Source organism: Haemaphysalis longicornis, unplaced genomic scaffold (assembly GCF_048455015.1).
Source record: "Haemaphysalis longicornis isolate Haplotype H1 unplaced genomic scaffold, Haemaphysalis longicornis Haplotype H1 scaffold_7, whole genome shotgun sequence".
Taxonomy (NCBI): Eukaryota; Metazoa; Arthropoda; class Arachnida; order Ixodida; family Ixodidae; genus Haemaphysalis; species Haemaphysalis longicornis.
Window position 1 is genome coordinate 73,929,855 of NW_027526422.1, and position 116,665 is coordinate 74,046,519.

Below are 116,665 nucleotides of genomic sequence, written 5' to 3' on the forward strand. Positions count from 1 at the left end.
AGGAGGCGAACCGCAGCCGCCTCGCATCTCCGAAGGGCGGCGGGACCACCCGGACCGTGGCAACAGCTCCTGGGTCGCACCAGGAATGCCCTCTGCTCGGCAGGCCCGGGCCGGACTCGCAACGCCCAGGCAGGAACGTATCGCCCCGCACCACCAGGCCGGTGGCGCGAAGCTCCCGGGTCGCACCGGGAGGGCCCGCTGTCGGCAGGCCCAGGCCGGACTCGCAACGCCCAGGCACGAACGTTTCGCACCGCACCACCAGGCCGGTGGCGCGAAGCTCCCGGGTCGCACCGGGAGGGCCCGCTGTCAGCAGGCCCAGGCTGGCATCGTAACGGCCAGGCACAAAACCACGCCTCGCACCACCGCACGGGTGGCGCGATGAAGCTTGAAGCGGTGACTTCGCTGCGGGTTGCTCCGTGGTAGAACCACGTGAGACCCGGACCCGTGGGGGGTAGACACTACCGCACCCTCAGGTCGTAACGATGGGTGCGAACCCTACCGCCGGCCGTTCTGTCATTAGAAGCGGGACTCCCACCTTCTGGTTCCGCTACCACCTGTTCGTCATCGCCAGTGCGAACATGATAGGCCTTGAGATCGCTAACGTGCACAGGACCCACCAGCTCGTCGCTTTCAAGCGACTGCATCTCATACGTGAGCAGAGTCGTCTGCGCCGTAATTCTGTATGGCCCTTGCCATTTGTGTGCGAGCGCTGCAGTGAAACCGCGTGCAGCGTTGCTGAGTGGGTGTGTTCTCCTTAGCACCAGGTCACCGATGTTGTACACAAGGTGACAACGGCCTTTGTTATACTGCTCGGCTTGCTCCATGCGCGCCACGTCGAGATTCTCCCGAGCCGTGCGTTGCGCTGCCCAAAGGCGTTCCCGGAGCCTAGCCGCGTACTGCGACAGAGAAGGGGCGTTACCCGCCGCCGCGTACAGCAGTGCATTTTCCATTGGAAAAGCGATCTCTCTACCGAAATTTAGGTAACCTGGTGTCAAACCTGTTGACCTATTTACGGTAGTCCTAGTCGCGAAAGCCAGCTCAGGCAAACGCGCGTCCCAGTCCTTATGCTCCTTGGTTGTCGCAACCAGCATGCACTTCAGGTTCCTGTTCACTCTCTCAGTGATGTTGCTCTGAGCGTGATAAGGACTCGTTTTCCTGTGCCGAATGTGCAGCGCTCGACAACAGTCTGAAAAGACTTTGCTTGTGAAATACGAAGCATTGTCAGTGATCAGGTCGGAGGGGAAGCCGAAACGAGTGAATGTCTCCACCAGCTTCTCTACGATCCGCTCCGACGCTAGCTTTCTAAGGGGAAACAACTCCACCCACTTAGAAAAGTGGTCCGTTATAACCAGAATGAACTGGTTTCCTCGCGCGGATCTTGGGAGGGGTCCCATTACGTCACACGCTACAATCTGCCACGGGTAGCTGCTTTCCACCGGCTTCATGAAACCCACAGGTTTCCCAGCGCGCGGCTTCGCTACCTGGCAAAGAGGGCAAGCGCGGGAATAGCTCAGCACGTCTCTCCTCATGCCTGGCCAGGTCGCGACACGGCATAACTTGTCGTAAGTCTTACTGCCGCTGTCATGTCCTGCCAGCGCTGAGTCATGAAAGTACCGCATGAACCGTTTCCGCAACTTCCTCGGGACCACGACTCGAAAGGGGGATGAAACCGCCTCTTCGTCGTCCAGTTGGGGAAAGTAGCGAAGTAATAAGCCATCGTCGCCCAGCAGATACGCGTCAAACCCCTCAGCGTTACCGGTGCAAGCTACGCCTCCCGCTAGCCTTTTCAGCACCCGCTGGCACAGACCGTCTGCTTTCTGGGCCTCAATGAGCTCTTCCTTACTCACTACCTCCCCCCAAGACAGATTCCTTTCTGCCTCTGTTCTCGGAGGGCGAGAAAGCGCCGCTGCGAGATGCCGCTCCGCTTTCCCTTTGCGGCCGGCCTCGACTCCTCCGTCCGGCCCTTTCCTCCCCCTCTCGGGGTGGCCCGCTCCGCCCATGAAACCACTGCACTCGGCGCGCGCGCTTCCGCCACCCCCTTCCGATAAGGGGAGCAAACTTTCCGCCAACATTCGGCGCTGATCATCGGATCCTGAAAAAGATGCGACGATCGCTTCTACATCAGTGCTCCTCTTTCCTGACGCCTCTCCCTGGCCTTCCGCAGCGCAGTAGAGTCTATTTGCCCCGTGCGGGTGTAAACCGTGCATCGGCGCGTTCGCGAAAGGAAAGAAAGGGGGTTGCGGCCCGTACTGGTAGCCGTTCCTCCCCATGTCGAGCACAACACCCTCCCTCGAGAGGAAATCTCTGCCCAGTATGACTGGAACAGACAAACCAGGCAAGCAAACAAAACGCTGTCTGCGCTTTCTGCTATCAAAACCGAGCGTGAGTCTCACAGCTCCGTCTGCTTTTGCCGAACCCGCTGCTAAGCTCAAGGGTGTCTCGGCGGGCCTGACCCGGATTCTTCTTTTCCGGCAGGCTTCGAAGATTTCGTCCCCGATGAGAGAAACCGTCGAGCCCGTGTCGACCAGTGCAAAAAGTTCTTGACCGACTAATTGCACTCGCATGAATGGGGCAGACGAAGAGGGGTCTTCCTGCGCCCTGCATGCAAAGGGGGCCAGTTGCCCGTCGACGCCAGCTTCTGGGTGCCCTGGGGGCTCCCTCGCGCCCCCCCTGTCTGGCCCCCTCTTCTCGCTTCCCGCCGGCGACGACGAGCCACCGTCCTTCACCGTCGCCGGCGATCCGAGTTTCCCTGCGTGCTACGCATTTTCTCGGGGCATTGACGGGAGAAGTGGCCAGGCTTGCGACAAAACCAGCACAAGCGGGCTGCTTCGTCCTGCCTCCCTCTTCCGTCGCCTGCGTTGCTTCCGACCGAGGAGTTTGTGGGGCCGTTATCCGCTCCCCCTCCCGACCAGGCGCAACCCGGTTCGAGCGATTCCTCGGGTCTCGGCGGCAAGCTGTAGTGAAGCTCGACGAGTAAATCCGCCTGAATTACTCGCGCTTCTTGTGCGAGGGCCTCCAAGTTGCGAAAACTCCGGCCCCGCAGGTACGGTCTGAAGCGCGGGTGGCATTGCCTGCACACGCGCGCTACTTTGACCGCGTCGGCTGCCTCGGGGTCGGCCCGTTCGTACAGCTCCTGCATAGCCCGCACGTACTCGAGGAGACTCTCCTCAGGGTGCTGCGTGCGAAGGGCAAGCTCGTCCCTCATACGGTGTTCGTAATCGGGTGGCAGGAATTCAGCGCGGAAGCGCTCCTTAAAATCTGCCATCGACTCGAAAGCCGGTTGGCAGCGCCTCCAACGCCCAGCGCTTCCTACCAGTGCCACGGGCAGGACCTGCCTCAACACGTCATCATCCGATGCGCCTACCGCAGTCTGATACGAATCCAGTTGCTGCAGGTATTCGCAAACGGATTTCACGTCTCCATAGCCGGAATAGGAGGGAACCTCGATATTCAAACGCAGCTTCGAGACCGGCACTACAGGACCCGCGGTGGGAGCAGCTAGCGCCGAACCGAGCATTCGGGTCATCTCCGCGAACATCCCGGTCATCTGCCTCATCATTGAGGCGAGATCTGCGGGCTGCAACTGACCAGCAGCCTCCTGCGCAGCGGCCGCTGAGTCTCCCCCCGAGCCCTGCGGCTCCTCCTTCTCTCCCGTCTCTCTCCTTGTGGTAGGAGCCATTTCCAGCGAACTACCCAACAAAAAACTGGCTCAACCACGCCAAACTGTAGACGCGAAATACAGAGGAAGCCGCGCTAACTACATACGCAACGCGACAAACACACTCCACACACAAATCTATAATGGAAGCAAAAAACGAACGTCAAGACAATACATTCGACCAACGGGGCTGAACTACAGCCACATTAAAATACAAAAAACGACAGTAGGAACACGTCAAAATACACAAGCGACTAATATCCCTACACACGCTAAATACACTCGCAATGTAACCACTTAGGCCGTTAACCAAACAACAGAAAAAAAGAACGCAAGAAAAACTTCAGGCATGCATCTACACGGCTCAAAGCCCTGGTCTCCCGCTGCCAAAATGGCGCTTCCTTCCCGGAACAAAGGAATGCCGTCCCAAGCCGCAGTGGGCCCCTTCCCGGCAGCCGCAGAGAGCAAATGTCCACGGGTGGGCTTGACATCAGCCCCACGTTCGGGCGCCAGATGTGGGCCTGCTCTCTACGGCATGCCCAGGAATGAGGCACACTGCGGTTGCGTGAAAGAACTCTTTACTCACATCCTCCAACGCGCTGTCGCCCGTCCGGGCATACACACACACACCATCCAAGAAGCACTCTGCGTCCCGAGTCCCTGTCTCCGCGCGCGGCTCTTCTGCACCACCGCCCGCTCCTACCCGTCCACTCGCCATCCCTCGGGCACCGGCGAGGAGGGCAAGGGAAGGAAGCTCGCGACGAGGTGCTCCGGGCAACACCCTCTAGGCTAGAAGGTGCGCCAAGGCGCTCCCCACAAGCTTCAACATGAGAATTAGGTGCAATGTACTCGATGTCCGTCCAATACCAAGAAAACATGCTCACCGCAATGTTTCTTTAATTATCTTCTTTTTGTAGCTGCAATTTCTTCACCTACAGTGCGGTCGTACGCTTCTACAAACAACTTGAGTACGTCACCCCGATACTGCAAACAGGCAATATTTGTGGCTTTGTAGCAGCAAAACAACAAAAATAGTGTAACATGTCTTTTATGTAGTGGATAGAGAGCAACCGTGGGTTCAATTTCTTCAAGTTTGAAAAAAATCGAAGATGGGCTTTTTTTATTTGCCTTTCAAAGTATACCAAAACGCGTTACCTGGATGCAGTATTGTGCTTTTTGAAATTGAAGCGTCGTCCGGACCACATAACCCAGAATTGGCACGAAGATTGAACAAGAATAGAAGAATAACAATAAAATTTTGATCTACCTAGCTTGTTTAGATGCAGAGAGAAAAGGCCCCACATTTGGACAAATTTTAAAACTTTTTTCAATTCAGGAATATTTTTTTAATAATTCTCTCTGCACGCGAAATACCAATACGGTAAGTCATTTGATAGTACGCCAAGTCTTCACATAAAAAGAACCAGGTGATAGCTGCAGTAAGTTTTTGGTTTGTAGTGGTAGAAGTTTTAAATTTTCCGCGGGCCGCTCAAAGTGCCAGAAACCCGAGCCGAGTTTGGAATTTTTTTTTTTAGGAAGGGAAAATATTTTTTCCACAAAATAACTTCAGATATGTTTCCCCTGTGCATAAAAAAATCGTCACATAAAATTGTCGTCAAAATAAAGATGTCAACCAGATGCGCCTGTACCTTCCCTGGTGAGAACACACAGTGGGTATTTGCATGAGAGAGGGTACAGGCGTTAATTCTTTGAAGCGGTTTGACTGAAACAAAATTTTGGCCCAACTAGCACCCACTGACATCCGCAAAGCCACAAAGTTGGAAGTACTGGAGGAGGCGGAACGTCATAAGCGACATAGCTCTGAATTTTCTGGTGGCAAAGCACGTACGGTGGGAGAAAACGGACTGCAGCTTCGGGCTATTAAACTAGTGTACGAATTTTTCTCGTCGGGGTTGAGAAACAAAAACGCGAGAGCATACGCGTAAACGATCTAAGCAACTCCTTGCATTGTATTTGCGAATACAACTGCGTACCAGGACACGCTTCTGGCCTGGCAGCTTCCCCCGCTTGACCACGCATGCTGCGGAAGGCGGAGCTCGGACCACGACAAGGACCTGGCGGGCGCGGCCACCGAGCTGGGAAGATGGACTGACGAACTCCGCGTCGGGTACGAGCCGTAGCTGGTGTGGTCCACGGGGGGCCTAAGCTCCTGGGCGTTCAGACACCAGACGGGCATCGGCGCAGGCGTCTGGCCTTGTCCACGGCGCAGGGCGCTGCTTGGGTCGCAGCACTCGCCGCAGCAGTCCCGGCAGCGGCACAGGCCTCGCGACACGGTTGGTGTAGCGGATCGTCGTGCGTAGCTGGCCGAGAGGGACGAGAGAGGAAACGGGATAACGATGTATGCTCCGCATTTCCAGTCAATTCGGAAACCTTGGGCATTGTGTGTGAACCATATAGGTTGGGCGTAATTTTTGCACGCCTTCCATTTATTTATTCGAGCTGTTTCGAATTCTAGCGGCGTGGCCAGACGGAAGGTCATGTTCCCCGTCCTCTATGCCTTAAATGATCATTTCCGGTGTTTTACGCGCTGAAGCTACAGACGTTGGCACGCCGTTGTGAGAATACAAAATAATTTACATCCCCTAAGGATCTATGACGTCGGTTGAGGTCCGTCACACGGGCATTTTCATTTTCAGCTTCAAAAAAGTATTCCGCCGATAGCGCGTTCGAACTCAGTTCCACGGTACCGGCAGCTGAACGCTTTAGTCGCTAACTGCCACCGATGCGGAAATTTACGCCTACATGGTGTGTCCCAAACAGGCCCACAAAATCATCATCATGCAGTAATTTGTAAGTGAGAGAAAATGGTGCCATCTTATTACTACCCAAGCAGTATACATGAAGGACACAAAGTTGTGGAGCTGGAATGGCTACGGACAGGTGACAGTACAATTGTTTGCAAATATGTTATTTTTCTGCAGCGCCCCGTACTGTCAATGTTAACGAGGGGGGGTGCACTCGCTGCATAAAGATTACATTATTACTCCAAAAATGGTAAAAATTGAAAAAAAATGTTTTCTTGAATAAATATCTAAATGTTCTTTGTTTCAATAAATATCTAGTCCTTCGTTTTGTAAAAGGCATCACAAATTTTCCAATTTACCTGGTGCCTCTGTTACATATTTTGTCTCGCCATGTTTTCATCAGTTTTTTTGTTCCGCTTGTCTCAGCCACGTTATCTTAACTGTTCGGGGAATTTCTATTTTATTTGCGTTTTCCTAAGGATACTGAAGCACTTGTTTAATACAGCGGGAAGCTCTTGTTTTTTATGCCGCCATCTCATAAAATCACATCCTTCACTCACTCACTCACTCACTCACTCACTCACTCACTCACTCACTCACTCACTCACTCACTCACTCACTCACTCACTCACTCACTCACTCACTCACTCACTCACTCACTCACTCACTCAATTTTCTTCCTTCCTCCATCTACAAGGAATCGTAGTTGTTTCCCCACGACATGGAGTGTAAAAGATGCCTTCCGGAAAACGGGGAACCTGCTACTTGACCAGAGCGAGGTCCACCTTCCACGAAAGTTTCAATACTGTGTAGAATTTCGTAGCAGTAGTGTGACCCAGCCTTAAATTAAAGCTTAGAGAGTTGCATTCAGACCTGAATACGAAAACTACGATGAAAAAAAAAGGAATCATAGCTCCTCCGAAACATAAAGGTCACATAGGCACTGTTGCTACCGTGCCTCCGGGAGACGTTTGTTCGCCAGCTAAGAGAACTCAGAGCAGATTATGACATACATGTAAAAGCGGAAAGTAGATAAAACTGGACCACTTCAATCCAATTCGTCATGTCATTAAATTTTTTTTTAAATTACTCCCTCTCTTTCATTCAAGGAATCTTTTCTACACATATGACTGCCGTTTTTGAAATACACTGTAGCGTGTCATCTGGTTTACCCTCCTCGCTTCACCCTCTACAGCCATACACATGAACGCCATCGTAGCTGTGTCTGCGGAAATTGCGACTATCTAACCATACTAGTGCTTGGCGTTTTACGTGATTTAGTCATTTATCTACGCCAACTTACTCGCCAGTCATGACTGCTGCGAAGATGACGGAATAGTTAGACGGGAAAAACTCGAGGATTCACCTCTCCGCGTGCACTCTTCGTCGTGTGAGTAAAATTTCTAATCACGTGAAACAAACCATGTATATACCATTTGATAGTAGCAAAAATGACGTGATATACGCCTTAAATAAACTTAAATAAACTTTAAAATTTTGGTAAAGAATAGCTGTATTTGTGCAGTGCGGCTTAGCCGCGGTACATCTGTTGCGATTCTTCGATTCCAGGAATGTTTTTGAACGAACATAGAGGCTGCGCATCAAAAGCATTCGTCACGTCAATCTTGACGATCGTGCACGTACCTCTGCTGTTGATATCCCGGCGGCCAGTACTGTTGCTCGCGCCACTGAGCTATGCCGGGAGGCGGCTGGTTGTAGTAGTTAGGTGGCTGGTACCCTGCCTGCATGCCCCAGGCGTGTGGATAACCAGAGTGGGCATGGGCCGTGACGACCCCGCGGTAGCCCGCCGATTGTGCCTGTGTATAGGCAGGCGCTCCGGGGTATCCCCAAGCTGGGTAGTAGCCACCGGTTGCCGCTGGATAGCCGCCGTCCATGGCTGCGTGATCAAAGTTCAGTGTATGTTTCTCACGTTTCAATGTGCAGAGCCCGCTACACATCTACGAGGCAGTTGAATTAGTAGCTGTGGGTAATCAGAGTCAGGACAACAGCAGCCTTGAACACCATGCTTCGTAGGTGCGGGGTGCGTGTGCCTAAATGTTTCTAACCCGGCCGAAGCTTGCTGATATTCGCCGCCTAAAGGGAAGAGAACAGCCGCTTGTGAATAGCCCTTCTTACCCATCGCACTTAAAGTCTCCCAACTTCGACCCTTGCTAAAATCATCCGTGTCAGAAACGGGACCCTGACTGTTTGAAGGCTTTTCTTTACCTGTGTGCTAAGTACTAAAAACTCTTACTTGTTTTGGAAAAAACACCAATCACGTCACATCAGGCATAACGAGCCCAGTGTTTACACGCCTTTTTGGATAGCTTGAAATCGCTGGAGCTGGACACGCTCGAGTGACCTTCAAGCTATTACGCAGCCGGGAGGAACAGGTTAGTGTCCGACCCTCTTTGTGTCTGGCAGGGATCATGATCTCGCTTTAGGGGCCGTAGACCTTCACGGAACGCTAATAGGCTTACCGTTGGTGCACTTCGTCGGGTACAGCAGCACGCCGAGACGCCTGTGTGGATGGCGACTGCTAAAGGCGCGATCGACTTGTTCTAGTGGGTTACGGCGAATGCCGCGCCAGCTGAGAGAGTCCTCTCGGGCTCAGTGCTCCACGGCAAAGACAGAGTAGATCCCTGTGATTGCTACCGGGATGTGCGGGGAACGTTTCACACTCGCGCAGCGGTACCGATGATGATAACAAGGATGGGTTACGGTAATGATGGTTGCGTTGGCATAAAGAGAGAGAGAGAGAGAGAGAGACAGAATGCTCTTTATTGAAAAAGCAGAGAGGTTTGCCAGCGTTTAACGTCGCCTACGTGCGACACCTTGGCGTCGCTCTGCTGAGGTATGGGGATGAGGGACGAAAAGGCCCAAGAAAGAGCTTGGCAGGAAAGAAAAAGAAAAAAAGAACTGTGGCGGGCTTGGTGCGATAACGGACTTTCACAAATTTGGTATTTGGTCTCAACTTGGGCCACGAATTTACAAATTTGAAAGTAGGACAATGACATACAAATACGAGAAAAGGCTCCACAGAGCTTGGCACTGCTTCGAGGGACAAATCCGTAGTCCTAAAATAATCTTGAGAGTTATTGGTCCCTGTTCCAGACGTGCAATGTTTTCAAAGAGGTGGGATCGCGGTTCCATGTAGGCGGCACATTCGAATAAAATGTGCAACTGTTTCCACACAAGAATTATCACAGTGCGGATATGGCTTCGCTCCAAGACGAAATATGTAACTATTTGTTTATGCACGGTTCAGCCGTAGACGATGACACAACGTTTCCAGTTTACGAGGGAGCTGTCTCGGGAGTCTCGCTTCAATTCTGGGTCAATAGTGCGCAGAAAGCAGCCGGTATTTTGCAAGTTGCTCTACAGACGGTTTCCTTCAGTCATGGTAAAGTGGTGAGCCATGGCAGGCGCTTCTGCTTTTGTAAAATACACCTTGTAGTATTTCAGGTGCGGAAGGCCTTCACGGGCCGCTTCGTCGGCTTTTTGGCTCTCTTTGATGCCACTGTGTCCAGGTATTCACTGGAATTTAATGTTGTGTCCAGCAGAGCAGACAAGGTGATCAAGGTATGAGATGTCACAGGCTGCGATTTGATGGGGTGAAAGTCTACTTCTTCTTGATAGAATTTGTAGAGCTGTCTTGGAGCCCGTGAAGATGCTCCATTGGTGCGACACATGGCGCGTGATGTCAACGATTACCTCCTTCAGAGCATAGAGCTCAGCCGCTGTCGAAGATGTTTGTCGTTCCAGACGAAGTGAAAACATTTCACCAGTTAGTGGTATGTATAGTCCAAAAAAAGAGCTTGCACACCTTGTACGAATGTAAATTCCTATGAATCCCTTCGAAGTAAGGTCATTTAGGATCATAGAGAGGCCGAGTAAGAGAGAAAGTGGGTTTTTTTTTTCAAATGGTGTTTAATTCAATCAGCTGTCTAAGCGAAAGGCGGGTAAGAGCAGTCCGTTCAAAAACACAGTCAAGCCGGAGATCTCCTTGCTGGAGGCACAGACAGGCACTGGTGATGACTGTTACAGGTCCGTAGCACATCCCCACGCGTAGATTGGCGATGGATCGGCACATACCGTTCCCTTCTCCCATTGTCCATTACAGTTTATTTATTTATTTATTTATTTATTTATTTATTTATTTATTTATTTATTTATTTATTTATTTATTTATTTATTTAATTCCGTACCTTAAATGCCCAGGAGGCGTTACAGAAGGAAGTGGGTTTTTGTACAATTCATGCAAAAAAATACCTATACAAAAAAGAAAGATGCACTGAAAAAAATTTGAGGCCATGAATGGAAAAACATAGACATAACTCACTGTAAATCTATGCAAATGCAAAGGGTCGGAAAATAAAACACCGATAAGAGTGCAAAAGTGCCGGAAGCGGAGGAACACACAGAACGACAGTTGTACAAAATAGCAATATAAGTGGTTATTGCCAGGAAAAAAATATACAAACACGCAAAGCAACGTACACACGAAAAACACTACCACAAAGGACACAAATTTCGTTCAATTGCTGAGATGTGCGCGCATCGGTGATACTGGCTATTGCGGTGACAAGCGGTTCCAGTCGCCTGATGTTTTAGGTATGAAGGAATGGTAACGCAGATTAGTACGCCAATGAAGGACGTTTACTTCGAAAGGGTGATGCACGCGCGACGATATGTATAACGAGCTGGAAAAAAGGTAATTTTTAAGTGACCCTGCAACACTTTCTTGAACTTTTTGTAAAATTAAATGCTTGCAGAACGTGGTCACCCAAGACGCCCAGTACTTAGATAAGTGCGTCACAAAGTATCTGAGCCAAAAATTACTGCTCTATGACCATCAGACTAGAAGCTCAACTTGAAAACTCGCTCAAGAGATTTTTCTTTCTTTTCCAGTCTTGACCTTCTTCGACCACTCGAATTACGTCATTAAGGCCATGTAGCGGCTGTTGGCCGATTTTCCTTCATTTGCAACAGTGAAGGCTTTCTGATAGCAACCTTAAAAATAAAGCCGCAAAAACAAAGCAAAATGGAAGGTGCATCTGGTGCGACGAGCAAATCACGCAGTGCCGCTTCGTGCTGGCTATAACTATAGCTTTCGCAATGGTTCCAGACGCGAACGAGAGAGTGAAAGCACTTATCAAAAATGTTGCAGGGTCCCTTTAAGCTGTGGATTCAAGTAATAGATTTTATGAAACAGAATAAACCCTGTCAGTTTTCTGCGGAGGAAAAAGGGAGGCAGGTTTATTGTTCGTTTGCTTGAAGATATACTGTCACTACGAGCACAATTAGATAGGAGAAAGCGGGTGGTGCGGTTTTGTGCTGATTGTGTACAATCAATGCCCCGATGAGCAAAACACACAAAAAATTAGGGCCCTTTCGCTCTGTGAAGAAGGATGACCTGCGAAGCTGCACGCAGTACACGAAATTCATGAAAAGAAACACGGTTGTTTATACTTTAGGATCGAGCAATTCGCACTTCGCCCAATAAAACATTAAAGGACTCGAGATTTATTGTAGTGCACAAACATATCTGTCTCTTTCGCGTCGTAGGCATATTACTGTCTAACCCACCAAACCTGTCCGCTCGACCATTCAGAACGCCGGAAAGTTCGCGTTGCCTCCGAGGCTTTCGGGAGGCTAGTCAAATGTTGATGGGTGAGGCCGCAACGTTCAACACGACGTTAAACAGGAGATAAACATAAAATACAACCAGGCTTTCGCATTCACATACTCCGAAAGTTGGACGCATCTGTCGTAGTTTTTTTTTTTTACCATGCATTCATACTGATTACTCTCATAACCAAATGACGCGATTTACGTTGGCCTATATCGTTATTTCTCTCTTTCACCCAGCAGGGATGTAATAAACCGACCTTCTGGGCACTTCATTGGGGAATACGAGACAACACATCCTACGGGCCAGTACATCTGACGTGCCATCACATACAACGCTGGATGTGTTGGCTAGCTGGATGTAATGACATGATGGATGGGTTGGCATGCATTTTGATGAGCTGCTGCTTAGATGTATTTTTTCGCTGAACATGGTGGCACGTTGGATGTAGTGGCACAATTGGATGTTGCTCATCCTTCTGAAAAGGGCAGGTCTGTAACAAATGTTGTGCGCCTCCTCAAGAATGACGGCGTACGATATTACGTTGTAGAAAGTCCTCAAGCTAGCGTATTTAATTTTGTTAGTAGGCGCAAAAGAAGAATTGATACAAACGGTAGCCTTAGTATCCAGTGTATAACACATAATGAATCCCTTACAGCTGTCAGCAAGTAAGGATTCACGTCAGAGCAGAGGCAGAAAAAAAAATCAAGGGAGGAATAAAAAGGTTACTACAAGGTAAAAAGTCCACAAGAAGGCGGAGCTTGCGGAGTGGTGGTCCAGCTGATCGTTAAAAGTATGTTCGTTCTACTTAAAAGAGAAAGGAACTTTTCGCGACACTATGCCCGCTGGCGTAAAAATAACCCATTTACAGGTAGAGATGCATGGACAGCCGTCTCTCGAAGGAAGGCAAGAAGGGGGCCCATTCCTCGCAACATACACCCGCAAATCAACGAGGGAAGAGACATTAGAAATATTAGACCATACTAGCATGCACTTCAAGAACCTAAGCGCGCGAAATCCGGATAGCAATGCGTATAAATAATAAAGAAGTCACGCGGAAGAAACCAGCCACCACAGTTTTTTTTTAGCGGGCTTATTGAAGACCTCCGTTCTGAGCATATAGTGCATTTAATAGACGGGTAACCTACTCGAAGCACTATCAAAGCCATAGATGGTGTGACGGAAGGTAGCCTGTCAAACCTCCGGCGTTCTACATGGGTACGTGCGCATCCGTATTGCGATGAATAACTGGAATATTTTGTATGTTGTTATGCCGCTTCTGCAGCTCTCTTTTGTAGCCTTTTATTATCTTGTTAGAAACTACGTTTAAAAGTTGAAAACTCATGCACCTTTCCGTCTCACGGCGACGATGGTTGAACGCGAAGATCTCTCGTGATGGATTCTTTGTATGGGCAATCGCACATTGCGAGTACGGGCTTTTCTGGCCGTAGGAACCACTTTTCTAGAACACCCACACCAACTGCCGGCTGTGCACTCCCTACACCTAACGTTTGGCTCTGAGCTGTTCGGCGCGAGTTGGTACCCTCTTCTCGGCATACAGTGAGCAATTTTTTTGAGTGGGTGCTGGTTTGTTGTGTTAAACCCCAAGGTGGGATGTAGGCCTAACGTCCTAAACCTCAAAATGGGCCGTTATGCCTAAAGTCTTGTGGATAATTGCCCTACGGCACGCAGAGCAATGCCATGCTTCTCGTGACTGATTTGGGTGTCGCCTGAGTTTTTCAACCTGTTTGATACTGACAAAGTGCGGTGGGATAAACCGGGGGACTTCAACCGGTGGGTACGCAAAGACCGCTACTGCAGGTCGCTGCTGAACTTTTTACACGAGACCGGACTCCATGCTTACCTTTAGGCTTGTACAGGGTCATCAATTTCCTCACTACAAGTGCTTTTGTACCCGTTCTCTTTATTCTACCGAATGCCTTATTTTTGCTTTATATGCCGCATGGCAAAAATGCGAATTAAAAAAAAGCATATCGCCCCATTGCTTTATGTATTCGAGATTATAAACAATTCGCTAAGATTCTGGCGAACCGTCTTCAAAATGTAATTGAGGTGCTTGTTGGTGACCATCAAACATGTGGCATTCGTCGGCGATCCATGCAAACTAACATTCCCATAGCATGGTCTATACTTGAATTTGTTTCGGGTACTTCAGCCCAAGTAGCCCTAGCACAACTAGACTTGGCAAAGGATTTCGGTCGTGTCAGTTACCAATTCCTGTTTTGTGCTCTACAGAATGTGAATGCAGAATCTTGGCTCAGCGAAGGTATATAAATATGCTTGTCGATTTCCCGACAAGAGTGATAGTCCACAAACGACTAACCCTACCAATTCATCTTATTTAATCGGTTCGTCAAAGGTGCCCTTAATCACCACACCTGTTTGGCTTACACCTGGAACCACTATGTATGCGCATAATACAGTGCAGTAATGTTAGGGGATTTACTTTATTGTCCTTGGAGTTAAAAATCTTCTCATAGGCCGATGCTGCTGCTTTCTTTTGTACTGACAAGGCAAGCGTTAGAATGCTCTTTCCATTACACAGGAATTTTAGGAGGTTTCAGGTGCGGCCCTGAATCTCGATAAAAGTTGTGGCTTTGGGTTGGTAGGATGGGGAACAACACCCGGTTGGTTCGCCGGAGTCGATTGGAATAGTGACCGGAGGTGTTTTGGAGTTCTCTCGCAGTTTCGCAATACTTACTCGCATTTGTCGGAGCAGGCGGGAAAGTATCAGCGCCAAGTGAATGACTGGCGTGGACGGCAGCTGTCCATCCTCTCTCGTGCTTGGACTTGTAACACGCTTCTTGTGACCCGTCTTCTTTATGTCCGACAGGTATTACAATGCTCTCGCCTCAGGATACAGGCTTTTCACCCTATTTTCGACACTCACTCATTTGATGTTCGCGTAGTGTGCCCTTGTGTCGTGATAACCTTTTTCTTCCGCTTGTGCGAGGGGGTCGTGGGCTTGTTCATACTTTTGTTTGGCAGCGTTCTTTTCGTTTATTATACTTTAGAGATGTTCCACACCCGTTTTTGAAAGCTGCACTGAAAACACGGCTTGCACATTTTCTTCCTGATATTGTTATGTCTTCGGTGTCTGTGGAAGCAGTCCGAAGTCCGCGAGGTTTTCTCGAAGAAATGGCTGGCACTTTACACATCTAATAGGCTTCGTTTAGCCTTGAGTGCATATTTTATTGTTCGCATGGGTCTATGTCGATTCCCTGGTTTCTGGACTTTTACCCACACCTTTATGTCGTAGTCGTACCTCCAGAGGTCGTCCTCAATTGAGTGTGTAAAGTTTGTGTTCCGCCAGGATATCTAAATATTTTTCTTCAAATTACAAAACGGTACGATCCCTGTTAACACATTCATGAAAAATCAGGGTTTGTTAATAGCTTGGTCGACAGATTGCCGCCTCTGTTGTCGGCCAGAGAGAATTGTTCACTGTTTTGTGGATTGCAGAAATACCGTCTTTAACAGGCAGATTTAGCAGCAAACGCTCAGAAAAGACATATGGATATCACGCCTTTCTCGATTTCGGCCATCCGGCTATCCTGGTAAGCCACCCTATTGGTTTGTACAGTCTGTGGTGATGTCGCTTATGTGATAGGCATGCTGAGCCACCAAGATCAACAAAGTCACCTTTCCGAGAAACTGTGGCGTTTGTACATAGTGTGTATAATTCGCTCGACCAACCACATGACTGGTTCTCTTTTTTGAACGCTTGTGTGTGATTGCCTGAATCTTGATGTATATGTGCTTTTCTAGTGTCGTCGTACTGCCATTTTTGAGCGTATCCTCCCATGTTTAAATAAAAAAAGAAATGGTGCAATTGTAGGGATGCCAGCTTCATAACACGAAGGGCCCGGGTTAGATTGTGGCCACGGGAAGCGTTTTCTTCTTTCGCTTCACTTACCATGATTCATCATCATCGACAGAGAAAGTTGGCTTTTCTGCAGTTCGTATTGGCGTACTCGGGTATCAGTGAGGACCCTAAAGCTTGCCTTTAAATTTTTATTATATTCTTTGTGCGGAAGAAACTGACGATGGGTACTACAATTTAGAGCTTGTATGTGGACTGGAGCCTTTTTTAAACACAAATTGAGTTTTCTGTCCTGTAGTGGTAGTCCCACAAACAATTTGAGCGTAGTTTAGTTCGGCCTGATATAAAAGAGATTTTTATACCAATAATTTAACTTTCGTAGCAGTAAATCACTATGTCGCCATATAACAACGCCTGTAATTCTGCGCACCTTACCAATTATAGAGTTAACGTAATCATCTCAACTAAGATGCACTGCTTGCCTGTCTAACTTGTATAACCTGTGCGCCAACAAACACAGAATAGCGTGTAGGTTACGCTCCGCTGCCATTATCGTATACTGCCCATGCGTGCGCTCGTTTCGTACATTAAACCGGCAATTTGCTAGCGTGCTAACCTAGAATTGTGAGGGTGTCTGGGCCTCCAGGTGGACCTGACGGCATCATTTGCAGTTTCCACTGCAGCACTCAAGAGTGATTAAGTGTAGCGGATGTAATTATTCCTCGTACAAACACTTACGAATAAAAATGGAAGGCGTGGCGCAGCGCCCGCTCCTCGCTACGCTAAAACGCGGTCCTTTGCGTATCAGCTACTAGACAGGTACTACATATCTTTAGGCCACTTTAGACCAGGCGGCAATCTTTAGACCACTGTGCCTCCTAAATACTGGTGATTGCGCAAAAATAACCGATATACTACATTGAGCCCCACCCTTTGTGTCATCAATGTTTTCTACCTGATTTCGAGTATTCCTGGCTAGTTAACTGATTATTTCTTGAAGAACAGTTGCACAGTAAGGTTCCGTAAAGCCCCCGCCATAGTTGACCTCCACCAACAGCCCTGTTTCGTCTGCGACTGCAATTTCACCCTGCGGGTATAGGGCTCACCATAATTTTGTTTTACGCGCCACGCTATATACTTCGGTCCATATTGATTCCTTGTTATCTACAAACCTTCCGTAACCCCTCTTCTGCTCTTAGCTGAGTTTATGTTCTCCACAAGCATTGATGGTCACACAAATATGCAGTTTGCAATTCTGGGAAACGAATTGTCGCCAAATTGAGCGGCCGAAGCGTCGTAAGCTGAAATACGGATCGTATTAGCGAGTGTTCAACTGTATAAACTTCATGTTTCTTACTGTTTTTATTACACCCTAGGAACTAACAAAACATAGCCTCATTCGTTACGGCGCGAATTTTGTCGGGGCGCAGTTTTCGCTGCAAAATCTATTCCCGTTCGGCCGATCATTATTGTCGGCGTTTTCGGTCGCCGAGCCAGTCACACCACGTGGAGTTTCCATCGGGCGACGTATTCGTGTCGCCGTCGGCATCGTGTGACATGGTGGTTTTTCAGCTTGGCAGTAGGTGTCCCTGTCGTGTTGTCGTCGTGTGGTCTAGCCAACCCGCCTTTACGAGAAACGTGGTAAAAAGGATAAATATGGGCGAACGCGAAAGCATTAAGCAAGTTGCAGAATGCGCTAAATAACTAAGGGCGCCGCCGCGACCAGTCGACGCTGAGCAGACGACGCTTATCTTCGCCAGAAGTGAGGACAAAAGCCGTCCAATTGAACGATTTTCTGTTCGTGACGCACATGGGAGAATCGATGACGTACATGCGGGAAGATGACGAAGTCCAAAAACACGCAGGAAAGGATGTGAACGCGGCAACAAACTTTGCAACCAAAGAGTGAGCTATCCGCTGCAACGTAAGACTGTTATACTTGGGACAGATGACGTTGACCGCTCAACCTAACGGTTGCGCTAGTTGATTTCGCGTGCTTAAAACGCCTTTCAGGACCCCATTTAATGAACACTTCATTTAATATCTATTGATAACGCCTGCTGCCTCGTGAAGTCTTTTCCATAATGTTCCAAGCACAATGTCTGAAAGGACACAGAAATGGTACCTAGGGAGAAATTTCGACCAGCGAAGGGGCTTTTACGTTCCAAGTAAAATCTAAGCGCACATATTTAATTTAGCTAGTTTTGTTTCACGTAGTATTAGTAGTAACGACCTCACGAACTTGTGCTCGTTTGGACAATATCCTAGCCACATATGCGTGCGTGCTTTTTAGTTGTTTTGAGCACCCCGGGTTTTTCTTGCATAAAAAAACATTTCACATCGAGGTGTGAGACACCGAGGTGTGGGAACCCAGCGCCAGTAGGCAAACCGTGCGCTCAAAAGTAGCTAAAGGGCGCTGGAATGTTCTATGCTTCGTGCAATCTTTGTCAGGCAGCGTATTAGTCTTGGATGTGCGCTCCGTGTCTCTGTTCGGAAGTGGATTATTTCATTGTATCGGTCTTATTTTATGGCCGTGCGTTATCAATGGCGTGTTCGTCAACGAAAGGGGGTTGGTATAGTTTAACCTCGTACGAATTGTAAGTAGTGTACAGATTGTATCTAAAAACTTGTCTTGTTTATTGTTATGTTCTGAAACAAAGCACCAACTTTTTTTTTTTGTCTACAGCACGCCGCGCGCCAATTCTTGTCCGTTGTGGCTATAAGTCGTATCACGAAGATCAGACACCCACATCAGGTGCACACATTACAAGGCTAAAGGAATGGGAGGTTGCGCGGCATAGCTGCCAACCCAACGTCCAAACAGCAGACGTCCAGCTGGAGGAAGACGCCTCCGGGGCCCATGGGTTCCTGACCGCCGTCTGAAAGCACGAGGACACTGCTACTCCAATGCAGTGACTCCGTCTGAACAGAGACGGCAATAATGTTCATCAGATTAAATTCTTCATCAGAATCAGACCTTCATCAGAATAAGACAGGGGGAGGGCCAGAGGATAAGCATGGAGCAGTAATATACCAACACGAAATGCAGGAAGATATCTCCCATAACTGAATTCACCAGAAAATAGTGCAATCAGTAATAAAAAAGTCGCGCTATTAGAGATTAACTTCGGTGTCTCTTGGGAAAAACTTCGTAGCCTAGACGGCTACCGGATCCCGATTGAAAAATTCCTATCTATTTGTGTTGTAGGCCGGAAAAAATGGCGAAACCTTGCAAAACTGCTTGTTCTACTTACTCAAGAGTAACATTTGAAAGCAAACGAAAATATAAAGCGCAAATGCGGTCTTACACCCCTGTTACGCAAATTACCCTTTGTACGTTTTCCCCTAGATCCCCGTTCAAGGGAAATTGTGGGCAGTGTCCAATATCGTGTTGGTCAGCCTTCATAACAACAGTGCTTCTCGTAAACCGAGTCTTGTACACGCCGCTTCGCAAGTAACCATTCACAATTATGACTGAATACAGCTGCAGCCTAAAAATATCATTGAAAGATTACTATATAGTAATGGTAACTTCCCACGCTACTTTTCATTCAAATGCTATTATACGCATGTAGCGTGGTATGAATAGTGAGGCCTCCTGTAAATAAGGTCGGAAGTATACGCCCACGTATTGGGACCAGGCGGCTGTTGTATGGCACCACCGTTGTTTCAGCGAAGAGCGCCGTCCGCGGCAAACCGCTCGTCAGTGGAATGCCGGTGGCGGTTAGCGCAGCCTTATTGAGCATGGTTTTCTGTCGTTCTACTGCGGTGCGGCTTGCAAAGCGTAGGTGACCACAAGCACTTTTTTCAGATCGGTAAACCTTGAGCGTAGAGGTGACCCCTACGATTCATGTCATGTGTGTGATATACGCCCATACTCAATAATTACAAATAGCAGACGACGCTCAATACGTCGAGCTGGAAGTGCAGGTCCGTTCCTCATGCAAATTTTTAATGCCTGCATTCACTTTGACGTATTGAGGAATATATTGCATCTAAATGCTCCTACAAAGCCGTGTGTGCAGCCGACCCAAGGATTCTGCGGCGCTGGCCTTTGGCAGTTGATGACGAAACGATGCCGTGCACAAGCGAAATACAAGCTTGGGGGGTGCCTTCTAAAATCCCAAAACTGATATTGAGATGGATGGCGCTTCCGTAACTTAATTACGTTTAGTTTCACAGAAATACGCTTACTACATTAAGCGGGAATCATTTACAGAATACCACATAATAGTAGAACATTATTTTGTGTCGTGGAAAAGCATTGGTTTACAAGAATTGCAATGGTTGCTGGCTAGTTGGTCGTATCCAGCGGCCTCAAACCTGGAAAATTATGCGTTGGCGCCACTTTGACAAGTGCGTTGTGTAGAGCAATTGCACAGCAATGAGACACACATGAGCGCATGAAGTTGTTCTGTCCCATGGAGAGTGCCAGTGCACAGCTGTGCATGCCACTCGCCGCACATAATTTGCTCGTGTAAAAAATTGCCTCCAATCCACGCTGTGAAGGTGATTGGAGAGCAAAGCTTTAAACGACACTCACAACTGCCTATGCGACGTCACTTGAATTCACACGCGTGGCTCTACAAAGAGGGGAACCAGAGATTTTGCCAGCAGTTACCTGAAATTCGAGGGGGCGGCGTCGCGAACGCAGCAGCAGCGTCGGCCACGGCCGGGCTAAAACGGGGGACGCCACCGCTGTAGCCCGGCCGTGAGTCGGAAATTAGAAAAAAAAAAACGGAGAGGAGCTTCTTTCCAAGGGTGATATAGCGGAATCTAGCTGTCCTGATGTGCCAGGTTGGGGCTACACCACCGTGCGACACAAGCGCAGACACCGAAACAATTCGGCATGCGATAATCGCTATTGGTCAGAACCTCTAATAAAATACAACCGAATTGGTATTCATCAATTTAGGAAACTGAGTCCCATTCGTGGCAAGCAGTGCGAAAAAGCATTTCTCTAGCGGCCACGTGACTGTATGCGCTCTGTACATTGCTTTCCCGTCCTGCAAAGCAATTCTTAGCATATGTTTGCCGTACAACCACTAAATTCTGTCGGGTGCGGTTCACCCTGCAGGTGCTCTCGAACAAGTTAATCAAGCCGTGCGAGGCACCGTGCAATGGACGCGAAGCTGCACCAAAACTGGCCAAAAATAACCGTCGCTGAAGTATACGACTCAGCCGTACCGCCGCCACCGCCGCAGGCGACCTGGCACTTCCGCGCGGGGAACGCTGGGTAAATTCGTCGCGCCATCTCTAGTGTGGTCCGTGAGTGAAACCCTCCGGTCTCCCTCCTCCCGCCGCCACTAGAATGCTTTCCTTTAAAAGTGCCAGGTCATAAATATTGCCTCCAAACACATATCATGGGTAATGGGGTGTTCCGGGAATTGTCAACGCGCATGCCATAACACCGCACAAGCACGCCTGGTAAATATATATGTAGGGTCTTTAACGTGTTTTGGCGACGGCGGCGGCATCGAACCGTCTAACAGAACAACACGCTGGCAATTTTCGCCCAGCTGAATGCATCCAGTTACCAAAGCTCCCCAGTCAGAAGTTCCAAATTGCGACAAAGTTAAAATGTGTACCATCAGGGTTAACTTTAGCTGTTACCATAAGCGCAGAAAAGGTAGTACCCAAAGCTTACGGTTCCCTCTGTTTGGGAGGGCGATGTGAGCAGAGAAACCTACGTTTCTTACGATTTCTGTCGTACGCTAAAAACCCTGCGTGGCACAACTTTCGGCCAGTAACTTCAGAACGTCCTCCTACTGCCTTGTTGGATGGCGATGCCCAAAAGTAGCTTCTCGATGGTTTGCAGACGACGATGGCCGAGGAATGAGAGACAATGGTGACAATAGGATTTTTATTGACAGCAAAAAGACGAATCAAAACACTGGATTTGCAAAGCAAATTTGTAGGATGAGCGAAACAAATGTAGCAACGTAAATCCCGATAGCACAAGTGGCGTCGATTGTTGTCAACAAGTTTTTCGGTGGCGTCACATCACCTGCTACGTCGATCTAGCCTACTCCCAAAAATGGACCTTGCGCTCTCATTTTTTTACATGCAACTAGTTCCGAAGTTTTAGGACTTCCATGCGAAGATGTCATTCTAATCGATAGGTGGGATTTTCAAACCATTGTTAGCGTGTCCGCACTGTGGATGCCGAAATATTAGCGAAAACCGGTCATAGAACATCGCTAACAGACGATAGAAATACCATAACATTGGAATGTTCAGAATTTCAGTGATGAAAATTACGCAAAATTACCAAGACATTGGCGTTTTCGGAATGTGCAAGAAATCGTTCGTATTTTCTCAAAGTGTTTGTGAAAGTTAAAAATAAAACATGGAAGTGGAACTCCATGAAAAATTACTACTAAACCAGCGTGAGGAGATAATCGAAATTCCTTAATGCCTTCAGGTACCAGAGCGGATATATTCACGCCCAGCTCCTCACAACGTCACCAGCCAACACAGCCTCACAAAAAAGAACCCAAAGGACTATGTCACTCCTTGCATCAACGTCACAAACGAACCCAAAAGACTAAGTAGCTCCTTACAAACACGAAAACATTAGTCGTTACATACACGTCAATCTGATTTTTTTCCCTTTCCGCCAACTATGTTTACACGCCTAGCGAGTGCGCCGTCGAAGGCGACAGCCCAGCAGGTGGGGCATGGTCCGATCCTACGTGCGCCCCCGTGTCCCGCGAGCCCTCCTCTCCCCCGACGGAGCTCAACAGGACGGGCTTCTTTTGGGCCGCCGTCATGAAGACCTGCTGCGGCGATGTGTCTTCCACGAAGTAGTCCCGGAACTTGAAGCGCCGCTTCAGCCGCGCCATCCGTTCGAAGACGTCGCTCCAGAGCAGTTTTTCTCCCGAAATGCGGTACTCCAAAGTACCCTGCATCGCGTAAGGTGGAAGTTTCACCTAATGGCAAAAGGCTGTTTCGTTGTACTCATTTACACATTCCAGGAATGCATGGAAGCCTGACTCGTACCAAAAGCACGAAACTAAACGAAAAGCTGGATCTGTTCCCATGTCGAAGGAATCGGCAGGAGTGTATGTTATCAGGAAAGATTGCGAGTGTTTGAAAGGCAGGCATGTGCCCATGCACAACTGAAACATATTAATTGTGACCCTTCTCTTAAAGAGGTGCTATCTACACTAAGAACTGTCCCTTGTTTGCTGCCTACTCCCGAGCCACTAGGATGTGAGAAGCTGTTTGTAATGATTATGATGATGGTAATTACGATCGCGATGAATGACTACATACGGATGCCTGCGGAAAATCTTCCCCTGGTACGGGGTACACATGAAACTTCTTGATACAATAAATTCCCGGTGACACTCGAAAAAGAGGTTGGCAACGTCACGTAAACATGATAAGCAGCGCTGCATGTGTGGGGTTCCTTTACTGAATTCAAAGCATGTTTGCACCTTTGCACAGTAATTCGGTTACAAACTGTGGCTTCTCCAGTGTGCTTACTGGCGTTGAAAGACGTTTAATCACTTAGCGATCTCCAATGTGTTCGTGTCGTTGGCGTTTGGTGGCCGTCTTCAGGATTATTTGAGGGAGGTAAAATATCCCATGAAAAAGATCATTAGAGAATGATCACTTATGACCGCCAGTATGCGTCAATTGGCTTTGCTGATGGGTTACTTAGCAAGACGGCTTTGTGATAAAACTGAAACGCCTTATATTTACGCTCGCACCAAATTTGATTTGTGTCTTTCCAAACACTGATCCGCAGCTTTGGTAAAGTGACACTAAAAGCCGAATGACCGTTATAACGGGAACATCACACCTTTCTTACTCTCTCGGCTTTTGTTCAGTACAGAGCTGTGCCTTGTTTTCTGAGAAATAAATACTGAAGCTGATATTTCTCCCTTCCGTTATTCTGTTTTCGTGACGCCTAAGAGCACCTGCCAAGAGCAGTCCGATACCTAAGTTTTACCCGATCGTCAATATGTTCCTCAGTGCCTGTTCTCATTGGCTTTCGCTGGAAGCCAATTAAAAAGGTCTTGTTCTTGCGCAACATCGGTATGGCAGTGGCACAAGTTGTTCATGAAGCGCTGCACCCAATGGGCGAGGATTGATGACAAAGGTTTCCAAGCCGAAGCTGCCACCTGGGGGCAGGTTTGCGAAAGACATGCGCAACTGCCCAATACCGGTGTCAGGCATCTCGCTTTAAGCAGACTGCGCTAATTAGCTCTAAACTTCCCACTGGATGCTGCATATACCCTCGTGTAATTGGTGCGGTAGGCCCTCGTGTTGACCAGCCGGGAAGCATCGTTTGACAGCGCTTGTACGCAAGACGAGAAACTGCAAGGGAAACAAACCTAAGTACGCCTACCGCCTCGGCTGAGGAGCTCTATAATGTTTTCTTGCTGAGGTTTCCCTTTACCTTGACATGGCCCTTCTTCCCAAGCAGAAAACACCTAGGAGAGTTCCACCAATCTTTGTATCGTTTGTGAAGCCACAATGTGCCGGAACGTGTACGGACCAATTTCTCACTTTCTGGTGGTAAACACTTTCAATCGCTTGTCGTATACAGTGTAAAATCTTGCTGCTTGCCTGCCCCAACCCTGCATGCTGAAACCGTCTTGTTGCCGATTCGGTGTTGCTATCACGCGGAGTCGTCGTCCGGTTCCAATCTATAGCTGAGGCAGAAAACATCTGGTGCAGATGATTTATTTCTTCTTCACCAAAGAACCCAATACAGTGTAACCCCGTTTATACGTTCTTCACCGAACTGGGAAAAACAAAACGTAACCAGGAAAACGCAACAGTGAGGAAACCTTCCAAAATGATCGACTTGCAACTGTGCTTTTCTGCAACTTTGGATTTCGAACCTTAAAAAACTCGAGAATGGAGTTTTGCCACTTTTTGCGATCGCTAGAAAACACCACGCGTGGCAATGCAAGTTCCCTAGCAATTTCGACTCTCTTCCGCGCTGGCGGCTTGCCTGCTGCGTTTAGTACGTCACGCTTTTCCTGAAGGGTAAAGCGCCTCGCGTTTTCGCGACGCCATCAAGGTACGACAAGATTACGGTTGCAAATTCAACGGTGTTCTCAAAGCTTGACGCGCACGATGACGATGGGAGCGCGTGCTGTTCTTGCGGTCGTGCTTTTATGGCAAACACGAACTTCCGGCATTCTGAAGGAAAACTACCATTGATTGCGCAGTGATGATGGTGATAGCTTAGAGTAACATAGGGCCATCTAGTGGTGACGAATTACACCGGCATGCGGCTTCGTGGTGTCAGTTCCGTGGCCTAGCCTGGCCAAGGCTCGTCCAACGTCAAAATGGCGGTCCAGGCATGTTGCCGTGCCGGGCTCGCAGTGTCACATTGCGACAAATGATCCGGGAACGTACTCTGAGCCACGGCATAACAGTGAGGATTTCAATACATGGGACTATGTGAGCTGCACCGGGACTAGGCCAAAACAACGTAGCAGCCGCTAAAACGCAGCACTTATGAACATAAGAGCGGGGTTCTACTACGTTTGTAGGTTCTACATTTGTAAGAGTGGGGTGTGAAGCGAGAATGGCGTAGTCATTGTTAAAGGATGAACTGAAGGGCTTGTTGGTACATCATATCGTTTGAAAACAGCGCGGAAGACGGGACTGAGCAAGATATGATGTACCAACAAGCCTTTCAACAGCGCTTTTGTCGTCTATTACTTGCTCAGTCCCGTCTTCCGCGCTGTTTTCAAACGGCAGTCATCGTTTTCGCTTCGTCCCACCAGCGTCTATCCCCCTGCCCTGCTTCTGCTTGTTAGTAAAGGGAAGTTGGTAATCCGTAGTGGCCTTTCCGCATGTTCAGTCTTCGATGGTGCTACATCTCACCACACACAGATACGCCCCACGCATGAGCGAGATACACGCGACGTGTTCTAATACGAGCCCGTGGTTCGTTGCATGCACGCACCTCGTAGTTCTGGGTAAGTTCGGCGTCCGGGAACTGCTGCCTGACGGCGTGCGCCAAGTTCCGCTGCTGCGCGTGCTCCTCGGGGCTGTCACGGCCGGTCCTGATGCTGATGGTGAGGCTCTTGCCCAGGAGGTTCTCTAGGCGCGACACGCTGCCCAGGCACTGGAGACGGCCCTCGGCCAAAATGGCGATGCGGTTGATGCCGGTCCAGACCTCAGAGATGCTGCATCAATCGGAAAATTAGTTACCAAGCTTTTGCTGATAGCTCGTCGTTGTGTCCTTTCGCGAAGTTGGTGAGGTCTACGTCTGGCCCAGCATGGCCCCCACTATCACACATCAGTGGAAGCAATTCCAATGACCACTGCTACGGTCAAACGTCAATGACGAACAGCCACGACCTATAACCTGGGCGGCTTCAGTTTCTTTCTAATGCTGAGTAGCTGCTTGTATTGCCTCGTTACCCTCCGTGCAACAACACCATTTTAAAAATGTTAAGTAGTCAACAAGCACATCCAGTTTTTAGATTAAGGAGTCGAAAAGTACCCAGACAAAAATTGCTACTATATTTGCCCATCAGATACTTAAAAAACTTTCTCAAAACATTCTGCTGTCTTTTGTGTCTTGGCTTTTTTCGACCGCTGGAATTACGTTATTACAGAGGTGTAGTCCTTCAGTTGCAGCAATGAATACTTTCAATAGCCACTTTAAAAAGAAAGCCACAAAAGCAAAGCATAAACGAAACGCGTAAGTGATGCAATGAGCAAATCGCATAGTGCCGCTCCGTTCTGACGATAAGTACTATATCTTTCGCTGTGCTCCCCGACGTAAACGAATAAGAAGTAAAAGCATTTATCGGGAGTTTTGCAGAGTCCCTTGAAATATGCGTGGTCGGTTTATCGCTACTCACCCAAGGAAAAGCCTGAGGATGCCCTTATACTTCATCCTTGCGGAAAAGCCAGTTCTGGTAAAAACCAGTTCCGGTACACCATTCCACAAGGCCCGAGTTCTGCCTACTCCAGAGTTTTCAGCTGCTTAAGTTATGAGTGGGGTGATCGTGGAGCGTCCAACACACCTCGAGTGAAACGGCGAAATCGCGCGCAGCATGCCTGGCATATCCAGCGAGCCGTATTGGGGCCACTTACGCTTATAAAATACCGCTTGTGATATTGTCCGCATGCAGCCCTGAAATCAATACTCATTTCCTAGCATCAACTAGATAACATCCGCACTACTTTCAAATCCCTAGCCTAGCTGTAGCCACGCCCGGTGCGGGGCGGTTCATTTTTCTCGGAGTTCTGTTCCTCCGCTGTATATTTTACTACGTCGGTTGCGGATTGGCATAGTGCAGCTCTGCGCAAGCCAAACCAAGCAAAGGGGTTCATTGTAGTGATCGGAACGCGCCGTGCTCCCGCTTATCAAATATTGCTTATGTTTATGGCTCAGGGCCCTATCCTCGATTGCACAAATTCACAGTGAACTGTGAATTTGCCGGAAGTCTTTTCTGATTGGCTTTCAGTTTTGGTCATGGGCTTTCGATTGACAAAGCGGTTGCGTGTGCTTTCGTCATTTTGGAGTTTCATGACGTTTACGGGCACCTGTTTCAAAGTTTGCCTGATTTCTCTTCACTGAAAGCGCATGGCCGGCAATGAAAAACTAGACTACTTGGAGCGGACATGACAGTGTACGGCTGTCTTGGTTATTCAACAACAATACGGCTTGTATATCGCGCCCTCTCTGTGATTGGCTGAGAAGGCATGACGTAATTTAAGAAAGTTTACGTCACACATTGGCACCTTAATCCTGCGTAAAAGGGGCGTAATGTTGTGCAACTGATTGAAAATTGTGGCTGCTCTCGCCGTCAAACAGGGCAAGAAATTTCCCCGGCATTCGGCGCTGTGAAAAACCCGTGAATTTGCAGCTGCCGCAGTTTCGTATGACGCGCGACTTCGACCATGTTTTCTACCGAAAGAAATAATATATTTGAATGTTTCGAAGTCACCGAGCACGGAGCCTACAAATAACGTGCCGTACTTTGCTTGCCAATAAAATATTATTTCATTGTTAATGTTTGGCAATAATATAATTATTTGTTTGGTGTAACAGCAACGCAAGAGCGCAGTACAAACATCTTCATGACAAAGGGAACTGAATGCATGGCATTTGTCCACACTCCTAGTAAGATGCTGAGTCACATGATCGAAATCAAGAGAAAAATAACAAAGAAAAGTGACTGTTTTAATTATTCCGGCGCTGATTGAAGTCGAGCTTGACGAATGAGTGAATTGGCGACATCGGTAAGCGACATCAGTACCTCATACATGCGATAATCGCGACGTGGTCGTGACCTTGCTCCGTGGTAGCGACCGTCTTTTTCTGTGCTCACACCATAAACTTCTACCAGGGCAGCAGCGCGGCTGTGGTGGCAGCCGGGGAGGTGATAACGCGATGCAGCTTGCATTGAAGCGGAGAGCTCAACTATGTTATTCAGAGCGATTGAAAGAAAGAGATACGATAAAAAGATTTTGCGATGTTCTTTAGCTCAAACACTCCCTTTCGCTCGCTTAAGGATCAGCGTTACTCGATCGCCTGGTGGTGTTGACGCCAATTTTGAGATGCAGAAATTTGTTTTTCTTGCCAGATCCAGCTACAGTCTTAATTTTTTAATACATGCGAAGGGTTATAACTTTATGCGCAACGTTTGATACCTTGGTTTTGATCTCTATGAGTGAAGCGTGAAGTTACACTGTATGTCAGCTATACGTGCATCCCGTGACTGATTGCTTACGTTGTGCTTACGCAAAAAAACGCGGCGAATTCACTGTGAATTCGTTCAGTCGAGAATACGGCCTTTGGTTGAGTGTGTACGACGGCGGGCGCTTATCAAAAATCGCCCCAGTTCAGCGCGTCAAGAGTGTGTTTGAGCATTGGCGTGTGCGTTTTAGGCGTTTAAATTATTTCATTTGTCATCGACTGTTTACATGATCTATGAAGAAGACTCCCGCGGGAAAATCGTGTCGTCTTGGCCGCTCCTATCGGCTCGGGCAACAGTGAACCCCAGGTAGGACTGAACACTTCCGCGCCTGTGGCACCACAGGCTCACGGGGGCCTGGCGCGACTATTTTTACTCGGTGCTAAGTTCATGACGCTGCTAGCGGGCATCAAATGACGACTTCGTGGCTACGACAATACGTCATCGACAAAGTCGATGCCATGGATGGGTGTGGCTTCGGTTGCTACGCCCCGCCCACGAATGAGCTGAGTGTGTTAGATTAACATTAGAACTCTGAAAACTGGGGAATAGTTTTACACGGCCGAGTAAAACTTGGCACGCTCGTGGCGGCCGTTGCTGCGGCGTTGACTATTGTTATGGTCTCCCTAGAATGCATATTTTTACCCCAACATGTATTTTAAATAAAGGAGCGGTTTCGGGCTTGTTTTGATTTCTAGAAAGTGCTGTGCAATGTATGTGCAGTCATCTGGCGACAGAGCCCCGTTCGCGATGACTTAGAGGCGGCTTTCGCTCCATGATTACCGAAGGTCAAGTGTTGCGGGCTCTGCGGTTTTACGAGATGGGCAGCTTATACGGAGGCGTTGGTAGAGACCGCACGATCGGCCTCCACCAGTTGACAGCCAGCCGTTGTGTGCGCAATATAATCTCTGGGGGCGTGCTTCCCTGACCTCGCTTTTCTTTTAGGTGGTTTCGGGGCGTTGCTTCTGCAGGTTATACCGCGCGTCTATTCGTCTGCAGCTGAAGCGCCCGTTTCAGTTATCGTCTGCTCTCAAAACAGTTTCAAACGAGGCGTAGCATGACGGTACGTTCCGTATATTGTCAGCGCGGCAGGCAGTTTCCCTCTCGGCGTTGCGTGACGCACATCTCTAGTGAAAACGTTACTGGCACGATAGCTTATACGAATATACGCATCCAACGAATGACGCGTGTCTATAGTCAGAGGCGATCTCTACAGATTTCAACAGCTTTTGTTCAGCTTCACCGTCGTATGGCAGAAAGCAGAGCATTTAAAGCCCGTAACAGGGAGAACTAAAAATTAAGTAACCGCGTTACACCAGATGGAGGGTAAGCGGGAGTGGGAAGGGCACGAAGGAAGAAGGGGATTGAACTCTAAAAAAACGACTGCGGAGGACGTCGTCGAACAATATCGGTGAAGGGCAAAAGAAAGCAAAGCAAACAAATCTGAAAAGTTGTTGCTATTCCTTTCTTCGTAGCACACGACCCCTTGTGGGATTGGCCTGCAATTGGGAGCTTTGATGGTTTAATGTGCTTGCTTCGCAAAATTCCTGGAACTGAATTTGAAACTTTATTAGCTGTAGAATAGTGCGTGCAGCGTGACGCCGGAACTCGATGTCCTGGAAGTAGGACATGTGCACGCCACCCTCGCACAACCCCGATTCTAGAGAGGCTGCGGCGTGTTCGAGTCTGCTTGCTGACCTAACTCACATAAAAGACGAACAAATCAAAGCAGAATCTTACGCAAACACGTCATTGCAGAAAACAAGTAATCCACTCCAAAAAACAAAGAAACAAAAGCTAGGAAATGGCGCAAGCACAATGTATCAGAAAAGAAGTTGCTAATGTGTACAATCAGGTAAGAAAACCACGTAAGAAGATCTGCGTGCCCCGACGAAATTTTGCATCCAAAAGCGGAGGGTTTCGATAACTTTATACGAGCAACAACTGTTTTGAATGTGGCCCATCTTCCATCACCCGCTTTTTTTTTGCTAGTCGAACATAGTCACGTGATTGCATGGTCTACCACCGATGGCAGAAACTCCTTAGGACGAAAAATTTGAAACAAAAAGCTCATATGAACGCCTAGAAATAATAAGTGAACTTTGTAGCGAAATGCAGATTAATACCTTAAATGGGCAATAAAATAAAGTAGCTGGATTTGCTTGCCCCACTAGCCATTGGCGCAACCATGGAGCGCGAGAACGCACTGAAAGATGCCCGACGCCCTAGTCGCGCATCCTGGGAGCGCGCTGCCATGGACCGGAATCATCAGCCAATTGTATGATTTTTAACCGCGCCTCGAAATATCGTGAGCTTATTATTATCCCCAAAGCTCCACCTCGCCCGAGCTTCGCTGAAACTCGGGCCTTCTAGAATAACATCCCGGTGTTTTGTTGTGGAAGTACCGCCATCCAGAAGTGGGCCCAGCCAGAAGCAGAACCATATACAGGGAGCAATGCCGCTACCATCAGCAGCAAGCGACAGAAGAGAAAGAACGCTCGAGCAAGCGCTTGGCGTCAGGGATTCTGGGCTGCAGCTTCGAATTTTAAAACTATTAAACCTTCTTCATAACCTTCACCGTTCGAAGCCAATAGGGCCACTACCCAAGCATACCTGTGGGTGGTGATCAGGAGGGACATGTTTCGCTCCTTCTGGATCTCGCCCAGGTATTTGGCGATGCGGCGCCTCGAGGTCGTGCCCATGCTCGCGTACGGGTCGTCCAGGAGCACCACGGAGGGCAGCCCGAGCATGGCTACGCAGACGGACAGCTTCCGCTTGCTGCCGAAGCTGTGAGAAGGAGCGAAACGCAGTTGAATAGAACACGCGTGCATGACGCGGCAGCTGCGAGTGCCAAGGTACAACACAGGGCGATCAAGCGCCCACGCCGCCTGCCGAAAAGTCAAGCATGCAAGCAGAGAAGCGATGGTGCGTTCCCAGCGTTCGCATACCCGCATGCCTCTCTCGTTCTCTCCCAGCGAACAAGGGTCTAGGTGTCGTGCTAGAGTTAGGTATGCAATTTCAGCTAGTGCTGAGTCGATTCGATGCGCACCCAAGCGAGCCCACCCTCAGAAGATATTTGAATTTTTCAACCGATGCTTGTCAAGGAAAGCTCGCCCTTGTAGAATTCAGTCCTCTACTCGCAAGTGGCGTGGCTTGAACAATAACTAACGGCACACTCAGGCAAAAGGGAGCAAGACCTTGGAAAAGAGCCTAGAAATGCATTATATGGGTATACCAAGTACGCCTAGTTGGACTCTGTGCTCGGTGCACGAGTATTCCCCGCACCTTGCCTCCGGATCCAAGCGGGTACAGCCAGCATTTATTGGAGGTCGAATGCTTCGTGGCCACTGCAGCTGAGGCAACTGCGTGCTTACCGAGGTCGTACGACCACGAAGCTCTGATAGGCATGCCTATGTTTCAAAAATGCTGCACTCGACCTTCCACTAGACTACTTCTTTAAGGTTCCAGTGCGAAACCATCGTTATCGTGTGCCTGAAGTCACCAGGATCCTGTGCACACCTAGAATTCGTACGTGAGCGCACTCCTGTTTTCACAGGCGTACTTCTGTTGAAGCGGTGGCGCCCTGATTGACCTAACTTAGGGCCTAGTACGAGTACCCGCCGAGCGACGATGGCAAGCTCGGTCATGTCGTCGGCTCAATCCCAAAGTGATCAGCTTGAAGATCCAATTAAGAGATAAAGACGCCATGCAATGCCATCCCAATGGGGAAGGAGGCCCAACCGAAAGCATACACTGACGAAGGCTCGATCTTCCACATAGGACGGGCTCAGAGACGTAAAGCTAATGTGTGCGGCACTAACACCCAAAGCCTCACCCCTGCGCGCCTGGCACTGGAGCCAAGCGTTAATAACAAAAAGCCTAAGCCACAACTATTACTGAAAGATTTGGTATCAGACCTTAGGAAGTCCTAGCTTTTGCCAAGATTCGCCCCGCCCTGCTATGCAGAGCGAGTTTTTGAGAAGCACGGCTTATCTGGCCACATACGGATTCGAGTAGAAGAAACCCAGAACATTTTAACTGTGAGCACCACTCATCAGCACGCTGACCGAGCCCTTAACAGAATCCGAGAGCTAACTACTCGGGGTCGAATATAACCCATCAATCTCTACGTGCTCGCTCCACACGACTCAGCCAAGGGTGTGATCTATGACATTCCCAGCCACTACACGATGGAGCAAGTATCAGATGACCTATGGCTTCCGGGGTTCGAGTTCCATGCCGGCACCTCGGCACCACCGGGTCTAGATCACTTTCCTGGGGCCTAAAGTGCCATTCAACGTTTACTAGAAGGGAGTTGAAGTTCAGTGCTATCTCTATAAAACACGGTGTCATGCTGCTGCGGTTGCCAAACCATGGGTAATTGATCTGACGTGTTTCCTAATCTGGACGTTCGCAGCTGTCAGTCTTGCGGAGGGCAGAATCCCAAACCAGGACATCCGTGTAGCCTGTACTGTGCCTAGTGCAAAGGGGACCATTTGACAGCCACCAAGAGGTGTCCCAAGTGGTTTTGTGAGCCGTAAATTCTGCGACGCAATGTGCTAGGTTTCGCACTCCCACTCCAGATCCTTGCGTCGCAGAATGTACAGCTCACAGAACCGCTTGGGAGAAACCTAGCGGCGGTACTCTACGACCAAGTCGAGACCTTCCCGAAGCACATATCGGAGACGTTCGAGCAACTCTGCATGTGTGGACGACAGCGTGTGGCACTGTTCCCGCCCAAAAACATGGAGGGGTGGTGGAGAAACGAAGAAGCCTGCGTCGTGATCTACCTCCTGGAATCCGCGGGAGGCAGCAACTGTTCGTGCTACAAAATCACCGCCACCGTCCTGGCCCAAGCTCATCCAGGGGAACCAAGGTGACAGCAAAAACGGCAGGGGAAACAGTTGTGAAAATAAGGTAAGCTGGGTAGAAACGGTCCCTCAACATAACAGAAATGAGAAAAATACAACACAAAAGGACAAACACGATATTGTGTTTGTTTCTGAAAGTACACTTTAAAGGCAGGAGCTTTGTAGAATCAAACAGCTATTACAACAAGTCCCTGGAGAGAATGCTTAACTCAAGGAAGATATGCCTAACACCGCTAGCGCACCAGAAGCAAACGAGAAAAAACAGAGGAGTGCCAACAATTGGCCCTTACTTGCAGACAAACCAGAGCGGATGCCTCGACTAGTTAAATACCACAGCAGAGTTCACAGAAATGAAGGTTGCAACTGAAACGACGGACCAGAAGCCGCTTCCAACGAAAAACAAACAAGATCAAGGAACCGTTCAGCGAACACTGCTTGGAAGCACTATAAACTAGAGCTGACGAAAATCTCAAGCATGCCCTTGAAACGTTTGGTACGAGCCTTGGCGAGAAATTAGGCAATCAACTAAGCAGTTGAAGCTATGGATATTTGAATATCTGGTATCTAGCTTAACAGAGACGCTGCAGAGCACTCATTGACGGGCTAGCCAGTTGAGTTATAGCGCTAGAAAGAATCGTTACCTGCACAGTCGAGCGCAGGTATTATCCCCATCAAGACGCAGAAACTAAGCTCACCCGTCATCAGTCGAAATCCCTCAAACAGCTTAAACGTCAGTAGGAACTACGACTCTCCACACGGACAGGAATAACAACAGCTTCAACATTATTGAGGGCTACACGGCGTGGTAGTGGAACGGCAGGGGATATCGTCGGAGGAGGCAACATCCAGAAGCACATTGCAAACCATTCGTAGCCAAAATGCCTGATGTTATGGCACTGCAGGAAATGGGATGCTTAGCCAAATTATTAAATTGTAAACCTTCCTCATCAAATACGGGTGACGAAAGCAAGGACAAACCCGCAGTCTGCACGCTGACCAGGAGAAACCTTCTGGTAATACAACATGACGTCGGAATCCCAAAAATTGACTATGTGCTTAAACATTTTTCCCACTAGAAACACGCAAAAGGAAAATATTTTTTTCTGCTAACCGTCTGACAAAAGCCCAATTTTGAAACCCTTTTCCGGAAGGCAAAAGACATCGGAAAAAGGCAACCCCTAGTAATAGAGGGTGATTTTATCGCCACGTGCACGGCTTGGGGACACACCACAGACATACCCAGGGGTAAACAACTCCGGGAAACCACCCAGCGAGAAAGACTCATAACTGATCCCGCTCTTCCCCACGCGTATGCCAACATCATCAGTACGGAAACCACTCCGGATCTCGCTTTTATGAAGTACTCATCTCAGGTCACCTGGAACAACACCCAGAAAAATATGGGGAGCGACCATCTCATATCCATCCAAATCAGTGCAGGCCCAGCTAAACCCAAAGGACACACAATCAAGGTTGTCGAATGGCGCAACTTTAAAGCCCTGAGACTTGCTGAGTGACCACACTGGTGGTATGCTGGACATAACCGACAGCGACACATGGTCAGCACAGCTGAAGACGCACGTTGAGAAATGTACGAAAACCATACCAGAGGAGGCACGTTTGACGACAGCTGATTCTCGTACTTCACATTCGAGAAGCCAAATAGTGATTAGAGAAAGAACTTCAGAAACAAAAACACAACCGCACCCTGAGAAGACGAATAGCTAAAATAAACAGCGAAAAAGAATACGCCAACCGACTCTCGCGGCAGCAATAGCACGAAACGTGCAAATGCATGGACGTCCAGATCGGGCTCCGCAAAACACGGAACATTCTCCGATGCCTTATGAATCCAGTGCCGGGTAAAACCCTGCAAAAAATAAACTTGAACGGAATTGTCAAAGTGTACAACGGGACAAATGCCGAGCTCATACCAAAAATCACACAAGTACGTCGGTGCCGATCCCCCGGTCACGATCCCGGACAAATCCGGACCATAGAATCTCTTTATTGACAGACTAATCACCATCGAGGAACTCCGTGCGGTTGTTCAAAAGCTGCGGACGAAGTCGACACAGGGGCTCGACGGCATTTCCAACAATGCACATAGAAACGTCGACTAGCCTTCCGTCACTGCGCTAGCCTAATTCATAAACGAGTGCAGGTTGAGAGGTACACTTTCTAAAATCTGGAAGACTGCAAAAATAGTAATGGTAAGAAAACCCAGAAAACGCTTCACATTTACAACTTAAGATCAATCTCTAATATCTTGTATTGCCGAACTCCTCGAACACGTCGTGTTAGCAACTGTTGGACGGCAACGATCTATACCCGCACACATGACATGGTTCACAACAGAGGTTTTGGCCCAGGACAATATGTTAAAAGTGAGGCATCAAATATTCGACGGAGACAAACTTTATCCTTTGGACACAAGAGCAATCTTATGTCTTGACCTCACCTAGGCTTTTTATAACGCCGGAAACGAAGCGATACTAAAGGGACTGGCTAAGATCGCCCCAAGAAAGTGAGTATACAACTACATCAGATACTCTTACAAGCAGGACTGCTTCCCTTTCATCGGCAGCCTTCAGTCGGGTGACCTTGCATGAGTCGAAAAGGTACCCCTCAAAGGTCTCTGCTCTTCCCTTTCGTTTTCAACGTCTCACTTCGAGGCCTGTCAGAAGAGACTAAGCAACAACAAAGGCATGCATTCACCGCAGTCTGTACGCCGTCGTGTCAACTGCCTTAGTAGAGGCAGTTGACACGTTGGGAGAGTATGTTCGAAAACGAGGACTGGACTGCTCTCAGAAATCCGAGTTGCTCCACTACTGGCCTACCACTAAGGAATGGAAAAAAGACCCGTCGAATACCGACGTCTGCGCCAACAACCAGAAGATCCCAGTCGTAAACAGCATTACAATTCTCGGCTTATGACTGCAATCTAAGGGCCACAAGAAAGAGACAATCCATTTTGAGAAGAGCACTACCATGGGACTCATCTCCAGAGGGGCAAACAAGAATACACGTGTGAATGAAGACACACTCATACGGCTTGTACAAACCTGTGTAATTAGTGAAATCACTTACTGTATTCCTTTCCTGAAACTCCAAATGACGAGAAAATATAATGGCTTAATTAAAAAGGTTGATAAACAAGCGATAGGAGTTCCAGTTGCCACGCCCAACAAACGCTTTGAAGCACAACAAACAGCACAATTGGAACGCCTGTTTAGAAAAATGGGAAAACACATTCTGATGTCACTCGGAATCCCAAGCGGAAGCTCTCTCCAAAAGGAAGTTGACGTCCCACACAAATGGCGAAATTACATTCGCAACCCATCACTGCCAAAAAATATGCACCCAGGGCTAAACGTGGAACGAATTAAGACAGGCTAGAGCACTAACCCTTTACAAACGTTTCCAAAACTAGTGGGAGCATGGGAAGATTGTCTATGTTGCAGCTGCCAACTACAACGACGGCGCAGTCGTCAGTAATGATGGAATCACAATGGCGAGAGCATCCACCCCGGCCAAAGTTCCCACTCAGGGCGAGGAAATGGCCATAGCCCTTGCTATAAGTTTTACTGTAGGGACCACAATCAGAGCTTCAAAGTCCGCCATACTTCGTGCAAGGCAGGATCTCTCCAACAGCAGGGTCAGTGTTAGAGAAGACAACCAACCGAAGAAAAAATATTTTGATATGGACTCCGGCCCATTCTCGTCTACAGGGAAATGAATTGGCCCACGCAACCGCTTGAGCTTTTGCCAACTGAGCTGTGTTACCTACGACTACACCACAACCACGATCATCCCCACACCAGACTGATCAGGAAGGCCAAGAACAAGCACACATTAGATCACACACACAGGCTAGTCCCCTACAGGGATATAATACATCATCATAGGTTAGACGACGGAAATATCCACCAGCCTATCACAACATTTCCAGGAAAGAGGCAGTCGATCACGTGGCGATGGTTGCAGACAACACTTTTTCAAGACCTGTTTCTTCTTTTAACCGTTGCTATCCAGACCTTTACTCAACCCTCTGCACTTTGCGCAACAGCAGAGCAGACCTACAGCACATGATATGGTCCTGCCTTTAGGTACAAAAAATACAACCGACAACAATGGCAAGTCCGCAATGAATACACCATGAATATACATCAAGACTATAGAACAATGGGAGACTGTTCTGCTAAACGCCACACCAGGATGGCCGAAGCCGCCGCGATGATCCAAGGAATTCTGGGGGACGGCTGAGGCAGGGAGACCGTCCAAGTCGTCTACCCTTCAGAACCCCTCTTGGACATCAAATATAGTCCCACCCCGTGTATTTCTCTCTCTCTCTCTCTCTCTCTCTCTCTCTCTCTCTCTCTCTCTCTCTCTCTCTCTCTCTCTCTCTCTCTCTCTCTCTCTCTCTCTCTCTCTCTCTCTCTCTCTCTCTCTCTCTCTCTCGTTGTTCGATGTCGCCCCGCACATGCCAGAACCTACTCGGTTATTTTGAGCACACGATATAAGTAGTTCCCTCTATCCATCCTTAAACGGTATTAATGCGAAGTGACACAACCCGCAGCGGTCGCATGCAGTCCATTTTCTGTTGCCACAGCATGCTCACGGTAGCGGGTATCTCTAGCATACCTGTAGGTCCGCACAGCGCGGTCTCCCACGGCTTTGAGGCCGAAGATCTCCAGAACTGCGTCCAGATACTGCGGAGTGGGCGTGATGCCACGCAGCCGGCAGTAGAAGGTCACTGTCTCGACGCCAGTCAGGGTAGCCAGGAGACCGTCGCGTTGCGGGCAGTAGCCCAGGTAGCGCTTGAACTGGACGACCCGTCAACGCAACACTGTCAGCCTCAATGACGTGCCCTATATGACACCACCTCAAATTATTACGCGCGAGCATACGTGCTCCTGTCTTGAAGATTTGCATCGCGTGTGTATGAAGCCTGTCAAAGTAGAGCACTGCACGGGCCCGGGCCGGCCCGAAAGCCCGGGCCCGACCCGGCCCGCGGGCCGGGCCGGGCCACCCGAAGTCGATTTTCTGCGGGCCCGGGCCGGGCTCGGGCTCAATGCTGTGTGCTTGGGCCGGGTTCGGGCTTGAATTCATAGGCACGGCCGTTAATAGGCCCGACGTGAAGTGTAGAAAAGAGCTTAAAAATGAATATTCTTGGTTTATTTTTGCGCGCTTCTTGCTGTTAGTTGTACGCATTGTTTTAAAAACGTGTTTTGCTAGGTCTGATGACCACTATATATATACTGCAATTTTAATGACATTTCTTGTATTGCATCAAGATTTCATATTTTGGTGTATAACATACCAAAGATACGATTACAAGGAATACCCAAGAGGGGAAGGAATTAATTCAGATATCCTGGAGCTGTGCACCTATGTCTATGTATGTACACGTGTGTTTTAGATGCCGCACCAATCAAAATGCGGCTGCCGTGGCCGGGAATCAAACACGCATGCCAGAGAAACACCACCGCTTAACAACCACTGCAGGTGAAGTACTTCAACGCGCGTATATACTCGTTGATTCAAATGCGGATCAAAAATTTCAGCAATATCAACTTGTGGCCGAGACAACCACGTGAAGTTGCCAAGACTCTGGCAATCAAAGGTGGTGCCTCTCGTCTAAGAATACGAGCTATTATTACGCCGATGTGGTGTGAACTGCGGACGGTGAAAGCTAAACTACGTGCACTTTTAAACCCTTATTTTTTGCGTTCAGTTCATGACGTGCTTGTACAGACTAGATGATCCGTCTGATCGCCCGGAATATAATAAACAAACTTTCTTCAGCGTCAAAGACCGGGCCTGGTCACACGCGTGGGCCCTCCCTAGGCCAAAAAATAAATTACCGGGCCGGGCCGGGCCTGGGCTTGAGATGGCGGGCCCGGGCCGGGCTCGGGCCAGGCTCACTTATGAATTCCCGGGCCCGGACCGGGCTCGGGCTAGGGTTTACGGGCCCGGGTCGGGCTCGGGCTTCGCGAAGCGGGCTCGGGCCGGGCTCGGGCCTTAAAATCAGGCCCGTGCAGTGCTCTACAATAAAGTGCGAAGGCCATCGTAAAATGAACGCGCAGGTGCATCAAACCTCCGGCATACAGCGAAGAAGTAATGCTCCTAGGCGATTTCTCCCTCTGAGACTGTGGAGTCTCAATCAAGGTAATGAAGTGGGAAAGTGCCCTGCGTTAAAGAAAACGCGTTGCATCAAAACACCAAGCATGGTCGGAGTGCGGAAGCGAAAGTCATCGTCTGCTACCCTCCACAAATAACCATGTAGAGGATTGGGTTGGTGCGTTGCATATACACTAGGGTGCCCATGACAAGGGAGGGAAACGGACAGCCTCATGTTTGTCCAGTGGAATAAAGCTCGAGTCCTTCCAAATTTGATTAATCTAATTGGGTGAGAAGAATTAATCTAATTGGGTGAGGAACTCCTGGGACTGCGCCAAGCTTCGCTTGTCAGTTTCCTCCACAGAATGGACGAGCAATAAATTTTTCGTACTAATTTGGGATTACACTCTGATTTTTTAAAAAATCATTCTTTTTATAATTATCGAAACGTTAACCTTGCTCCGTGTCAGCAAAAAGAGACCATTCAGAAAAGGTTTACCCTATAACATCCATTCACTCCGTTCTAATACCTACCACAACCTACTCCTCAAAAAATAGTCTATTTTAAATTGCTCTTGCCAGAGTACGTCATACTATTATTTTAAAATTTGTTGCCACTGGCAATAAACTTTTATACCTCCTTTCAGGCCTGCTAATGCAACTGCGCCCAACTTGTGTTACTATGGGCTGCATCGAGCTTGCTTTGCTGTGTTTACTCCACGTTTACGAGATTAAACATGGAGGGAGAGAGAGAGAGAGAGAGAGAGAGAGAGAGAGAGAGAGAGAGAGAGAGAGAGAGAGAGAGAGAGAGAGAGAGTAACGTCACACAGCAACGCACATCGGCGGCCTGATTGACGAGCGAGAAGCCCTGTATGTAGGCGTCCCCCTGGTGCGGCACGATTTCGCCCGTGAGGATCCGGAACATGGTCGTCATGCCCGCTCCGTCTGCGCCCAGCAGTGCCAGCCGCTCTCCCTGGCGAAGACCGAAACTCAGGCCCTGGGGAGGGTGTACAGGGAAGGGGAACTCTTAAAACAGAGGGCGAGTGCCTATAACATCAGAGGAGGCACGTATCAGCTCTACAATATGGCCACGGTACACCAAACGAAGAAGCAAACGCAGCCAGCGAGTATGCTAGCATGGCGCCCATTCCAGCTGGGATTGCAACGTGAACGCTTGGCTTACTTAAAATGGCCCGTAATAGCGTTAACGAGCTCGATTATTTCAGTAAGACATGTTGCTGGGCGAGTTTGTTCCCGCCGCGTCCCGTCCCGTCCTTTTCACCGTCCGTGCCTTTCGCTGCGCTAAATCTTATTTCGATTATTTCCCCTGGTTGTCGCGGGGGGGTAGGAACCAGAAGGGTTCCTTGATGTACCGAGTCGGTAGTGGTGATTTTGGAGCACAAGGAGTCATTTTTGAGGATGAAGGAGGAGCACGTGTAATTCGGGGTGGGTATGGCGTGGTTGCTGATGAAAACGAGTAGCTTAATGATTTTTTTAACTATGAAAGATCCTGACAGACAACTATTTGTTGGAACAGTTTCCAGTGAAGCACACGGCTTCTGGCTGCAGCTGTATGCTTGGTAGGGATTACCTTGGGACCAGGGGATGGCTGGGTGACGTGAAACTTCAGGAACATTTGGTTCCGGCGGTACACCTGTTTTGCGTGCAAACCAAGGACCGCACTCGATCGACAGGTTAGTATAGATTACTGTCGGCCACAAAGCTAACGATCACGTTTGCGTATACGTTACCTAGAATGGTTCGGTTACCAGAGTACAAGTCCTCTTGTTTCAGTGACAGAAGATATCGGTTGAATAGTCAAAGAACACCGGTGAACAACCGCTACACGAGCGCTTTATGGTATACTAGACACTACTTGTCCACGCATCAGGGGCGAAGCCTCACAGTTCAACCCCATCCACGCCTACGACATAAATGCTATCGTTTTGGCACTTTGGGGTGCAGACACAAATGCAAAAACACGTTTTAATGTCTAAGGTAGAGAGGTCTGAAGAAGCACTGAGAAGGTGGCATTTGGGACCAGTTGATTAGAACTCTCCCCCTTACCACCACCCTTTCGGTCGCAAAATATCCACCTTAATCGCCTGTGCTCACGCAAGCCTCTTCCTCCTTGCTATAAATGTGGTAACGGGCCTTCTGAGCTCACCAACTTTTTCTCTGTCTATTCTTAGCGGTCGATTCCCCATAAATTCAAAAGAACGTCAAATGCAGGAACACAATGGTGCTAACACTTTCTGGTGGCAGCCCTGCGACTGCGAAGAACATGATGTGCTCTAAAAAATCGCCAAGAACATATTTCGAGAAGAGACTTCCAACGCTCGAAGACCGATACTCCGGGTCGGGTAAATCCGCATGGTTCCGCATAAGCTGAGCCTACGTTTATGGTCCAAGCCAAACAACTGCTTCAGAGAGACAGACACATTCGTAAAAGTGAACAGATTTCGGACCCCAGCTACACCTAATGAAACGTCGCCGCTTTTTAATCATAACATTGGGTTACTTTCAAACGCACATTACTAGTGCGATAAAGCTCCAGCTACTTCAGCTCACTCTGCAGGAAATGACTATTAAGCAAAAGCCTCATAGGACGGCAAGTTTCGGGAAGGCTGTAATGTAGCCAACACACCACCCCTTGGTTCACCTGCAGAACCAAACCTCCAGTTATGAGTGAAAAAACGACTTAAGCTGGGGCTTCTAAATACCTGTAGCACCGGGGTGCGTCCGTGGTAGCCGTGCGAGCGGTAGAGCCGGCACACCAGCATGGCCATGCTGCCCTTGTCGTGAGGCCCTTTCGTGGCCGCACGTTGCTGCCACACCAACCGGTCAACCAACTCGTCCTCGGCCGCCACTTCGCTGTCGTGGTGCTGCTGCTCGGCAAGCTGCGGATTTTGAAAAGGGACATGCTATGACTGCCACCATAGCGAAATCGCTTTTCCCCCTACAAAACTGCAACAGCAGCGATAACTTTTAGTGCGGAGCAACGGCTCGCCTTGTCGTAGCTCATCTGTTGTCACAGTATCTAGCCGCCGCTGTCACGGAATGTCACGCACCCAAGCAGAGGCCTCGAAAAGACTCTCGTTGGTCCCTCGATTTAGTCTTCCGGCCAAAAGTTACAAAATAGTTGAACAAGAGGCTTATATAGGCATAACCAATCGAGACCCCTGAAACCACTGGCACCGGTCATATATGTCCCAGTTATTTAGCGCAAAGGAAATTGAAGGTACATTATAGGCAAAATGTTTGTACTTAACCGGCAGTACCCGCGTCCATTTGGTTATGAATGCTCGTTAGGTTGGGTTTTAAGATAGTCAGAAAAAAAATTAACGAACATGGAGCAATGGGAGACCGCTTCGCTCAGCCCCGACCCGGAAGTGCAACTTCGGGTCGTCCGGATAACCGAGGCCGCAGCCAGAACCCAAGCAAGGGCTTCTGGCTCACGACTGAGGAAGAGGGGAGGAAGACGAGTAGAAGACACCCCCTCCCCGTCCGTCGCTTTGCTTTTTGACCCCACCACAGGCCCAATAAAAGTTTCTACTACTAACTGGCGCACCCACTAGTGGTACAATGCTGGAGGAGCAGCCGAGCTGGCAGCACCTCTCCCTTCGTCGGAGATGCGGCTGTTGCATCTCGCATGGATTTTCGATCTGGCCACTGAACGTTCTCCATGACTGGCACGCCCGAATCATTTTTTCCTCCGGCTTGCACTGCTTTGCCGAAGTGGACCGCGTTCGCATGCGCTAGAAACCGCGGAAACCAGCTTCGCAAGCTCAGCGTCTTTGCTCCCCACTTCAGGCACGAACGCACTAGAACTGGCAAGAAGTCACGCCACGAACGCTGGACGGAGTGTTCTCGAAGGTTGAGCTGTCCGACTCCATGCGATCACGGGGCGCACGCTCCCATGCGCTCGGCATTTTTATTTGTATTTTTACGACCCCCTCACGTGGCGTAACCACTCATGCAAACCTAGCCGACACCGGGTGCTCCTCACAAGGCGTACACTCACGTGAGCTCGGTCTTTTTTCTTGGTATATTTTTCTGGTACCGCTATAAAGTGCAACTAAAATCTTATACAGCTGTACTGCTAAAAAAGTTGCTGCGGAAGAAAAAAACGACCCGATCAAATGGGGCGGAAATGCTCCAGCACGTGCGATATAAAAGCAAGCACAAAAAATTGCCTGACGACTACGATACTTCCTAATGCGAGATTTCTGTTCACCGCGAACTGCAGTCTCATCGGTGAAGGCGCGTAGCTTCTGTGTCTCAGGAAGTGATCCCGTGGTTAGCGAACGCGCGGCGGCGCAATCTACTCTGCCACGTGGGCAGCTCCGAGCATGTTTAAATCACGTGTAAACCTCCCGCGCAAACGTCACACGGTTCGGATGAGCCACGCAACGAGGACTACGACGAAGGGCCCAAAGGACCGATGAGCCTGCTGCTCGTATGCGTGCTGGGCTTCTGTATTTTTTGCTGATTTGAAAAAAAAAAGACTCTTGCTTTCATGGATGCCTGCTTGTACGTTTCGTTTCTCGGGCGCCGCCACATGCCGAGGGCGGTTCTCACACGTGTCCGGCGCGGGCATGGGAACTGCCCTCCCCTTTACACTTCCGCAGGAGCGTCTCGCGCGTCCTGAGCAAACCGCCCCCCCCCCTCACAATTTCGCGACACTATCCTACATTGCTGTTTTACAGACTTCGGTCTTCTCATCGTTCGCTCGGCTGTAACGGGGTCGCCGTCGCCGCCGCCAAACCACAGTAGCGGTTACCAAAGCGCTGCTCACTAAAAGAACAGAACTTCCGCTGCTGCTGTTCAAGGCAGAACAAGACAAAATATAAGGATGTGAGCTGTTTCAGGAAAAAACGCGCCAAGACTCTAATGGAGGAAAAATAGAATCTCATTGAACAAACCTCCATTCAATTCATGAGGATAGGAGTAAGACAAAGGGGAATTGGACGAGCGTGGTAGCAAAGAACGCAGAACGCGTTACGGGCCAGAAGTGGGAGGTGACCCATCTTTTGACGGTATTTGCAATGAATGAAGCGAATACGCGGCTAACATATGCTTCGAACACATCACCGCTTCCTTAGCCTTGCGCCACTGATCACGAACTAATATCAAGATCACCACTGGTCGGGGTGGAACCTGGCTCTCTCGAGTTATGAATCCGATGCCAATCCCACTCTGCCACAGAGGCACACGTTTTTTTTAGATGCAACGCATCTCTTTACTTGCCTTGTCCCGCGTCGTTGTCGCGGCGTAGTCCGCATCCCTCCCTCATTCTCCTCACCGCGGCAGCTGCGCGGTGATGCGTCAGCGCGGTCAGCGCGCAGCTTGCGCTCGGTTAAAAATTTACACCATCTTTCTGCGAGGGGAACCATGGGGTAGATGCGACGCATCGGGGGTGAACATTCTGCGTAAATAGGATACACAACAACAGCAATCCACACGCTGATATCGCTAGCATAACAAAAACGCAACGGCAACCCCCGATGCGTTGCATCTACCACAAGGTTCCCCTCGCGGGAAGATGGTGTAAATTTTTTAAGCAAAGTGTTGCGCGAGATCTTTGCGTTGTGCCGTCTCTGCGGATCAATTACCCTAAATTAATAAAAACTCAATCTTGGCAGTGGCTCCTTATTGGCGTTTTGAGGGGTTGGAGCGCCTTCGCTTGACTACTTTTGGTGTCGACGCCATGCTGATGCTGACTAGTCAAGCGAGGGCGCCCCAGCCCCTCTGTGGAATCCCTGCTCCGCCCTTCACAGCTTTAAAGTTGATTGGAACTGCTTGTAATTCTTTAAATAGTGACGCCCCGATACCTGGTTCCTACAGTTTACATAAAATCTTCCACACTTTTTACGTAGTCGGAGTAATCCCTTCACTGAACGGTGGTACCTTTAGGATATCCATCAAACTAGCACGTGCCTTGCCCATCGAGGCGCGATCCTTGCCACTACCCTTCCTGCCCTTGTCGGGGAGTCTGGGTGAGCGGACGGGCGACGTGCCGTGCCGGGTGTCCTCGGGATGCGTGAACCAGGCCTCCATTCTCCGCATCCAGTTGGACTCGAGCAGCAGGAGCAGGCCAAACAGAACGGGGCCCACCAGCACCAGGGTAAGCATCTCGAAGAACACAGAGTCCACGTCCACGTCGAACGGGGCTATCATCTCGGTCCCCGAGCTGCCAACGCCGCTGCGGCCTAAAACAAGGAAGGAGCCTCAGAACTAATGCAAGATGGTGACCAGCTTCACTCTGCTGCACGTAATGCCTTTGCGGCCCTGTCTGTACGCATCGTGAGTCGGGATGGGAATACACAACGTCAATGGTGCAAAATTTGTATGGTATTTCGCCGTGAGTCATTGAGTTTCAGCTTAAGGATAAAAATATTTGTGAAAATTTATTTACTAATTTGATTCATTTAGCGATATTGTTCATCTACTTTGGATTTTCTTCTATTCATGCGAAACTGTGCACATTAAACAACTGCTTATGGTTATAGGACACACAGCATCCTTAGCCACGGTAACAGACGAGCACTCCAGTTTAACTTCTTGTGGCCCCAGATGAAGTTCCTGGAGAAATTTAAGTGGCCCTTGGAACGCCGCAGCCTTTCTACAATATGCCATTGCTTCGAAGCCCCACTGGAGCCTACTTTTCGCGAACTTTGCCAGCAGGAAAATAAAGAAGACCTGAAACGGTGGGGATTTCAAAAAGAAGTAACCTAGAGTGCGAACTCTGAGGAAAACGCGAACTTAGAATGGTTGAAACTTATCCTAGTTGGTATGTAACTTGGATTCAATATGCAGAAAAGCAGTTGCGCTTACTAGCAAGTACTAGTACTAGTGCTTGCTAGTGAGCACAAGCGCTTGTCTCTTCCACTTCATGTCCCATTCACAGCAGGCTCTCTCGTTCAAAGCAAACGGGACATTTTTCCCCTGCAGGTGGTTTACACGAGGAAATAGACGCCGGAGCAGAGCGCAGGCTGTCACTTTCTTCCCAAAGCAAATGTGACATTTTTTCTTCCTTCCGGGTGGTTAACATCAGAAAATGGACGCGAGAGCAGTGGCTTTGCCCCCCTCAAGGTGTACTCCCAAATTCTAGTGAGGCCCGCTAGCTTAACCGATGTTCAAAGCCACAAAAAGAAGGAGGGGGAGTGTGAAAGAAGCGGGATCCTCACTCTTGCAGCACTTCTGCAGCGACTGCCGGAACTGGACGACCGCGGACGAGCATAGGTCGTCGAGCGCCTCGCCGCCCGCCAGACAGGCGGAGTTGTCCTTGTCCAGCTGCAGAAGCTTCGTCATTCCGCGCGAGTACGAGAAGTTCGGCAGCAGCCGGAAGAGCCCCAGCACCACCTGGAGCAGCACCCCCAGCACGGAGTCCTTCAGCCGGTCGTAGTAGTGCTCCCGAACCACGGCCAAGAAGCATCCCAGGGAAGCTGCTCGCGCGGTTAGGGGAACAATACACATTCATGGGGTAAGAATTACGCAGACGTAAGACGTCCCTTCATTCTGTTTATGAGCATTACCGGCATGCAATGCTTAACACATCGACTGTGTATCTGCTTATACATAAATTCCGCTGCGTAACTTCCTTTAATGGGTAAGGTCCTCTTGCATCCCTGCCGTGCAACTCCCTCTTTCTTCTTGTCCAAGCTATTACGTCTTTCCCCTCTCCGTTCGCTCTTCCCATGATCAATGCCATGGTGATTTGCTCAAATTCAGTATTCCCTGTTTCGCACTGCCGGCTGCTTTCTGCTGTAACCTTGTTTTCTGGCAAGGTGCAGCTCGATCACAAACACTTGTTTCAGTGCTGGCTTTTTTCTCTGGTCTCTTGTACCCTATTTTAAGGCATTACTATTTTTTTCATTTATTTGGTAAGCACTAACGCAACGTGTATATTTCAATAAAACGACGGCGTATTCTGAATGTACACCTATATATTGCCCCAGTCATGCCAGAGGTTGTACATGTAGAGTCATGGCCGAAGTTTTAGCGTTTTAGCAGCTTGTAACAATCTTCCTTTCTGTTCAAGGATTTCGGCACACCTTAATGTCAAAATTAATCCAGAGCCCTCCACTACGGTGCGCCTCATAGCCTGTGAAGCGTCGGCGCGTTGAACCCTCTAATAAATAAATAAAATTAACGTTCAACGAATTTTCCAGCGATTCTTGGTCGGGCGGTTGAATCAGATGACAGACAGACCGACATTTTCGCATGTGGTTGTCCACGAAAGGCAATCGTACTGCCGTGAACCATGCATTGGGTTTGTTTAAGTTTTTTTTTTACTGCCCGGCTGCGCCAGTCTGTGTTATCTGCGTGCCAAGTGAAGCGCGTATTCTATTCTTTAGTTTTCTGCACACGTTTCATATCATGATAGGGAGAGCGTTTCGAACTAACGTCAACAGCCTAGAATAATCTTTGTCCTACAGTGTTCTGCATGTGATTCGACGGCTCTAGAAACACGCGCGCCCTGAGATAAATGTCCGCACAGCAGACGCCGCGGTATTCCATTCGCCGACACTCGCCTGCGCACGTCACTTTGTCGACTGCTGCATCGCCGCCGGTGTATTCTTCGAGTTTTTAGAGGAAAACAAGTTCGCTCCAATAAACTTGCTTTTCTTTCAAGCCAACTGCGTCATCTTTGGCTTCGTGACACTATTAAATAGCGGCAGCTACCTGCCATGAATTTCCGGTCAGCTAAAATACCTATTGATATAATTCTTTCATCGAAGGGAAGCAACTGATTAAGAATATTCAGTCAGTCAGCCGGTGAAGTACTGATTCAGTGATTCCGCTTCTTGTTTAGTTGGTCAGCTGGTTTATCCAGCACTGGCAAATTAATAAAATCGTGCCATCGTAAGGTTCTGCGAACCGCAATAAGGCATTAAGGTAGCATTGCCGATACTACAGCTCACGCTGGAGAATGGGTTTTTTAGTAATCCTGTAAATCCAAAACAGATGTGCATAGAACAAGTTCTATGGTATTCTGAGACGACTTCCGATATCTGTAAATGTACACCGTAGGAGCGCCTTCTTCACATTCTACGCTTGTACATTCAGGATGAGTTGCCTACATCCCAACGGAAGCCGCTTCAGTTTCATTTGTTTTAATGCGTAGCATTCTTTGCCGAGTACACCCACAGCCAGGACCGTGTAACGCCCTGCATTTCCACCATAATGCAGATATCGCGAATGTTCCACCTGTAATCGTTATAATAGCGTAAATGGAGATAATTGGCAGAACGAAAGTTTGAAAATCCACAGAAATCAAATATTTTAAATAATTACGAAAAAGAGAACCATGTAACGCCCTGAATTTCCACAATAATGCAGATTTCGATAAAATTTTAAATGTAATACCTATACTGACGAAAATGGATGTACTTGGTCAGACGACATTTTGAAAAACTACAAAATGAGAAATGTAGTAAAAAATTACGGGAATAGGTAAAACGTAAACGGCCTGGAATTTCCACAATAACGCAGATTTCTCAACTGTTACACCCGTAATCGTTATTACAGCGTAAATGGAGATAATTAATCGAGGAAAATCGTGAGAAACAACAAAAATATATAAAACATAAAATAATAATGAAACACAGCGAACCGTGTAATTCCCTGCATTTCCAAAATATATGCAGATTTTTCGCAAGTTCGAAATGCAATCCTTATAATAACGTAAATGGATGTAATTCGCGGACGGAATTTTGAAAACTAAAAAATAACAAACAATACGCAAATAGGCAAAATTTATAACGCATAGCATTTTCACAATTATGCATATTTTGCATACTAGCCTAAACGAGTTGATTGATAGAAGAAAATGTTGAAACACTACAAATATATATATAAAAAGTTACAGAAAATAGTGAACCACGCAAAGCCCTGCACTTACACAATAACGCATAATGAAGATTTCGCGAAAGTTCCACATCTAATCGTTATAATAACGTAAACGGCGATAATTGGTCGGAAAGGATTTAGAAAAATAAAAAAAAATTGGATTAAAAAAACTCGCATTCAAGACAAGCGGCATAAAATGCTACGCATTAGTAGATCATTCTCTGAATTTCTGCAGAATTTTTGTGTAAAAGAAGCTTCCTCGTGAGTATTTAGAATAATCACGTTGCTTTAACGAAGTTAGAGATAATTTCAGGTCGGAATTATGTGCGCATCCGCCGGGAAACATTTTGTGCATCTTGAATCCACAGATTGGCCGACTGAACTACTGCGCCTGACTGTGCTTGGACTATGCGAAAAAAGTGACGGGCAAAAACCTGGAAAAATACGGTGAGCAACGCTTCGCCTATAATACGGACCAACCTCGCGTTACAGGAGATGAATTACTGTACTACAAAGTTTCAGGAAGGTTTCATCATCACCGTGCGCGTGATGTGCTGGGAACAGCGTTTTAGGAAACATCTCAAACGAAGAAGACAGCCGCGCTAGAGAGCCGCCAAAGTGCATTGTCAAGGACTCACAGGCGATGAATGTGCAGACAGCAAGGGTGCTGAATCCGAGTCCGGGATCAACAAACAGGAAAGACGCGAGGTAGTTGAATGGAAGAGCGGCATATCCGTGCAGGACATTCAACACCAAATTGGCATCTGCAAAAGAATAAGAATTCGGCACTGAGTGAACCATGTTTCTGCTAAACAATTACTCTCCTCTGCTGAGATTGATGACGCGTGTGTCGTAGCACAAGAGGGAACCCCGTATCCAACGTGCTTGCTGACACTCTTTACTTGTCCTTAACAACTGCGAGCTTTACTTTGAAAATTAGGAAGTTTCACCCAGGACCTGGGCATACCTCCCCTCGCTGCCTGCATATATATGTATGTGTATACGCAGCAAACATTGCCTGCAGTATATGCAGGCAATATAGAATACATATACATGTATATGTACTCGACAGGAATAAATGCTGCATCGAATTGGCGTCTACAAGCAAGTGGTATATACCAACCAAGCACAGGACATAGACGCGAATTGCAGTGAGTTTTGGTTGACTTCTCATTTCAGCTACGCATTAAGGTTTAGTGCGATTGTTGTAATATCTGAGCTAGAACCTGCACAAAACAAAGGCGGAAATGATCACCGAACGTTAACTATGGACGTTCGATGTGCAGACTTGTGCTGCATTTTTTCACAAGACGTGTTTTCTCACTTAATGCTAGTTCAATCAGGATAATAGGAGTATGGCCGTTGTAGCGATGCTATGCGCTCGTTTAACCAAAACAGCGCCTTTAGAACAATGTCCGTATTTGAGAAAGTGACCGCGTTAATGGACGTCTGGGTTTTTAGGGTGACCCCGTCGTACGTACGTATGCTGGTGGCCGCCTCGCCGTAGTGGAAGAGGACAATAGGAGGAAGGACCAGCAGCGCCGTGCCCATGTAGAAGAAAAAGTCCCACAGGTAGCTGGCGGTCCAGTACAGCAGTGGACTCACTCCGGTCAGCATGTCCAGCTGCTTCACCTGGGGCCACGCACAGCGACAAGAGAACTTCAACCAAGCAAGTTTGCTAGGCACACGATCCATATTAAACACACGCGTAGCGACGTCCAAGCCAAGCCTTTACACGCAAAGTCATTATTGGCCTTTTGTTCTGATAATCAGTTTCTTGCTACATTACATCTACCGAAGTATGTCCGGCCTCTATTTCTCCCGAGCAAGATGCGCCTGGGTAATAAAAGAGAGGCCTGCAAGCACCTGGCAATACAGGAGCCTCGATAACTTCAGTGCGAAAAAGGCGGGTTGTAAACGCCGAGTCGGAGTCGTACTCAAAATTTCAGGCAATGCCACAGCCACCACAGGTTCGCACATGTGCTTTGCTAGCTATGAACCCTTGGCGTCAGGTTTCTCGCCTCAGATTCGTACAGTGCTCACCTTGAGCGCCCTCTCCCCGATGGGCAGCATAATAAAGTTGCTGCACATCAGACTTGAGGAGAGGGGGAAGAAAATGGACCGAAGCACCTTCGGCAACATGTCCCGGGTGCTGTCGATGTCGATGCTATCTTTCTTCTCCTCGGGACCCTCGTCCACAGCAGTCTTCTGCTCGAAGTAGCTGGCGACGGGTGCAGTCACGTCAAAGCTGAAGTACGCGTCTGCAGAGCCCGTGACATTCCTCAGTCGAGCATTGTTGTACAGCGTCAGGACGAGCGGCGCCACGTGCTGTATCTGGCCGTTGTACCAGAGGACGTCGCTGCACGCAAAGTCACGAGAAAGAAGGAAATCAAGTGTTTATTCAAATGCTTGAAGGAACAATTGATCAGTCCGTACACGCTGGTGCTACGTGTAGCCACCGGTCTTGACTGTTTCGGGGTGACACACCCCACTGAATCGACAGTACAGCGGCACACACGCTCCCCAGGACACACTAGTGCAGTGCACTGGCCCGGGACGGCCCGAAAGCCCGAGCCCGGCCCGGCCCGCGGGCTGGGCTCGGGCCGAATAGCATGCAATTTCTCGGGCCCGAGCTGGGCTCGAGCTTGAACCAAAACTTCGTCGGGCCGTGCCGGTTCGATCCGGCCCCGGAAGTTCCTGAGACCCGGCTATCCTGTGCCGCAAATTCTAAACTGTCGGCAAGAGAAAGTTTTCTTGTTGATATTTCAGGTAAAGTGAAAACAAAAAAGGAAGTGCTAATTCACTACCGCGCTGTTAAAAGATATGATAAAAAGACGATTGAACTTAGAAAGCCTTCACATCAATAAAAAAAAAAAAAACGCCTGGGTCCAAATAGCTTAGTGGAGAGAGCGGGCCAGAAAACGAGGGCACTCCAGCCACAGACTACAACATGATTTTATTTTCTCTGTCCTTTTCAAACTAAAAAAAAACGACCTGGATTTCGCAGTGCGTGCAGAGTTTGAAGAACCAATTTTCTAAGCAGAGCCCATATTTTTTTCGTGGAAGAATTCTTTTGGAGCCATGACTAAAGGCAAGAAAGAACAGAAGATAAAATCGTGCTGCCAACGTAACTAGAGGGAAAGGCAAAATCAAATGGTGAAACCGGACGCCTAGACTGATCAAATTTCGGCAAGGAATGGAAGAACGAAAGGTGCAATATCTGTTGAAGAATTGCAATAATAAAAAAATCCACTTACTCGGAATCACTTAAGGTACCCTCGGGTGTGCCTTGATTTCGAAGACTGACAAACAAGTGGCAAATGAAGTTACACGACTACCGAAGATAGCGCGTCTAAGTGAGGATAAGTTGTACAAAGTTCGGCCCAAGTTTAAAGGAAATTTAAATCTAAAGTACTCGTATTCGCTTTGCGCTTACGCTTTTTAGGTTAACAGCAAGCTTCTTCAAGTTCATGCTAATATCCTGTCGGGCTAGGGATGATATTTATCAACACTCTGGCGGGCTCGGGCCGGGCTCGGGCTCATATTTTAAAAGTTTGTAGGGCTCGGGTGGGGCTCGGGCTAAGATTTTTATAAATTTCTCAGGCCGGGGCCGGGCCTGGGCCGTGTCTCGATCGAGCTGGGTCGGGCCGGGCCTAGAAATTGCGGCCCGTGAACTGCTCTAGGGCACACAAGGTAGTAGAAATTCAAAAAATCGATTTCTGTATTTAACCTTTTTGAAATGCACAGGTTTTCTTTAATAGCAGGAAGTTCCCCGAATTGACGCGAAAGTACCACGTTTTCGAAACGAAGTTACGAGCGGTCAAGCTCTTTTTTTTAAACCTCGCGCAACGGTGGCAATCGTTCACATTTTTTTCCCACGCAGTTTTTTTCCCATCCGGAACTTGCAATTTCGTAGTGCTTGGCAGTTTAAAAAAAAAAAAAAAAACAGCCCGGCAACCGAAAGGCTTATGATGCAGTTCGACACACGTGAGTTTCAGGCATGATTTAACAAAGTGTACTTGTGTAGGAGTAGGTGACGTGTTTCGCGCGCTTCTTCCGACTTTTTCGCCACCATTGTATGGTGGTGCACCAGCAAAACATATTTCGTTAAGACCAAGTAAAAGAAATTTTATAGAAAGCGCCGTTTTTATAAAAACGACGCCCTCAAGCAATTACTCCCGAGAATAAGGATGAGAATATTGCTGCTGCGAACACTACAGCGAGTGCGCTTTCTCATTCCGCTTCGAGGCAGACGAAAAAACGGTGCGGTTTGTGTGGACTCCCTGAAAAGTGTGAATACAAGCAGGTGCGTCTGCAGAGAATGCCGAGGAGGCACGATTATACCTGCACAATTATGCAAGTGCTGTTAAGTTTACACATGTACATTAATAGAAGAATTTTGTTACCCCAGTCTTTATCGGCCTCGCCGGCCAGCAGTACGAGGAAATAAAAAATTGGGTAATAAGTGCAACGTAAGCGGTCCTAAGACGTAAGACATTCCGAAGATTACGCATGCAAGGCCACGAGAACTTCTCCCTTTTGTGACGTGCCGTGTTTAGTTTGACAACGGGTGGATGTATAAGCAAAGGTGATAACTGCACCACTCTAGGATGGCGAAATAACGGAAGAACAGTGGTTCCGAGCACTGCAGTTTGCGATTCCGCAAGCCAACACTGAAAGGACGCAAGTTATCACTTTTTCCAATATCTCCACCCCGTTGTCAAACTAAACATCGCACACAGCCGGCACGTCACAAAAGGGAGGAGCTTTCGGCTGGTTGTCGCTGCCTTCTATGCATAATCTTGCGAACGGCCATTAAACTTTCCAGTTCGATATGTCCGAGTACGGATGCGCTAGAACAATACTGCCAAGTGAAACAGTGTAGAAACATGATTCCGGCTAACTTTTCAATAGAAGGATGCCTTCTTACCGCAGCCAGTAAAAAGTTAATTAGTAAATTTGAAATAATTTGGACACCGCCATCAACAATTACCCGCTCACTGTGTGTCCCCCTTGGTGCGTAACCCCACTGTACAGGTCCGTGGTCTTCACGTAGACATAAGCGCATAATTCTTAAAAAACCTGTTAACTCTCATCACCCTGTGTATAAATATAATTTTGTTGCCCCCGTCTTTATTGGCCTCACCGGCGAACAGTATGAGCAAATAAAAAATTGAGCGATGAGTGGGACGTAACCGGTCTGTTAAGGGTGCGGTGACGTTCACGCAAGCGCACACTGACTCACAGCCCCGTCTTACCAATGTACGTATCACCGAAAAAAAGGAAAACCACGTTGCTTCTTCAGTTCACAACCGGAGTCTCATATTATGAGCTACAACTGTTCTCTTGTGAAACAGATTTTCTACACAGCTTACAGTCAATTTTAGGGATAAGCATCTCTATTTATTCCCGAGAATACAAACTCAACTTCAAGGTTTCCCGCAATTTTTTATCCTTTGCAAAATGGTCTAAAAAAATTGGCGCAGCCGATTTTGTGTAAGTTATCCTTCCGAAATAAAAAATAACAATTAGCGCCGGTGTTCTTTCCGGTTCTGAGTCCCGTCTGTTGGCAGTGAAAAGCAGACTCGCTCAGAAACAACTGTCCATCTCCGCCAACAACTGCAACTGTAACGTGGTATCCCAGAGAAAACTAATGCAGCCATATTCCAGTTTACATGCAAGAGGTGTGTACACATGATGATCAGAATATTGCAGCAAATTTCAGCGATTTGAAGTTCAACTTTGTATTTCATTCAGTCATGAATTTAAGAGGTGCGTTCATTTTTCCCGCCACTCTGGTGCAGGTGGCGTGTAGAATGTAAACTAAGGTTTTTCCATAGAAATTTCTAACGAATCTTTGCATCCGCATGAAATAATGTTTCAAAGACAATAAAAAAACGCCCCTACCACGTCACCTATGAGCTGGGCACGACGATACTGCTACTAAGAAGCAACTGCGGAATAAACCAGGGCCCTACTGCGTCCTATAAAACGCTCCGCCACAGTGAAGAATAGCGCACCTCTAGCATTTCATCTACGTATAGTTTTCAGCCGGTGGTTACCGAGTGCTGTCCATCCACCTGCACCCATAAAGACGCACTTGGCGAAGACGACGTTGAGCCCGAATATGTTTCAGGCTATAACGCGGTGCTACGGGTCGACAGGGTTCCGACGTAGCAACATTGTTTGCAGGAGTTTGCGGAGATTGTTACTCACCCTCTCTGACCAGTCATCTGAATGCCGAAGTGGTTGTTGAAGACGTATGTCCGCAGGTTGCTCTTTGCTGTGTCGAGGAGGTCCTTGTTGATGCTGACATCGGTGCTCAGCGTCCTCACATCGCTACCTCCGGGCAGAATGGGTGCAAGGTGCTTCTCGTAGAAGCGTTTGTGTTCGGCGCCATATTGTACAAATCCCTGCAAAATTAAGTTCATTGTAAAACAGAAGTTGGTTAAAACCCTACTTGGCATTGAGAGAATCAAGCTCTCAAAAAATGCACCGAGGGCGGGAGATTGTGCGCCCTTAGTGGGAGGTGGTTGAGAACAAGGTAATATATCCGTCCTTCCTCTTCATTACACCGAATGAGTAAATGAAAGCCGCGCTTGAAAACTTAAACATTACGTCTTCGAACAGAGGACAAATCGGAGCTGTACCGCCTATGGGGGGGGGGGGGGGGTACACGCATCTTCTGCTGTGTAGAAACGCCGCACAGCAACGTGCATTAGGGGATTCTTGAACGTCCCGTACACTTTGAACGTTGCACGGCATGCTTTAACCGTGAGCGGCAACACGTCAACAGACTTTGGAGTGACATTCTATTTTTCTGTGGGCACAGACCACCGCCTGACGGTTTGCTTCGAACACTTCTAATAAAGCGAAGCTTACGTGTTCTCACTGATGGCGTCTGTAACGCGAAAACGCCCTGCAGGAAAGCCGACTTTCTCTGACGATGATGATGGATTATCCTGGGTGAAGGGGAAATAGTTTCCCGTGGGCCGAATCAAACCTGCGTCCCCCGCGTTATGAAGCCGGTGTCAATCCGATTGCTCATTTTGACATGGCTGAAACTAAGTCCAAACTCGGACGACAACCAAAGAATCCGTCACGAGCTAGCTTCGCGTTCAACCAGTCGTGAGTGGGAGAGCATGTTGTCCAGCTTGAGCCTCGACGGCCACATTATCTTGGTTGACCGAGGGGACAACGTCAGGATTGCTTATGGACTTCCGGAATAGCAAGCTACCCCACAATTTACTTTTGCTCGGTACAGTTTCTTTCTCCTCGTCCTCGTCCTTAGACAAAAATGTACATAATTTATTTTTTTAAGAATTGTAAAGGAACTCCACTACTCGGCCTTAGTAGTATAGGGTAGTCTCTCGGGTTTTAGAGCGAGACGCCTGGGTTCCAGCCCCAGCAGTAGTAACACTTTTTTCGAAACCAGAGAGATTCTTTAATTTGGCTGTTCACTCAGATCAATTATACGGATTGTTTTCTGGCATATTTTACATCTATTTAGGAGCAGAACACAGCATATCCCTTTCGGCCCTGGTGGTGTCAATTGACGCCATCTCATTGTAGTTCGTCTAGCGCATAGAGAACGAAACCAAAACTGCTAGTTTTTCGGGGAAAATTCTTCAATGATGCCTATTGCAATTGATATCGCTGTCGTCTCATGTTAGTGTAGCTAGTCGAAACAAAAAAGAAGAACCTCCGGTGAAGACGAAATTACGACACTGAAGCTGAAAAAAATGGTGGTGTCAGTTTTATTCCCAAGCTTGTAAATCTATAAATACGTGCACTACGAAGCTGAATTCTTGTTTGTAGGGTCATGTAGTCATAACATTTAGGAAAATTTGCAGAAGTGATGTCATTGCTCTGCACAAAAGTTTTAATTGCCAGATGTCTGAATTGCCTCATTATTAAATATTACATTCGCTTCCAGCTCTTTTTTTTTGTTTGTTTGTGGACTTATGGGACCTAAAATTTAGGAAAACACTCAGAAAACAGCGTTGCTTGGAATAAGAAAAATCAGGACCGAAAGGGATATGCACACGCTTAATTCCCCTTCTGCACCGCGCTGCAAGTGCAGTGCTTGCACCTACCTTGGAACGGAATATCGCGGCTCGCCACACGAACTACACCAATCGCCATGAAATCGTTCTAGAACGACAGTCCGTCGACCACCGCGCACCGGAATCTGAAGTGTCTGTTCAGAAATTCCAACTGAAATTTAGCATGTACGCCATTGGGCTGGTTTAATTTACTGGTCAGGCAGAGCGCCGCGTTGCTTCGCCGTGTTCTCCGTTTCTGTGCCCCTGTCTTCTTGTCGAGCCCGCCGCTTACACCCCGTTCTACACGGTGCGACTTTCGTCAACGAATTCGCAGCTGCGGCCCCACTCATGCGGCAAAACGATATGTTTTCCTTTTTCACTGCGGCGACAAACTGCCAACTGCCAAGCGGAGCTACACTCTTAATAAAAAAAGGTCGTAAAAAGGTTGTAACGGCCGTATTTACTAACTCCTTACGAACCTTACTACCCTGCAGTTTTGTACGTAGGCTCTGCCACTAACAACTGCATGGTTAGTAAGTTCTGAGTGTAGGAAGTAGTAGCACTAGATTAAGGTCGTGCTTATGACTAGGTTGTGCATGGCCAGTTAGTAAACGCGTGTAGCTAAGAGTGCTATCGCTGGGACTTTACTAGTGGGGGTAGTGGTGCTTACTGCCTGCTTCGGTTAGTAATTCTGACAAGTGCTACATTTACTACCTCCAGTTACTAAGTACCTAGTGTATACTGGGACAAGAAACTTGTTAGTATTCCATTAGTGAATGCCCCGACCTTTTTTTTAAGAGTGTATTTGCCACACAAAGAATAGATGGTGTTGTGTCGCGAGCGGCCCCGTATTCGCCCCGTATAGAATGGGCCCGTATTAATTCGTCCCGTATAGAACGGGCGGGATTAACACGATGAAGATATCCCGTCTTTTTGGCTCGTGGAGCCCGCTCACGAGAGCAGTTTCAGACTGCGGTCCTCGGCTGGGAACCCCCGTGGATGTTCCAGGAAAGAAAATGCCCCCGCATGTTTGCGCTCGACGATGGCGGACCTTTGCGGTGAATTAATTGAACCTGTTTTTGTCACTGCGGTCAGACGGTTTTAGCTTGTAGCAGGTCTAAGGCGGCTTTTGATGCGGCGTGGTCGAAACGTGTGGAAGTGACAAGTGCTGGCACCGGAGAAGCGCATCTGGGCGTTTGGGAGCCCTGTGGGCGATCAAGAGCTAGGGCGCCTCGATGTGTTCCTCTTGATAACCTCTCGCTTCCTGCGCCCTGTCTGCTAGTTGCTCAGCCCGTATGGATGCGTCGCCAAGCTGAGCCATCCGGTGACGCTGTATTGAAGTCACATATCCGCCTCTGCGGGGCACCTCCCTGTCGTGTTTATACCGCTTTAGCGGGACGAGTAGCGGGATTCACACGACAGACGAGGAGCTCCGCGGAGGCCCGCATAGGCGGACAGTTATTTGACGTCAACACAGCGTCACTGGACGGTCCGGCTAGGCGGCGCATGCCCACGTGTGGAGCGACTAGCAGACAAAAGGCAAATCTACAGAGACGGCGCTCTTAACCCAGAAGTAACTTACAATCGCCAACATAAAAAACGAAATGACGTTAGGCATATTTATCGATTATAGCAAAGCCTTCAACTATCTAAATCATGAAATATTACTAAATAAGTTGTATGACTACGGAATACGTGGTGTGTCAAGTTCCCTTTATACGTCCTATCTTTGTGATGGACAGTAACGCGTGGGGGGATTTTTATTTTTTCAAAACAGTCTCTTGTGGGGTATCCCAAAGAAGTATTCTAGGGCCCTTACTTTTCAATGCATATGTCAATAACATCGTTGGCATTCATTGTGATGCAAACTTTCTGTTGTATGCAGACGACACCAGTCTTTTTGTTTCGGGCAGTAATATCGAAGAAATCATTTTAAAAGCTCCAAAAGCGCTTACTGAAGTTTTTGAATGGTCCAACATCAATGGACATAAAATTAACGCGGGTAAAAGTAAGGCAGTCTTATTTAAAGCTAAGAACAGAGCAACCAAGGTGGAAAGTATATTAACATTATGGGGCACACCTGTTGAAATGGTTGACAAACAAACTACTAGGTATCACCTTTTCTGCAGACCTCACATGGGCGTCTCACGTTGAAATGCTTGCTAGATCCCTGTCATCCACCGCTGGTGCGATATCGCGATGGCGCCATTTTCTCCCAGAAGACATTAAGATAAAAATTTACCACGCCCTATATTTGCTACCCACATTAACTAATGCCACCTAGTGTGGGGAACAACTACGATGGGTAACCTAGATGGGTAACCTAGACACTTCGATTTATTTCAAATGTTCCTTTCAGATACCCTAGTGCACCGCTGTTTCCCCGACATGAAATAGATAGTGTTGTAAGCTGGGCTAGTTGGTACTGTTCCATGGCGGTAACAGCGCAAACTGGGCGAAAAGACAAAAAGGGAGAGACACAAACAAGCGCTGACTTCAAACTGATTTTATTCGACAAAAAAAAAACAATTATATACATACGTCGCATATTCACGGGCGAAAAAAGGGAAAAAGACACCCTAAGTGCTTATACCGGCGGTACCGAGCATAGAAATTACATTTCACCCTATGACCAGATAATAAATCTCTTTTTCATGTAAAAGCGCGGAAGGCTGGCTGACAATCCGTCGACCGATTAATAATGTGCGGAGCCTCGACCAGCTCCCTGGCCGTCTGGTTCCTATGGGGGAACAAAATCGAAGTGACCGCAAAACGGGGTGTGCAACCGTACTGCTTGAAATGTGCCGATAAGTGGGAACTTGTGGCCCCTCCGATTGAATTGTAATGTTCTCTTAATCGCACGTTAAGGCAGCGCCCCGTCTGCCCTACGTAGGCGCGCGTGCAAGGCAGAGGAACGGAATAAACGACGGAAGTGCGACAAGGTATATGCTTCACTGTGCAGCCAGGCGTGGCAACAGCCTGTTTTTTTTTGTGTGTGTGTGTGTGTGTGTATGCGGCGATCGACTTTCGGGCGACTATCGGCCCAACTTGTTGCGCACAGAAGTTAACACCTGTACACCATAGCGAGATGCAACCTTCTTGATTGATTGATTGACTGCAGGGTTTACCGCGCCGACGCAACGCACGCGATGAGGCTCGCCGTAGTGGAGGGCTCCGGATTAATTTTGATCACCTGGGGATCTTTAACGTGCGCCGAAATCTCGTACACACGGGCGTTTTTGCTTTTCGCTTCCACCAGAAAAGCGGCCGCCGCGGCCGGGAATCGAACCCGCGACCTCGCGCTCAGCAGCACAACGCCTTAGCCACTGAGCCACCGCGGTGGGTGATGCAACCTTTTTTAGGCCATGAGTGAAGCCTTGTATGTAGGGCAATACGGCAATTTTCTTGCCTTCTTTTTCTTTTTCAGCGGATGCGAGCTCGGTTCTACCACCTTCCTTAATGTTCTGAACCAGCTTTTGGCAAGCCGAAGAGAGCATGCCTAGCGGAAAGTCAGCGTCTTTTAGTTTCTGCGCCTGACCGGTCAAGCTCTCTTCCATCAAATGAGAACACGACTTAGCTACCGCCGAACAAAAGCAGGAAAGAAGCAGGGCGTTTTTCACTCTTTTATATTCGGTACCGCCGGTGTAAGCAGTTAGGATGTGTCTTTTTCCCTATTTTTTTCGCGCATGCTCCATGAGTATGTGACGTATGTATATAATTGTGGGGGTTTTTTTTCGAATAAAATCACTTTTAAGTCAGCGCTTGTTTGCGTCTCTCCCTTTTCGTGTGTTCGTCCAGTTTGCGCTGTGACCCGCCATGAAATAGTTAGCGCGAAGAATTTCTATCATTTCCGTGTACCTAATTCAAATCTTTTTTTCTAATGAAACGTTCAGAAACTTCATTACAACAACTTCAAGTATTACTCTTCAAACAAGCGACACCTCGCACACGCTACGGTGACAGGTGGCTCGTTCCCCTTCGGCGAACCGGGTATCTTCTGCAGTCTTTGCAACAGTCATTTCCCTCCGTCCTTAAATTTCAGAAAGGTGGTATCGACTACAGCAAATACGCGAAGACGAATCTGCGTAAATATTTTGTGGCCAGATAGCTATTTGTCAGCGGCGTCTGCGTCTTTCATTCATTTCTCGTGCATACAAAACTTATGATGTCATTCATACATAAACAAGCGTAGTGATTTAAGGCATGGGGATGTCTGTATGAGTGAACTAATTTATTTTTGTAGCTCTATAAACTGTGAAAACTAGGCTTTTTTTCTTGCATGAAGTCATGATGTAGCAGTAACGAAAGAAGCCTCACCTCTGTGCATTTGTGTTGGCTTGTATTGATTGTTTTGCTTTCTTTTTGTCTCATACAGTGAAGTGTCACATGCCTTGAATAAGGTATAGCTTGTTTTGTGATATTTCAGAATTATGTTTATTGTGTCTGTGCATTTTTTCTATTGTTACTTAATGTATGCTATGATTATTATTTTCTAGGATCATACATGAGTGTGTACAGTTGTACATTGTTTTTCGTATATAGGTGTGTTTTGACATGTGTATACATACCTGTTAATTTCACGTATATACTCGCGTCTGTATGCTTTTTGCCGTTGCCAAACAGCTGCTGTATTTACAGGCTGCTAGGCACCCTCCAAGTGGTCGCTGATCTCTTTTTCGCCTGGTGGACCCCCAGCACTGTAATGTTTGAAAATAAACTTGAACCTGAAATTAAACTCGAACTTGAACAGAGCGGAGGAAGCGAGGCGGCTCTCGAGAGGCACACTTCGAGGCAGCCTAGCTTTGTGGCCCTCTTCGTACCTGGACGTCGGTTGTCAGCAACCGACTTTTTTTTTTTGTTTTGGTCTACTTACTTGCCCTACTCTTTGCTAACATATAATAGATCCGACTCCCTCCAGCTCCCCCTTGTCCAAACTCTCATCGCTTCCTCCCATTTTTCCCCACGCCGTTCTAAATTCTCATCTGTTTCATCAGTCCCCCTGTGTACCCATATCTTCCCTTCTTTTCTTCGACCATCCTTCCAGTCGCCTATTCCTCACCTCTATGGCCCTCAATAGCCCTGAAGCCCTCAATCGACCACAGCGCCTCCAAACGCCAAGGCGCGCTTCTCTGGAGCCCCCCCTTGTCACTTCCACACGCGTCGACCACGCCGCATCGGAAGCCGCCATCGCAAATGGTAGAACCAAAAACCGCATGACAGCAGTGCCAAAACCAGGTTCCGCCACCGTCCATTGGAAAAGAAACTTCGTGTTATTTAGCGGGTATTCACGAACAATCTAAACCGTACCGATAGCTCCGCTAGTTAATACGACGCTGATTATAACAGATATTGCAAAGGCGTTTATTTTTCACCTTGTGGTTTATGCCAAAAAGGATTGATTAACATCTCTTGTCTCGGGCTCATGCGTAAAACCCATCAATTGTACACAAAAAGCACAAAGGAATGGTTGCCGAAGTCTTGGGACACACGTTATGGCCTGGGTTCTGCTCCCAATATTAATAACAGGGGAACTGCAGATACCTGCTATTTATAAGACTAACGACGCACGCAGGCAAGCACGCACGAAAAATATAGGATTGCAACTGGAGGCACTTAAGGACTAAATCATCGACGATTTCGGTGCGTTAGAGATAGTGCAGGCCATGCTTAATGTTGCCACAGCAGGAACTTTCGAACAAAAGATGCTCGTCTAAAGAACGTGTACGACATGTTTTCTAAACGATAGTTCGCGTAGGGTGGCAAGACGGCTTTGTTAGCACCTTTTGTGTGCTTGGTTCAAGAAAAATGATTCAAATCGATCACCGATCAGCTCATGGTCCAGCTGAGCATCAACGTCTGTCTCCCATTGTTGGTTAGATGCAGACCCGTCCTTGTGATCGCTACACAAGCATCCGTGTGGACACAAGAACATCTGTACAAGCTAGTAAATCACATGTATATGTAGCCGCGCCAGCTGGTGTTCCAGAAGGGCGTCTATAGCCACGGCTACACTCCCCTCTACATAATGACCCACGATGTTTTCTCTTCAGGCCTCGTCCAACATTATTGTCCACGTCGCGTATGTTTCCGTCTCCCATCCAACCCTGAATAAGCGTTGATCCACCGCCTGGTGACAGCTTCAGACCGGTGGTCTTAGTCGCCTACGGAGTGTCGAACACATGACCGGAAAAGCGCGCGTCCCCGCACGCGTCTCGCCCCGAGAACCGGTTTGGCTGCCAGTTGTTGACTCGCCGCGCCGGCCGCTCCCGCCCGCATCAAACCTGCTAGTTATTTTACCGCGCCGTGTCGGACAGCCGATCGCTCAGACGGACATTGTCTCAGGCTTAAGGGCACGGCTTCAGAACCACTCATTCCTTACGGTCCAAACGTTCTTACAAATCTACCATTGTGGCGCTCGTTCACATCATCACTCTAATGAAGAGGGCGATGTGCTTGTCCAGATCCGGTGCAGACCTTTCAAAAGCTTTGGCTTGGCATTTTGGTAGCAAGAATAATCACCGTTAGTGGGGTACATGTAAACTTACCCGTGAAAGATTTGTACGGGTGTGAGATTTACCCGATTCTTTTTGGCGGAGTGTCATGTTAGGATAGGTGAATCGCCACTGCCCTTATGGTTGGTATTTTTGAAACCATTATCCGATGAAGGGATCCGTTATCTTCGACTTTGGACAATTCGGGTCGAATTGCCCTAAATGAATATCTGGAGTGTTCTCAGTAGTCCATAAGAATTGTGAGGGCAGAACTAATTGACCATTAAGAAAGCCTCAAGCCTTTAGCCCATACTTAAAAATCTTGGTGGCAGCTTCCACTCCCCTTGAATATGGAAAAACAGGGTATATATTCCGCCACGGCGAAATAAAACTCGTTGTTAGTCAGCGCCCAGTCTTGTCACGTTCTTTTGTCCTGTTTTAGCGCTGTTTTTTCATATTCAGTTATGTATCAACAAACCCGCACCAACACACTTTTTCAGTCCACTCCCCTTGGTCGGTCTTGCCAAAAGGTGCGCGTAAATGGGGAGGCCGGACATACCGGTATACTTAAACCTCACGGCAAGTAAGGCATTGACAGAAGTGACGGAATAGACATTGGTGGGCTTTTGGGGAACGATTAACTTTTTCGACGTCTTATGGCAGACGACTTGTTTGCCAGTTTACGAGCAGGTTGCTTGGCCGACAGACTACAACGCCGTGGTCACGAAACATTCGGCTAAACAGGGTAGTGTCAGATTCTCTGTAAAAAGTCCCTGACCAAGAAATCACACTTGGCGCCTTCCAATCTCTCTTCAATCTAAATAAGGTAAATCCTAAATATCCTTCAGCAGCAAACTCGCTAGGACACTGCCTAACGACCTAGTTGATCTGTCAGGATAGCAATGCGGTGTCTTCACGTGCTGCTCGTACCGCAGAAATGGGGCACTTACCCTGGTGTACTGAAACACATCGTCGAAGGCGTATTCCAGGTGGCTGCCGTGGTGCATCTCCGACACTCCAGCTCGTTTGCTGCTCTCCGCCAGCTTCTCAAAGGAGAATAGTAGGCACAGCATGACCGGCGGCAGCAGCCAGCTGAACAGTGGCTGCCTCTTGTGGCGCCAGACGTAAGTAGCACGCTTCACAACGAGTGCCCAGAGACGTGAGAGGCAGCTGGGCTCCCTCACGGTCGCACTCACCATGGTTCGAACAACGGGAACTGCGCAGGAACGCCGATAAGAGTAAAGGCATTACAAACCACCAAATACGCAAAATCCTCGGTACGACTTAACAGGAAGACCTGAAAAAACACCCCCTACTTCTAAGACTATATTCGTCCACTGCCCAGGTAACGATAATCATTAACCGAGTTTCCACTCTAGAGTACACAGCTTAAAAGAACAGGATTAAATAACGCTCGTCCAAGAATTCACTGCATCACCGTAACCCCATGGGCGATCTTCAACCAGCCGGAAAATAAAAGCGCGGCGTTCTGTTTAAAACGCATAAGATCTTCTCACCAAACACGTATGCGACACGTCTTGTAATGCTGGAAATGTGTAACAGCAGAGAAATCGTCGAACCCCACCTTACGGTGTAGTAACCCCAACTCTGCCTATACCGAGCACCAGTCGATCTGTATTGGTTTTTATGAAATATAGCCGCCGAAACCAAAGAAGCCCCCCAGCCCCTCCAGGTGGTAGTACAGTACGCAACTTCCTGCGGCCGAGGAAAATACAACCTCAGCACCATCATGCACTAAGAATAGTTAGGGCAACAAGTCTTCAGCGTTAATACGCAAAATTTAAGATCATAGTATTCACCGATGCCGCAAACTGCGTCCAACAATGGCCAACATAGAGATTCCAGTTACAGACTATACCACTCCATCCCTGTGTCCCTGCTTGCTTCCGTGCCACGTACGATAAAGTTAGGCTTAGAATATGCGATGAGGCCTACCCTCCAACTCTAGCATACTCACCTTGGACCTCGGCGCCGCCCGAGAGAAGGTGGAGTACAGAGGGCTGTAGTGACCGGGTTTTCGCCGCCGCTTGTCCGTACGCGTGTTCCTCGCCCACGCAGATGAGTGCATCGGCCAGAGAGGGAGCCTTTACGCCCAGGGCGGCGATTCCCAGCCTCGGGCCATTCTGTTCCAGATCCTGCAACCAGGCCGAACCACCGCGATTGCGAAAATTTGGGACATGCCCTACGAGCATCGGCCGTTTAGGCGGTAACATCTGTTGCATGTCACTAGTTCCTTGCTATGTCCACGTGTGTTAAACGAGTACAAAAATTTCCATAAATTCAGAAAAATGTCTACTAAGAATTCTCACGCCGCTTGTCAGCATTGCGAGTTCATTACAGGAATATTTGGCTATATGTAGCCAAATACGGCTTCAAGTAGCCAAATTCATTAGTACTATTATTGTTTTAAGTTCTATTTTGTTAATTATGCCAATGATGTACCTTCACACCGTTATGTTGAATAAGTGCCTTCACTTCAAGAATTGTGCCTTTCCCCCAGATGCAAGGCATAGTGCAGGGTTGGTCCATTTTCTGGAATTTTTATTAGTTTTTACTTGCGTAGCTGGCTCAAAGACCACCTCGGAAACCGAACATCGAGCTCCACATCAGCGGCAAACCAATCCCAGAGGTCCCGATGATCGGAATCTTGGACTAAAATACAAAGCAACCGCAAAAGTGACAGTTTCATAATCCCAATGAACCGAGCCGCGGACCAGACGGCCCGACTTCTCCACTTCCGAGATTTTTTAGCAGTGGAGCGTCATCAGAAGGCCCCGAGGGTAAGTTACAACCGCCGCTCACCGCGCTCGTGCGCACGCGCCTTACGAGGAGCGCCCGGTGTCCTCTAGGATTGCTTGTGGCGCCCGCAAAAACCTGGGGAGGCGCTAAGCATGTACTTTTTGGTACCTTGGCGTTTCTGCCCGCGGAGATGAAACTGTGGGAGGACAGAGCTATACAGCTTTGCTATAAAAGTCGTGTATATAAAGTGCGATGCGTTCCAGCACGAGGCGTTGTAAAACCAGTGTTCCGGTGTGTTCTTTTAGTACGCGTTACGTTCTATAGCGCCAGGCGTTGGAAAACCCGTGTTCCGGTGTTTTAGTAGCGTGACTACATGAAATGACGACGACAACACGAGACACCGAGAGACTGAGTTTCTAAGGGGCTCGCCGCTGAAAATGCTAAGAAAACAGTTTACGTGCGTCGGCACCATAAGGGAGGAGCACAAGACAGCTCGCGCTAGAGACGCCCAGTTCACGAAGCCGGTTGCCGCCGGTTCTACGTTCCACTTCGGGAGAGACATAACTTTATTGAGCTTTAAGGGTGTTTATGGGAACGGTGTTGCCGCAGATTTGGGGCCGGCAGAAACGTTGCCAGCGCGAGTGAAAAGATGTGTCTGGACGAGATGCCTATGGTGCTCCCTCACGCTGCTCTTTATTAACAATGGATGGAACAGGATCTTGAAGACGGGCCCGCATAGAGTGACCAGCGTGGCTGACTCCCCACAAAGTGGACGACGTTAGGTGAAATATTAAAGCCTGCGGACAACATGATTCCAACCCGACAGTCATACATCAGGAAGACGACGACGAAGTTCTTCTGTGGAAATAACACTGCGAAACGCGACGCTACCAAGCGCATTTGAAGGCGGCTCTGAGCGGCCGCCAGTTCTGGCACGCCCGCTTCCGTCACGTCCGGCCGCCGTTAATGGCCGCCTTTTTTATTCAGTTTACGTTCCGGAAACGCCAATGTCGCGACCCGTTTTCGTCGCGCGCGTCGGTGTTTGAAATGCAATATTTTGCATTTCGCACTTTTAAATGCAGAGCATTTCTTCACCTCACGATGTCACCCACTCTTGGCGTCCGTAGTTGTCCGCATCGCTCGCCTCGACATGCCCGGCTCAGATGTTTCGCTATCGGCGCGATCAACATTCGATAGCGCGCCCAGGCACGTTTCAAGGACACTCTCTCCCCTCTCTCAGACTCAACGTGCGCCGAGGCTGCCAATTTTACTACTGACGAGCGCTCTCTCGTCAGCAGTTGCCACAAGTGCAACAACATTAACGTAACGCAAACTACTTAACGTCTTGCGCCCCCGGAAATGCTCTGCATTTGATCGTGCCCCTCGCGAGGGGGATGTTTCACTGCGTCTTTTCTCGATCGTGGGACCCGTGGCGCCATGTGGCGGAGGCGCGGCACAACTCGTAGCACTTTATTTGAAAAAGTGCCTCGAAAGCGCGGCAAATATGAAATTGGGATGACGCGCTTTTTTCTTTAAATTGGATATGGGTGTACTACCCGTAAAAATGGATGATTGACAAATGTTTATTCGTGCCTTGGGGCCCTGATCGCATCCCATCCAAAAAGCCAGAGACCATCGAACACGTGTTCATAGATTGTTGGGACGAGATCTTCCTATGGGATCCCTAGGTCGCCAGGCTCCCTCCCGAGTGCACTCACCCCCTCCCCCCCTTCACCACTCATGAGCGATGATTGAGTGAACCTCGTCATCCTTTTGGATTGGCGAGTGTGAGTGTGGGTGAGTGCGATCCCCACTCGCGACGAGCGCCACTCACGACACGCCATTGAGAAAGCCAATTGCGGGGAGGCCGGGGGAGCCCCGCTGACCCCTCGCGACTGCGAGTGCCACTCACCGTAAGACCCACTGACAACTCGCGAGTGCACTCGCCCTACTCGCGCCATTTGCGGGGCTTACCGCGGTGAGCGCCACTTTGTTTAGTTTTTATTTTTTATTTATTTTTTGGTGGGGAGGGTATCTGTAAGATTCCAATTTGATTTCGTATAATTTATGTAAAATTTTTATTTTTTATGTCTTGTATTTTGACCCTTTTAAAAATTCTGTCCGACAAATTATCACCGATTACGGTATTGTAACGTAAAACTGTGTTGTTTCCCCGCATTATGCATTTTTGCTCAAATGCAGGGTGTTACATGGTCCTGGCTGAACAAATACTCGCCAAGAATGCTGCGTATTAAACAGGAAGATTATTAAAGTTTAATACTGTCCAGAATTATCAACCGATACTGAGGAATACGTAAAAACAAAATATAGCCTTAAAGTGAGATTTACAATACGAGGTGTTTGGTGCATACTCCGAAACTACTTTGTGGACATCGGTAAGTAACCTATTGCAGCATGAGCTGGAACTCGATACGCCTTTTCACCCGTTGGGAATTCGGTTGACAAATGTCCCGCTAGCCATTTTAGAGGTTCGTCAGGGCCACGTCTGTGCAGTTGTGAAGAAATATTTAGGCGAAAATAGATTGGATGTATCAAAAGGCAGAACAAATTAACGAATCCGCAAAGAGGCGAAATTTACGCCAAATCCTTTTTTTCGCCACAGCAAGTTAGGCAGAACTGAAATTACTTTTTAGAAGTTTGTATGTACTACTTGTACAAGTCATCGTTTCATACAACACAACCTTGGTGTGGCCTTTCGCAATGATAGAAATGCTCTACCGGATGTTCAAATCTCTGGGTCCATCAATTTTTTCTTGGATTCGATGAAGCTCTCCGACACTGAAGTGGGCACTCATTCTCACAGATTTTCGAGGGCATATCAGCTTTGCTCTGCACTTTTTAATGTACATGTATCAACAGGTAAGGCAGGTTTTGGCACAGACACACAGCGAGCATTGTGCAAATTTTCCAACTTGCGTAGCCACAAGAATTTCTTGATTTTGAATGCCTGGAGTAACTTTTTATTGCGGGAAAGAATTTTGCTATCAGGTGTGTAAGTGCGTGTGAGGATGTTAATAGGCATTGTGTGTATGGACGCGTGTGTTGGCGTACGCGCGCAAATTCATTTGCGTGCGGCCGCTTTTCTGGTGGGGGTGAAAAGCCAAAACACCTGTGTTCGAGATTTCGGCGCACGTTAAAGATTCCCAGGTCAAAATTAATTCCGAGCCCTCCACTACCGCGCACTTCATTGCCTGTGTAGTGGCGGCGCGTTGAACCTCATAATCAATGATTTGTGCGTGTAGTGAGTGTGTTAGTGTGTGTGCGCATGAGATGTGTGAGTGAGCGAGTGAGCGAGTGAGCGAGTGAGCGAGTGAGCCACTAAGCGAGCCAGTGAGCGAGCCAACGAGCGAGCGTGTGATAACGTGGGGTGTGCGAGTGAGTGCGTGTACAAGGGATTGGAAAAGGGTGTGGAAGCATAAGTGTGATGTAAAAGAAGTGAGAGGGATCCGTTAACGAGTTAGTGGGCGAGGGAGTTAGAGGACTGTGTGTTTGTGTGTGTGTGTGTGTGCGTGTGCGTGTGTGTGTGTGTGTGTGTGTGTGTGTGTGTGTGTGTGTGTGTGTGTGTGTGTGTGTGTGTGTGTGTGTGTAAATATAGGTGAATGTTACAGTGTTGGAGCATTAATAAGTGAGTGCGGCGTAGTGTGATAGTGAGGATGCCTGAGTGAGTGTCATGTAGTGTAAAATGAGTATGCATGAGTGAGTCAGTAGGTGAGGGAATAAGTTAGTGCATGAAACCTTAGTACTTTTGAGAACATACATATAGTGTCACTGTGTGCGAGTATGAGTACGTGACTGATTGAGTGAGTGCGATGTGCGCGCGAGTGCGTGTTTGGCAGTACATAACGGTGTGAGTGTGTGCGTTCATGCGGGCAATGTGGACTCAAAGGAGGAACGGCCCTTTACCCTACATGCGATAGAAACTATGTTACTATGTCGCATTTTATATTAATATGGATTGGTATCAGGTATACCACTACGTATTAGTTGACTTGTCAACATTTCCCCGCACCCAATAATTATCTGTACTATTTGGAGTGGGAGTGGCGACGCTGGACATCACACACACTACCAAACCGCTCCCTCTATCAGTCGTAATAACAGCTGACAAGCTAAGGCCTCAAGACCAGCAACGGCTGTTGTGACGGGCCCGCCCTGCGATTAAGAGCCAAGACTAATGCGACTAAGGCGGCCTCCCACCAGCGGGCTGCAATTTAATGAACGTTCACTCCTCCTGCCACTTCGTGATACCAAACTTGTGCCTCATTTTGCACAAAAGGTACCATCGGATGACCAAGGCGACAGATTTCCAAATTTTAGATGCAACTGAAGCCAGGTCTCCCTTAACACCGCAGAATGGTTTCACCCAGTGTATCCGCTGAGTCCGCTTTAAGATGGTATACAAAAATGCGATTATTTCAAGCGGACAAAAACGTAGGCGTAGTCGCGTTTTCTTGCTTGTAGTTTCAGGCATTGGCGATGTTTTAATAATGGCTCATGACAATGCGGTGCGCCGTTGAGGGAGCGTTCAGCGACATTGAGGCCGCCACACACTAAAAATTTTTACGCCCAAAAGGGTGCTTCAGCTTGTCGCCGCAGGAGCACCCTAAAAACTGAATATTTTACGCCCTTTAGGGTGCTTGGATTTTGTCGCCGCAGGAGCACCCTCTGTGAAGCACCCCAGAAGACAGGTGCCTTATAAACACCCTTTTCCGCCTAAAAGTATCCTAGGGTGCTACTTAGCACCCCAATCTGTAGGAGCATCTTCTGCAAAAGCACCCACCTAAAGGGGTACAAAACGGGTGCGTCATCCTCGGTTCACAGGTGCAGCAGGTGTGAGACCACATATTGCACAATATCACACACGATTATGGTATGAAACATTCGTGCTTTCCAAGCTTGGTTCTGTGAGACATTCCATTGAAGCTCAACATCAGCTGATAATTTCCTTGAACTTGTGTCACCGATTGTTAAAACATCAATTTAAAAGTCAGGAGCCACATCTCAGTACAGTTATAACTTTCGAGCTAGTTGATTACCCAAAACTTCGTAAAAAACCAATTATATGTTCACTTTGCCGAACTGCAGTACACATCCTTCGAGATTCACTGCAGAGCCTAACCATGCTGTGCAGTGAAAGCAATTAGGTGTGCAACACTTCAACCACACAAAACTTCCTTGAACCTTAAAACCCTTGGCTTCTTAGTATTGCATCAAACTTCCAATCAAGGTAGCTACCTGCAATGTTTAGTGCCTTATTCTTGAGCTGAGCAGGAAGGTTCAATATCAAGGAAGACCAAATGCAAAATGTATAGTTTCCTCCGTAATGCGGCTCATAATATAGTTCCCTCCGTACTGCGGCTCATAATCTACTTATAAAAGTTGGGTACCCAAGCCATTTATTTTCGTTTGCATTATTCTTTTTGCTTTACGGAAAAATATTCATATGGTACAGCACTTGCAAGGTTTGGTGGTATTTGGAGTTTTATAAACATACCTTTAGACTAAATGACCCCACATAGCAACAACAAGAACTGCAAACATCACAGAACAATGCATACAAGTTCCCTGGTGAAGCCCATGGTTGAAATGTAATGCCATTGTTCAGAAAACATTATTTTATCATGAGGCTAGCTTGTACATGGTGCCTTGCATTATGTCCCTGCCGGCGGATGTGGGGTCATTTGTCACTGTTGCAAATGAAAAGCCAACAGCCAGGGCCCATTAGTTTTGGCTAGTATTACGAGGTGCCTCACGGTAAGCATTCTACGTCGATAGACTTTTTTAGAGTTGACTAGAACTGAAATCAGCAAAAGATTCTCTACAAAACATTCATTCTATCCGCAGCTTTAGGGTTTGCTAATTTCCATAGTTGGGTTTCTTCTGCCTTTCTTAACAACATTTTTCTTTTGATAAGAAGGTGCACAACCAAAAGCAAAAAGCTTTTCTGTAAACCTTTGGTAGCTATATAATTGTTACAAAATATTTTACTCTAAATATGGCAGCTTAAACTGAGAATATTTGCATTTAAAAACATTAAAATAAGTTTAAATTGATCATAAATTTTTAGCTGTTTTTACGCAAAACTGTACATGGGATATGAAGTGCACCACAAGGAGGGCTTTGGATTAGCTTTAGCAAATTTGGGACATTTAAGGTGCACTGAAATCTCTACACATGCGCTTTTTCACTTTCTGTATCCACCACGAAAATGGCTGCCAATTTAGACAGCGATTCTAAATAGTAGTTGACGTGCATTTTAAAATAATCAAACATTATAGCCACAAAATTAATTTTTACAAGTTGTAGACATTGCCCGTTACACCAGACATTGGACTACACTGTCAAGAGCTTTGACATCTACAATGACGTCTACAAAGCAGGCTTATACTGGTAGAATGTTTCATACCATAATTACTGTGTGTTCAGAGCTCACGTGTGAAGTATGGATACTGCTGCTTCAGCAAGAACCGAGGATGAGCACCCTTCCTGGTTCTGAAAAAAAATAACAGAGGAAATGCCTTAAGCAGGATTCTGAAACGGGGTTGAATGAAACAAGAATGAACAAGAAATTCTTTCAAAACATGTAAAGCAATGCAAACAAATATTTATTTCAACTTATTTCTACAAAAGACCACCTCATGAAGACTGGTGGTGGGGTATTGTCTCAAAAAAAAAAGCAGAGAGCACTTATACAAATGCTACAGGGAGCCTTCGCAGCCAACAATTGTTTGAACACACCTAAACTAATCACTGTTCAACAAACTCATAAAAAATGTTTGAATGCATAAAAAACCAGTGGTAAACACAGGAAACAGTTAAAACACAATGACGGCACAAGTTTGTCCCGTCGTTCTCTTCTGTGTCCAGGGTTTTCCTATGGTTTTTCATCCATTCAAACATGTACCAGCTAGCCCAGTCCAACGCCTTGGTATCATAAAAATATGGATAGTCAATCCTTACACAAAGTTGAAAAAAAAAGTATAAAGTAGGTGACAAAATTAAAACGACAGCAAATTGGTTGGCTTTTAATTTTAAATGATAATATAAAAAATAATGGCATGAATGAAAGTGAGCAGCACGCGAAGTACCTTGTTGCTAGCCCGACATTCCACTTTGAAGCAAAATGTCCGCTTTCAACACTACATAGGCTACACATGCAATGAGGCATTCCTTTAGGCACACAAAATATACCATAATTGTTAAAAAAGCTACGAATTAGTTGAAAAAACCTGACCACGACAAATTGGAATTAGTGACTAGATACAGTTTCAGAAATACACAGCGACATCATATAAAAATATATGGTTCCCATACAAAGATTGATCATAACAAAAATTCAGGACATTTATCAGACTGGCATCAATGTGCAAAGCAGCTTAATGAAGGAAGACGGTCTTCACTAAAAACATGTTAATATTGGGAGCTCATGTGCTTCCCTGCAAGTTGGGTGTGTAAACCCACTGACATCTTAACTAACCCGCCTGAATCATCACTTGATAGACATTGAGGAATTTTACGAATTGGTTTATTGTAGCCAGCTGTCTAGTTTATTTCCCTATTTTTCTTGGCATTTCGTGTCTAATTCTAAATTTGGTGACTAGATAGCTTTTACTATGGTCATGCACTGGTGACAACGAATATTTGATTTTACTTTAAAGAAATTTCAGTTTTGTTTTATTGCTCACCAGCCAACGATCTGAAATATCAGAGGTGCTTAAAACGTATGTTGGCATTTCCTTCCTGCAGTGTAGTACAACTAATCATGACTTTTACCATAATTTGTTCACAAATCGTAATATGTGGAAAGTATTCAGCTTAATGAAAATGTCATTTCAGAAGCATGCACAATCAACAAGGCCTCAATGACTCTCATGACGTGGTCCACTTGTTTCTGTCACAAATAACCTGAGTGCAGACACATTCCACCGAAGACGAAGGTAACATGCCCTCTTGGGTGATGAATAGTTAAAAAGCCTTACGAGTAAATTTGCTGCTGAGCACGTGAAATTGTGGCATTAAAACAAAAGATCCCTCTGTGGCATCTTTCACTTGGAGGAGCGCTTGACCACAAACTTTGAGAAGCTGGAAAATGCTCCATGAACCGCTCCAGCCAGCAGAAACGATGCAGGACACAAGTTGGTAGGCGGACCGTTGGCATCCTGCGATTGTGAAGATATTTCTGTTTAGTAGATGCTCTTCTTTTTGTACCACTGTTTATTTCACCTTTAACAAGCAGCTGAACTCCTTAACGTTCGCATAATAAAATGCTGCAATGCGGAACAGTTAGCAGGGTTACGTCAATTTTGCTTTTCTACGAATTAACACAATGTAGGTAATCTGCACACAACTACAATCAAACTACAATTTTCACCTATTTCACTGCTAACATCAGCGTTTGACTGCTCAAGCACAAATACAGGTTAGACATGTGCGCAATCTGCTAAACGTATCCCCACAAACTGAACAATCAGGCATCAGAAATCGGCAAGGAAGGAGGTGTCACGTTTAAATGGCACTTTTTTTGTTCAAAACATAAACACCACCTGGAAGCTTGAAGCGTGAGAGGGGGTCTTTCACGCTGACAATGTCAGAACATAGCTTGTTAGTGGGCACCTGCACGATGTGCACAATGTGTTTCTTGAAAATGCGTGCGAAAGTTTGATTGATGTGTAGGACGAGAATTGCAGCACGTTTTGACACAGGCCTTGTGGACGCTTCTGCCTGCTAATGTCAATGTGGATTCTTGCTAGTCGCCCTCTTCGCTTCTTTCTGAATATAATGCTTTAGGCATTATATTCAGGACAACGACTGCATCAAAACGTGCAGCAATTACCTACGTCCCACACATCGGTGAAACTCTCGCACACATTTTCAAGACACGCAGTGCATACATTGTGCATGTGCCCACTAGCAAGCTGCATTCTGACATTGTCAGCGTGAGAGACCCCCTCTCACGCTCCAAGCTTCCGGGTATTGTTTATTAGATTCCATGCGCTGAATGCAAATCAGTGTACATTGGCGAAACGGGCAATCTGCACAGAAGATTAATGCAGCACTGGAACGAAGTGAACAAGGGCCATGCAAAAACAAGTCCACTGGCAGAGCACCGTGAGAGGACGGGACACGTGGTCGACTGGAACAAGACAAAATTACTGACAACTGAGTGCAATCTATCTTCTCGATTACTGCTCGAGCCCCTCATTGTTCAGACGACGCCCAACATTATCAACATAATGGATGGCAATCTGCACCATATCTATGCAAACTCATTGCGCCGCGTAATGCCCAATATATAGCTTCGTTTTCCACGACACATGCTCACCGTGAACAAGCAACAAACCGTTAAATGGCTTTCTTGACTTGGTCAGTGACCTACGTTTCATCACTGCAATAATGCTTTTACCTGCCTACACGGCATTCCGTCAAACACTGGACTACACCACATAAGCCATTGGCGTTCTTAACCTGCACCAGAGTATATAACCTTTCACTACTGCTATGAGATAGACCCATAAACGCACTTCAATATGGCCTTTATATTTAGCTCTTGGAAACATTATGTATAATTTTTTGCACCTGCTACAGCAGCTGGTACTATACCAAAAACATGAAAAAAAAAATGGTGGTTTAACACGCCAAAGCTACACTTGGGATATGGGGAGCACTGTAGGGGAAGGCTTCGCATTAATTTTGACCATCTGGGTATTTTTGTGCGCATCGAAATCTCCAAACACGGGCGTCTTTATGTGTTGCCTCCATCTGAAAAGCGGCTACACCAAGCGGTATCTAACCGACATTCGCCTCCACAGCACACCACCCTAGCCACGGCAGTGGGTTAAACATATGAAATAAAGCGAGTTTTGGAGTGCAAATGAAAATATTAATCACACGTCTTATTTTCCCAATCGATATACCTTTTGAAATCCACCATGCAATCCCCCCTCCCCTACCGGCCTACCAAAACACCTTTGTCTCAAGAGGTAATCAGGCTGTTGTTAATGAAGTAAGTATTTACAATCCCAGACTTGCCACCGTTAAAGTCATGCACTTTGTTTTAGAGATAAGCGACATTAGCCATTTGCAGCACCAGGAGTTAATTGTGTTAAGATCAGATTGAAAGCATTGACGGTAGTAGTTGAAAGAAATTGTGTGATAAATTACAACATCATCTGCAAATAGACCTACATGGGAGGATATGCAGCATGGAAGATAGACCAAGCAACCTGCCTGGGGGGACAACAAAGTGGCACGAGCAAAAGAAGCATATAGTTATTAGAAGTAAACTGCATTTGAGAAGAATGAAAATCTTTTGCTCAAGTGAGGACATTAGGGTGAAGTTTGAGAAGTAGTCTGTGGTGTGCAATGCGATTGAATGCTTTAGAAAAATCGAGAAAAACTACCGCAGTTTGTAAGCCTGTGTCAATGGATCAATGTAGATCGTGAACAAATCCTGAAAGTTGTGTTTCTCAAGTAACCCTTGTGAAAACCGTGGTGATACTCGAATGTGATATTGTGATTTTATAAATAATTAGCGACCTGAGAGTGGATGAAATGTTTCCTGACCTTGCATATGGTGCTTGTTAGGGAAATTTAATGGTGAAGTACCGTCTCCTGATTTAAAGACTGGTGCTACCTCGACTATCTTCCAACCATTGAGATTAGTGCCTGTCATGAGAGACTGCGAAAAAAGCGCTGTCAGAATTCTACAGACTGCGGGATGTACTTTTCGGTATAGTATGATTATTACCAGTATGATCTGAAGTAGACCAGTTTGTGTTGCAAGTTTAAAACCATATCGAAAGATCCTAAATGTTTGCTTGGCTTGATTATATACGAATACTTGCTTCAAAGTCAGTTCAATTTCTCTTCTTGCCCTTTAGTCGTCAGCCCCAGATTCTCTTCAATATCTCTGCTAAGCAATGACACGCTCCATACGCACAGCACTGCTTCATGAAAATGTTTCAAATAATCAGAGGCCACAGCACTGCTAACAGGTATACATCATGGCAAGTTCCACAACATGCAATAACTAACCTGAAAATACATAATCGGTGGTTGCACCGATATGGCAGCAGTGCCTGGACCGATGTGTCGAGCAAATGCGCTGACTTCTGAACGGGTGGTCCAAGCGGCCAGATGATGGATGAATGACCATTCCTGGCGGCAAAGCGTACGGAGCACCAACGAAAGGCCAGGCAGTACTTGGGTACAGCAGGTGCAGTGTCGGTTGGCCAAGGGAGGCCCTGGCAAAGCCTTTGAAACTGGACTGGAAGGCAGCTGACCCAGGACAGCCAGCAGCAGCACCTGCAGGTGCATAATCTGTGAGTGTGCTGACACTTGTTGAAATACAAGAAGAGCACACACAAAGCACGAATGCTTACATCAAGTAGATTTTTAATCGTTTAAAGACAGTAACCTCCAAGGCACTAATAAGAACATTCCCGGAACACCCCAAGTGAAATTTAGGTCACAGTAAGAATGTATTTATTAGACCCGCAGGTACTGTGAGTGGGGTATGCATGATATATGCAAAGCTAGCTACTGAGCTAATTTGCATGGAACGCATGCTAGCAGCTCATCTGTATCCCTTGCTTTCAATCGGAACTGGTGTGTGATAGTTGAGGCTCCTCCATTTCAATGTCTGACTTGTATCTGCACGTTCAATTCTCCAATATAAATCGAGTTGAGTGAGTGCCTACAGCTTTCTTGTTAGTCTCTGTATGGCCTGTGGTTTTGCGAAAATGAGAACTTGCGAATTGGCTCAATTTTCTGCACTAATTTAACCATACATATGCCTCTGATATCAAGCCCCAGACTTCCCGAGAGCTACTCTGACAGAATCGGCAGGCGCCTCGTAGGCGTTGTGAAATCTCCCCCACTACCCCGAGACTATGCTAACTCCCTGCGAGGCCACATGCGCGCATTTCACCTTCAATTTGCACGTATGTGAATTCTATACCTCTATGAACTCTCAGACGGGCGTCGTCATATTCGTGCCGGACTCGTGAAACTCGGCAACGTAAATTACCGCACTCGCTCGCTGGCGCGCGGCCCGAACTCTCTCACCGTTTCCGGTCCTTGCATACTATTTTCTCCACCTTGCACTTTGTAAATTCTCATGCTTAACTACACCTCGTGCGCCCTCATCTCTTGCCTGCTTTTCTTCCAGCACAACTCCGTCAGCACCCGGTCGACGCGTACGCTGTCGGGGCGCGTTGGCGAGCGAGTACGGCAATTTCGCTGTTGTCGAGCTTCACGAGAACAGCACACATATCGCGGCCCGAAGACCGCGAGGCGTACGGTCGCCGGTCTCGCGAGCGCAATAGCTGCGAAGCGCACTGCACGGAATTCGTGAAGGGGGGGGGGGGGGAGAGATTTCACAACACCTACGAGACGCCAGCCATGGAATCACGTGTACGCGTTTTCACATGCACTTCCAGGGAACCTCCTGGTCATGTTATTTCTTGGTATACCGCGGGTATTCACGAGGGAGGACTAATCACAGCGTTGTGCCACTCACGCGAAATTGCGACTGCGATCTGCAACCGCAAAGGCACTGTTTGAGAGACACATAAACAAACGCCCCGGTGTTAAAGAGCCTTGCGTGATGTGAAATTATTAGCAGCCGTGTACCATAGCGCGAGCATCGTAGCCAAGGTCTAGCTTCAGCGTAAATTGATGCTGACTTCTGCGGAAACGGTGGACTGGGCGCCAAACAAGTATACTAACTCACGTAGGCTCTCAGAGCAAACGAGATGGGGGTCTAGCGAATTACTGACCCATAAACACCAGAACTCATTCCAACCAAATACAGAATAATAAAAAATGCGTACTTACCCGAGCAAAAACGATGTTTCCAACGTAAAATTCTCCTTCACTGTCGTCTTCATCTCGCGGACACACGAACACGCTTTGTTCTGATGCAATGTCATCCACTTTTGACGCGCAGTATTTTATCCGGCGATGATCGTTCTTCCGGGGTCCCCATGTTCAACACACGCGTAGGTTAGAAGGGTAGACATCACCCATAAAGCTTCTATAACTATGATTTAAGCTTGAAATAGATAAAACAGATTAAATCACGCCACCAACCACTCGGCACAAAACGCCATGAAAAAACACACACAAAAGTGAGAGATAGTTGCCAGACTTCAAATGCAGCACCTCTAAGTTTGACGAAAATTGTGTTACTACTGTAATGTTGGTAATTATCTTTCTGCTTTCAAAGTCTGAAATGTGTTTATAACTTAAATTTAAGGTTTTTAAACACAAAAAGTGAATACACATAAAGTAATTGACATATATACTGATATTGTAAAGAGGTTTGACGTTTGTTTTGGTTTTGTTTTCACGGCGGGCTTCTCAAGAGAGAACGTGCGAGAAAACGAGCTACTTTGGGTTTAGGAAGAGGGCGGTAAATGTCGGCGTGATAGAAAGCAAGGAACAGGTGCTTACCCTGGTCGTTAAAAAAGGAGCTAATGAAACCCTCACGTAAAAAAAAAAAAAAAAAAAAAAAAACACGTTCGATGAGGAATCGAACTATTGACCTACAAAACAGTAATCGGGCGCGTTAACAAACAGCTATGTAGGCGGGCGGTGTTCGAGGCGCCTAAAACAACTCTATACTTACGTAAGTTGTCAACGAATATTGTTGCTTGTGTCTAGTCATCGCCTCCTTTAACGATGGTCTAGTTTATGCTGCATTTTTGAAATTCTGGCTGTCCTAACGCTTGTTTCTCACGCACCGGTCTTGCAGACGAGGCCGCATTGCTAGCGCTGCAAGCGATTGAGCCAAAGCTCCATTATTTGACTCAAGAAAAGCTATCGCAGTCAACCCGACCTTTTCTGCGCAAGCCACGGCAGCCACGAAATAAATGGAATGTGCCGTTAGAATTATGGCGTTGATAACGCTTGTTTGACCGGCACCGTCTTGCAGACAAGCAACGTCGCTCTAATACTACAAGCGATGTCACTCCTGGCATCTCAGGCGCATCAAACCCATCGTGTAAAACGACTGCTAACAGTGCGAAAACCTCTGAGTTTGTAACAAGTGGGGATTTGCGGTGGCGGCGACGTAATAGGTACAGCAAGCAGGTAGGCAGAACAGCAGCGTAGGGTTACAACCTTTCCCCGAAAATAAAAAACGGGCCTTCCGGGGGGGGGGGGGGGGGGGGGGAGGGGGATTGTGTTGAAAAAAGACGCCATGTTTTTTCACATGCAGTGCCATTTATTGTAGTGTTTTCTTAGAGAGAAATCAACATAACGTTTGTACTGAAAGTGATTGAGAGCTTGGTTAATCGCTCTGCATGTGCTTCACTGAAAAGTAACCGCAATTGCTGACCGCGGCGGTAGAATTTCGTTATTTTGTTCTTCCCTTAGGTCCCCCTCCATCTGAGGCAGCGCGCTCGCCCGCGTATTTTCTCTGCTCGCGTGTCTTTGCGCAGCTTGTCGACATAGGCGTGCGCAGAGTTCTCAATTTGGGGGGTGGGGGGGCAAAGTCTTACCGCTGCGCCCCCCCCCCCCCCCCAGAGCAACTCCCGAACTCTTCTCACTGAAGGCCTTGCGGTGCGAACGCAGTGCAAAGAGGGATGGTTATAAAATTTTTATTTCAATGTGATGGAATTGCAACACACACAAAATATTTGTGAGCAGAAATTTTACTTTCATGTGTTACATCGGCAAGGCATGGGGCAAATTTGGCGCCCCCTTCAGATGATTAGGGGGGGCGGCCGCCCCCCCCTGTGCGCACGCCTATGCTTGTCGACACGTATTTATCGTCTTAGTTGTTGAATTGACGCTTATAAAACGCCAAAACGGGCATAATCACGGCACAAAAGCCAAAAAACCGGCTGATGACGGCTGGTTTTAGATATGGACCGGCAACCGGCCCGCTGTTTAAAAAACCGGTCGGGCCGGTCCAAAACCAGGAAGGTGGCAACCCTACGGCAGCGACGAGCGAAAATGATTTTACCCGACCGCCCCCGTCGGCCTGCGCAAAAAAGGAAGATAGAACCCCTGCATACACGCCCTCGAAGAAAGCTGTACAGCCGATTCAGTTTGTTGTGGACGAAGAGCAACCGAGGCTGCAGCCACAAACGATTGCGCTTGCCGTGGTATGAGCCAAAGCATATCTTCACATAGTTATGTTATCGTCCGTCTGACTGTTACTTACTGAAGGGAAAATTCAGAACACAAACGTTGACGTCTAGCGTCTATGCCAGACATAGACGCTGCTGTTTAGGCCCTAAAAACCACCTTCAGGGTGTCTGTCGGTTCTGTCACGGCGCGCTCGCGCCGCTGATTACGAACGAGGCGTCTGTTGGCGTTGACTTATCGTGTTGGCGAGCCGGTAAACGCCATCACGGTTAAACTCCCTGTTGGAAGACTACGCTGTTGGGACGATAGAGTGCCGACAGAGCTTCTTATTGGCCCCACAAACGCCATCAAGGTTAAACTCCCTGTTGGAAGACTAGGCTATTGGAACGATAGAGTGCCGACAGAACTTCGTATTGGCCCCACAGGCGTGCTGTGAGCCCAACAAGAAAGTCTTGTTGGAATTTTTGCCCGGGGCATAATAATACGGGAACAAATTCTTAGGTAAATTCGATTTCGTTGAGGACACCGATTCCTCGCGTAAAAGTTTTATTTATAGGACTACAAGAGGCATTTTGTAGCCTTTCCTTCCCGTGCACCCAGACATCGAAACGAACCTTGTGATACACTCGAAGCAGTAGATTAGTGCAGAGTGGAATTTAAACATTCAGCACGTTTTGTTCAAGTTACGAACAGCAATTTTAGAGCCTTTCCCCTGGTCTATGTGGAGAGTTCATATTTATTCTCTCAACGGGCGGTGAAATAGTGCAATGTGCGGTTTAAACATTCAGCCTGTTTTTGTGCAATTTTGCATGCTTGCATTCACACACCGTTCTTTTAGGCACCCTAACGATAAGGTGCCGTGGTAACACCCCAATCGAGAAGAAATACTTTTTAGCACCCCTTTAACGGTCGTAGCACCCTATGAAACTGTTGATTACACCCCTGAATTTTGGCACCCTCGAGGTGGGGTGCCCGAGCAATATTTGGGTGCTTGAAAGGTGCAAAAAGGGTGCAAAATGTTCAGTACACCCTCCTTGCACCTTAAAGGGTGTAAAAATGTTAAGATTTACACCCCTTAATATGTGGCACCCTCATGATTGGGTGCCGGAGCAATGTTTTAGTCCTTAAAAGGTGCAAAAAGGGTGCAAAATGTATAGTGCACCCTTTTAGCACCTTTAAGGGTGTTAAAAAGTTTAGTGTGCACTGCAAAACAAGGAGTGGTCGAACATGCTGCTTGCCAATCCGAACGGCGCCTGCTTGAAAACGACGTCGAAGCGTTGACAGCAATTATGGCGGGATAACACATTTGTATGGGAGGTGTGTTTAGTAAGGGCCACAGCGGAGCTATGCATCTGCTTTCGAATTAGAAGCAGATCTATGAATGGTTGACCGCGAGAGCGCGGGCACTATTGGCATGACCTAGTGAAAATAAGAGACCTCAATGGTCGAGTGAGGCACAGACAATGGGCCATGACATCCGAAATATGCGCACTCATGATTGTTATGCCACTGGAAAGCTTGCGGTGATTCGAGTCAGTGAGCGGGTGATTGAACGAGTGCGCTTGTATGGATACACCGCGATGCAGAAAGTGCATTGCGTTTTTTTTTTTACCGCGATAAATAGGCTACCGTTAATAAAGTTTCGAGATTTAAACACCACCCGGGAGAAACTCGATGTGGCCTTGGCCGCGATACATGAACGCCAAGCGGTGTTAGTAACGTACTTTGAACAAGGCGATGATCTGGCGGGAAGGGAGTGTTTGGCCGAGGGTGAAGACCACTTCTGTCGTGTCGCTCCGACGGAGGGCGTCCGGAGCGTACTTCCGCAGCAGCCGCTCGATGGCCGGCACGTCGCAGCGGTCGGGACCATACTTGCGCAGCAGCCGTTCTATGGCCGCTACGCCGAAGCGTGTCTGCATCTTGCTCACACTCAGCCGGTAGCCGAAACCGAAGCGCCGCCTCAAGAAGCTCGGCGAACCGGCACAGCTGCATAGCAATGTGTTAAATGAAACACTTGTGTATAAAATAAGGAGTCTTTGGTAACTCAAGCAGCTCCATTCTAGATTTCCAATTTCGGGCTACTTTACGTCATCAAAGACGGAATAGCATACTGTGGTGTGGCGTGGCCTGGTGTGGCGTTTCGTGGCGTGATGAGAGGTGAGGTGGTGAGAGGTGAAGTATGGTGTGGTTGTGTGGTTGTGTGGTCTGGTTGTGTGGTGTTGTGTTGTGTGGTTGTTGTGTGGTGTGGTTGTTGTGTGGTTGTTGTGCGGTGTGGTGTTACGGTGTTTGTGTTTATGGTTTACCCAAGCTATGTTGGCGTACTGAGGCGCACTTTTGACATGAGGCTAGAATGTCAGGCAGCTAGCTACAAGGCCTTCGAGACTTGGTGCAAAAACTACGGGCAAAATTAATGATCGACTAAATATTTGGCGTGTGTGTGCATCAGATGTTTTCCGTGATTCAATATTTCATTTTATATCCAGCCACAATCATTCAATTCCGCCTTCACCCTTCGTGCAATGTCCATACACCACTATGTCCACCGTCAACGCTTAAAAGATATAGTTTCCCCGTATTACGCAAATTTTGTCACTTCTATGTCGTGTGCTCAAAACCTTCGCCGGAAATACAATCTTGCAGAGCAGGAATTACGTGTTTTGTTCCATTCCTTATGCTACGGGCCTAACGAAGTTTTCGGCGTGACCGCCCTGGTGCTGCCCGTGTCTTCGCAAGGCGCTGTTGTACCAGAAGCACGGACGTAAAAATTCTGAATATAAACCAAAAATACTCTCGCTTCCTTTGCGAAAGCATCCGTGCATTTAAACAATGTTTCCATTCAACAAGCGTTGCGTGCGTACCCTACAAATCCCCCCGGAAAGAGCTCCAGCGAAGTATGAAGTCAAAATAAAAGTTCGGTTAGCAGTGGTAGCAGTTTACCGAAAGCTTTAAATAGATTGCATACTAAAAAACACAGACAAATAGGCGACAAGTCTTCCGCCAAGCTCTGGCTGTGTGTCTGACTTCGGAGGATGTCGTTCGTGCGATTGCCGGCGGCTGATCATACGCACTGCCCAGCAACAAGAACGAACGACTCGAGTGGGGCCTCTACACACACGCACACACGCACGCACACATGCACGGACACGCGCACGCACACAAGCTCACGCCCACACACACGCACACGCCTATGCACGCACGCACACGCGCATGCATGCACGCACGCACACGCGCACGCATGCACGCACGCACGCATGAGTGCACGCACACACGCATGAGTGCACGCACACACGCATGAGTACACGCACACACGCGCACACGCATGCTTATCTTAAAAATGGTGGTTCTTAAAGGCCAACTGGAACGAAATTTTTGGCTGCTTCAATGCACTATTTTCCGGTAGTATTACCTTAAAATGTACTATCTGCAAAATGTGGAGGCCCAAATATGCGCCGCTGCATCGTAAAAAGAAGATCAAAAATGCTCTGTTCAAACCGAAGCTGGGAAAAAAGGACGGCCATTACGGCCGGCCGGAAGTGACGCTACACCCAGGAGTTGAGTGGGCGCAGGCGTCAGATTTTCCCACGGCTGCCTTCCAGAAGACGGCGCCCATTCGATGTGTTTCGGGTAGTCCGTCTTTTCAAACACTTAAAACACGCGTAAAAAGGAGATGGGAAGTTCGTGCAACCATTATTGCTTCGCTGCAAGCTTCTGAGACGCACCTCTAATCGTTCGGTAAAACGAAAGCGCATTAACTGCGAGGCGTCGTGGCGACGCTGCGAGCTAGGAAATACGTACACAAAAAATGGCAGCATCTCCACTCCGTGGATGATGGCGAGGGTTTGGAGTACGGGGACTCCAAATGACATGGAAGTTGCGCCCCGAGTGGCATCAGATTTGCGCCCCGACCGTCATTTGATTTGAGCCGTGAGTTGCACCTTGATTATTCCCTAAATTAAACTGGAACTCAAGGCTAAAACCGAATTTTGATTGATTTTCGCTCGATGGTACATGGATGGTACACGTATGGACGCAGAGGGACATTGGGGGGTCCTAAGGCACTCCGCACCGTTACAGGCGAGGAAGTAAGCCATTTGACTCTCGAGTACTAACTCATGGTGATATCCAAATGGGTAAGACGACTGACTAACTCTAGGTCTATCAGACCCAGGTTTGAATCCTGGTGGTGCCTGTGTGATTTTTTTGCGATTTTAAATGCTACCCGCATGGACGCGGACGGACATTGTGCTGTCCTAAAGTACTCCGTACCAAAAAGTCAGTGTTGAGCGCTAGATGGGCGCCGGCACAGCCAGTATGCCCTGTGCCGTTCGAACCATCCTGTGTTTGTGAGAGAAAAAAAAAGCTACCGTGGGAGGACGGCGCCGGAACATGCTGGCTAGAGTGTAAGAATTCGGTTTCAGCGCAGGTTACCAAGGTTTAAATCCAGAATTTCATTTTTGTTTACACGGGCAGTTAATAGCAGGGCGCCCGTGCGAAATCTTGAGATAATGATGCCATGCAGCGACGAAAGCACTGCAGTGTCTTCGCTGGCGTTACGAAACCGTGACCTTTCCCGAGGCTCAATGCTGCCTTCTAAGTGGTGAGAGCCATGTTGCCAACAGCGGCTAGTTATATTTTTTTATGAAGTTGTTAGAACTGAATCGATTCCGTGTAGTGTGCCGCATGCTGTCCTTGTTCGCGCCCCGACCGGCCGATTACAGTGACAACAGCGTAACGCTTCGCGTCGGCCGTACTCGCGCTCGGCCGCGACCGTGCAGTGGGCCGCAGAGCTATCTGCTGTATACTCGTTCGCGCACCGACCGGCCGCGAAAACAGCGTATAGTCTCGCGTCGGCCGTTCTGCGTATTGCGCACTCGTATAGACGCCTGGCCGCGAGTTTGCAGTGCTCCGCACACCTGCCGTAGTCGTTCACGCGCCGACACACCGACCAACCGGGCCAACAGCCTATATCTTGCGTAGGCCGTACACGCGTTTCGCGTGCTCGTGGAGTCCACCGAGAGCATCCGGCCGCTCTCGCTGCCGCGAAATCAGACGTTATGCAACTGCCGTACTCGCTCGCCGACGGCGTATTGCCTCGCGTCGACCGGCCCCGCCACTCTTCGGATTTGCTTTTAGATGCGAAAGCATCTTATGGTCTCGGCATGTCCCGCGTCGGCGTCCGCACTCACACTGCGCATGCGCAACTCTCCTCGTTACACCCACAGCTGCGCGATGCTACACTATAAAAAAAGAAATAGTTAGCGGCACCCGGTTTCGATCCCACGACTCTGGCCGCAACGGGAAGTACGCGGGGCTCTTCCCACTACGCTACAAATCCGGGACAGGAGCAACTGCTACGAACGTGCCTCATGTCCTTCACTCATTCAAACTACGTCAAGAAGCTACTAATACAACGAAGGCACGCGAAGCTGAACGTCAACGGAAACGACGAACTGAAAACTTTAGAGGAGGATGTTGAATTTCCCGTGGGAAAGCTGTGGCTGGAAGCGCCACGCGCCTTGCAGCTCAACCAGCCCCGTCCGCAGAGCCTCTGATGCTGATTGTGGCAGGATGCCCCTAGAGATTGGCCAACCAAAGAATTCATCCCGAGATAGGTTCGCGTTCAACCACCGTCGTCATCTTCCCGTAGGGGAACCGCCGAAGAATAAGTAGAAGAAGGAGATGACAAAGCTGCGAAGAGGAGGGCGTGTACATTGCTCTCAGCTGGTGTACCAATGTCAACAACCTTTACCTCACCAACGCTGACGGAGACTACCGATTCTACCACAGAGACAACATCGACAAGAACATGATGAACGAGTTTCGGCGCCTCGAGAACCACCGCCTACTCACCGTAACACAACAGTACTTGCGTGCCTTTGCCACCGGTGTCGACCCGGACGCGGAATTCCCTCTGGCGCTAGTAAAAACCACATCACTCAACGTAAAGGCAACGCAATGGAACCACACGGAACCGCCACGATGCTTCGCATCCTCATCAGGGTTCCCTACGGGAAGATGGTGTAATGTTTTTTTTTATGTATCGGCAACCCAGCGCTTCTTCAGCTGCTCGCATTGCGGAAACTTGTGCAAGCAATTATTCATGCAAGAGGCTCAAATTACGCTGCTCACTCGCGCGAGGCCACACAGGGCTACTGTAGGCTACTAAGGAGAGGCGACGGCTGCACGGGAGCCCTGACTGTAACGTCACATCCGGAAGTTCTTCTCAGTTGCGACTATAGTTGTGGCGACGCTCCACTATGTGCTGCATCGGCTGAAGTAGAATGTTTTCGAACGATTTTATAAAAAAATACTGCGCGTGTGTGGAGTTTAAAATTAGGTAGTATGAACCTTTAGTGGTATATACCACACGTTGAAACAGAATTTGGGGCAGCTAAATTTTTGTTGCAGTTGGCCTTTAATGACAATCCACTGAAAATGGACGTGCGACTTCAGCAGCAGTGACCGCACTTCGGAAGGTTCTTTCTAACCCCGCATGCTTGCTCACGTTATCAAGTGCGCACGACGTAATGCCCTACAAACAGAGACCCGATACTATGGCGTCCGTTGAAATTTGCGTACGCTTGCGTTGTAACAGACTACAGGCGCGGCCGCTTACCGGATGCGGCCGCCGGTAATGACGGCAACGCGGTCGGCGAGAACGTCCGCTTCTTCAAGATTCTGCGTGGTGAGCACGATTGTGCAGCGTCGGCGGATCTTGAGCAGAACTTCCCAGATGTCGCGACGACCGTCGCTGTCAACGCCCGCCGTCGGCTCGTCCAACACTACCAACTGCGAGCAGAGGGGCCACACTCATCCCTTGCACAGCCGGCTTGGGACCGTTCGCGGTAATTTCATTACTGACTTAGGTGATCGACTACAACTAAAATATATCGCCTCCAGACATAAGATCATGTGCACGACAAAAAATGATTGCTATAATCAGGCCCTTTGTCCATGCTGGGATTTTTGTTGTTCGGCCTGTAATTGTTGTACTTAATCCAGCCAGATCAATATCTAGCGCTTTATCGCTGCTGCGTGTCGAGTGGCTTTAACAATCACAACACCGACGGCGCCGAAATCGATGTTTTTGTTGCGAACTGGCGTCTGGGTAGGTGCGGCACCATATTGTACTTTGGTTAGGGCTCTTTCAGAAACCCTGAGCTCTTGGAAATGTCAGCGAACGTCTGATAGTGCTTTTTACAATGCGCAGTTCTGGCTGAAGACAGGCAAGGCGGCCGGTATTTCTCATGTGTTCATTTTTTTACTTAAAGCTATGGCCTCGATGTCACATGCAATGAGGATTTTCTTAGAAGAATTCACTACGCTGTACGAACAAACTTTTCTTCTATGGATAGATTACCGCGGTGTGGATGCAGATGCCCCACTCTACTCAGTTTTCTATTAATGCGGAAAAGATTAATGAAAGCCGGTGTCGCCACTCATACACTTGACCGCACTGCTGTTTGTGACATCTTGAATAAGGAAGCGCGATATTGGTAGAGTTGGCCTAAGCCTACTTTTTTTAAATAAACAGTTAGGCGACGACGTACAAATGTGAAACAGTGTATGCGGAAACGTTCACTGATCGTACATGTTTCTAAAAGGCACGAACTTTAGCTCTTCAGTGTTATAAAACAGGCTTCACTAAAACTTCTCCGGGAAAACGGCGCTTGGTGGGGAAGTCATCCGCAAGTATCAGGTAGCGAGGTCGCAAAGAGATCAATGGGTGTGGCTTGCAGGTAATTTTGTGCACCTTTGGCGTTCCCAGAACGGCGATGGCGATGCTCAGACGGCGCTGCTGGGCCCAAGAGAGTTCGGCAGGGAGCACAGAGCGCTGCTTCGTCAGTCCAATGTCTTCTAGCAGGGTGACCACGTCCACGCGCCTCTTCGACGAAGGCAGTCCCTTCAGCTGCGAGAGGTTCGATTCAGCGCTCATTTGCGGTCCGCTTACGAAACGTCAAAGACGGAGGCAGAGTGGCCAGGTTTCATGCGTTATCGCCAGTCCAAATACTGTTCTCTGAGCCACATCTATAAGCAACGGCAATTACATAAAACTGGCAACAGATTAGGACATGTTTCGTTTTGGTTGCACTTTACGCACCGAGGCGAAGAAGTCGAGATGTTCTTCCACAGTAAGGTCGTCGAAGAAGATGCCTGTCTGGGGGCAGTACCCAATGCTGTCGCGCGCCTCACGCGTAGAGGTCCCGACGTCGTAGCCGCCAACAATGACCATGCCAGAAGTGGAATCAATAAAACCTGCGCCACGTGAAAATACCGTCGGGCAATTATTTTAGGGCTATAATACTGAAAACTACGACGGTACTGTACTGGTACCTTGCCAACACTTCAACCGAAAGCCTCAGACATTTTTGAATAAAGATACATGTTTTATTCGGACCCTGTGTCACCTGGAAGGCTATAGACCAACAAAGGTACTTGTTGCTTTCAAGCATTACTTAGCATATGCACGATACCAGAGGTTAGCGTTCGCTTGGTGTAAAGAATGTTCACAGAATTGACGTCCCATCTCTAAAATACAAGTAAGAATGACAGCTTACAGAGCAACCTGCCACAGCCTCGTGCGTAGCCAGTCATACGCTTACAGTATTTCTGGCACTGGAAGGTCTCTGGAGGAACTGTAGTGGAATCCAGCTGGAGTATGCACAGAACCATGACTACAATACCCCAAGCCGGACTCTCAAAATTACTCATATCGAGGCTGCCTTTTGCGAGATCACTGGGGACATTATTTGCTTGATAAAGTGGCGCAATATTCTCCTTAACAAATCAAAAACTAAATCCAAACAAACTTGCATATTTCCGAGTGCTATCCCAACAAGAGCGAAACAAAGTGCCATTGCGAATGGCGTTGTACAATAAAGCTTCGGCGTCGCCACAACAATGACGCCAATAAAAATGAAGGAAGCTCACACTAATGCATAAAACTTCAGGGTAGCGAAGCTGTGCGCAACCTTCACAACCATCACGAGGGTTTAAGTCCATCATTGCAGCCGATTTGCTTCTTCGCTGCAAGAACCGCCTTTACTCTATCTTTGTCGCTCAAGTGTGAGCTTCCTTCATTTTTTTGGAAGTCAGTCATTAGACATCACCTTGGAGGCGCGTACGCTGTGACCTGTGTCTCTCGTTCCGACCAAATGTTGCCATGTTTACGGTGAACGCTGCAGTCTTTTTCGTTCCGAGTAAGTATTTCCAAAATTACGCGAAAATTTGAACTTTTTTCTTTTTTTGGCCAATCTCCCTAAGTGCGTATGCTTGGCTAGAAAAGCGTTTGCAGGAGACGCTGCGCGGTCGCCGCGAGGCGCGCGCACTCGAGCGCTCGGCATTTTCGTTTAAGTGCTGTGCACTAGCTCTCTCGCTAAACCCGAGTATATAGAGCACCAAGGCGGCGTCACGGGGTAACGCTGTTGTTCGCGGCGTATCCCTGACTTCGAAAGCCAAGCGTTTTATATTAGTCATAAGCGTTCGAAACTCGTGAAACGCTGGCGCTTGTCAGACATCTTCCCGTTCTTTAGCGCAAAGAAAACTATAGGTATATTTGATTAAAAATATACGTGATTAACCGGCAGCGCCCTCGTTCCTTTAGTTAAGGACGCCCGTTGGGTTGGTTTTTACGATAGTAAACGCAAAATGTAGCAGTGCAACGCCGGAACGTCCGGGGAGAAAAGCACAAAGAGAACAGAACTCCGGCCGGCGCAGTTTCAGGCAGGGGGCGCGCAAGCACTGCGAAGGAGGGGAATTTGAATTGCATGGGGTGGTAGAAGTAAGCGGATGACGGCGGTACAGCCCATAATGGCGAATCACTGCTCTGCACTTTCTTTAACTGCTGGGCTGTCGCCTGGAGGCACGCGCTCACGTGCAGTCGGCATTTTCTTGGTATTTATAACTGCGGACACGAAACTAACGATTTGCTAAATAGCTTCGCTGTTAAAATACGCTAGCGATAATCGGCCCTGTGGTTGTTTTAGTTTTACTTAATTTTCTAGGAGCAACACAGAACGAAGAAGTCACTCCGACTATTCGCTAGATTTGCACGCAGAAAAATAGTCAGAAAGGACAGTTTCTACCTAAATTAGATAATTGTTCTTTGGATTAAGAACGTGTCTTGTCAACGACAGGTAGCTGGGTATTACGCGTAGAACACTTTCCTGGCAAAACGTAGTGTCCGGCACAGTACCAAGTTTGCTGAGAGGTTTTTTTAGGTGACTTTTTAAAGTGAATAGTGGAAGTGAGAAGCTTACTGCGTCACAGCTGCGTGTCAGCGAAGTCAAAGGGCCAAGGCTTGGATGTATTCATTTCCGCGATAAGTTATCAGCAAAAGCAACAGATACCCGATAGCATACAAAACATAGGTGATGTCAAGGCAAGCAAACACATTCGTTTGTATTGGCGACCACCCTGTTAAACTGTTCTGTATTTACCAACCAACATAGCGCATTTGAGAAACTATTGGCACGGTTATACGGGTGGTACAATGTTCACGCTCTTTAACACATTTTGGGGGATACTGAGTTAGGATTCATAGCTAAAGCAATCAAGAGCAAACTTTTACGTTTCAACTATATTCCCCGACTGCAAGGTCCAGCCTAGCGTAAATTAGCCCACAGTAAAATTACACCTGCGAGCATAATATCGTCGCATGCAGTGTGTATACCTGTGATCATATTGAGCAGGGACGTCTTGCCGGCGCCGTTGTGACCGAGAAGCGCCATTACCTCGCCTTCGTAGATGCGGAAGCTCACGTCACGCACCGCCGGTACATCGTCGTAGTCCTGCAATGTATAGCGCCAGTGCAGCATTCATGCACAAGACACGTGGTTGCCGGCGCGCAGTGTCGGTTCCAACTGTCGAGCTCGGTGCCGAAAGCGTTGTCTTGTGTTGGCCCGTCAACTATGTTTTGTTTTCGCATTTCTGGAAGAAACGTTCTGTGAAGCGCTGTCACGAACGCCGCCCATTGCTCCGCTACTTCCGATGTCTATAATGCGTAGCATTCTTTGCAGAGTACCCCCCCCCCCCGCCCCCCCAATCAGGACCGTGTAACGCCCTTCATTTCCACAAAAAATCCAGATGTCACGGAAGTTACACCTGTAATCGCTATAATAGCGTAAATTGAGATAACTTGTATATTGAGATAAGATGACTATAACAAGGAAGCCATTTTTAATTTGTCCAACGTCATTCCCCTCATAGATTCCTTTAATTTGATACAAGCCCTAGTGGCATCACTTTGACTTTTAACCGACTCGCATGACCATCTCATGACTATAACAAGGAAGCAATTTTTAATTTCTCTACGTGATTCCCCTCATCCAGACCATTATTTTGATACCTCACAAGCCCTAGTAACATCACTTTGACTTTGAACCCAATCTGACGAATCCATAATTAACTAATTAACCTAAATTAGGTAATTAATGTTCGGGCCCTACTGCCCCGGGAAAAACTTCAGGCGAGCGAAGACAGTTCTCGCGCGCAAAAAAAAAAAAAAAAGAGATAACGTGCCGCAGCTGTTGGCGAGTTGGCTAACTTTCCGTCCACAACTTCTGTTTTCCGCCGCTACGGAAAAAAAAAAAAAAAAGGCACTAGTGTCGTGCGGCAAGCTCCAGGTACCGGTCCCTTAACGCGCACTCTCCGCCCCCATTGGTTGGCTCATAAGAACCACGTTACATTTGTGCGCGAAGTTCAAACACTATTAACGACAACATGCTCGGAGGCAGCGAACCACCGCGAGATAACGGCAGAGTAGAGCGCGCCACCGTGCGTTCGCTGATCGCGCGGCCACTTCTGAGACGCAGCAGCTATGCGCTGTCATCTAGAAGACTGCAGTCTGCGCTGCACACAAACTTCACTTTAAAAAGTCAGCCATTTTACAGGTGGACCTTCCATTGCGTTTCAGATGGATTGCAAGCACTTAGTATTCCTATTTTGTACTTTATACCTATGAGAGTAAGCATGGCTTGCTGACATCCTGTCTTTAGCGCATATGCTTTCTGCAATTCTTATTCCATATTTCTTCAAGCTGTTTCGAAATTTTGTACACCGTGTATGGTAAACCCATGCTATTACTTCCATAAATTTATAGCGATTCGGCGACTATGCCAATTCACTCTTTTCCTGCGTTATCTCTTCATCTGAGCTCAATTCTCGCTCCAACTTCGACACCTGTGCTGGACCGCACATAACAACCCGAGTAAAGAAATGATTTTTTTTTCTTCGTGGTGTGTCGGGTGAACCTACGCTGTACTAGCGGGGTAGGCTGCTCAAAACTAACGCCGCGTGTTAACGTGTTCACGTGTCACGGTATTAGTGTAAAATAGCGGATACATTATCCATATCAGAACTGGTCTGAGCACAAATATCTCATCGCGAGTGAAGGCGCCGGCACTAAATCGCGTAATATCCGCACTCACAAAGCGTTACATTACGGAATGTTCGCTGATAATCAGCGATCAAAATGCTTTCGACCCGATTTAAGCTCGCATCTGTTAAATAGGATTATCAAGTTTCCCCTCAATTTGATGATCAAACGCAGACAAGAGGAGAAGTGACGGCAGGGCTACTGCTACTACGGAAAGTGTATTTCATTTAAAGATCTAATTGAATTCTGCACAAGCTCGACCTCCAGTTCGGATGAGAACTTGTTTTAGCGATTCCAGTTACCGTATTTACCCGATTCTAACGCGCACTTTTTTTCCGAAAAAATAGGCCGAAAAATCGCATGCGCGTTAGAATCGGATACAAAACCGAAACTGCCGAAACAGCGGAAATTTTGTCCTACCCATCGCCATCGCCATCTCAAGATGGCACCAAAGCTTTTAGCAACGATTTTTCGGACGCGGCGAGCCTAGGCGCCTAGGCTTTTCTATCGGAGTTCACACAAATCGTCAAATCGTTTCACTTGCGCGGTTGATAACAGCAATGGGAGCAGCGGCTCCCACGTGTTCAAGACGAGCGGTCGGCTGAAGCGTGCACCTCTGGAGAAGCGAGGCGTGGGCCACGATCCCATAGACCATGGTTGAACGTCCGTTCAGAAGTGTGGCATCGCGAACGCGCTTGAAGGCACCGAGGCCGAGATGATGTGGTCAGCGGAGAGCGACGAGGAGTGATATGAGTGAGATTACTTCGGGAATAAATCGCCCATTTCTCCCGCATTCGTTTGTCTGGGTCACAAAGTCCCGTGCGCGTTAATATCGGAGGTGCAAGTTTTTTCGGTTTTTTTGCCAGGAAAATCGGGTACGCGTTAGAATCGGGGACGCGTTAGAATCGGGTAAATACGGTGTACCTACTATGACATACCTGTGAGTCCGTGACGGATATGATCAGGTGAAACTGCTACTACCATAAGCAGCGTTAAAGTTATAAGCAACAAATGGCATTACTAATAAAATGTAAGCGTCATGCGCTTGCTTCGTCTCATAGCCTAGATCGGTCTTAGAAATTGGGGTCTTCTAAACAAAAACGCCAAGCGCAGAGAAATTCTTACGATATCCTACCTTGCAGGCGTGGTAGAACTCAATCGCAATGGGGAGGCCGCGGCTATCGCTCTCAAAGTTGGGTTTATCTTCACTGGTTGTTTCAGGAGCCGTGACGGTCGACATAGCGGGCATCCAGTAGCCGGACTGCATGGCAGAAGCCAATTCCACAGCACGATGGATTAGGGTCACACAGACGTCTTTGCATTAAGGGGAAGAGACCGCGCTTTTTATTCACAAGCTATTAATCATGGTTTTAAGCACCTGAGCCTTCAGGAAATGATTACCGGAGACCATCATCACTCTCGCTCTCAAACCGCATGTTTTATACGTTGACACTTTCTTTTCGGAGATCTTTTGGCAATTTTTTTGTTTTCATCCAAATTCTCCATTCTCGTTCCTCGAGAATTCGCACATCTTTTCCGAGACAATATCGTTTACTGCTCAACAACTCATTCAAGCACACCAAGATCTTTTCCTACTGCGTTCCTGCATTCTGTTTTAGTGCCGCCGAGCAGTTGCTCACTTCTACGTTGAATAAAACGGTCACTTCGTTAAATATATTACCTTAAGTGGATAGAGCAGCGACCTGTGGACGCCCGGTCCGTAGGGCACTGTGTTGTCCAGGTACCACACCACTAGGGCAATCAGCAAGTCAAACGTAAAGCCCACGAAGACGATCTCCGCCACCGTCACGTTGTCGGGCGTGGCGTCGGAGTCGTAGAAGTTGCCCCAATTGGCGCCGTGCTCCACTGCGTTTGCGCACCAATATTGAAAGCGAAACAACGCCGGAGCACGCTGCTACAATATAAGCAATTTACACGAGTGGTAACGTTCTTGCCGTGCCCAGCATAGCTGCATAGTAGCCATGTGTGTAGCACGCATATTTGCAGAACAATCTCCGTTCTCTCTGCTTTCCAAGCAAACTTAATGCCATGCGCTGCGATTAATGCACCAAGAAAGACTATGATTATCGAGAAATTCAGCCAACGGTGCACCAGAACTTCTGAAACAGCTAATTGAAATTGAAGAGAAGACGATTTACGAGCCCAAAAGAGGTCACCGGCGGAATGAGCCAACGAGGAAATCAGAGCATGTTCCAGTCCACTGAAACATCCTCAAAGGACAGCGAGTACCCTGTCGTCATTTACAAAGCAGAAGGTTTACCACGACCAAGTAATTTGTGACGTAGGTCATGTAACATAGGTTGTGGTCGTGTGGCATCAGAACACTCTACACACCCGCCAGACAACATTCGCAGTACGTAGATTCCGCTGGGGTCAAGAGAAGGTTGCGTACCAAACTTCTCGAATTTCTCGAGGACCCGCAGACTCCAGTGGAGGCTCATCCCGGGTAGCACGCTAGTGGCGAGCTTCTCTCCGCGCGTGATGAACTCGTACCCGAGGCCAGTGGGATGCTCGATTGCCAGGAACGGCATCACGCACGTGAGGGTCCAGTACATCATCGCGAAGGCCACTGCCGAGTGGGCTGCACAGAAAGGGCAAGAAAGTTGCTGTTACATCAATAGCACGGTTGTGGTTGTCAGGATGAGACAGTACTGGAATTGCAACGAGACATGCTCAGCACTAAAAGTCGGGCAATTAACTTGCACAATATTTGCACGCGTGCACTAACACGCTACGCTTTGCAAAAACCATAGGACGCCACGTTGAAGGACAGCTTAAGCATCCCAATAAGTGGGAGATTCGCAAGAACTGGGACACGCAGTATTCTTAGCCTAACTACTTTCATTGCGCTGAAACACATGCTACGCCGAGATTTTTGTTATGTCCGGCACTTGGCGGTGGTTTTGGTTTCTCGCCTTCATCTGATAAACTTCCGCTGCGCCCAGGATCGAAACCGTGTTGTGGTGCTCAGCGGGCAACTCGGCCACTGCCGCTGGTGGCCCAACAGTGCTTCCGTTCAAAATATCCCCAGCCGAATTTCCTGACGCATTGTGTCTGCACAAGGCAGCCACCATAAAATTCAGAGAACACACTGGCGTAGCTCCCCCTGTAGCAGCGAACTTACGCGCTTCGAAGAGGAACGAGAGCAGCGTGGGGTGGATGATGCAGGAGCTGCAGAAGCACATCAGGATGAAGAAGACGAGCGTCGGGTCACTGTACTGGACGAAGGCGCGGCCCTGTTCGTTTCGCCTCACGCAAAGGATGATCACCATGAGGGCCGAGATGATGACGTGCATACAGAAGCCGCTCAGGTAGTGGCTCGCCCAGTACACCCAGTCGTTGACGCCCGCCAGTCGAAGCATCTCCTTCTTGCCTGCGCCAGTCCCCCGCGGTTGGCGATGAAAGGGTCATTATAGGCGCCACTCTATGGACCGAAAAACACTGGACCTTGTCATTGGCATAGCTATCAGCTGTGGCTCCTTGCCTGCAGAATGCTGACTACATTTCCGAGTAGCACTTCCACTCATACTGTTGTCTACAGGAATGAAGTTTTTGAGTACCAAGGAACGCACTCAATGTTATTTCTTGCCTCAATGTAACAGGCAGAAGGGATGACTTATGGTTCAGACCATTTAGGCCTTTCCAACCAACTACACGCATTTAGTATGGGAACAACAACGTTTCGAATTACCAAGCATTTATGGAAATCAATGGAAAGGTCACGTAATGTGTTCTGAAGGTGCTGCCACCTAACTTGTGCATGACCCTATACTGTTACTACTGCGAACTGTTTTTAATAAGACGGATGTCTTTCGATGCTGTTCTCTTTACGCAGCCGGGCGATCTAACCAATGGTGGGTCTTCAGAAGACCATGGTTCAACGTAGTGTGTACATCCGTCAGCGCAATACTGTACTCCAAGATTAGCGAGTATACTAAGGCGTTCTGCACACAAAACTCTTTCTAGCATCTAGTAGTCCCAAAACACACGTCTCGCTCTTTAAACCACTGTAACGGGCGGCATGTGGTCAGGGGGGAAGAGGAGGGGGCAACCACCGCCCATCTTTGCCACCTGCCGAAGCTGTCCCGGTAAATACAGTTCCATGCACGCCCAGACATGCAGCAACCGAACAGGCCAGCAGCCCTCACCCGACGAGCTCTCTTCGGTGATGAGGGCCACGTACAGGGCGAAGGGCACCAGCATGCCGATGCAGAAGCGCGAAAGCACCAGGACGTAGTTCTTCTGGTCGTGGTACTCGAAGTAGGACGGGTAAGGGAAGCGCCGGATGACGGGCATCGGAAGAGGCTCCGAGGCGGGGCTGCTGCGTGCATGGTTATCCAGGTGCGTCTGCTGTAGAACCGCCATGATGGGCAGCAGCGTCGTCATCTCGGGGAAGCGGCGCTCGTCCACTGGTCCTTCGGGCTCGGACACCAGCCGGTCATTGTAGCTCAGCTGCTCGAACAGCGGGAAAAAAACCATTCGTCTCGTTGTTCGTCAACGGTACGTGGCGCCGTTCAGAACATGACTGCTACTCCTCCAAGTAGCGTACGTATACTAAAAAGTAAAGCTCTCAATCCCGGTTAATAACAGTTGTTTTCACAGTAACAAATAAATAGGACGCGATGTGCACGATGACTTTTTCTCGTACATAAAAAATGCTGCCATTGTGGCATATACAACTTCGTTTCAAGTAAAACCAACCTTCATCTAAATTTTCCCTCCAGGAATGTCACAAAAAGGAACAAGTCGAAGCGCGTAGTGCGCACGCGACACGATGACATCGCTAGTATTTACAATAAACACGCACGGCTGTGGCGTTCTACGCCTCAGGGTCCTTGGCTCGCGGTAGCTTTGCCGATGCATGTTTCGCGCCCAATGTAGTTGCATCGACCTCGGGATGAGCGTACATGTAACACCATTTGTACTCCCATGGAATGTAATGTGGCAGCCTCAGACAGTCACCAGAACTGATTTAGACCACTCTACCAGGTGACGTCCGCGAGTGTTACTTTTAATTTAGTTACTTTTAATTTAGTTACTGCTACTTATAAGTAGCAGTAACTGCCACTACCTTACACTTCGGTGACAACACAAGATTCGGATATGAACTTTCTTTTGCCAGTATAGTGCACCCACTTGTCGTGAGAAAGTGGAACTGACATCGGTACCTTGACGTCCATCGGAAGGTTTCCGCTGAGAAACGACACATGGAGCGTCGTTGGGTCACTGTCGTTGGGGCTCAGCTCACTGTACACCAGCCCCAGCGTATCGGTGGGAGTCTTGTTCCTCCTGGCCAGTTCCTTATGCACAGAGGCGACTGTGGGCCTCACGGACACATTCTTCACGCCCAGCTTGGCAAGAGCGGTGCGCGTCAGCCACGACGTGTAGTTGTTATCGGGGGTGATCAGTACCTGCATGAAAGGAGACCCAGCCATGCCTTGCCTGACGGAACAAACGTTTTGAAAACCGCCATGTTATCAGAGCAAAGTTGTCTCTTATTGTCCCGTGAGAGAAAAGAGCCCATTCAAAGCATGTTTTTAAAGTAAAGCTTTCTACCTATACCAGCCAACGGTTACCTCGCGGCGGGCGGGACAATAACCTCTGAACGCCCGCGGCGGAGGCGGTGGCGGGGGGGGGGGGGGGGGGAGGGGGGAGGGTGCGCAGGGTTTCACTTATGGAGCACACTGCAGATGGCGCGACGAATTTACCCAGCGTTCCCCGCGCAGAGGTGCCTGCTCGCCGGCGGGCGCGTCGGCGGTACGGCTTTGTCGTCTGCTTTAGCGACGGTGGTTTTGGGCCTGTTTTGGCGCAGCTTCGCGTCCATTGCACACTTCCTTCGCGCCCCTGCGATATATATGTGGTGCAGGCTGGGAACCTCTTTCCCTCTCACAGTCACCTCACTTCCTTCGCGCGGCTTGATTAACTTGTTCGACAGCACCTCCAGGTAACCCGGACCCGACGCAATTATGTGGTCGTACGGCAAATATCCGTTAAGGATTGATTTGCAGGACGGGAAAATAATATGCACAGACCCCATACAGACATCTAGCCGCTAGAGAAACGCTACATTTTGCGCACTGCTTGTCACGAATGGATCTCCGTTTTCTAAATTGGGGACTACTAATTCGGTTGTGTTATTCGAGGTATTACAGAAGGCGAAATGAGCAAGTGGTTGTGATAAGAGATAAGCGATTATAAAGTTCTCCCAGCTTTCTCGCCATTCTGAAACTTTTAATCAGCATAAATGGAAATCACTAAGTTCACATGCCGAATTGTTCCGGTGTCTGCGCTCTTGTCGCACGGTAGTGTAGCCCCGAGCTAGCACATCAGGATGGCTGGGTTCGGCTTTCTCGCACTTCGAAAGACGCTCCTCTCAGTTTTGTTTCTGCCGATAGACGGCCGGGCCGCGTGAGCCCGGCCGTGGCCGACGCTGCTGAGTTCGGGACACCGCTTCCGTGAATTCCAGGTAACGGCTGGCAGAATCTCTGGTGTCACTCTTCGTAGAGCCACATGTGTGAATTCAAGACGTCGCATGGGCAATTGTTGTGGGCGTCGTTTAAAGCTTTGCTTTCCAATCACCTTCACAGCGTAGATTGGAGCCATTTTTTTGCCAATGTAGCGAGTTCCTGGATAAGGGGGGGGGGGGGGTACGTTCACGCAACCCTACCTGGTGTGTCACGATCTCAAATACGCGGACGCCAACAGGTTTTTAGTCGATTTCTTCGCGTTCCTCAAAGTGTATTCCCCTCTGGGAAACTCACAACGGCCTGGAAGCTTTTAATGCTTGTAAGCCACTCGCTTCATTGAAGGAACTCTCGCACCATTAACGATAAACGCTTTCACTATTTCCTTCGCGTCTGGAAGCATTGTGAAAGCTGAAGTTAACAGCACGGAGCGGCACTTCCTGAATTCCTTGTCGCCAGCAGACCGTGGCTCAGTGGTTGCACCTGTAGTTTTTGTTGCGGACGTAGCTGTCTCAACCTCAACTCTTTCAGTGCTTTTCATGCGTAGCATTCTATGCCGAGTTCTCCCACAGCCAGGACCGTGTATTTCCACAAAAATGCAGATATCACGGAAGTTACACCCGCAATCGCTATAATTTCGTAAATGTAGATAACTTGGCCGCACGAAATTGTGAAAAACTCCTAAATAAAAATATAAAAATACGGAAAATAAGAAAATTCGGAAAGCACTGCATTTGCACAATAACGCAGATATCGCGAAAATTCCACCTGTAATCGTTATTAATAGTCTAATGCTGTATTCGGGTGGTCGTTTTAGAGTACTCTGGAGCACTCCGGAAAGCGACTCCGTGTTCGGGTGGTCGAAATCGAGCGCTCGACGTATGTTCCGGTGGTCGTCTCAGAGCGTCGTACTCCACTCCGAGCGCCTCCGACTGCTCTGACTCCGAAGTGGGAGTGCCGCCGAAATCTGGAGGCGATCGGGTCACGTGACCCCGGCCGCCGCGGCTCGCCCCGCTCGCCTGCCCAGTCGGTGGCGTTCTCGGAGGCCTAGCCAGCGGTTTGTTGTGGGAGTATTTTGACGTTTTTGCTTCTCCTGCTATTACTGAAGGCATCTCCGCGTCATGTCGAAACGGAGACGCCTATTGAGTGTAGGGGAACCGTCTCCGCTGCTTCTGCAGCTCGGAATCGACGCCGAGGAGGACAGCAGCTCAGACGACGACGACAACGACTCGCACGTTAACGCGACAAAGTTCGCCGAACTGTTCGCCGCACCGCTTCCTGTGTTCAAAGTGCAGGAATGCGTTCGCAACTTTGGCTTGGAGCTAATGCGTCCGATCTGAATGCTGCCATTTGTTAGAATTCTTGGACGTGCCTGGGTGTTTGCAGTTGCCGTGTTGGCCGCGCCGCGGCGCCACGGTCGCGTGCTGCTCCAAGATCGGGTACGCGTTCGGTTGGGGAGCGGTCACTCTTGCTCGGTGGGGGAAGCGGCGAATCGGCGTACTCCGAGTTGGAGTATAAGAGCGACCACCCGAATACAGCATAAGTAGAGGTAACTGGTCGAACAAAATTTTGTAAAACAAAAAAACTAAGAAAAATATCAAATATTACGGAAAATGGCGAATCGTGTAACGCCCTGCATTTCCCGATAACGGAAATTTCGCGAAATTCCCAAATGTAATCGTCATAATAACGAAAATGGAGATGATAGGTGGGACGAAATATCGGAAACCCAAAAATAAGGATATTAAAAATTACGGAAAATGGCAGAAGGTACAACGCATAGCATTTCCCCAGTAATGCATATTTCGTGAAAGTTCCACCTGTAATCATTATAATAGGGTAAATGGAGATCATTGGTCGAACGAAATCGCGATAAACTAAAAGGTAAGAAAAATATAAAACAATTACGGGATATGCCGAACCGTGTAACGCCCTGCATTTCCACAATAATCCAATACTAATCCTTATAATAACGCAGATGGAGATAAATGCTGGGGCGAAATTTGAAAAACTAAAAACTAGGAAAATATTAAAAAATTGCGGAAATGGGCAGCATGTATACAGCATGGCATTTCCACAACAATGCAGATTTCGCAAAGGTTTCACGTGTAATCATAATAGCGTAAATAAAGATAAAAGTTCAAAAGAAATTTTGAAAAACTTGAAAAATGCGAAAAATACAAAGTAAATACGGAATATACCGAATCGTATAAGGCCGTGCATATCCACAATAATGAAGATTTCGCAAAATTCCAAATGTAATCTTTATAATAATGTAAACGGAGGTAATTGGTCGTGCGGAATTTTTGAAGAACTACAAAATAGGAAAAATATTAAAAATTATGGAAATAGGCAAAACATAACGCATCGCATTTACACAATAAAGTAGATTTCGCAACAATTTCATCTGTAATCCTTATAGTAGCATAAATGGAGATAATTGGTTGGGCGAAGTTTTGAAAAACTGAAAAATAAGAAAAAAATAATTAAGGAAAATGGCGAATCGTGTGCCCTGCATTTACACAATAACGCCCATCCCGGTAAAATTCCAAATGTAGTCGTTGAAATAACGTAAATTGAAATCTTTGGATGGAGGGAATTTTGGAAAACTAAAAAAGAAAAATATTTAAAACGTACGGAAAATAGGAAAACTTATAGCACATGGAATTTCCACAATAATACTGATTTCGCGAAAGCTCCACCTATCATCGTTATTTTAGCGTAAATGAGACAATTGGTAGAAAGAAATTTTGAAACACTAAAAAACGATAAAAATATTGTAAGCCCTGGTTAAGGACACGACGTCAGAGGAATATGCATCCGGACAATCCCCCGGTAGTTGTACACAAACGCTATGTGTCACGTACTAGCAGAAAGGTATGCGCCAGTGTACTCGTACTTCGCAGGCTTGTCCTCCACATGCAATCATGCTTCATCATCGTCATCAGTTGCCTATCATCATCAACGCCGGTCTTGGTTCTTCTCTGGGGCTCGCTTCCTGTCACGCAGGACAAGGCTCGTTTAATAAAGACGTCCGCCAGGACTCCTGGTGCGTGCCTTACAATATAAAAAAAAATGACGGTAAACGGCGAACCGTGTAACGCCCTGCATTTTCACAGTAATGACAATTTCGCGAAATTTACGCTTCTAATCGTTATAATAGCGTAAACGGCGATAATTGGTCGGACAGGATTTAGGAAAAATAAAAAAAAAAATTGGCTGCAAAAACAGTCAAGGCAAGTGGCATCAGAATGCCATGCATTAGTAGATAAACCTTTGAATTTTCTGCGTATATTTTATTTATTTTAAAGCTTTATTCTTTGAGTTTTTCTTCTTCCTTTTTCTGAAGACCTGTTTAGAAACTCGCTACTAGGTAATACCTATCCGTTCGTTTTTGTCGCGGCATTGCGTCTCTATTGTGTATTCTTTACCTCCCTTTATGGGTTGGATTTTACTCGGTTCGGTTCGGTTGGGTTCGGTTCGGTTAGGTTGGGGTGAACGCTTTCACCATTTTTTTCGCGTTTGGAATTATTGTCAAAGCTGTAGTTATCAACAGCGCCGAGCGGCACTGTGTCATTTGCTTGTCGGAGCAGAACTCTCCGCTTTCCATTTCTGCTCTGTTTTTGAGGTGTTTTTCTAAAGTGGGTCTCGAATGCGGTTATTGTTATAGCAGAAGGGAAGCCGCCAACAGCCGCTACATTGCTGTAATGGCGTAATTCGTGCGCTCAAAGAAAGCCAAGTCTCCAGAAGGAATAATTTTTGAGCAGGTTTCCAAGTTACCTGATACCCATAGAGCAGTAATTTTCAGCTAGGGTACTTCGTGACCCACCGTGTCTAAGTAGTGGATGTGTTTGTTAACTACGTTCAGAAAAAATTTAAGATTTTTAAAAAAATGTTGAAGGGTCGAATTAACCTGTTTCTTAAGGACTTTAAGGGTGCTCTTCCTATGAATGAATGTAGGGAAAAGAGGAAACAGGAGACAATGAAAAAACGACAGGAAGAACAAAATTATCAACGACGTAAAAGGAGAGCAGGAGAAGAGATAGAGCAAAATGGAAGGAAAAGGAAAAGCAGGACAAACGAAAGGAAAAATGAAGCAAGAATGAGAGAACGAAGAGACAATGAAAGTAAAAAATAAAAAAAGAAGGAAAGAAGGAAACAAAGGGCAAAACAGAGAAAGATAGGATAAGCGCTGGCTTGTGATAAGGTTGTGTCAATGCCTCTCACGCGACTTTAAGCGAACTAAAATGAATCACAGGGTTTACGATCTACGCTCCCTTTCTCCATTTCAATTTTGTTTGTATAAGTATAATATGGAGTAGAATTAGTCAAGGGAAAGTTTCTTGTCACATCAGATACAACGCGGCACGTGGCGATCAACATAAAATTTATCACTTGCCTACCAATTAGATTATAGCCATAGAAATAAGATTGTAGCCATCGATGCTTCTAGAAGTTTTCACGGAGCAGCGTACATATACACATCGCCGTGTAGAAACGTGCGAACTACCAGCCGCCGCATGACTACCAAATTCAGGTAGCGGTGCGCAACTCGTTCACGTGCTTGTCAAGGTGAATGCATCACAGCGGCCGCAGCCTAGAGCGAAATCAGCGGTCGGCGCTACACATCTTCTGCGAGATGTTGCACTGTGTGGTCAAGACCGTTAAAGTACACTGACGCGGGATATGTGTATATGACAATCAGCAAGCCCTCGCGTACCCCCTTACATTTGTAGCATTCTCTTCCCACTCACCGTGCGGATGTCGATGGTGGCGGAAGTGTTCCAGTAGGCCGTGGGCGACATGGGATGGAAGACGGTGTCCTCGTGCTTGCGCAGGGGCTCCCTGACCACGGCGTCTTCTTGGATGTTCAGCAGGAGCGCCGTCATGAGGGCCACCTCGAGGAAGGTGGCCACGTAGTGGCGTCTTATGCGCGTCACGAACACGTTCTTCCACATGATCGCCATCAGCTGTCGAAGCCAGAGGCAGCGCACCTCGCTGGCCTCACCGACCACTGAAAGGAAAAGAGTGAAAGCCGCCACGCCGCGGCATTAGAGCATGGCGCGCATACCGCCATTTGTCGCTTCCTATGTCGCCATTTAAAAGGGGCGGCATCGTCTACTTTGAGAAGCGTTGATTCATTAGTCCCATATAATTGCAGGTAAAGCGCTGACGTCATGTCGCCAATACAGCGGGTATACTATAGCGTCGTAGGTGGCCGCGGTTTTTTTTTTTTTCCAAAAATATGGGGCAATGTTGCAATCTGTTTTGATAGCTTGTCCAGCTATTTGAGGGGGATACCAGCGTCCGCACGTTCGCCAGCACTACAACTGAAAATAGGTTAGGTTTACCTGAGGGCGTTCCATGTGGACAAGAAATTCCTCCCGCGACTAGCCTGTGCTCCTTCATGCCTACCGTGAGCACTCGCCGCCGATATCCCTTTGGAGACGGCTCACCCAAACGAATAAGACACGCCCTAAATGACACGGCGGCTGCTCACCTTGGAAGGGGCTCTCTTCGGGGAATTTTTCGGGGGCCTTCAGCATCTCGGGAGACGTGGTGGTTACAGCGGTGTCGGCAGACAAAATGGCGCTGACAAGCCACGAGCGAGCGAGCCACGAGCGTAGCAGATGCGCGCGAACGCGTTGTGCGCCACTTCTTCTTTCACTTTTCCAGTGCGTTGCTGCAACTATGATGACGATGAGCCCCATAGGATGGTATCGTGAAGTGTAATAGTAGTAGTAAACTTTATTCGCAGTGAAGAAGATAACAATGATGACTGCCTCGATGTTTGCGGGACGCACCTGGGACATACCCATTGGCCATGGCTGCAGCGGTGACTGCGGTCCGGTTGAAGGTTTAGTTTGTATTCCAGAAAAGGAAAATATAGCGGCGATTAGCTTCATGAACAGATTTCTTGCACGTTAGTAGTAATTTTTTTTCTAGTGGTCGTGGGCTCCGGTTTCAAGAAAAAGGAATATAGAGGCACTCTAAATGTGAAATGATGATGTTGGTACAGTGCGTTGCTACAGTGGTACATTGATGTCGCAAGGGGCGCTATGACGTAGCAGTAACCGGAAAGCGATTTCAAAGTGGGAACATCATATTCCGCCTACTACTCCGCCTACCAGTTCCGCCTACCAGTTCAAGGGGCACTGACACAAAAATTTTGTATCATGTCTTTTTTTTAGATGCGACTGCATCTCATTCACTCGCCTTGTCCCTCCATACGGCGTTGTTGTTGTCCGTCCACACCCCTCCCCCATTCTCCTCGCCGCGCGAGCTGCGCTCTCCGCCGCTCACCCCCTCTCCTCTCCGATAGCAAACACTCTCTCGCGAGGGGCTTGGATTGGATTCGATTGATTTAGCTTGACTTGGCTTGGCTTGGATTTGGATTGGATTGGATTAAAGTGTATTGTGTTGGATTGTGTTGCGTCATAGCCGCGCCACGTTGCGTCATAGCCGTGGCAGGGGGTTCACGGCACGTTTCACGCGATGGGAGAATCAACCTAACGGAAGCAACAACGGAACCCCTATGCGTCGCATCTACACAGGGGATCCGGCGAGGGGAGGTGGGAGAAATTTTTTTGTTGTTGTTGCGATAAGAAGCGAACGGCATATTGATCACATGTGGAAACCTCATTTGCGTCAGCACGTGACGGTTATTTAATTAGAGACGTTTTTAATACGGCCAGCCGCAGTTTTCGTTTCAGTGGACGCCGCGAAAGGTTGGATTTGGTATAAACAAAGCTGTCCACGTGACTTTCGGACGGATATCACAGAGCAGAGCTGCCGTAACTCTGTCGATTCTGCGTCGGCGGCAGTTTCTGCTAATGCCCTACGTACTGATCTCGTCAGCTGCTTATTTAAAAAAATAGCAGTGGCTTAGCTTGATTATGCCAGGATATACGTAGCGGGAGCTAAGGTTCAGCTGGTTGTTCTTAGTTGTCTAGGATTAGCTGATTATCATGCTTACTACTGCGAAAACGATTTCCAATCCAATCCAATCCAATCCAATTCAATCCAATCCAATCCAATAGCATCGCATCGCATCGCATCGCATCGCGGCGGCGGCGGCTCCGGCGCGCCAGCTGTGCGCCGTGAGACGGCACTGCTCCTCACGCATGCGCACCACGGCTCTCCAGGAGCCCCGCGAAACTGCTCAACCTCGGCCACTGTAGCTCACGCTAAAAAACCGACCATGGACGTGATGCAGGCGCTACAAGTGTATATTGCTGCCGCGGCTAGAGACCGACGCACAACGCTCGAGGCAGTGGGTGGCGAGATGGGCGCTGGGAGCAGTCGTCCGGTCTGCCTACAGGTCACCCTACAGATGTAAGGCTCAACACTGCGCCGCATATTCGATTGCCGCTCTCCCAAGCGGTGCAGATGACAATTTTTAATGCAATTTGCCATCACATCGTCACCTCCTTCCTCCAATCTCCAGCTTTGTTTGCGCCATGAGTCCCATTTAGGGGAACGGTAACAAGCGATCATTCGAGCTTCCTGCGCTTGCATGCGCTACTTCACGGCACAGCGACCGTGCTTTTAGTATGCGCGGCTCCCTCAGTGCACTTGTCGTGTGTCCGGTGCGTTTTCGCTTCCAGTGTAATAAAAAGCAACAGAAACAGAGTGCCCGGAATCGCTGTAGAACTTAGGTCGTGGCTAGCAACCCGGTGAAAAAACAAAATCCCGGCGCCTCCGCCGCCAACAGTCGGATGGTTTGTAGCTCGAGAGCAAAAGCCCCGACCTCCGATAGGAGCGGCGAGCCGCAACAAACGCCGGCAGCGCGGCAGGGACCAACACAATCTCGTGGCGTGTTTGGATGTTGTTTATTCACTCCACATCCAAGTAGGTGTCGATTTCGCAAGGACCTCCGCTGGCTACTCGGTTGCGTGAGGCACACTTTAACGTTGATTGTAAATACGTTCTAGGCTGTATATGCCGCTGATATTTTGCAGATGATGTATGTGTGTTCACACCAATCTATCGTCTAAGTGATCTCGCCTTCAAAATGTTGTGCCAGTATTCCTTTCATGATACACCCACGTTGCTAGTTTGTATTGGTAGTAACCGCAGCTGCTCCTTTTAGCCTAGCGGAGTATACAGTTCAGCACATACCCGGAAGGGTGTACTGAACAACGCTTTATAAGACATGTGTGATCGTAATCTGAATTCTGACGCAAAGGAAAAAGAAGTCACCGACTAGCATTCCGGTGTGTAAATGCCGGTAAACTACCTCGGCTTTCTCATCTAATAAAGAGCCTTCTTTCTCTCTCTCTCTCTCTCTCTCTCTATATATATATATATATATATATATATATATATATATATATATATATATATATATATATATATATATATATATATATATATATATGGGAGAGGGTTGAAATGTTCCAGTCCCTGAAAGGATGTGGATGACTCTTAAATGCGGAAGAGTCCGAGGTGAATCAAATCATACAAGGACGTCTGGCTGTGGTTGCTGTCGCAGACGACGGTAGGCCATTGGAGGCGCATGAAGCATCGGCGCCGACACCTCCGTGGCATGACGGGGACACCTCCACCCGTTGTAGAGGATGGGGTCGTGGTTCCCGAGAGACCGGACAATAGGGGGCCATGGATCTGACTGACCTCGGGCAGTACTCAGGACGAGAAGACTTGCCGGTTTTTCCCAGAAGTTGTTGTTCATCCTGTTGGGCATAACAACAACTCCTCCTCCTTCTTTTCTGATCACACGCCGCGGTGGCTCAGTGGCTATGGCGTTGCGCTGCTGAGCACGAGGTCGTGGGTTCGATTCCCGGCCGCGGCGGCCACTTTTCTGATGGAGGCGAAAAGTAAAAACGCCCGTGTGTACGAGATTTCGGCGCACGTTAAAGATCCCCAGGTGGTCAGAATTAATCCGCAGCACTCCACTACGGCCTGCCTCATCGCCTGCGTTGCGTCGGCGCGTTAAACCCTACAATCAAATCAATCCTTCTTCTGATAATCATTGTGATGATTATGTTCCTTGGTGAATGGCAGTTCCCAAACAGGAGATCGGCCAAACATCGGGGGCGTGAAAAAAGATCTCAGTTATTTAGAGGCTCCTCTAAATCTGTAAATGGGAAATTTCGCGCGGTTGAAAATCCTTTTTGAAAGTGAAATCCGAGATAAAAAAGAAAATTTGATTGTGGGGTTTAACGCGCCGACGCAACGCAGGCGATGAGGCGCGCCGTAGTGGAGGGCTCCGGATTAATTTTGACCACCTGGGGATCTTTATCGTGCGCCGAAATCTCGTACACACGGGCGTTTTTGCTTTTCGCCTCCATCAGAAAAGCAGCCGCCGCGGCCGGGAATCGAACCCGCGACCTCGTGCTCCGCAGCGCAACGCCTTAGCCACTGAGCCACCGCGGCGGGTAAAAGAAAATTTCGAAGACCACAAAGCAATTACATAAGTGGCCAGCGTAATGAAATCCTCCCCGTTGTTATTGTTCTTAATCTTCTTCTTAATCTTCTTCTTCTGACTGTGCGAGGGTTCAGTATTTTTCTTTTAATTTTGCGACCCTCCTCCGCCCCCCCCCCCCCCCCCCGCCCTTATTACCCACGAGGCGCAAGCCCCCGCGCGAGCGCGGACGACGTCGGAGGCCCTCACGAGATGCACGCTCGCGTGCTCTCGGTATTTTCTCTCTTTTTTCTGTTCAGTGACGGCGCAAGATAGACCTTAATCAGCTCTGCGGTTACATTACTGGGCAATGACCACGTGGGTACGTGCCAAGTGACGCCAGCTCACACGCGAGCCTCAACGATGCCGGGTGTTCTCACGAGACGTGCGCTCAAGTGCACTCGGCATTTTCTCGGTATTTCTTTTTTAAATATTTTTAAATATACGTATGAAAGAAAGAAAGAAACACGCGCCCAGAGTGGGGACCGAACCCACGCCTTTTTATTTGATATCGAATGCCTTACCAATGAGGCTACCACCCTTTTTTATTATTGAATGAGGCTACCACCCTCAAGCGTCAGATACAGTTCTAGTAAATATAAATACCCCGTAAAGTGAAGGAGAACACAGTCGCCTAGATAGCCGAATTGGTAAAGCATTCGAGATCAAATCGAAAGGCGTGGGTTCGGTCCCCACTCTGGGCGCATGTTTGTCTTTCTTTGTTTATTTGATAAGTATATTTCAGAAATGTTAACTTCACTAACCGCAGTAAAGGAAAGAGCCTAACAACACCCCTGTGCCTCCTTTGGCGTTGTATACTGCCGACCTATATTTCTGTATTTCCTCAACGAGCCCCTCATAGTCTAACTATATATATATATATATATATATATATATATATATATATATATATATATATATATATATATATATATATATATATATATATATAGAGAGAGAGAGAGAGAGAGAGAGAGAGAGAGAGAGATAGAATATAGAATAAGGGTTGGCAGTCAAGAAAACCTAGGAAAGCAAAGGGGGGATTGCGTTAGGTCATAGAAACAGATGAATAATTTTTTGAGTCAGAAAGAAAGTGGTGAAAAAATGCCCACCCGGCGGGAATTTTTTCACCACTTTCTTTCTGACTCAAAAAATTATTATAGGAAGGCAAGGAGAAAGTTTGAGCCCTTGAAGCTCATTTAATCAGGGAAGCGGTGCATCGATCACTGCGTTAGTACTCCGTCCGTATCGCTTTTAGATAAAGAAGTATCCTTTTTTTAGAAATGGTATGTACTTTGACATCACAATGTTCGTAATGTTATTAATTTTTTGTTTATGTAAGCATCGTCCTTTTTCAATAAAATCTAGTTGGAAGTTGGACACTGTGTTGTTGTACGTGTTTCTTCATGACCCTGTTTTATTGCGCCGTAGCAACTATCAAGCGCGTACTCGATAAAGGACGTGTACACAATTCTGAGCATGACCCAGCCATACTTTGAACCCAAGATTACCAGAATGGCAGTATATATTCTCACGAAAAACTGTTGATCGGAGCAGATATTTACCAGCTGGTAGAGCTAGCCAGGATAAAACCAAACAGTTAGGAAAGGACAGTTAAGTTATAGAGCAGCGCAGGAACTGTTTTATTGAACGAACGTTCACTCACCCCCTCCCTCCTCCTCTTGGATGCAAGGAAGCGACTCCAAGCAGTCACAAAGCGAAATATTAAAGGAGCATTATTTAATGCAATCGTCATGATTGCACCAAAGTAACGCTAGCGCACACGCGGGGCAGACTGTCTACCCAGGTGACTGACTCTCCACCGAACCCCCGAAACCAACGGCTATTCACAAGTGCCTTCAGCATTCTCGAGACTGAATAATGAAACTTTGTGCCTACCTAGGGCGAAAAATAAGAAAAATATAAAATAATTACAGAAAATGGCGAACCGTGTAGCGCCCTGCATTTCCCCAATACTCCAGATTTCAGAAAAGTTCCAAATGTAATCGTTGTAATAGCGTGAATGGAGATAATTGGTAGGACGAAATTTGGAAAAAAAAAGCAAAAATAGGAAAAATATTTATAAAATACGGAGCATTTCAAAACGGATACCGCATGCCATTTCCACAATAATGCAGATTTCGGGAATGTCCCACCTGGAATCTTTAAACTTGCGTAAATGAACATAATTGGTAGAACAAATGAAAAACTAAAAAAAAATATGAAAAATATGAAATAATCACGGGAAATGGCGAATCGTGTAATGGCCTGCATTTCCACAATAATGAAGATTTCGCAAAAGTTTCACCTGCGATCGTTATCATAGCGTAATTGGATAGAATTGGTCGGACGGGATTTAGTAAAAAAAAAACAATTTAATTTGGATGGAGAAAACTCACACGCAAGACCGGCGGCATAAGAATGCTACGCTTTAGTAGATTATCCTCTGAATTTCTGCAGAATATTTCTTCTGTCATTTATTGATACAAAACTCTTTCCAATCAGTCTAAATTATCTTTTCTAAGCGCCTCCTAATTAAATAGGAACTCTATTTATTTTCACTGTCTTCTGTTGATTGGCCGTTCCCGTGATTGGTTATGTTCCACACCAACAGGCGCAACAACAACAACAACAACAACGATCCTTTATTTCAAATGCGACCACAGAAGGGACGAAGAAGAAGAAAACCTTAGGCTTAGTGCTCGTACAAGCCGTCCGCCGAGGAACAACAACCACGACAGTGCGCTTAATTCAGGACCATGGAAACTGATAAAAGCACAAGTAAGTATTCAACCCACTAACGTGTCCAGCACTGCCCCATGGAGCCTTACATCTTTTGCTATGAGATAGCCAAATAAGTTCCCAGGCTAGTAGCATGGCCTTGCATATTACATTTCTTTTTTGTGGGGGAGGCATGATATAATGCGCAGACAGGCTACTACAGTACTGCGCAGACTTGCGTCAGCAGCGCACTACCAGAGTGACCAAATTTGTTTTCCTGCATGAGAGGCATGTCGAGGAACAGGGCCAAGGGCAGAAGAACGACAGAGAACACATAGGGAAATGCAATTATTTACATCGTGACGCTCAAAAAACGTGTACACTTGCACCGTGATAAGAGGTGCAAAATACGTCAGTCTAGTGTCGCTGCCCGTTTGGAGTGCCCATTCAGTGCATTAACACTCTCTCCAACACCTCAAAAAACCGGGCCATCTCCCCTAACGTGAAACCTGGCAAGGGGCGAAGCATGTACTGTATAAGTGTATTCTTGGCGCCTTGGTGTTTTTGCTCACGGGACGAAACTGTAGGGGTGTAGAAGTATATATACAGCTAGGAGTCGCAAAGAGCATGCAGTCTGTAAGCGTATTATTCGCGCCCTGGCGTTTTTGCCCACGGAGGTGAAACCATGGCGTGAAATCTGAAGAGGAACGAAGCATGGAGTGTATAAGTCTGTTATTGGCGGCTTCGCGCTTGTGCCCACGGATATAAAACCGTAACGTGAAACCTAAGGAGAGGCGATGCATACAGTGTATAAGGGTATCATTATTGGCGCCGTGGCGTTATTGCCCACGGAGGTGAAAACGTAACGTGAAACATAGGGAGAGGCAAAGCATGCGGTGTATCAATGTAATATTGGCGTCTTCGCGTTTTTGCCCATGGATATGAAATCGTAACGCGGAACCTTAAGATGAGCGAAGAGCATGCACTGTATAAGTCTACTATTGGCGCCTTGTCGTTTTTGCCCACCGAGATGAAACGGTAACGTGAACCATGGGCAGAAGAGAAACATGCAGTGTATGTATTATGGGCACCTTGGCCTTTTTGGCTACCGAGATGAAACCGTTAGGTGGTAGAGGTAATACAGCTTTGCGGTACGTCTCGTGTCTTTGAACCGCGAAGCGTTGTAGCGCGAGGCGTTGGAGTGACCCGGTGTGTTCTTTTAGTACGCCTTTTTCTCCCGGAAATGGGAGTTCTAGCGCGAGGCGTCGGAAAACCGGTGTCCAGGTGTTTTAGCACACCGTGACTGCATGATAGTAGGACATGAGACGCCGCTAATCCGAGCACCTTAGGGGCTTCGCCCCTAAAAGAAAACTGCTGAGAAATCGAAAAACCGTGCATTGCGCGCGTAATGGTAGCAAGGCTACGGGGAAGCTCGGTATATAGCTTCGAATTTTCAAAAGCGCGAGTTGTAGCGCTCCAAAATGCTGCGGGTGATAATGACTGGTCCAATCTTAAGGCAGAGAGCCTCGTGGGTGACCCTAACGTCGGTTCCGGGCAGGGGATCTTTCATGTCCAGGTTTCCGGGGACATTCCGGACTACTTTGAAGCGAGCATGTCATAAATACAGCAATGCATCAGCCTCCATTTTTTAGCCGAATTGGACCTAAGTGTCTGGATGGGCGACAAATGTTTTGTCTATCCATTCATTAACGGTTAAACCTATAGCGGTGAGCTGTGGGTGAGATGCTTCTGCTTACAACATTTGTGATCTTACGAGGAATACTTTTGCGGTAATCTCGCTTTGTAAAGAGCTCTGTCTTCGGAGTCTGGTTGCCTCTACGTTCACAGTATAGCCTGCATTACCGTGAGTAACTAGTTTCTACATTCCGGGCCAAAGACATAATGGAGGACAAAGAGAGTAATGCGCCAAGCTATGTGTGCGCTCGTCATGTTAAGCTGAAATAAATCGATACCCCTCCTTCCGAAATGCAGGCGGAAAAACCTTCATTACCGCACCGGCGGTTGGTATCGGCTCTACCACTGCTTCCGGTAAGTAGCACAAGCTTGCAGTGTCGGTGCCACGCAGTCCTTGAAACTGCGGCCCCCGACTAAGATACACGTTGCCTGCCTACACTATCCCGCACTGTTCCTCGGGCAGCCATTCTACCTTTTCAAAAGCACATGACTTTAGGATTATAAGTGCCTCTTTTAAGCGCGAAGTCTTGACTGCGCTACATCTTTCAATGTCATTATTCGCGCCCGAAGTGACCCTTCAGCCGCCAAAGGACGCTGTTTTGATGCCGGCTGTGGAAGCTGCTTTTCTGATGGGGGCGAAAAGCGAAAACGCCCGTCTGTAGAGATTTCGGCGCCCGTTCAAGATCCCCAGGGGGTCAAAATAAACCCGGAGCCCTCCACTACGCGGCGCTTTATAGCCGTGGTGCAGCTTCAGCGCGCTAAACTTCGCACTCAATCAATCAATCTGCAGCCGCCAGCGCGCAAGCTGGGCCTATCTTTATTTTCACTTCGCTCACTCGAAGACTATATGCTGCGGTACCGTACCACGGCACAAGGCAAAGGTAAAACGGCTGCTTCGCCTGCGCTTGATCGCTCAGCGCCGGCTGGGCCGACTGCGCGTGCGCTTCAGCTCTAGCGAATCACGTGACTCTTCGGGGTGCCTGGTGCTTCACTCTCGCCATCAATGGTAAGCGAGCTGCGCTGCCTGTGTGTGCCTTTTAGCGCGAGTGAAAGGATGAAGCCAATTATCGAGTCCATATAATTGGAGGGCAGGCTGCGAAAACTCAAGGAAAAACAAACATTCTCGAAACACTGTGTGCCTAGTCTTCGCATTCGGTCGTGATAACTAGATTTAAGAGTGTTAACCCTGAGCCACTTTTTCCGTTTATAACTTGCAGCAATAACCCATAAAAACGTACACAAAATCATTTTCTTTGGTAATTGATATTTAGCAAAAAAAAACAGCATCTCTGCGAGTAACGGTCATTCCGCGGTGCATTGTTAAAGTGAAGATTCTTTCTTGGTTGGTGCTCACTTGTGTACACGTGTTACAGATTACGTTCAAAATACCTGTATTTGGTTGCCCACTAGGCTGGGCAGAGATTTCCCTGCATTTGTACTGCACTTGCCCGTTTTGGGTAGACTGCCGCCAATTCTATATACCAGTCACCAATATTCACATGACTGATTCATCATCACTGTTCCAGGACTCCGCGGGCCAAGTTACCAGGCAAACTAGCATATATTTCTGTCCGATGTGCATACAGCCAACGTTCAATTGTTTTTGACCCTTTTCCCCGGGAAAGTGTTCTGCATGATAGCCATTCCCCACACTTTCGGTGGCGTCGCACCAGTTTGACATTACCCGGTTGTGCAGCGATTTCTAGCATTAAAGCCCTCTCTCTGACGCACCTGTCACTCGGAAAACCCAATGTGACTTAACGCAAATAAGATTAGTTGTAATGAGATTCGCTTTCACCGTTCGGGTGTACACGGCGAAGTGCCATTCGATAATGACAGCACTGGCGATCAGAAAACTCGCATAACCGCGGGATCATAATGTGGCTCATTTTTCGATGACATTACCATTGCAAGCCGAGACAAGTAAACAACGAATCCGTATATGCGTGGCAGGAATCATGGTGGAACTTTGCAAAAGTGTTCTTTGCTTTTATTTAAAATAAAACAATATGCACGAAAAATGTTGATTTACTGGAGGTGCTACACACAATGTTCCACAGTTTATTATGAACTTGCTTGCTCAGTGACGGGCCACATCTGTCTAGGCCACTCATTCC

General features: G+C 47.8%; 4 protein-coding genes and 1 long non-coding RNA gene across 5 annotated transcripts; all 5 read right to left on the reverse strand.

The window, feature by feature from the left end:
* Positions 1 to 21,784: 21,784 nt before the first annotated feature.
* LOC144144477 (phospholipid-transporting ATPase ABCA3-like) lies at positions 21,785 to 43,952 on the reverse strand. Its single transcript, XM_077675936.1, has 7 exons — positions 43,817 to 43,952; positions 42,303 to 42,479; positions 40,418 to 40,576; positions 38,101 to 38,282; positions 31,199 to 31,372; positions 25,837 to 26,059; positions 21,785 to 22,804 (listed from the first exon to the last, which is right to left on the reverse strand). Exons 1-7 carry the CDS (start codon positions 43,832 to 43,834, stop codon positions 22,529 to 22,531), a joined length of 1,209 nt encoding a protein of 402 aa, XP_077532062.1. The 5' UTR covers positions 43,835 to 43,952; the 3' UTR covers positions 21,785 to 22,528.
* A 46-nt stretch (positions 43,953 to 43,998) lies between these two features.
* LOC144146353 (phospholipid-transporting ATPase ABCA3-like) lies at positions 43,999 to 68,472 on the reverse strand. Its single transcript, XM_077678309.1, has 10 exons — positions 68,449 to 68,472; positions 65,949 to 66,126; positions 64,921 to 65,186; positions 55,651 to 55,847; positions 51,478 to 51,793; positions 50,916 to 51,066; positions 50,073 to 50,198; positions 46,770 to 47,027; positions 45,520 to 45,791; positions 43,999 to 44,067 (listed from the first exon to the last, which is right to left on the reverse strand). The coding sequence occupies exons 1-10, from the start codon at positions 68,470 to 68,472 to the stop codon at positions 43,999 to 44,001; spliced, it is 1,857 nt and encodes a 618-aa protein (XP_077534435.1).
* Positions 68,473 to 73,335: 4,863 nt separating this feature from the next.
* Positions 73,336 to 80,260, reverse strand: LOC144145953 (uncharacterized). Its single transcript, XR_013317633.1, has 3 exons — positions 79,589 to 80,260; positions 77,786 to 78,055; positions 73,336 to 74,910 (listed from the first exon to the last, which is right to left on the reverse strand). It is a non-coding gene; the product is annotated as an uncharacterized LOC144145953 (long non-coding RNA).
* A 3,264-nt stretch (positions 80,261 to 83,524) lies between these two features.
* Positions 83,525 to 90,100, reverse strand: LOC144144479 (uncharacterized). Its single transcript, XM_077675937.1, has 4 exons — positions 89,949 to 90,100; positions 89,601 to 89,756; positions 88,464 to 88,636; positions 83,525 to 83,833 (listed from the first exon to the last, which is right to left on the reverse strand). Exons 1-4 carry the CDS (start codon positions 90,078 to 90,080, stop codon positions 83,560 to 83,562), a joined length of 735 nt encoding a protein of 244 aa, XP_077532063.1. The 5' UTR covers positions 90,081 to 90,100; the 3' UTR covers positions 83,525 to 83,559.
* A 2,002-nt stretch (positions 90,101 to 92,102) lies between these two features.
* LOC144146354 (phospholipid-transporting ATPase ABCA3-like) lies at positions 92,103 to 106,254 on the reverse strand. The gene is made up of 10 exons (XM_077678310.1): positions 106,209 to 106,254; positions 105,463 to 105,722; positions 99,413 to 99,655; positions 98,393 to 98,696; positions 97,369 to 97,617; positions 96,637 to 96,825; positions 95,905 to 96,089; positions 95,359 to 95,484; positions 92,520 to 92,637; positions 92,103 to 92,116 (listed from the first exon to the last, which is right to left on the reverse strand). Exons 1-10 carry the CDS (start codon positions 106,252 to 106,254, stop codon positions 92,103 to 92,105), a joined length of 1,734 nt encoding a protein of 577 aa, XP_077534436.1.
* Positions 106,255 to 116,665: the final 10,411 nt, after the last annotated feature.

Excerpts from the sequence above, each read along its gene's own strand:
- LOC144144477 (XM_077675936.1), bottom strand. Across the intron at positions 38,283-40,417 it reads TCGTCAATCAGGCCGCCGAT|TTCAAGCGCTACCTGGGCTA; the intron begins GTGCGTTGCTGT and ends CGGGTCGTCCAG. Across the intron at positions 22,805-25,836 it reads AACTTACCCAGAACTACGAG|GGTACTTTGGAGTACCGCAT; the intron begins GTGCGTGCATGC and ends TACGCGATGCAG.
- LOC144146353 (XM_077678309.1), bottom strand. The coding sequence starts at position 68,472 with ATGAGTGGTGAAGGGGGGGAGGGG. Across the intron at positions 65,187-65,948 it reads GGGCGGCGCCGAGGTCCAAG|TTCCCGTTGTTCGAACCATG; the intron begins GTGAGTATGCTA and ends GTTCCTGCGCAG. Across the intron at positions 51,067-51,477 it reads TCGGGGAGAGGGCGCTCAAG|GTGAAGCAGCTGGACATGCT; the intron begins GTGAGCACTGTA and ends GCGTGGCCCCAG.
- LOC144144479 (XM_077675937.1), bottom strand. The coding sequence starts at position 90,080 with ATGGTCATTGTTGGCGGCTACGACGTCGGGACCTCTACGCGTGAGGCG. Across the intron at positions 89,757-89,948 it reads ATCTCGACTTCTTCGCCTCG|CTGAAGGGACTGCCTTCGTC; the intron begins GTGCGTAAAGTG and ends AACCTCTCGCAG. Across the intron at positions 88,637-89,600 it reads CCGTTCTGGGAACGCCAAAG|TTGGTAGTGTTGGACGAGCC; the intron begins GTGCACAAAATT and ends CTCTGCTCGCAG.
- LOC144146354 (XM_077678310.1), bottom strand. The coding sequence starts at position 106,254 with ATGCTGAAGGCCCCCGAAAAATTCCCCGAAGAGAGCCCCTTCCAAG. Across the intron at positions 97,618-98,392 it reads CACCGAAGAGAGCTCGTCGG|GCAAGAAGGAGATGCTTCGA; the intron begins GTGAGGGCTGCT and ends GGACTGGCGCAG. Across the intron at positions 92,638-95,358 it reads AGTTCTACCACGCCTGCAAG|GACTACGACGATGTACCGGC; the intron begins GTAGGATATCGT and ends TATACATTGCAG.